This window comes from Schistocerca nitens, chromosome 2 (genome assembly GCF_023898315.1).
Source record: "Schistocerca nitens isolate TAMUIC-IGC-003100 chromosome 2, iqSchNite1.1, whole genome shotgun sequence".
Classification (NCBI taxonomy): domain Eukaryota; kingdom Metazoa; phylum Arthropoda; class Insecta; order Orthoptera; family Acrididae; genus Schistocerca; species Schistocerca nitens.
In genome coordinates this window covers 177,069,689-177,213,867 of record NC_064615.1, presented here as the reverse complement: position 1 = coordinate 177,213,867, position 144,179 = coordinate 177,069,689, and positions in this window count along the sequence as shown.

Sequence of the window (144,179 nt, the reverse complement as noted above, 5' to 3'; positions counted from 1 at the left end):
CTAGTGGCGCCAGTCAACACAAGGAGAAGACAAACAACCGCAGCCATGTCACCCAAACGACACAGTCTGGGCTCCAACAGAGTGATGAGTGAGTTTACGAGTATCGGAATATGTGATATAGAAGTCCATATCTTTTGACTTTATAGACCTAGCAGCTTAAATTTCTTATATCACCACAGGATCGTACAATTTACTGCATGACATAATTTCAGCTTGCGGCTTTAAGACAACAAATGGCAAATAAAATTATGTGCTTTACTTACAGATTAACAGTTTTGGGATATTTTCTGTACATGTACTAAGAAATATTGGTTCTTGTCAAATTTCACAAATCTAGGTTAGCGGGAAGTTCTGATTAGTTAATTTGTGTGTATCGAAATATGTGACATAAATAGCCGTTACTTTTGGTTCAACTGACTTCGATGCGTAAATTTTTCACACCGGCAAGGGACCGTCGATCTTAGTATTCGATATAAATTTGAACTTCATGCCTCTACTCGTTCCTGAGGAACAGAGACATTGACGGACAGACGGACAATAAAGCGATCCTATGAAGGCTCCATTTTCATCGATTGACGTACAGATCTCCAAAAATAGCAAGATGATATATTACTTTACGAAATTGAAGTTTTTATGTGCACTAGGATTTACAAAGGCCTCTCAGCACTTCATGGATAGCTAAATTTTCTGATTTGATTATTTATTTTTTTAACTACACTCCTGGAAATTGAAATAAGAACACCGTGAATTCATTGTCCCAGGAAGGGGAAACTTTATTGACACATTCCTGGGGGTCAGATACATCACATGATCACACTGACAGAACCACAGGCACATAGACACAGGCAACAGAGCATGCACAATGTCGGCACTAGTACAGTGTATATCCACCTTTCGCAGCAATGCAGGCTGCTATTCTCCCATGGAGACGATCGTAGAGATGCTGGATGTAGTCCTGTGGAACGGCTTGCCATGCCATTTCCACCTGGCGCCTCAGTTGGACCAGCGTTCGTGCTGGACGTGCAGACCGCGTGAGACGACGCTTCATCCAGTCCCAAACATGCTTAATGGGGGACAGATCCGGAGATCTTGCTGGCCAGGGTAGTTGACTTACACCTTCTAGAGCACGTTGGGTGGCACGGGATACATGCGGACGTACATTGTCCTGTTGGAACAGCAAGTTCCCTTGCCGGTCTAGGAATGGTAGAACGATGGGTTCGATGACGGTTTGGATGTACCGTGCACTATTCAGTGTCCCCTCGACGATCACCAGTCGTATACGGCCAGTGTAGGAGATCGCTCCCCACACCATGATGCCGGGTGTTGGCCCTGTGTGCCTCGGTCGTATGCAGTCCTGATTGTGGCGCTCACCTGCACGGCGCCAAACACGCATACGACCATCATTGGCACCAAGGCAGAAGCGACTCTCATCGCCGAAGACGACACGTCTCCATTCGTCCCTCCATTCACGCCTGTCGCGCCACCACTGGAGGCGGGCTGCACGATGTTGGGGCGTGAGTGGAAGACGGCCTAACGGTGTGCGGGACCGTAGCCCAGCTTCATGCAGACGGTTGCGAATGGTCCTCGCCGATACCCGAGGAAGTGGTGGTGCGGTCCCCTACGGCACTGCGTAGGATCCTACGGTCTTGGCGTGCATCCGTGCGTCGCTGCGGTCCGGTCCCAGGTCGACGGGCACGTGCACCTTCCGCCGACCACTGGCGACAACATCGATGTACTGTGGACACCTCACGCCCCACGTGTTGAGCAATTCGGCGGTACGTCCACCCGGCCTCCCGCATGCCCACTATACGCCCTCGCTCAAAGTCCGTCAACTGCACATACGGTTCACGTCCACGCTGTCGCGGCATGCTACCAGTGTTAAAGACTGCGATGGAGCTCCGTATGCCACGGCAAACTGGCTGACACTGACGGCGGCGGTGCACAAATGCTGCGCAGCTAGCGCCATTCGACGGCCAACACCGCGGTTCCTGGTGTGTCCGCTGTGCCGTGCGTGTGATCATTGCTTGTACAGCCCTCTCGCAGTGTCCGGAGCAAGTATGGTGGGTCTGACACACCGGTGTCAATGTGTTCTTTTTTCCATTTCCAGGAGTGTATAATGGTGTTCTAGGAAGATTATACATTATTTACGAGAAAAAGCAGCGTTACTAAACTACGAGTTTTTTGAGAAAAGTAATGAGACTGATTTTTTATCTACCGAATTTTTTATTTCTTTCGAACAAAAATATCGTCCCCCATGAAAATAGTTACTGATAGGGTCGTCAACATGTCGGTCTCATTCTTTTCAATGTTCTCGAAGAGTCCCAAAATGACATCCTTTTAAGACATTTTTCAGTTTAGGGAGAAGAAAGAAGCCACAAGGGCTCAGATCAGGTGAACTAAGGGATGTTCTCCATACGCTTGTTTCAACTTTTAAAAAGTCACACTCACGGATTCCCCAAGTTGAACACGAAATATGATGGCATAACGTTACTCTAAATTACTCTGTCCCATTTTCGTGACGCACAACAAAAATAAAACACCGCCTACGGCGCTCTCAGAAATCACACGATGGCGATACGGAGCTTTACACCTGGACGGTACGAACCCACCAATCTACGTAAGAAGAACAACAGATCATTCCACGCCCGGGTTCCCGGGTTCGATTCCCTGCGGGTCAGGGATTTTCTCTGCTTCGTGATGACTGGGTGTTGTGTGCTGTCCTTAGGTTAGTTAGGTTTAAGTAGTTCTAAGTTCTAGGGGACTGATGACCATAGATGTTAAGTCCCATAGTGCTCAGAGCCATTTGAACCATTGGAACAGATCATTACCAGACCACTAGCAGCGTTGTCAGTCTCATAAATGTCTCACACATTTAGTATAATAATGGAATTTTGACAGAGTTACCTTTCAAGACTCGAACGTTTCATAATACGTTATTTACGAGTAAGAGTAAGTTTTTATATAGACAGGTTTCAGGGAAAAGCAAGACGTTTGTTGCGAAGTAGCAAGCGACGACTTTCAGTTGCTATAAGTCAATCCAGGCACAAATAATTATCTGCGAAGCTGAATAGTAAAAGATAATGGGTTTATTGTATCGTGAATTTAGAGATTTCCACTAAAGGAAGTTTTTCCTCAAAGACTAACTGTTCCATTATAATCAGGAATCTGAGAACTATATAGTGAATAATATTAAGTGAAGTACAGCAAGTTTTCTCTGTATCAAGTACTCAAGATCGCTACCAAGTGTCCACAATTATTTGAGAGTTGACTGTATCAGGAACTCATGCTCCTTCTAGTATCACTGCACGCCAATGTTGACAAATAATAGTGCCCTCACAGCTCAACAGAGGAGGTACGAGGGCTGTTTAGTAAAGAACGACCATAATTTTTCTGACAACATACTTTTACTCATTCTTATGATTTTGATGGTCGTTCTCAAAGTAGTCTCCCATGTATGCGATGAACTTGTCCCAGCGCTTCTCCATGCTGGTACCATTTTTGTGAGAGGTCCTTCAAAATCGCCTTCCCAGCCTTCGCCACTACTCCTGATGGTTGATAATGCCTCCCACGGAGGCGTTTCTTCATGTTATCGAATAGAAAAAAGGTCACATGGGGCTAAAACCGGATTAAAGGGAGGGTGAGGGATGCACTGCAATTTTGATTTTTGCAAGATATTCAGCAACAACATTGGCAATATGCGGCCACGCATTATCGTGATGCATCCAGCCTGCTTCACGGAAATGTGGTCTTTTGCGTCTGATATGGACTTGCAATGTTTTCAGCACATCCCTAGTATTGTCCAGTTACTGACATGTGTGCAGATACAACATGCTGATAAACCATTCCATGAGTATCAAGGAATGAGATGACCATAACTTTCCCAGCAGAAGCAACCACTTTTGCTTTTTTGGGGGTCGGTGATGAAGGAGATTTCCACACTGAGTTTTGCTATTCGCTCTCAGGATCTAAATTATGTAGTCATGTTTCATCAGTAGTGATTAAATTTGAAAGAAACTCCGGATCTTCCTAAAACATCAACTCTAACTGCATGCAGACCTGGACGCGAATGTCCTTTTGTTTTGGAATCAACAGTCTTGGAACCCGTCACGCACAAACACGTGGTATGTGTAATTTTTCTGTCACCAACGTGTGGGTGGCACCCAATGAGCCGGCCACTGTTCTAGGCGCTTCAGCCAGGAACCGCGCTTCTGCTACGGTCGCAGGTTCGAATCCTGCCTCGGGCATGGATGGGTGTGGTGTCCTTAGGTTAGTTAGGGTTAAGTAGTTCTAAGTCTAGTGCAATGAAGACCTCAGATTTTAAGGCCCATACTGCTTAGAGCCATTTCAGCACCCAGTGAAATGTTCAGTATTCCAAAAAGTGATCTTAAGGTAATTCGTCGATCCTCTCTCACAATCACAGCAGCAGTGTTGATGTTTTCTTCCGTAAGAGCAGTAATTGGAGCACCGGGTCCACCTTCCATTGAAAGCATTGTCTTCCCTCTTTAAACATTTTAAACCACCTTCGAGCTGAGCTGTAGGGATGAACAGACTCTCCATATGCTTCCTGTAACATTGTATAGGCATCAGCTGAAGATTTGTTGTAACGAAAGCAGAATTTCGAAGGTGCATATTGTTCTTCGCGTGTTACCTCCTTTGCAGCGGTAGCCGATACTGTGTAACACGCCCGGGAGTACGAATGGGTGGAGTACCTTTAAACTGTTTGTCGTTTCGTGACCGTGCGCCCTGTCCACACCACGTACCTGATAATCCCGCGGCGGTCGTACTGTTCTGCTCCACACTGCTGCTGGATTGCCTGAAATTATCTATCGAAATATGCAAGCGGGTTTAGGGGAGCCACTCAACGTTAAAACACAACACTGTCCGACGTCTGGTATGAACTACTGCAATCTGAGACGATAAAAGAAAGACGCAGGTTGCACTGCTTACATTATAATTCAGAACTGTTATCCCAATTAATGGATAATTAACACTGCACAATATCATTCGGACGAGCGCACGCGCAACCGGCGCGACGCGGGTGATTGTTGATGATGCGGAAGCCGAATGATCACACGAAAGTTCTTACGCTCGTCACGCATACACAGATATTTGGTATCAGTCCTCCTTGACACTAGTAATGATATAACACTATTCGTAAAGTTAATTTTTCAGTTCTCAGTTCGCACTTGTACGAGCGTGAGCGTAACCGTCGCGGCGCGGCTGATTGTTGATAATGCGGAAGGCGATGACCGAACGCACGTCCTCACGCTCGCTACAAGACACTGGCTCCTGACTGCGCTCTTTTATGGTGACTAACTTTTTACTGATTCACATCAGTTCATTCTGGGAGACCGAACACGGCGCGGATGATCGATACAGTACGGTACGACATGCATCGAGAGGTTACACAAATACGTTATGAACAGCACTGCTCATTTTAAAATTACTTCTTGACGCACTTTACTCTCAATCATTTACTTATTTTATCACTTTACTGTAATAGGAATTGTAGCAACACTTCAATTTCAACCCTAACAATGTCTCTCACATGCAGAGCAACACACTACACAATATATCAGTTACGTGTCCCATGCTCGACTCTCTACAGACGCGGCTGCCAGCAAAGATACTCCACAACTAAGCCAGCGATATGACAATTCGCTTACACATGTCTGACCTTGCCTGCCTCTCTCAGGCGGGAACTAGGAGTCCCTACAATGAAACAAGTACGTCGTGTTTGATGCACATGGAGCTACATCTACATCTACATCTACATCCATACTCCGCAAGCCACCTGACGGTGTGTGGCGGACGGTACCCTGAGTACCTCTATCGGTTCTCCCTTCTATTCCAGTCTCGTACTGTTCGTGGAAAGGATTGTCGGTATGCTTCTGTGTGGGCTCTAATCCCTCTGATTTTACCCTCATGGTCTCTTCGCGAGATATACGTAAAAGGGAGAAATATACTGCTTGACTCCTCGGTGAAGGTATGAACTTTGACAAAAGCCCGTACCGAGCTACTGAGCGTCTCTCCTGCAGAGTCTTCCACTGGAGTTTATCTATCATCTCCGTAACGCTTTCGCGATCACTAAATGATCCTGTAACGAGGCGCGCTGCTCTCCGTTGGATCTTCTCTGTCTCTGCTATCAACAGTATCTGGTACGGATCCGACACTGCTGAGCATTATTCAAGCAGTGGGCGAACAAGGGTACTGTAACCTACTTCCTTTGTTTTCGGATTGCATTTCCTTAGGATTCTTCCAATGAATCTCACTCTGGCATCTGCTTTACCGACGATCAACTTCATATGATCATTCCATTTTAAATCACTCCTAATGCGTACTCCCAGATAATTTATGGAATTAACTGCTTCCAGTTGCTGACTTGCTATTTTGTAGCTAAATGATAAGGGATCTTTCTTTCTATGTATTCGCAGCACATTACACTTGTCTACATTGAGATTCAGTTGCCATTCCCTGCACCATGCGTCAATTCGCTGCAGATCCTCCTGCATTTCAGTACAATTTTCCATTGTTACAACCTCTCGATATACCACAGCATCATCTGCAAAAAGCCTCAGTGAACTTCCGATGTCATCCACAAGGTCATTTATGTATATTATGAATAGCAACGGTCCTATGACACTCCAGTGCGGCACACCTGAAATCACTCTTACTTCGGAAGACTTCCCTCCATTGTGAATGACATGCTGCGTTCTGTTATCTAGGAACTCTTCAATACAATCACACAATTGGTCTGATAGTCCATATGCTCTTACTTTGTTCATTAAACATCATAAGATAACATTTTCGCGCGAGAAATTATGACCATAAAACACTAGGATCAATCTCTATTGAACAGCCCTCGTACAACTAGGAAACGAAACAAAGTGTTCTCACTGAGGCGTTCACAGAACTGTGTCCAGTTCCCGTTTTCCTGGACGTGGTCGTTAACAAGCTTGCCTCCAGGATACGAAAAAGAAGGGAACCAGCCCAAGGCAGTGTTTTGCTGAGTTCCAGGGGTGCCCTGTTAGGGGCAGCGGCGTGGCGATGGCGACGACAAATCACTCGCTGCCCCACAGTGGTCGGAGGCCCATTAGAGGGCAACACGACGGCCGGCAGCGGGCAGTTTAGCGCGAGCGTCGCCAGCGCCAGGCCGGCTGTTTGTGATGAGGGATGGGGCGGCGCCTTGAATGGCCACCATTGTGGCCGGTCGCCATTAATCAGTGCGGACACAATGTGGCGACTGATCGGCCGCGGCGCCCCTACAATGAGTGGGAGGAGGCCTGCGAGCCGCCACCTGCCGGCGCCGACACTCTGGACGCCCGTCAGACACTCATTTAGTTCCGCGCTGTTACGTCCGGCATTGTAATGGCGCCGAGCATAAGTCCGAGGGACGCCTGTCCCCTCTGCGAACACCAGTGGCGTTGGACAGCCTGCCACCACCAGAGAGCAAATGGCCGCATCCCAAATGGCACAGTACTAACCTCAAAAACACTGCATCAAGTTCACCCTCTTCAAAAATCTTCTGGGTTGTTCGGCCATCTCATATTTCCTTCTAATATAATCAGCGTTTCGTCCTCTCTGCTGGGATCTTCTTAAGGATGTCCACTACTGCTAGAACACTGTAGCAAAATTGGGCACCGTAACATCCTGAAAAAGATCCCAGCAGAGGGATAGAACCGTCGGTTATTTTAGAAGGAAATATGACGCGTCCTAACAACTATGACGGTACAAACCCCCGTTACTAGATGAATATTTCTAGTATGCAAGGATTGCTTTGTAGAGAGCGAGCGCGCTACATGGTACGCGATTCGCGGAAGCGCGTGGCGCGCCCGCGCGAGATTTGCAGCGGTCGGTGGGATTGTCTCCTGCGGCCACGTGGCCCCTCAGCATGGGGCATTGTTTGATTTTTCGCGCATTACGCGAAAACTATGTAACTTACGGTGAAGAGCGATGCGGAAGTGGATTGTGGCCAGCAATATGCACCTTCTGAAAGATCGATCTTTATTTCAAGTCACGGGACGCAAAAGTTATAGTAACCTCAAAATCGGTTAATATCACGAATACTGAAAGATTAATGAAAATAGTAAATAACAACTTACAGGGATGAGTGAGCACTCATTAAAAACGTTTCAAAAAATGGTTCAAATGGCTCTGACCACTGTGCGACTTAACTTCTGAGGTCATCAGTCGCCTAGAACGTAGAACTAATTAAACATAACTAACGTAAGGACATCACACACATCCATGCCCGAGGCAGGATTCGAACCTGCGACCGTAGCGGCCGCTCGGTTCCAGACTGCAGCGCCTAGAACTTCACGGCCAGTCCGAAAAACGTTTCGTCATAGGGAATCGAGTGCCATAGTCACATGTTAAGATTCATAAATAATTAAGCCCGTTAAGGGCAATAAACGAAGTTTGATGGAAAACTGTTTATAAAATTCAATAGAAAATTCATGACGTAAAGAACGGCACTATATAATATTTTGGGTGACATCACACTACTAAACTAGTTAAGTTATACTATACACTTAACTTGCAATAGTTTTCATTGTTTGGAAATTATTATTAACATTTATCGCTCATAATTAATTAATTATTATAGATATGAAGATTTTGAGCAGCGCAATGTGTAGACCGCTACAGATTATGTCTAAAAAAGCGGTGCTATATGCAGTTCTATGTTAAAACTTTGCAGCACAGATGAAAACAAACCAATTTGCGCTAAGTGACGAAACCTGGCAAAAACTAAAACTTGATTTCCGGGCGATAGGATAATCCTAGAAATTAATGTAACATGGTGAATAAAATGTACTTTTTAACGCGGTTCTGATGGTGTACATATTTCTGTCGAGGGATGTATGTATCAAAATTTGTAACCTTAAATGGTGAGACTGATACTTGCATAACAATGGGGGTAGACGTCCGATCGTATATAAGCGAGCGGCCATCTTGGCCAGCGGTCAGTGGTTTGTCAGGCGTTGGTCAGTCGTTTTGGAGGGTGGGTGGCGAGCAAGCCCTATTTGAGGTTGGTCCATGTGGTCGTTTGAGAATTCTTTTTCTCGCCGTTTTATTTCGACAAAGAGTAATGTTTAATAGTGCAAGTGTGCAAGCATATATTTGGTGAACTGGAAGTGCTACGATTGTTTGTGTGAGTACGATTTAAGAGGTATACATCGGCGTAAGTGAACATGTGGCGAACTGTGATTTCGCGCCAAAACTGTTAGAACAAAGAGGACTGTGGGACTTGTGGTTCTGTTCGAATTGATTGAGTAATTTTCCTTTATAGCAGCCTACATTACTGCTATTGGGGGGGGGGGGGGGGAGGACTCGGAGTCAAATCATTATTATAGTAAAACTGTAAACCGTCTCACCAGTGCTAATTTCATTGTGTGAAAGAAAAAGACAACGCCAATAAATAGTGATTGAACTGTGTCATGAAAAACCGATTTTAGTATAATAATCGCCCAATTTTTGTTCCCTAGCATAAAGTGTACTTATGTCTGAGTGAATAATTAAATCAAAAACTACAACAAATGCACGGTTGTGGAAGTTTACTAATGCACCAAATGTGGAAATCATCCCCTGAGACTTACGTGAGAGCCAAAAATTTTGCAATACCATTTTAACCAACATTTGTAGATGCACATTCGTAAGAACACTGTGGAATCGCACTTCTTTATTTACTTCCCCGTCGCACAACCCAGAAGATTTTAACTATAGCCACAACGGCCACAAAGGCCTACAGTCTTACATATTCACCCTCTTCCTTTCCTCGTAATGTACTTAGTAAAGCCATCATCGGCTTGACATGAACAGACAGTCAAAAGTTTCCATCAGGAACAAATTTCTACGGAAAATGGTTGGATCACAATGGGGTAGTCAATCTGAAGCCATACGAACTTCTGCAATGGCACTATTCTATTCTGTGGAATAATATGCGTTTCCTGCTTGCTACAGTTCAACACGTTCCAAACAGATGGACACATTGTCTCAATGACAACAGCAGAACCACAGCAGGTTGCTTCAGATGCACTCCAGTGGAATAGATTTACCTTCTTGTAGGAACAGCACCACCTCTTGTTCGAATAGAAATAGCTGCTAATGAGTAAAGAAATATAATGGAGCAAGAGAGAACCTAACCTCTATAGGGACATCAACCGTACCGGGAAGTTAAGGAGGAGTTCCTGTAGGACACAGGTGGCACGTTGAACCACTGATTAAAAATCTAGGTTGCAACTATGGAGGGCTACGACCTAACTTTCCCCGTGGCTGGAAAAGAGCTTCAGCAAATCTACTTCCCGGCTACGATGAGAAAAGGACGACTTGGAAGTCCCTGAATAGCCTGAAACCACAAGTAGGAAGATCAAAGATAAATTTAGAAAGATTAAAAAATAATATTCAGTGTGACTATGGAGAAGATCATACTGTTCATCACATGACAGAAACTCAGTTACTTGAAAATGGCGTAAAAGGCCGAAACCCGGGTTGTAATTAAATGAACAACAATACAGTGAAATGGTGGTATATTAATTTTTTAGGTTATTGTATGACTGTTGCTCAGCAAGATCAAAAACAGTTCATCTTATGCTTCAGTGCCGACTGTGTCCAGGCTGTTGCACGGCAGACGAAAGTCATCACCTAACAGGTAATGCATTTCAAACAGGAAATGTAATATATTCGTAACTGTGAATAATAAATTCATTGTAAATTCCCCACTATGCGTTCCGATATAAAAAAGTGTATATACGAGTTACCAAAACTGTATACCTAGAAACCGTTATCCAGCTGAAACTCGTGTGCTAACCTTTGACTAAACAGAACCTAGTTGGAATTCAACTGTAACTGGTCTGAACAGAACTTACTTTTATATTAAGTGCGGAACTGAAGAAAACAATTATCCGGTCCCAATAAAAATTTCATCTTACTTCGCGGATTGATATCGTTGTTGCAGATTTCTAGAAAGCGCAACAGCAAACAAGTCGACAGGGGCTAAGCCAGATTTCAAGATTTTGAACTATAACATCCAAACAATATTCAAACTGTTGCATACCACTTGGTGCAATGTGGTAATGTGCAATGATTCAAATGGCTCCAAGAACTATGGGACGTAACATCTGAGGCCCCTAGACTTAGAACTACTTAAACCTAACTAACCTAAGGACATCACACATCCATGCCCAAGGTAGGATTCAAACCTGCGACCGTAGTAGCAGCGCGGTTCCAGAAATGTGGAACGATGGCATGAGGAGAATAACTCTTCCTACGAAATGATATTCCAAGCCAACGATATCAGGTATCAGAATGATGTATGTATTCAAAAAGACAGAGCAAAACTTCGCGTGATCTTCGTACATAACATTGATCTGAACAGTACTATGCTTAACAAACTGAACAGTGATAAAAAGGGTATAATGTTAACAGCGAATTTCTATAAAAAACAAACCGCTTAATCAGTTAATATGTTAACGGATGAGTCTGGGAAGGGGAGCGGTCTTTCTCTTAGATCTGATCAAAGAAAAAAATTAACTAGCTGACAATAATCATTCCGAAAAACTAGCCGCGCAGTGCTGCAGTCTTACCTCCTCAATCTCCTGTTCTTTTTTTAATTATATTCATTTCGCCTTACAACATATAGATGATATTCATCATTGCTGTCCTTTACAATAACTCTTTCTTCATCTACCGGATACAATCACAAGGCAACACAGCACTACAGAATACGTCCATCAATTACCTTACTTAAAACTAAGAGTATATCAGACTACTCAGGGGCAAAAGACTGTACGATAACCAGACCAAAGATTGTTTAACAGTAACATAACATGCTCTCTCTGCCGGCCGGAGTGGCCGAGCGGTTCTACGCACTACAGTCTGGAACCGCGCGACCACTATGGTCGCGGGTTCGAATCCTGCCTCGGGCGTGGCTGTGTGTGATATCCTTAGGTTAGTTAGGTTTAAGTAGTTCTAAGTTCTAGGGGACTGATGACCTCAGAAATTACGTCCCATAGTGCTCAGAGCCATTTGAACCTTTTTTTTTCCTCTCTCTCTCTCTAACGGGCACGTCGATAACTTCCAAAAGGGGAAACGATATGCCTACCTTAAAACATCAGTGGTGTGCCTCCGTGCGTTCAGCTGATTTGTTGTTTCGTAAGGTGCTGCTAGCTGTCGTGTCGTTACGTATACTGCTGCCTAGACTCCAACCACACTTCGAAGTACCTTTGGTCTCGCGCCGATATTTACAGTTGAGTTGAACGCTGGACGCTTATTACGACCTTTGAAGGTGTGGTGTCACCGCCAGACACCACACTTGCTAGGTGGTAGCTTAAATCGGCCGCGGTCCGTTAGTACATGTCGGACCCGCGTGTCGCCACTGAGTGATCGCAGACCGAGCGCCACCACACGGCAGGTCTCGAGAGACTTACTAGCACTCGCCCCAGTTGTACGGACGACATTGCTAGCGACTACACGTACGAAGCCTTCCTCTCAATTGCCTAGAGACAGTTAGAATAGCCTTCAGCTAAGTCCATGGCTACGACCTAGCAAGGCGCAGTTAACCATATCTGGAGAGAGTCTCACTTGTATTATCAAGAGCAATGTACAACAAGAAATTAAAGTTAAGTATACGAGAAGCTCCGTTCTTTTCTTTATAGATTTCATCACGTATCCTGTTTCAGACTTAACGCAAGACGGCGAGAGTTGACGCGTGCCCTTCCGGCTACTTCTCAGTGTGGCGTAGCTAGCTTGTTACGCCACAACAGAAGGTCTTTCGAGAGCCCACACTCATATTCTGTGATACGCTCATTCTTTCAGCGTTTCCCATCTGTGGCAGATGTGACGCACCTCGTGACCTTAACAACCTGAGTGCCGGGCCCTAAGCTATGATTAAATAGAAATCTTCGTCCCTTTCCAGAGTTTCTGCGACATCGTTATTTTGATAAAAATCTAAACTTACACTGTTTCAGGAACTTAGCTTTTGTGCAACGGTACTGGTCTCACAACATTTCACTTACCGATTTTCCTTGAGGAAATGTTCGCCAGCACCTTATTTGCTTGCTTGCCGTCACAAGACTCGGCCCCTTAGAATTCAGGCCACCGGTGCGGCATCGATGATCGAGTAACTCAGTGGCGGGACTGCGCCACGTCCATGGCGACACAGGCGACACCGCGTGGGTCTTCGGGAGTAGGGGAAGCGGAACTAGGGTCTTATCTTGGAGAGCGTTCGAGAAACAAGCAGCGGACACATACCAGTAAACGAAATGGCAATTGGATTTGAGTGCACGCTGCCGCTGCCGCTGGCGTTGTGGGACAGTCATCACAAGGAAGAGTGCACTGGTCGGATACTTGCGGTACGGTGAAGCTGCGCGCAGCTTGCTTCAGGGTTGTGTGGGTGATCATGTTCGAAGCAGAACCAGGAGGCAGCAAGTTTTCTTGTATGTGTATTTGTATGTATGTGTGTGTGTGTGTGTGTGTGTGTGTGTGTTGCAACACGGGACTATTCTCTGCTGGTTGGATGTCTGCAGATGTTATAAGTTAGTGTCGGCTGCTATACGTACTGTGTGTAATTCAGCCTGATCAACAAATTTATATTACCAGTACTTGCTATGTGACGTGGATTCGCTTATATGCTGATGATCCAAAACATTACGGCCACCTGCTTAACTGCTTTATGAGCCAGTTTGCAACGCAACGTATCACCGATTGTGTGTATCATCGATTCTACAGTTCGTTGGTAGATTTGTGGGGTCGTGTGGCACCAAGTCATGTGGTTCCCACAAATAACAGACCAGTGGATTGTGTACATGGTAATGGCGCTCGATAGAGACCTATATGGCAACCATCGGTCTCACATCAGGCGAATTTGGTGGCCAGGACATTAAAGTGATTTCACTATCATGCTCTTTGAACAACAATAGCTCGGTTCTGGCTTCGAACACAGACATTATACTGCTGATAGGTGGCATCGTCGTCAGGGAACGAATAAAGCATGAAGGGATGTAGGTGGTCCGCAGCTGACACGGTCTCTTCGATTACTACCACACGTCCCATACAAGAAGAAAGTCAATCATAGCATAATACTGCTCTCACCAGTCTATAATAGTCGCGCGGTGGTCGTTTAGAGTAACTGTTCGCCTGGTGTAGCAAAACTTTAATACATCCGACAAGCTGACACGTTTCCAGTGATAACGATTCAATCACGATGATTCCAAGCGCACTCCAATCGCAATTGACAAAGTCATTGGGTCAACAACTGTACACGCAGGGGTGATCTGGTGCAGATACCTATTTTAAAAAAATGTGAGCTGAATGTTGTGCTCCGAAACACATGTGTGTCCACCGGCATTGTACTCTTTCACAGTGGTACCACAGATCACCATTTATCCTACGTCACAGAGCCAAGAGGCCTCCAAACCTTACGTTCTGCGAAGGGCTGTGGACTTCCAACAACTTAGCGCCAAGTGGTAGTTTCACTGCCCTTCTACCACTTCCCGTAGACGCTCACGACAGTAGCACGTGAACATTCGACCAGCTTCGCTGTTTTCAGGATACTCGTTTACAGGCTCTCCGTAATAGTAATCTGCTCTTTGGCAAAGTCGCTTATCTCAGTAGATTTCCCCAAGTACAGTGCATATCATCGCTAGGATAATCCCCCATCTGTATCTGCTAGGCTTACATATTTTCCTTGGTGTGTCATCTGCACGCAACGCAATCAGGAGGCATCCAACCTTTCAGTGGGCGATGGTCATAATGATTTGGCTGATAGACCTATATTATTAAGGTTTTCAGGTGCCTATTCGGTTGGCTACTTTCAGTTCGACGTCATTTGAGCTGCATTTATGTTTCTGTAACAAGACCGCTCCTTATGTAGTATGTATCTTCTTTTAAGATCTGAAATAGAATTTTCCCCTTCATTAATGGTTTTAATGTGTGATAAAAATTACAGAATTTGTGAGCAAGTAAAGAGCTACTGGATTAAATGAATTAGTTCTTCACAGTGCACTTCTTTACAACTGTTTGTAAATGCGAAGCGGCACTGGTGTTTCATGTAGAGTGTTTTCCAATATAAATGGTTTTTGCTCTATTTCTTGTGGAGCTTGGTGATTTTGTAATTTTTTTCTATTCATCTTCCACAGAACTGACTCGTTTTGTCATGCTTTACTTGTTCTTCTTCGGGAAGATGAAACTGCCTTAAAATTTTCGTAAAATTGTGCTCTATATGTATCAATTAAATGAACTACTCAGAGCTCAATCCAGGCCTATCACTCCCTCTAGTGGCATAGTTTGGTTGTTTTAGTAGATTGTGCCACTGATGTTCCTTCCGAAAGCTGGGTATGTACTGAATTCCATGTCACTATTTCTATGTGCTGCAGACGAGGGGAAATGTAAGGAGCCTGAGTGACACTCTCGACCAAATGAACCGAGAAAATCTGCTATAACCGATCACTTCCTCGAATTTAATCAGTAAATGAAATAAGATGAGACCAGCACCTTGGCGCCGGCGCCTAGTTTCTGAAACTGCACAATTTAGGTGTCAATCAAAACAGTAATGTCGCAAAACCTAATAAACAGTGATGAAGTTTTCAGTTTAAACAGGGCTTGCGGTTCAGCATTGAGTTTATCAAAATCTCGCCGGCCATAATTTCTGGCAGGTCAGGAAACGTCAAGAGAATCTGCACATCACGTTATATACATCCGGGCTCTGAGAAACAGAAGAGCGTCAAACGGCGTAGGCACGACGAGAATCAAGGTCAGCCAAAAGTAACTAGAAACTGAAAAGTGTATTGATATCAATAGTTCACCATCAGCTTCCATTATAACTTGGATACAAACACGGCAGTCGCGCTTACTTTGTTCCTCAGACAGCGCCTACTGCCATCTGCGACACAGTGGGTCATCTGCAGCACAACCCTGGCAAACAGCCCTCTGTTAATACCCCGACATGAATAAGCCGGCAATTCCGAATTGACAATGGCAAAATGATCTTCAGTTTCAGTTGCATAGAGCTTTCTGGACTCAATAACATGAATTTTCTACCTTTATGTCATCGCTTATGTGACAATCATTCGGGATGTTTATCGAAATAACAAAATATTAGCGAGTAAATTTAGTAGGATAATCCTGGACCACCCCAGGAAATAAACGGCGACATGGCTGCCAAACGTATTCTACAATGTTTCGAATTCTCCATTAGACTTGTCACAGCCAGAAAAGTTCATTAGCCGAAGTGTTTCTTAAGCTAGCTAGCAATGGGAATGTTCGCACTTCTAAAACGCGGTGGCATTAATACTGCGATCTGAATTACCACGTGTATAGGCAAATGGATTATATTTGCATTCCTGTAAACGTGATATGGATCGAAAACGTAGCTGCAATTAATATGCTGATATATCGACTACAACTAGAATATTTCGAATAAAGAGTAGTGGGAATTATTTATGCAGCCCTCATCTTCAGTAACTGTCGTAGCAATATCCGTTGTTAGGCTTTCGTCACCTAAATCGGTAAACATGGAAACCTACTAGTCTCACTTTCTTGACCGTCTATCTGTCTACCCAACCCTTAAAACCAGTTTACCTCGATTACGAGTAGACATAATAAGTGGTAGTGGTTCTCACTTCTTAGTTTATACGGTCCCTTGGTGGTGTAAAAAGGTGAGCTTCCATGTCAACGCAATCTACGAATACTTCCGTTTATCTAAAGAAAATTTACCCGAAAGGTGAAAAAATGGCTCTATGAACTATGCGACCAAATTGCTTAGGTCATCAGTCCCCTAGACCTAGAACTACATAAATCTAGCCGGCCGCGGTGGCCGAGCGGTTCTAGGCGCTTCAGTCCGGGACCACGCGACTGCTACGTTCAAAGGTTCGAATCCTGCCCCGGGCACGGATGTAGGTTAGTTAGGTTTAAGTACTTCTAAGTTCTAGGGGACTGATGACCTCAGATGTTATGTCCCATAGTGCTCAGAGCCATTTGAACCATTTGAACGTAAATCAACCTAACCTAACACACATCCATGTCCGTTAAACGCACGGCTAACCCGCACCGGCAAGCTCTTAATATCATCTGGTGTTACTAAAAATTTATTTACTTCTGGTGAATGATTTTCTGCACAGTTCATTTAAGATAGAATATCTAAAGTATATTTGATGTTACGGAAGAGTAAGGAAGCCTATTTCATTTCTCCTTCTCTTTATTTAAGATGTTAGATTCGCAATCTGAGCATACGTACTATCCATAACCACACTTAAGCGCCAAGTCATAGTCACAGATATGTGAATACAATACATTGGCTTATACTTGAGGTATTTTGTTTCCCACGAAGTGGTGGCAGAAGATGCTGTGGCGTCTTCAAGCGCGAGCTTCCCCAGTGCTAGCTATCTCAGTACATCAGCTGAGCGAACGTTTCCTTCCTGCTGCTAGTCTAATGGACAACGGCAACACCGTAGAATACGTTTGACAACTATGTGACCATCGATTTATATTCTTGAGTGGTTCATAATTATGTTAATATATCCACTCGATATTTTTATGTCGTTGAAATTACATTTGCTCCATGATTCGCACTGAATACGTAGGAAATGTATGTTATTTGGTCCACGAAGCACGTTCCAACAAAAATTGCTGCTTACAATGACATTTATGTTGCGAATTAGTCGTCGTATCCATCACATGGAGAAGGAGGGTGCTCTGTTTTGCTACAGTTGATTCATAGCTTAGTGGTATTTTGTGTTGGTGGCGTTGCCAGTTTACATACTGCGCATTTAACACACAATAAAAGCGTTGAATGCCTACAGTGATCAGTCTACTTGAGAAACGTTTGTTGTCATCGTAATTTATGTAACTTGCTCTTCGACTTCCAATTTGACAATTTGTGGAAAAATGTTTTACCTTGCCAGTCCGAGTTTCTAACATTGTCTGACAGAAAACGTAGGCACGAAGGAGTCAGTGAAAACAATTATTTGCTGCTATAGCAAGCTTTTGAATCCACTGGACAGTTGATTTCTCTATATTGATTCTGAGAGTTTTGTTATTCCTCCTCTGTCTCAATGTCATCCGTGAGAATAAATTTAAAGGCAGTGAGATTAGGTTCCAGATCCATATACTGTGTATTAAAATGCTGCGCTGCTACGTAAATTTTTAAGGTTATATTCTCTACGTAAAACAGAGTATCAGTTTCAGTCCTAGGGTCGAAGATCAACTTCAGAAATACAATTACAGAATAGTGGCATATCGATTATGGCTCCTCACCATCAACAATAGTTGTTACCCATAGTTTTTTATTTGCTATTTGACCGTCGTCACCCTTTAGTGACCAACCTGATCTTTCCACAATGCCACTTTTGACTTGCTTCTTAATGTGTCCTATGACTACAGATTTGTTGAAAATATTAACTGTTAAATACGCTATTCCACAAATTAATATTCTTTATATCTTGAAACTTACCACCGTTCACTTTCACGGAAGAAAAGACACATAAAAATAAAATGAAATCATAGATTAGAATATCAAAGCATACTGTGAATGGATAAATGAAATGAACTGAAAACCATCTTCTTATCTAAAACACGTACTGTTCCAGAGAACTTCGGCATCTCTGAAAAATTTTTACGCTGATGTTTAACCACATGTGGACAAATAGTGGGTCTCATGAAGCAGCACTATTTAGACGTCACAAAATAAAGCCTCAAGAAACAGCAAATAAAACTATTCTTCTACTGTTGCTCCGAATCGCATATACCAACTGCCCTCTGCTGCGACAACGACTCGAAGTCTATTGGGTATTTGATTTTTCTTCTTCTTTTTCAGACCTCCTTACCTCCCCTTCTAGCCCAACCTTCGCTCTCCAATTACGTCTTCATCGGCGAGCTTCTCCTCAATATTTATTCATTTGTGCTGAATTGCTTTTTAACCTTCTTGCATGAACACGTGTATCATGTATTTTTTAGAGACTGCATGAATATATAACGTGAGTATTTCTTCTCTTAGCAAATTAAATATTACATATCTCGTTGTAAATTAATTTGTTTGTCCAGATTCCACTTACCGCGTTTCCTTAAAATTATATAAAATATACGTCTGCAAAAAAAAAAAAAAAAAAAAAAAAAAAAAAAAAAAAAAACCTTGACACATCTGTTGCAGCTGATTGGTTAAGGGCTGGAAAAAAAAATACCTCCACTGACGCTGCTTAGTATCTTGTGTAGTCTCCTTCGGCTTCCACAACGGCTCGAAGTCCGTTGGGCTTTGAGCCCACAACTCTAGCCTCATAACTAGGAGATTCAAGTAACTCATTTCAAGCATCATAAATCGCATCAGAAAGCTGTCAGCGAGTCGACGATGACTGTCCCTTTTCCCGTATTACTCTGACCATTTCTGCCCAAACATTCTCAATGGGATTCATTTCCGCTATTTTAGGTGGCCATTCCACTACAGTAATAGTACTATGGTCGTCGAACCACCTCTTAACCACACGTGCCATATGAATAGGCGAGCGATCATGTTAGCACATGACCTGATCACCGCCAAATCAGGCTCTCACAGAAGGCAATATCACGTTCTCCAGAATTGATACGTAACTGCGCGCATCGAGTCTTCCTTCCACTTCCCACAGGAGCCCACACCCTTCGGCCTATATCCATGCCCATACTCTTACCGGCTCCCTGCCGCTCCTTCGGCAACTGTAAAGATATTTAGGATTATACCTAGCATCTTTTGGCCAGTAAATAAGTACTTTTCCTGTCGATGCCGTAGAGAAAACATTTTCGTCCGTGAAAATAACTCGCCTCGAAAACTGGAGAGGTTTCTAGACATTTTCAGCAGCAAAAGCAAGGCGGGCTTCTCTGTGAAACAGTCAATGTCTCTTTCACAGCAGGGCTTCTTGCTCTCAGTCCACCTTCCCTTAGAAGACGAGTGACAGTGTTACTGTTAACATTGAGACCCAAAGTCTGTTGAATTTGTCATGCGTTGACCCATGGGGGGTTCTCACTGAAACGGCATATCTCCAGATACTCAGCTGCTGTTGTTTCGCGGCGACGGCCATGAGATGAGGCCTTCCATTCAGGTTACCACCCTCTTCCTTACGTCTAATCCACCTGGCTGCTGTGGACTTGTGAAGACCAATAGTTCTTGCTATATAGCCATTTGAAAATCCCTCTGCATGGAGTGCCTCCGCCAGATGGGCCATTTAGCGTTGATTGAATGATTCTTCGCGGTTAATATCTGCTGCGAAAACAGCGCTAGTAGGAAACAGACTGCCTCCTCCACGACCGCAACCATAACGCAATGGCCAATTAGGTGTAACACGGAATTCGATGGCATAAACGAGAGATCGCAAGCCCGTACCCGTGGCATTACATAATGGAGCAACTTAGAATCTGTAATTTTACTCAGAAGAGACTGGTCTGCTACTTTCATGTCTTATCCTGATAAATATGAAATGAAGTGTAAACGTTTTGCAAATACGGCAGGTATACGGCAGGCCTAAACCAAGAAACATTTCTGAAATATCTGAGTCAACCTGAAGAATACTCCGTGAATTTTAGCTGTAGAAGGTTGCCTTATAAGAAAGAAAACGTGTTTAAACTTGCTCACCGTGTTTCCAAGTGGCGCAGTTCACTCTCAGGCATACATAGTTGTCGCTGGGCGTAAAAAGCGACTCGACTAACGAGGGGAACTCGCCAGATGCCATACACTGATTGACGGGAAACTTTGCTCAGTAAAGGAGATGACCAAATAAGCGAACGTGTGTTTCGGTTTATCTGCAGACACTCGACCGTTTCCAAGAAAACGACGGTCAAAGTTATCAACGCGCTGTTCTTATAGTGTAGATACCTTTTGCGTCCGACAATGCAATTGAAGCGGTGGTTCAGTGGCTACCGTCGTTCCTTCTTAACTTTGATCCCCGAGTTCGAGACCATATTGGTTTTGCTTTTATTATTATTTTTTCCTCCCTCTCTATCAGAATTATCTACGAATGTTTTGTTCAATTAATGTTGAAATAATGTTGTCGTTATTCATCAATTAACTTGCTGTGTAATTAATGAATTAAAAAAATAATAAACGAATGAGAAAGTAATGTGAAATATTGTTAAAGCTCCTTACAACCTGTAAGGTTGCAAGGACATTCACAAATATTTCACATAATTTTCTCATTCGTTTATTTTTTTAACTTCTTTCATTACACAGTAAATTAATTTACTAATAACGACAGCATTGTTTCAACATAAATTGAAATAAACTTTCGTAGATTATTCAGAGAGTGAGGGGGGAACAGAAGGGAACAACCGGGTTTCGAACTCACGGCGCAAAGTTCAGAAGTCGCGACGGTAGCCGCTGAGCCACCGCTTCAATCGAATCCTTACACGCTAAAAGGTATCTACACTATGGCAACAATGCATTGAAAACTTTGTCCTGTCGTTTTCTCAGAAGCTGTGAAGCCTATGCAGATAAGCCGAGACACATGCTCGCTTATTTTGTCCCGTCTTTGACTGAGGGAAGTTTCAGCAATATCGGTGTATGACACTTGGCGGGTCACCTCGTAAGTGGCGTGCGTTGCGTTTCAGTAGGCAGAATACGTCCACTATCCTCGACTGCTTTTATTTGGAAATTTTCGCTCTTGTAGTAGCAGTTTGCATTATGAGGTCTGGTTTTCCTGATAACGATCTACTAACGGACTTTGCTCCTGATTTACGTTACTGTGTAGCAGACCCACTGCAACGACTTGAACCGGAAATGCTTGTTTATTTGGGTAGTCCGCTTCTTAGTTGCCATATTTCACTATAATATTTTTCCTTTGTTTCAGAACGACAAATTTAGATGAGCACTGCAACTTGGTAACATCAGTAACAATGTAATACTTTGAAACAGTTACGTGTGGTGTACGAGGAGTGTACTCTGTTGAACGAGGAATACTTTAAACACGAGAGCTGCGTCCAGTAACAATAATTAACTTTCGGTTGTATGACAAAACACAAGTCGAAATACTGTCAGCTCAGCCGGCCGGTGTGGCCGTGCGGTTCTATCCTGCCTCGGGCATGGATGTGTGTGATGTCCTTAAGTAAGTTAGGTTTAAGTAGGTGTAAGTTCTAGGGGACTGATGACCACAGATGTTAAGTCCCATAGTGCTCAGAGCCATTTGAACCATTTTTTGAACTGTCTGTTCATCTCACTACCCAGTAAAACTTAAACTGGAACGCTCAAAAACATACTTATGTGGGGAAGGCAAACGAAAGACTGCATTTTATTGGCCACACTCTAAGAATACACAACAGGTCTACTGAAAACAGTGCCTACACAATGTTTGTCCGTCCACTGCTGTAGTATCCTGCACGGTACGGGATCCTTGACAGACGTCATTGACGGAGCGCGCCAAAAATGTCCAAGGAACGATAGCACGGTTTGTAATGTCACGAAAAAGGGGAGAGAGAGTCCCAGATTTGATAAGCGAATTGGGGTTACAGTCATGAAAACAAAAGCGTTTTTCGTTGTCGCGAGATCTTTTCACGAAATTTCAATCACCAACGTCCGTTCTGAATGCCAAAACATTATTTTATCGGGAACTTAAACAGGGAAAATTGACCATAGTAATAATTTAATTCAGGGCTCGTAAGAAAAGATTTAAGTCGTCCTTTTTCCCGCACGCTGTTAAAGAGTGGGACGGTAGAGAAATTGTCCGAAGGTGGTTCGATGAACCCTCTGTCAGGCAGGTAAGTCTGGATTTTTAAAGTCATCCTGTAGACGTAGTCATGTAGATGTAACAACGAAATTATGTTCTATTTGCGACATGTGAGTTACATTTGATTTGAACATCAACGGTGTTTACTGTTTATTTATTTTTTGTTCATTATTTTCAGCCATAGACAAACACCTAGATGCCTTAAATTGATACTGAAATAAAGTGTCATGCATGGACCAATAACAGTAAATCCTTAACTACTTGTTATGGTACTGCAGTATCTGCCAGCGTCTTCGGGAGTGGATATCGCATACGACGTTCCTAGGGTGTTTATAAGTGGATATTGCAGACGACTTTGACAAAATTTGAAAGTAGCTACGTAACATTTCCGTAATCAAACGATCTGAGTTGCTGGTTAATACAGTTTAGCCTCACTGGACAGCGTATATTATCACTATATATGAGGTGAAAAGGGTTTGCCGGGTGCGGTGGCCGAGCGGTTCTAGGCACTTCACTCACGAACCGCGCGGCTGCTTCAGTCGCAGGTTGGAATCCTACCTCGGACATGGATGTGTGTGATGTCCTTAGGTTAGGTAGGTTTAAGTAGCTCTATGTCTAGGGGACTGATGACCTAAGCAGTTTGGTCGCATAGTTCTTAGAGCCATTTTTGACCTTTCGCGTAAATTTTCTTTACGTAAAAGGCCGTAACTTTAGATTGCGTTGACATAGAAGCTTACTTTTTTACACCACCAAGGGACCGTATAAAGTAGGAAGAGCGATACATTTCCGCTAATTATGTCTACCCGTATTCGAGTTAAACGGGTTTTAGGGGTTTGGTAGACAGATTGACGGTCAAGAAAGTGAGACTAGTAGGGTTCCATTTTTACCGATTTAGGTGAAGAAATCCTAACAACGAAAATAGCTACGATAATTACTGAAGATGAAGGCCGTATAAATAATTCCCCCTACTCTTTATTCGAAATGTTCTAGTAGTAGTCGATACATCAGCATATTAATCGTAGCTAGACTTTCGATCCAAATCACGTTTACAGGAATGCAAATAATGTTTATTTCCATAAAACATCCCGAATGACTGTCACATAAGTGGTGACATAAAGATAGAAAATTCTGGTTATTGAGTCCAGAAAGCTCTATGCAACAGAAACTGCAGATCATTTTGCCTTTTTCATTGCGAAATTGCCGGCTTATTCATGTCTGGGGTAATAACAGAGGGCTGTTTGCCTGGGTTGTCTGCCAGCGTAGTGAAAGGTGTTTGCTACTGCAAGGGAGGTCTGGTTTGTTTTCGGTTCTAATCTCGATAGAGGCAGATACACTATCAGTAAAGCTATTTCACGAAATTCTCGGGCCACCAATACATTTTACTGCTACCTTTATTGTGTACCGGCTCCCTGTGGATATCAATATGAAACTCTTGTAGAACTTCATAGTTGTTACATCCTACTTTTTCCGCTTCTGTCAATAATTGAATTGTCTTAAGTGTGGCACTGAATGATTTTTAATTGAATTTCGTTATGAATGTTCACGCATTGCTACATTTGCACACTTTCATGGTAGGTCAGCAACGGTAATCCAGTATGACTGGTCTGAACGTTGACACAGACCGTTTTGCGGCGGAATGCGCATATTTTGCTAATTCGTAACGATTTGTGGTACTTTGTCTTACTAAAACAGTTATGTTATCTCGATAAGCTGAAATTCATTTTCATTAGTACAGTCCATACTAATTAGCGTTTCTTCTTTCATTTGTATCTTATATTTACGTGTTGTGTTTAACACACTAATCAGCATTGATATTGTCTTAACATGATTGAAAACAGTCGGACAAAGTTCGGATGGTTTTTCAATTTCACGCCTTTGCATTGTATGTTTGAAGAACTTCGCCGCCTTGCCTGTTATGCTGTATAGCTGACTTTAAAGCCTTGGGGATCTGCATAACGAAAGGAGAGGGGTCTCGCTCGTTTCGTCCACGACTGTACATATATTGTTTTTGTTGTGGTCTTCAGTCCTGAGACTGGTTTGATGCAGCTCTCCATGCTACTCTATCCTGTGCAAGCTTCTTCATCTCCCAGTACCTACTGGAACCTATATCCTTCTGAATCTGCATAGTGCATTCATCTCTTTGTCTCCCTCTACGATTTTTACCCTCCACGCTGCCCTCGAATACTAAATTTGCCATCCCTTGATGCCTCAGAACATGTCCCACCAACCGATCCCTTTTCTAGTCCAGTTGTGCCACAAATTCGTCTTCTCACAAATTCTATTCAATACCTCCTCATTAGTTATGTGATCTACCCATCTAATCTTCAGCATTCTTCTGTAGCACCACATTTCGAAAGTTTCTATTCTCTTCTTGTCCAAACTATTTATCGTCCATGTTTCACCTCCATACATGGCTACACTCCATACAAATACTTTCAGAAACGACCTCCTTAATCTTAAATCTATACTGGATGTTACCAAATTTCTCTTCTTCAGAGACGCTTTCCTTGTCATTGCCAGTCTACATTTTATATCCTCTCTACTCAGACCTTCATCAGTTATTTGGATTCCCAAATAGCAAAATTCCTTTACTACTTTAATGTCTAATTTCCTAGTCTAATCTAGTATCTTGTGTAGTCTCCTTCGGCTTCCACAACGGCTCGAAGTCCGTTGGGCTTTGAGCCCACAACTCTAGCCTCATAACTAGGAGATTCAAGTAACTCATTTCAAGCATCATAAATCGCATCAGAAAGCTGTCAGCGAGTCGACGATGACTGTCCCTTTTCCCGTATTACTCTGACCATTTCTGCCCAAACATTCTCAATGGGATTCATTTCCGCTATTTTAGGTGGCCATTCCACTACAGTAATAGTACTATGGTCGTCGAACCACCTCTTAACCACACGTGCCATATGAATAGGCGAGCGATCATGTTGGCACATGACCTGATCACCGCCAAATCAGGCTCTCACAGAAGGCAATATCACGTTCTCCAGAATTGATACGTAACTGCGCGCATCGAGTCTTCCTTCCACTTCCCACAGGAGCCCACACCCTTCGGCCTATATCCATGCCCATACTCTTACCGGCTCCCTGCCGCTCCTTCGGCAACTGTAAAGATATTTAGGATTATACCTAGCATCTTTTGGCCAGTAAATAAGTACTTTTCCTGTCGATGCCGTAGAGAAAACATTTTCGTCCGTGAAAATAACTCGCCTCGAAAACTGGAGAGGTTTCTAGACATTTTCAGCAGCAAAAGCAAGGCGGGCTTCTCTGTGAAACAGTCAATGTCTCTTTCACAGCAGGGCTTCTTGCTCTCAGTCCACCTTCCCTTAGAAGACGAGTGACAGTGTTACTGTTAACATTGAGACCCAAAGTCTGTTGAATTTGTCATGCGTTGACCCATGGGGGGTTCTCACTGAAACGGCATATCTCCAGATACTCAGCTGCTGTTGTTTCGCGGCGACGGCCATGAGATGAGGCCTTCCATTCAGGTTACCACCCTCTTCCTTACGTCTAATCCACCTGGCTGCTGTGGACTTGTGAAGACCAATAGTTCTTGCTATATAGCCATTTGAAAATCCCTCTGCATGGAGTGCCTCCGCCAGATGGGCCATTTAGCGTTGATTGAATGATTCTTCGCGGTTAATATCTGCTGCGAAAACAGCGCTAGTAGGAAACAGACTGCCTCCTCCACGACCGCAACCATAACGCAATGGCCAATTAGGTGTAACACGGAATTCGATGGCATAAACGAGAGATCGCAAGCCCGTACCCGTGGCATTACATAATGGAGCAACTTAGAATCTGTAATTTTACTCAGAAGAGACTGGTCTGCTACTTTCATGTCTTATCCTGATAAATATGAAATGAAGTGTAAACGTTTTGCAAATACGGCAGGTATACGGCAGGCCTAAACCAAGAAACATTTCTGAAATATCTGAGTCAACCTGAAGAATACTCCGTGAATTTTAGCTGTAGAAGGTTGCCTTATAAGAAAGAAAACGTGTTTAAACTTGCTCACCGTGTTTCCAAGTGGCGCAGTTCACTCTCAGGCATACATAGTTGTCGCTGGGCGTAAAAAGCGACTCGACTAACGAGGGGAACTCGCCAGATGCCATACACTGATTGACGGGAAACTTTGCTCAGTAAAGGAGATGACCAAATAAGCGAACGTGTGTTTCGGTTTATCTGCAGACACTCGACCGTTTCCAAGAAAACGACGGTCAAAGTTATCAACGCGCTGTTCTTATAGTGTAGATACCTTTTGCGTCCGACAATGCAATTGAAGCGGTGGTTCAGTGGCTACCGTCGTTCCTTCTTAACTTTGATCCCCGAGTTCGAGACCATATTGGTTTTGCTTTTATTATTATTTTTTCCTCCCTCTCTATCAGAATTATCTACGAATGTTTTGTTCAATTAATGTTGAAATAATGTTGTCGTTATTCATCAATTAACTTGCTGTGTAATTAATGAATTAAAAAAATAATAAACGAATGAGAAAGTAATGTGAAATATTGTTAAAGCTCCTTACAACCTGTAAGGTTGCAAGGACATTCACAAATATTTCACATAATTTTCTCATTCGTTTATTTTTTTAACTTCTTTCATTACACAGTAAATTAATTGACTAATAACGACAGCATTGTTTCAACATAAATTGAAATAAACTTTCGTAGATTATTCAGAGAGTGAGGGGGGAACAGAAGGGAACAACCGGGTTTCGAACTCACGGCGCAAAGTTCAGAAGTCGCGACGGTAGCCGCTGAGCCACCGCTTCAATCGAATCCTTACACGCTAAAAGGTATCTACACTATGGCAACAATGCATTGAAAACTTTGTCCTGTCGTTTTCTCAGAAGCTGTGAAGCCTATGCAGATAAGCCGAGACACATGCTCGCTTATTTTGTCCCGTCTTTGACTGAGGGAAGTTTCAGCAATATCGGTGTATGACACTTGGCGGGTCACCTCGTAAGTGGCGTGCGTTGCGTTTCAGTAGGCAGAATACGTCCACTATCCTCGACTGCTTTTATTTGGAAATTTTCGCTCTTGTAGTAGCAGTTTGCATTATGAGGTCTGGTTTTCCTGATAACGATCTACTAACGGACTTTGCTCCTGATTTACGTTACTGTGTAGCAGACCCACTGCAACGACTTGAACCGGAAATGCTTGTTTATTTGGGTAGTCCGCTTCTTAGTTGCCATATTTCACTATAATATTTTTCCTTTGTTTCAGAACGACAAATTTAGATGAGCACTGCAACTTGGTAACATCAGTAACAATGTAATACTTTGAAACAGTTACGTGTGGTGTACGAGGAGTGTACTCTGTTGAACGAGGAATACTTTAAACACGAGAGCTGCGTCCAGTAACAATAATTAACTTTCGGTTGTATGACAAAACACAAGTCGAAATACTGTCAGCTCAGCCGGCCGGTGTGGCCGTGCGGTTCTATCCTGCCTCGGGCATGGATGTGTGTGATGTCCTTAAGTAAGTTAGGTTTAAGTAGGTGTAAGTTCTAGGGGACTGATGACCACAGATGTTAAGTCCCATAGTGCTCAGAGCCATTTGAACCATTTTTTGAACTGTCTGTTCATCTCACTACCCAGTAAAACTTAAACTGGAACGCTCAAAAACATACTTATGTGGGGAAGGCAAACGAAAGACTGCATTTTATTGGCCACACTCTAAGAATACACAACAGGTCTACTGAAAACAGTGCCTACACAATGTTTGTCCGTCCACTGCTGTAGTATCCTGCACGGTACGGGATCCTTGACAGACGTCATTGACGGAGCGCGCCAAAAATGTCCAAGGAACGATAGCACGGTTTGTAATGTCACGAAAAAGGGGAGAGAGAGTCCCAGATTTGATAAGCGAATTGGGGTTACAGTCATGAAAACAAAAGCGTTTTTCGTTGTCGCGAGATCTTTTCACGAAATTTCAATCACCAACGTCCGTTCTGAATGCCAAAACATTATTTTATCGGGAACTTAAACAGGGAAAATTGACCATAGTAATAATTTAATTCAGGGCTCGTAAGAAAAGATTTAAGTCGTCCTTTTTCCCGCACGCTGTTAAAGAGTGGGACGGTAGAGAAATTGTCCGAAGGTGGTTCGATGAACCCTCTGTCAGGCAGGTAAGTCTGGATTTTTAAAGTCATCCTGTAGACGTAGTCATGTAGATGTAACAACGAAATTATGTTCTATTTGCGACATGTGAGTTACATTTGATTTGAACATCAACGGTGTTTACTGTTTATTTATTTTTTGTTCATTATTTTCAGCCATAGACAAACACCTAGATGCCTTAAATTGATACTGAAATAAAGTGTCATGCATGGACCAATAACAGTAAATCCTTAACTACTTGTTATGGTACTGCAGTATCTGCCAGCGTCTTCGGGAGTGGATATCGCATACGACGTTCCTAGGGTGTTTATAAGTGGATATTGCAGACGACTTTGACAAAATTTGAAAGTAGCTACGTAACATTTCCGTAATCAAACGATCTGAGTTGCTGGTTAATACAGTTTAGCCTCACTGGACAGCGTATATTATCACTATATATGAGGTGAAAAGGGTTTGCCGGGTGCGGTGGCCGAGCGGTTCTAGGCACTTCACTCACGAACCGCGCGGCTGCTTCAGTCGCAGGTTGGAATCCTACCTCGGACATGGATGTGTGTGATGTCCTTAGGTTAGGTAGGTTTAAGTAGCTCTATGTCTAGGGGACTGATGACCTAAGCAGTTTGGTCGCATAGTTCTTAGAGCCATTTTTGACCTTTCGCATAAATTTTCTTTACGTAAAAGGCCGTAACTTTAGATTGCGTTGACATAGAAGCTTACTTTTTTACACCACCAAGGGACCGTATAAAGTAGGAAGAGCGATACATTTCCGCTAATTATGTCTACCCGTATTCGAGTTAAACGGGTTTTAGGGGTTTGGTAGACAGATTGACGGTCAAGAAAGTGAGACTAGTAGGGTTCCATTTTTACCGATTTAGGTGAAGAAATCCTAACAACGAAAATAGCTACGATAATTACTGAAGATGAAGGCCGTATAAATAATTCCCCCTACTCTTTATTCGAAATGTTCTAGTAGTAGTCGATACATCAGCATATTAATCGTAGCTAGACTTTCGATCCAAATCACGTTTACAGGAATGCAAATAATGTTTATTTCCATAAAACATCCCGAATGACTGTCACATAAGTGGTGACATAAAGATAGAAAATTCTGGTTATTGAGTCCAGAAAGCTCTATGCAACAGAAACTGCAGATCATTTTGCCTTTTTCATTGCGAAATTGCCGGCTTATTCATGTCTGGGGTAATAACAGAGGGCTGTTTGCCTGGGTTGTCTGCCAGCGTAGTGAAAGGTGTTTGCTACTGCAAGGGAGGTCTGGTTTGTTTTCGGTTCTAATCTCGATAGAGGCAGATACACTATCAGTAAAGCTATTTCACGAAATTCTCGGGCCACCAATACATTTTACTGCTACCTTTATTGTGTACCGGCTCCCTGTGGATATCAATATGAAACTCTTGTAGAACTTCATAGTTGTTACATCCTACTTTTTCCGCTTCTGTCAATAATTGAATTGTCTTAAGTGTGGCACTGAATGATTTTTAATTGAATTTCGTTATGAATGTTCACGCATTGCTACATTTGCACACTTTCATGGTAGGTCAGCAACGGTAATCCAGTATGACTGGTCTGAACGTTGACACAGACCGTTTTGCGGCGGAATGCGCATATTTTGCTAATTCGTAACGATTTGTGGTACTTTGTCTTACTAAAACAGTTATGTTATCTCGATAAGCTGAAATTCATTTTCATTAGTACAGTCCATACTAATTAGCGTTTCTTCTTTCATTTGTATCTTATATTTACGTGTTGTGTTTAACACACTAATCAGCATTGATATTGTCTTAACATGATTGAAAACAGTCGGACAAAGTTCGGATGGTTTTTCAATTTCACGCCTTTGCATTGTATGTTTGAAGAACTTCGCCGCCTTGCCTGTTATGCTGTATAGCTGACTTTAAAGCCTTGGGGATCTGCATAACGAAAGGAGAGGGGTCTCGCTCGTTTCGTCCACGACTGTACATATATTGTTTTTGTTGTGGTCTTCAGTCCTGAGACTGGTTTGATGCAGCTCTCCATGCTACTCTATCCTGTGCAAGCTTCTTCATCTCCCAGTACCTACTGGAACCTATATCCTTCTGAATCTGCATAGTGCATTCATCTCTTTGTCTCCCTCTACGATTTTTACCCTCCACGCTGCCCTCGAATACTAAATTTGCCATCCCTTGATGCCTCAGAACATGTCCCACCAACCGATCCCTTTTCTAGTCCAGTTGTGCCACAAATTCGTCTTCTCACAAATTCTATTCAATACCTCCTCATTAGTTATGTGATCTACCCATCTAATCTTCAGCATTCTTCTGTAGCACCACATTTCGAAAGTTTCTATTCTCTTCTTGTCCAAACTATTTATCGTCCATGTTTCACCTCCATACATGGCTACACTCCATACAAATACTTTCAGAAACGACCTCCTTAATCTTAAATCTATACTGGATGTTACCAAATTTCTCTTCTTCAGAGACGCTTTCCTTGTCATTGCCAGTCTACATTTTATATCCTCTCTACTCAGACCTTCATCAGTTATTTGGATTCCCAAATAGCAAAATTCCTTTACTACTTTAATGTCTAATTTCCTAGTCTAATTCCCTCAGCATCACCCGACTTAATTCGACTACATTCCATTATCCTCGTTTTGCTTTTGTTGATGTTCATCTTATATCCACCTGTCAATACACCGTCCATTAATTAAATGTTGAATGTGAAAAGAACCTCATTCCCTATGCAGTCAAGCCATCGTTGGTGTCCGTTGCTGGAGAAAATAAATCTTATTGTGTAAAATGATTTAGTTTGATGGCTTTTTAATTAATTGGAAGTGAGGTATTTGATTAGTACAAACGAAGTCTGAAATCTGCAAGCAACTCAGATATGTTACTGTAATCACGAAATCCTATCTGACGTTTATTTCTTTGTGATGGAGACTGACTGAACAGCAATTTTGGCTAAGCTACATGCATTGTATGTATTTGAAAAGATTCCTCATTCCAGCGTGGGAAACCTGTTTCGGTACACCAAAAAACCGCGAAACTTCAGTCACTTTGTGTTCATCGGAATCTCCAAAGTTGATTCTTTCACCGTCGCGTCTCCACGTCATACAGAACACGCACTTCTTAGGTGGTCACCGGGTCTAAGTTCGAAGCGGGACGTACCACTGAAGACAATTCTACTCCAGTCAATGAGATTCAAGGCCGAAGACTGTTGTGTTGGCTGAAGAGCAAACACCATGTTACTAGAAGAGGCCGAAATGCACGCGTTTTAGCCATGCAGGCTGGCGTGAGGAGTGAAGAACTATACTGACGTGACGTCTGGAACATGACAACGAATTAGAATTCAGAAAGCGGTCGTAATTACTTCGATACTTAACTTTAATCCTTTAATGATGAACGTCGCTCTTGACGGTACATGAGTCACAATTTATATGTTCAGAAGACATATAGTAACTGAATATGGCGCCTTGCTAGGTCGTAGCAAATGACGTAGCTGAAGGCTATGCTAAACTGTCGTCTCTGCAAATGAGAGCGTATGTAGTCAGTGAACCATCGCTAGCAAAGTCGGCTGTACGACTGGGGTGAGTGCTAGGGAGTCTCTCTAGACTAGACCTGCCGTGTGGCGGCGCTCGGTCAGCAATCTCTGATAGTGGCGACACGCGGGTCCGACGTATACTAACGGACCGCGGCTGATTTGAAGGCTACCACCAGCAAGTGTGGTGTCTGACGGTGACGCCACAAAGACATGTACGGAGACGCCCAGGACAGTGGTGGGATACTAGCCCGACTGCCGTCTGTCATACTGCCCTACAACGAGAAGAGAGGGTTCGAGGTGTCGTTCATTGTCATAGCAGAACCCTTTAGTTGTCATCCGAGGAACCTTTAAGGCACAGCGGTACTTTGACGATATTCTACGGCCAGTTTTGTTGCTCTTCATGGCAAGCCAACCTAGCTCTACATTTCAGCGAGATAATGGCCACCCGCACTCGGCGAGGGTTTCTATCACTTGTCTTCGAGCTTGCCAAACCCTACCTTGGTCAGAGAGGTCGCCGGATCGCTTCCCAATAGAGAACGTTTGGAGCATTATAGGCAGGGCATTCCATCCTGATAGAGATTTTGACGATCTAACGCTCCACTTGTATAGAATTTGGCACGATCTCCCTCAGGAAGACGTCCAACGATTCTATCAATCACAGCCAAGCAGAATAACAGGTTGCAAAAGGGCCAGAGGTCAATCAATACGTTACGAAGTTGTTCAATTTGTGAAGCTCTTTCTCTTGTATAAATCACCCAAAGTGTCAGAAATTCCAATCATTAGTTGGTCTGTACATGTACATCTACCGATTTCAGTCTCATTCCTATCATTTATTCGTGGTGTGTCGTTTCATTTGTCTTAGCGTGTAGATGATTTAAAAAGTAGTAATTAAATGTCCAATTAACTTGTTATACTACAAAACGAACATAAGAATGAATGGCAAGGAAGTGGCTGTAACAACAGTCAGGATATCTAAAGAATGAACTGTTCCGTCTCCTGGTAAGCCATCATCATCCACTTGACGATAGTCACTTAACTCAATTAGGTTTGAATGTGCCGCAACACTGTTGCTCAGTGTAGTTAAGATGCGACTGATAGTGTGTAGGGCAGACTCAAGTTGCTTGGGTAACAAAGAGATGAATCCAGATAGCTCGAGGGGTAGAATATTGTTCCAGTGAAATTTTACAAGTATTCAACTATCTAACTATATCAGGAGCACAGATTTAAATTTTTTATCCTCTATTTATTGCAGTCATTATATAAAGTCGCTCAATAGCTCGCATTATCTTTTCCTTAACTAATTAGGTATACCTTATCTGGTACAAAATATGCTTTGGCCGGCAATGAGCAGGTATTGAGCCCTCACATCGTTGTCGGTGCCTGCCACACCGTCATTTCTATGATTTTCGCCATTATTTACCATTGATTTTTCTGGAAGATTGCTTTACAATCAGCGAGTTACTTCTTAGGACTATATGCATCATTACTTTGACATTAAAGTGTACGTTTATACCGGCCGGAGTGGCCGTGTGGTTCTAGGCGCTACAGTCTGGAACCGAGCGACCGCTACGGTCGCAGGTTCGAATCCTGCCTCGGGCATGGATGTGTGTGATGTCCTTAGGTTAGTTAGGGTTAATTAGTCCTAAGTTCTAGGCGACTGATGACCTCAGAAGTTAAGTGGCATAGTGCTCAGAGCCATTTGAACCATTTTTGTACGTTTCTCCCGAGTATATCTCTTATGAGATGTCTGTTGTTCATTACATCTGGGGTTCTCATTACTGTTTTCTCCTTAATTCATGGCGACTACTTTTCTGTTCCATGTACAAAGCTTTAAATTGTTTCGAGTGGAGCGCATACCTTGAGTATCTACGTTTCACGCAGGAGCCTTCATTTTCTTTCTTTTGTACAGTCATCCTTAGATTGTTAGTTTATGTCCGTATTTAATCAGTACTTCCTGATAATCACAGTTTTGCCACTGCTTTTCTCTCTCTCTCTCTCTCTCTCTCTCTCGCCCTTTTTTCTTTCAAAGTGCTTATTCGTTGTGACACACTGTGATACAGTGGTGCTGCATTTCATTCGTATTTGGTTAGAATTTGTCTGTTTCTTCGTTGGGCTATTTGCAGAAAAAAATCGTGATGCTGTTGGTGGATTTTATTTTTCTGTATGACAGTTCTATATATTTTTTTCAGTAGTAACAGTGTTGTAAAAGAGGGACGAATAAATAAACATAATAAAACAGAAAAGAATAATCACTCCATTCTTTACATAGAATCACAATGCTCTTATACGTAAAATCATTATGCACAAGTTTCAACATCGAATTTCATAAGCTCAGCTCTCTTGCCAGCAACCTTCTCTCTTTCCCTTGGCAGAGAAGCGGCGCACGTTCCATAACTCGGTAACGGCTCCTAGCCGTACAGTACAGCTCCACTTACTTTGTACCCCGAGACGCAAAGAGTAACTTTTGGTAGTTTCACTTCAAGCACCAAACGAGTTTCACTCTGTAATATCCAGCATATGAAACGATATAAACGTAACCTCAGGAATGGAAAATCCTTCTGGTGCTGTTAACTTTGGAGTAATAGGGCTCGTTTAGCATTCGTGGCTGTTGTAGGAGTGGAAACGATATCTCGGTAGTTTAGTGACATGATTTGTGAGTCGTAGCTTGCTGTATTGACTTGTGTCAAGGGCATAATGGAAAGCTTACGAATTCATCTTAATTATGAAAAGGACCGTCACGGACGCTAGTAGCTTAGAAGCGTCTTTTGGTTCATCTTTATTTTAGACTAATAGGAAAGGTAATAACATTTAATGATAGCAATAAAATGAGGAAAAACATGTTACTATCACTTCTCCCATGACATAGTATTGTGTTAATAATTTTAACAGAAAAGAAAGACAAAAATTAACGAATCATAACATAAATAATCGTTTGGAGGGTTGAACGATAAAAAATTATAAAAATGAACCAAGTACTTCATCACATCAGCCTTGTTTCTTTGACATTACCACGGTGGATATCCTACCACAACCTTATTCACTTGAACAAGTAAGCCGTCTAGGCTGTAGGAGACGACCATAAGTCAGCAATAAAAAAATAATAGCAAAAACCGGTGAATTGTTTTATGAAACGATTTGTTAAAAAGTAAGAAATATAATATGTTAGGGAAACCTTTGACAGGCCTTTATATTATGCACGACACAATATACAGTAAATGAGGCACCATTTGAAGATTTGAAGTTCCATGTTTAAATTTACGTATCAATAGAAGACTGCACGGTCTACTTAATCCACCAGACAAATGTCATCTAGTACTCTTCAAATTTCTAAGACATTTAAGTATAATTCCCAGTCGGTATTTCTTTTATTGTGCATTATTTCTGTATCATTCTCCAATCTAGTTTATATCTTACTTTCAAACAAATCATTTAACAAAACATATTACTTTTATAACTGTATTTCCTAGTTGCTTCCCAGTCAGATATCACGCCAATGTAAGTTCTTACTTTTTGGCAGAACATTTAAACACGTAGGATCAATCAACCGATTTTTGTTTTCTTTTTTCTCCAAACGAAAGGGCCTTATGCTAATCAATTTCATTTTCCACTATGAAATGAAAGTTCCGATAAAAATACATTGCACAACTTCTAATGAGTCTTGTTTCCCTTCCGCTCAAACGTTTGGCGAGAGAGAGGGAGAGAGAGTAATCTATCAGTAATGACTTCGACATCGGAAGCACGTTAAAACTTCACCTCTACTTCTTTCTCGTTGAGCTGGTCTTTTTAAATCTGTAATGAGCATGGGTGCCCATAGCTGGAGGGCGGGGGAGACCGAGCATCCTGTCTATCCACCCATAGCTCTGAGGTAAAGAGAAAAAAATGTAGTGTAGTCAGGTGTTTTTCTTTCAAGATAATGGTTTGAAAGTCGGTATTACGCAGCTTTTTAACAGGCTCAGAACTGGAACTTTTGATAGCTACTTACTAATGGCAGCCGCTCCTCCCACCCCCCCCCCCCCCACCGCAACCCCTCACAAACTCTTACAAACAATCATATAGGAGCCGTTTGTAATAAGATAGGTTAACGTGTAACTGTGTTTTGTCTTAATATTCGATTAAAAAACAACCAATAGAGGTTCTCACTTATAAAAAAAGATTATGATGATTTGTACATGTTGTTGCTGCAAACTAATGTCATACTAGTTAAATTGTTTTAAGACCAGTTTCAACTGTAACTAGCTGTCATCCTCAGATTCTCCCAGAAATATAATTACACATCAGTCTCGTCGACCTACTGAGAACATTCTTCAGTTATAATAACACATGTTCTCATCTGGACGAGTCTGCTGTGTAATTACATTTCTGGCAGATCTAATTATGCTTCTGGGAGTTCGAGAGAATCTGAGGATGACAGATAGCTATCGTCAAAACTCTTCATGAACTATTTCAAATCAAGCGATCTAGGCTTCTAATATTAAAAAATAAGTGAATTATTCCTAAAATGTAGCTCAGATTAGGTTACTTCTCGTGTTTGATGAATGAGAAATAGTTATATGTTACTGACTCCTTGCCACATACGGATATTGCATTTCTCTGTGTAGAATAAGTATATGCTACTGAAGGCATTTTTCTGCGACAGCAAAAGCTTTTGTTTACTGTCACGTGAAATGACGAAAACACAATGGAATTGCTGACACTTCAGTGTCCACGAAGAACTCTTTTTTCTTTTTTTTTGACAATGTCGTACCAAGAGCTAGCTTTCTGCTCTTTGTATTGTACTCGCCAGATAAAGCAGTAGCTCTCTTAGAGGAATGTTTAAAACTGACCTCCTAGCAACAGCTGCATTTGTTTATGAATATATTCTCGAGACGATAATAACAAAAAGGTGGGGTTATAAACGCATTTTTATATAAAACTTTAGTTACAACAAAAGCGATTTTTTGTTCTCCTTTTAGGATCAACATTGACTGAAACGATGAGCAACTAATTGTTAAGATATCTTGTTTTAGGCAGCCACTGAAAACTCATAATGCTGTAATACGCGAGTAATACGCAGTTACGGTCTAGAATAAATTCTAATATTGGTTGGGCAATCACATATACACACCACACTATATGGATACGGTCTGTGATCCCACAGATAAGGAAATAAATACATGTCAGGCATTAGCATTAATTAGCTTACAAATCAGTAGGGTGCAATAACGCAAATCTAGATTACAGAAATACACTGGATGTTGATACAAAGTGAGAGCGCTATTTAAAATTTAAACTAGAGCACATTAATGAAAAAATGAGGAAACAGTATAAAAGTAGATAACTGCAAATGGCATGTTTGAGCTGAATTGCCTACAAGGCTTTCTTGACCATTTTCAATGGACGATGGTTATTTTGTTGCTGTAGAAACAGAGTATTCTTATATTCACAGAGCTGTTAATTCCGTAAAGTATCTCTTCAGGATAATAGTTGCTGATTCTGTCATACTTTCTACAGGAAATCAACATCAAGGAATTAGGAACGTGAATTTAATTTACATTACCAAGTTCACATTTCGATCGACAGAACGATAACACTGAGGAACTGAATGGCCACATTCTCTCGTTTCCCTTAACATCATTCTAATTAAAGAAGCCTGAATCAAATTAAACCACATCCCTCCTCAGCGAGTCCGTTTTCTCCTTCCTTTTTCTGTTGCGCTCGAAGAATTGCTTTCTTTATCTGGATCGACACTCTGCTGATGGCCTCACACAAAACCCTTGCTGACGGAACACTTCAAAATACTTGTGAGCGTATATCAGAGAGATAGCGTGAAAGTACAGTAATGAACAGCGAAATCAGTTGGTCGGAAGTAAAACTTCAGAATCGTGTCACAACCTCTTCACAGAAGAACAAAGAAGTCGAACATATGTTTCGTAAGGCACAACTCTGACAGAAACATGACTTATTTCCTTGTGTGTTACGGAGAGATTAAAATCGGTAGATGTGAAAACCTGGCTGCTAACGAAAAAGTTAAATTATATACCACTCCTAATATAAGTGCTATGAGAGGAATCGAAGGCAACGACAGGCGTGGCGCCTACGAGTCTTCGGAAGTAGGCTGACAATAGCTGAACTCTGAGAGGTTATCCAACAGAAGTACTCATTGGTAGTGGTCACGGTCACGCGAGTAAGCCACTTTGAGTGTCTCTTAAGCCAGAGTTTTACAAAAGCATCTTTCAAAACCGTGCAAGCCACAAGAGGTCCTCCGAGATCTGCACAAGGTCTATACGTGGTTCAGAAGTCGGAAGATGGAAAGCAGGGCCACCGCTACGTTCCTGTTAACAGTGTGGGAAGTGAGTTGCACTTATGCACCCTTATATCGTCCCAACAATCCTAAGTGGAAGGCTGGTATTCTGACAACATCAGTTTGTTACCCGAAAAACAATAAATGTTGGATGAGAAAATTGTCAAGGTCTTCTCTGTACGCAGGAAGAGAGAGGTAGGTTTTCAGTTGTCACTTTGATAAACCTTGCAATTTCCTCCTCTCTGAAGGTAATTTTGAGAAGAGTGAGGAGAGAGTCTGGACAGGGTTCGTTTGGAGTTTGGTGGTGTCGATTTCCTGGTGAGCACACAACGGCTGCTCGTGCCTCGTTCATTATTATAGTTGATGTTAGGTCTGTGGCTGCAGTTTGGCATGCCTGTAGCGATTTCTAAGTAAGAGTCGCGTTTAGTGTTTGCATTTATCTTTGCGCTTCATAGCTAACACTTTGAGAGTCTGTTTCGCAACTTGTGACCGCATTTTATCGTTATTTCTTTATCGTGTTGGGACCCGGAGTTCTTACTTTCCGGTATATGTGCCTTTTGTGAGTTGCCTAGACTTTGTGAAGTGATAATGCGTAACATATTGTTTTCTTTTATCTTGAAAATTAGGTGGTCCATTTTAATTACACTAATTAAATTAAATTTTTATTTCCTTCATAATGAAATTTCAGCTGAATTGCTTCATAGCATTGTGAATAATTATCAGCTTAACAGCGGTACGGTTGTGATGGATTCAATTTGAGCATAGAATGAGTGTTTGGTCTTTCGTGTGCTAAGTTCGGGAATGTAGCAGATAGTTTGCACTAACGACTGCCGAAACATGAAGGACTCGTTCACGTACGTCCAGTATCAGAGACAGCCGCAATTTCTCACACATCACTAAATTTGGAGGATCCTCCTGTATTTCAGTTCAGTTCGGTTCAATTTATTGCGACGAATTTTAGACCTGTTATCTGGAAACTCTAAACATTTGGTACATAATCGTTAATCATGGTCACATACAATATTTTATATTATGTATGTAGTAGTTAAACATGTTAACAATGTAATGCTAACGTAGAAATAAAACAGCACGAAACGAAGCTGCTAACGCTGCTGCAATCCTCATACTACAGTCCACCAGCTCCTATTTTCCCTCCATCGATCTCTGTGTTGCCGTCTGTCAGGAGGTGGTGTCCCTTTGGGATCGCCATTGGTCCTCCCTTCAAGGGAATAAGCTGAGGATTATGAAGCCTCTCCCAGCGGCTTGGACGACCTCCTCTCGGGCCTCCCGCCGGGAGGAAGCCGTTTTAACTCGCTTTCGTATTGGTCACTGCCTTTTGGTACTAGGCACTGCCATTTCAGCCATCTTCATTTGATAAGTGGTGCGCCCAAGTTTTAGCTGTCCTCCACGTCCTGACGGAATGTCCATTTTTTAACCGTTTACGTTCCCGCCTGGGTTTGCCGTTGGAGTTATCGGCCGTTTTAGCAAATGACGCACGGGCTGCCGACCGTGTTTTACTTTTTATCCATCAAAGAAATATGGTGAAGGCCATTTAATATTTAGTTTTGGACCTCCGTTTCTGTATGGTGTCTTTAGTAGCCCTTTCTCCAAGTCCCTGTTTTTAGCTATCTTCTCTTATGTCAATTGGGATTGCCGTTTAGTCTTTTTTAACCCCTCTCTGTTTTCGTGTTCTATAATCTTCACGAGGGCGAGTATGACTGCAGTTACTTTTGGGCCCAAAAAAAAAGAACATATTAAAAAATAAGATTCACTTAAAGAAAATAATAGAAAATAAAAGGAATCAACTCGTCCCAAGTGAAAAACTTCCATTTACATTACGAGATACGTTACCAGCATCCTCGGAAGTACTCAAGGTTTGTCGACAACTACATATAGACCTACTTCTAAACCTTCTTATAATTCTATTGTTGCTGCACTGTTCTGCTATTTACGTGCCTCGGAAGTCATTCAGTCTACGCATTCCTGTGTCGGTGGCCATTGCATTCTTTCGTTTCTTTTTTATTTTCTTTTTCTTTTTTCATGTGTGTATTTGAAGTTTCTCTTAATTACATTTTATGTGTCCAACATTGTCTATAATTGAGGAAGCATTTCTTGTGTCTTTCTGACATTATTTTGATATTCAGAGGATCCACCTTATCTTACAGTTAAGCGAGTGTTAAGCGACTGCCTTTTAGATATTCGATATGCTATCGTATTGACTTTAGTCCAAAAGTTTTGGTGACTCATAATTGTTTGCAGATCACAGTCTAATTGTCTAAAGATTCTCTCTATCAGGAAAAGGGGCCGTCTGAGAACGTCTTGATCAGCGGAACCTTCGTCTCCACATTCACAGATTATTGTGTTGCTACATACCACTCGATGCAGATGTTTGAGTTAGTACCGTGACCTGTTAACAGGTGCACCGTACCCCTAGTAGGGGCAATTTCGAGCAGGTTGAGCCTCTTCCCTATGCTTGGCAATATGCTGTCTTGCAGTTTATTGTCCCAGTCAGACTGAGGTTCACCTTACTTCCAATTTCTTAAATGTCTTTTATCAGTAATATGCGTTCCTGTGACGTCATATTTCTCACGCCCCAACCCATACAGCGTTACCATGAACCGTACCACAATATCCATCGGACATATTCCGAGGATTACCACAAGACCCTCCACAGGTATAGTGCGAAAGACACCGATGAGCCTGAGACATCCGCCCCTCTGAATTCGTTTCAGTGTTGTAACTGCTCAGTGTGAGGCGATGCGCACAGACGCTGGCAGCGAAGCCCACAGTGTCGTGATATGACTGCAACGTAAATTTATCATCTGCACTGCCAGCATGGGCAATCTTAAGCATAATTTTTGCCACTTTCCGAGTAAAAGATTTTACGTGTTCTAGTGAAGTTTCTTTTCTCGTCTAGAAGAATGTATAAATTTCTACAAACAGTGCTGCGTCTGTGTTTTACAGGCATTCCGCCATGCCTCAGGGAAGAATTTCTGGCAACAGAAAGTCTTCCCTTCAGAAGTATGTATGTGGTTTTATGTAAAGATGTAGTCAGTCTCTTGCTCTTGCATCATTGTTGCATCTGAACGGACGCATCATTTGCCTTGTCCTCAACTCTCGCCATGGAATCTGCAGACACAACTACTAGGATATCAGCTGCGTATGCAACAAATCCTTCAGTGGCATCTACCCTGCATAACAGATGTGATAGGTATTCAGTACCGCCCGCATCTCGTGGTCGTGCGGTAGCGTTCTCGCTTCCCACGCCCGGGTTCCCGGGTTCGATTCCCGGCGGGGTCAGGGATTTTCTCTGCCTCGTGATGGCTGGGTGTTGGGTGCTGTCCTTAGGTTAGTTAGGTTTAAGTAGTTCTAAGTTCTAGGGGACTGATGACCATAGATGTTAAGTCCCATAGTGCTCAGAGCCATTTGAACCATATTCAGTACTAAGATACCAAAATAGTGAAGCTCTTATGGAGCCTTGAGGACAACTCTTGCTAACCTTTTTGATGATCTTGCTCTAGTCTGCAAGCCACTGGTCGCTACGTCCATTACAATAATCTACAAAGCCCTTATACAGACTTTTGGGGACCTGAGATCTTGAAGACCTGCAAACATCGCGGGCCACCAAAGATTTTCGAATGCGCTTGCGATATCAATCATGAACGCCACTGCATATGTATCGAATTTTCTAAAATCTGAAGATCTCTACTAACCACATCGTCTATAGACTTACTTTTCTGAATCCATATTGCCACTGGTTTAGACCCAACAGTTCCCTGTGCTCCTGCAGCCGATCGCAGAACAGTTGTTCCTGAACTTTGACCAATAAGCAGATAGGTCTATAGCTCTTCGGTGAAGCCAGGTCTTCATCATTTCCCTTTATAATCACTACTGCTGTAGTTGTTTTCGATATAGCCTGGATCATACCTATCCGCAACACATCGTTTAGTAATGCTGTCAAATATAACACTATCAGTGGACCTAACATCCTCACGACCTCACAGGAGACGCCATCCGGACCGTGTACCCTTCCAGTTTTGAGCCTGCAAATTTCGACAGCAGCGTTCTCTTGAGCGAACGGTAGTACCAGCATCTGATTGTCGTATTCAATTTCTTCTAAGGAGTTCGTCTATTTCAGTATCTGTGTCTGTGCTATCAACAGGAAATAAGGCGATTAGCAAATATTTTTCTGACTCCCTCCATCCAACCGCCATTGAGCCATCCTCTTTACGAATTTTTGACATGACAATGGGTTCCTTAACCTTTTCTTCCTCATGTGTGAAATTGCCGTTGCCTTCGTAGAAATTTCTCCCAGTGTATTCTTTTAGTATTCTTTTAGTTTCCTGAAACAGCGCTTTTCAGCGCATCTTAATTGTTCTGTATTCACGGGACTGAGCAGTGCGCTCTGATAGCCCTAGAGCACGTTGATAAGCTTTCGTTCTTTATCTTACCATTCGCCTAAGCGTGGAAAGCTCTGGGCTCGAAGGGATTGTAGGCAGGAGACGAGATACTGGCAGAAGTAAAGCTGTGAGTACCGGGAGTGAGTCGTGCTTCGGTAGCTCAGATGGTAGAGCACTTGACCGCGAAAGGCAAAGGTCCCGAGTTCGAGTCTAGGTCGGGCACACAGTTTTAATCTGCCAGGAAGTTTCATATCAGCGCACACTCCGCTGCAGAGTGAAAATCTCATTCTGGAAACATCCCCAAGGCTGTGGCTAAGCCATGTCTCCGTTATATCCTTTCTTTCAGGAGTGCTAGTTCTGCAAGGTTCGCAGGAGAGCTTCTGTAAAGTTTGGAAGGTAGGAGACGAGATACTGGCAGAAGTAAAGCTGTGAGTACCGGGCGTGAGTCGTGCTTCGGTAGCTCAGATGGTAGAGTACTTGCCCGCGAAAGGCAAAGGTCCCGAGTTCGAGTCTCGGTCGGGCACACAGTTTTAAACTGCCAGGAAGTTTCATATCAGCGCACACTCCGCTGCAGAGTGAAAATCTCATTCTGGAAACATCCCCCAGGCTGTGGCTAAGCCATGTCTCCGCTATATCCTTTCTTTCAGGAGTGCTAGTTCTGCAAGGCTCGCGGGAGAGCTTCTGTATAGTTTGTAAGGTAGGAGACGAGATACTGGCAGAAGTAAAGCTGTGAGTACCGGGCGTGAGTCGTGCTTCGGTAGCTCAGATGATAGAGCACTTGCCCGCGAAGGGCAAAGGTCCCGAGTTCGAGTCTCGGTCGGGCACACAGTTTTAATCTGCCAGGAAGTTTCATATCAGCGCACACTCCGCTGCAGAGTGAAAATCTCATTCTGTAGCCTAATAGTTTGTCTTTTTCTCAGGAATATAAATGTTATGTGCTCTTTGCAAGAGTTCAGTTGGTAGCTGCCCACTCAAGTCAACATGTACCGGAAGCGATTCCATTGGAAATGCAGGAAGCTAGGCAACTAAGCTATCCCAATCCGTTTTCCTGACGTCTGCAAAATCCTGCTTCCCCCTGCTTGTCTCTCTGCTTCCTATGCTTGGCTCCCTGTGTTGTTGTCATGTCCCCCTTAGGTGGCAATTGCATTATGGTCACTGGATATTAGGTACAGGATTTGCCAACTATTACTCATAGCTGCCGCTATGCGATTTGCTAAAATGTTAGTGGCTACACCTGCTCGTCCATTGAATGTACTCGGATGGCTTTCTAAATCTAAAAACAATAAGATCTAGTTCCTGTATTGCGTTGCGTCCTCTGCTATCTCACCTCATTCGTCAGTTTGCCTACTGCACCACAGAGAGGATTTTGCATTCGCATCTGTTGCCACAAGGAGATACACACCTCTTCCACACAGAGCAACGGCCCTGAGTTTTCCTTAATGTATGATGGGATGAGGTTACTGCAGATATATGCTAACTGCAACACACTTTTCCTGTATCAAAGTGAATTTCCTGCTTATAGCGACAATGGCTGACACTGCCTCATCGTGACCAGTAACTGTAAACATATCCGCAGGAAAATGTGGGAGCTTATTGTCTGTATAGCAATCCCGCAAACATACTATTTCACCACTCGGATCGTCAATTGGTTTTCGTATTTCAGTCATTGCCGGTTCATTCGAGCAGCATTTTCCTGTGGTATTTTTGACATTTACGAGTTTCGAGTGTAAATAAGGCACTTCTGAGAAACGAAGGCTGAGTAAAAGAAAATGCATCCTTCTGCAGTAGCAAAAAGGTCTAAAGAACTTCGATTCTTCTCTTGAAGGTTTTAAAACAGTGCATGAATCACTTCCACGATAGCAGCCTCCACAGCCGACTTCACTGAAGCGCGACTGTGCGGTAACACTCGACAAGGAAGTACGCCTATTTGAAACCTGGTAGTGGCTGAAGTTTTCAGTACCAGTATTTGGCCGGCAAGGAAAGTGGAGGTGGTGGCGTAAAGTTTATCATCTCAAGCATTTGCACCAATGTCGTAGATTTGGTTCCAAACCAGTCCTCAGTGTTTCATGAAGTGAGCGCATGTGACACTGGTGAAGGTGATCCGTCCGTCGGATGGGCCTGTCAGGCTTTTAAGCAGACTACTGCTTCAGAAGATTGAACTATCAATGCACGTATCAGTTCTATAACTTGTTTTAGTGAAACTATACTTTATTGTAAACAATTTGATAACCCAATAAATATTTCTGTGGCTTTGAAAGGGAATAAGGGATTGAATCGGTCGCTCGCCCTTACAAAAATCGTGCAACAAATTAAAGCTAGGAATGTTCGCAGGAGAACTTCTGTAAAGTTTGGAAGGTAGGAGGCGAGGTACTGGTGGAAGTAAAGCTGTGAGGACGGGGCGTGAGTCGTCCTTGGGTAGCTCAGCTGGTAGAGCACTTGCCCGCGAAAGGCAAAGGTCCCGAGTTGGAGTCTCAGCCCGGCACACAGTTTTAATCTGCCAGAACTTAGAACTACTTAAACCTAACTAACCTAAGGACATCACACACATCCATGCCCGAGGCAGGATTCGAACCTGCGACCGTAGCGGTCGCTCGGTTCCAGACTCTAGCGCCTAGAACCGCACGGCCACTCCGGCCGGCTTAGGTATTTTGCATCACATGGTATTTTGCATCACGTGGGTACATGATGGCACCAGGTAAAACCTGCATCATGAATGTATGTGAACCTTCACTAAATACGTGTAATTCAGATAAGCTGGAATGTGCAACAGCAAGGGCAATTGATTGATCTATATTGACTTCGAAATAAGTAAAATAGTACACTAGGTTTTCAAGATGTGCACATAACATCAACCGTTAAATTCAAGTATAATACAGATCCAAGTCTGAAACAACTTCAGGAGAAGCGTAAAGAAACTGAACTTTCGTAACACCGCGCATCTAACCAACTGCTGCTCTGTGCAAATTATACATGCGAATTAAATAAAAAGTAAGCGAACCATACAAGTACGGCATACGCAACGTGGTGGCGGTACCCTACATATCAGAAACCACTTCAAATTAATTGATCTCACCAAAACAGCCGATTACTGCTACCTGAAATGTGCCTTCAGGGGACAAACTTTATTAAAACGCCGGGCGGAGTAGCTGCGCGGTCTGAGGCGCCTAGTCACGGTTCGAGTCCTCCCTCGAGCATAGGTGTGTGTGTAGTCCTTAGCGCAAGCTAGTTTAAGTTAGGTTAAGTAGTGTGTGAGCCTAGGGACCGATGAACTATACAAGCTTATGGGTCCCCATCATATTCTCCAGCTATTAAGAAAAAATTGAACTATTACTGTCAGTACGGAAAACAGCTATATGCAGAGGAGCGTACACAGTGTATTTAAAATGTATTCAATTTTATTTGTGTGTTTCATGTCAGTCAAGAAGAAGCCCCTCATGTCCAAAATTAGTTCTGCACTTCTTGCAGCGATGTTTCACTATCTGATTATGTAATACTCTTGAGTACGGCTGACATTAGTGTGAGCTCGGTGCAATTTTGCTCCCTATAATTTACCAGTGTGTATGTTATTAGCAACTGCTGCTACACACTGTACACAGTGCAGGGTGTCAGTTTGTATCCAGTGTGCTATTCAAAGGGAAATCTCAGCAAAAGTAACTTCAATAACTAATATCCAATTTTTTTAAATATATATTTACAAATTAATGTGCCTAATTAGGCTGGCAACCGTTCATTTTGTCTTTCATTTATGATTTTACCACTTCTGTTAACTCCCAAGGTTAAAGCCCATTTGGTTACTCTGTTAACTTCATAAAATTCGAAATTTTAGTCCAATACCCTTCTCCGTTAGACACACACGTGGTCGAAGTCTGAAATCCTCTCAGAGGGTAACATTATTGTGTTTCACGGCACGTTAGTGTGCCGGCCAGCCTGTGGATGGCTTTTAAGTCGGTTTTCCATGTACGTCCGGCAAATGCGGGCTGGTTCTCCTTATTCCTCTTCAGCTACATCTGTCGGTGATTGCTGTGTAAACACGGTTTGCACGTACGCGTACACAATAATTACTCTACCACGAAAACTTTTGGGGTTACACTCGTCTGATAAACACGAACGACGCTAGTTTACTCTGCTGGCCTTTCTGCATATCACGGTGAATTCCTAATTTACGAACCGACCAATATGCTTTAATGGTGTACGAAATTACACTGACTATTGACCATGTCTTCTGAGTGCTTCTCTTTTTTTGTCATATACACTCTGCCAAGAAGCTTCATATCAGCGCACATTCTGCTGCAGTGTGAAAATTTCATTCCAGAAACATCCCCCAAGCTGTGGCCAAGTCATGTCCTCGCAGTATCATTTCTTTCAGGAGTGCTACTCCTGTAAGTTTCACAGGAGAGCTTCTGTGAAGGGAGGAAGGTAGGAGATGAGGTACTGGCATAAGTAAAGCTGTCAGACCGGACCGTGGCTCGTATTCGGTAGAGCACTTACCCACGGACAGCACAGGTGCTGTGTTCGAGTATCAGGCCATAAGCAGATGGTGGTCTACTTAAACGTTTCAGCACAGATATCGCTGTAACAACAATAGAAATTGAAAAACGACTTTAACGTGTATGAATGTAAGACAGAGGCTCGTGACAGTAAATAATATGAGGCATTATTTTCGACACAAACTTTTTTTAAAAATGGATACCTTGTATTATATCTTACACACTAAATAACACTGAAAAATCACAAAAAGAATAACGTTGTTTGCATCGCAATACGTCGGTTACATCCCGAGAAATGCCAAAATTAGGTTGTCATTTGAACCAAACGAAACGCGCCGCAGTTGCATATCCCAAGATGCAAGCGTGAACCCCATGTTTCTCGTAATCGCGATGTGATTGAAGCACTTCGATGCAACAGACGCTGTAGTTTTTGCTATTTACACTGATATTAAGGGGATAGGAAGCAATACGGATGTCCAGTTACAATGAAAAATAAGGAAAGGATTTGCTCGCTCGTGCTTTATTGATACTGACTATAGTACTAGAACGGACCTAGCGGTTGCGAAAAACCGAATATAACCGGCCAGGTTAAATATAATTAATGGCTGACCAAGGGTCTAATAGAGGGATAAATGATACTTATGCAGATAGTTGTGCTAGTGGACAACTGTATTGTTTTCAGTTCATTTAATAATGTTTCAGACAGCAATAAGTACAGCGTTTGTTGCCCAGTAATACGTCAGTCACAACTCGCATGCGTCTCGGGGTGTGCAATAGCGGCGCGGTTCTTTTATTGCAAGTCTAAACTTCACTTTTTAATTTATCTGGCTATAACTGCCGTATTAAGAGGCTAACACACCATTCTTTTTTTTTTGATTTTTCATGTTATTAATTGCTCGAAGTGCCCATTTAAGAAAATCTAAGATTGCGTTGAAAATAATATTTCCAAGCGTTTTAGAATATCTCGTGGCATTTATTTTCGTGAGCCCCTGTCTGACATTCATAAGCGTGAAAGTCATTTTTCAATACCTGCTGTTCTTCCAGAGATACTTGCGCTGAAACGTTTAAGTAGACCATCGTATTTATATATCTCCTTCTACCTTTAGCAATGATATTTATATCTGAGAAAATTCTACGTGCACAGTAATAAGATCTCTTCCGTACGATCATCTCCAATTAACGAAAAAATATTTTATCTCCAATCCACAGCCTTTTCCTAATTCCAGATCATAAGTGTTCAACGACACAGTCATCTGAGATGATTACTTGATAATGCAATGAAACTTAAAAATATCAGGTGATATGTTCCGAAAAAGAGCTGTTCTTAAAGTTCATAGACAAATCGAGAATAGAAACAATTCAAAGGTAGTGCCTAACGCTGTCCTTAAATCGCCAAAGAAGTATTGTGATTAGCTGAGAGAAATAGTTAGTGTTTCTGTTCTCTTCAAGTAACGCAGCAGTCGCTTACATCTACATGTACATCTACATGCATACTTCGAAAGCCACCGTATGGTGCGTGGAGGAGGGTACCCTGCACCACAACTAGTAGTTTCCTTCCTAATTCCACTCGCAGATCGAGCGAGGAGAAAAAGGACTATCTATATGCTCCCACATGAGCCCTAATTCTCGTATCTTATCTTCATAGCACCAAGGCGTTATGTATGTTGGCAATAGTACGATAATTCTGCAGTCAGCTTCAAATGCCAGTTCCCTTTCTCAGTAGCGTTCTTCGAAATGAGTGTCTCCTTATCTCCAGGAATTCTCACTTGAGCTCGCTAAGCATATCCGAAACAAATGCATTCTTATCGAACATACTGATAACAAATGTAGAAACTCGTCTCTGAATTGCTTCGATGTCTTCTTACAATGTGACTCGGTGCGTATCTCAAACATTCGAGCAGTACTCAAAAACAGGTCGCGCTCGAGTCTTATATGCTGTCTCCTTTACAGACGAACTACACTTCCCTCACCCAATAAATCGAAGTCGACCATTCACCTTTCCTACCACAATCCTCAATTGCTCGTTTCATTTCATGACGCTTCGCAACGTTATACCCAGATATTTAAACGACTTGATAGGGTCAACCAGGACACTACTAATGCTGTAAACGAACATTAGGGAGTTATTTTCTATTTAACTTAAATTTTTCTACATTAAGAGCCAGCTGCTGTTCATCACATCAACTAGGAATTTTGTCTAGGTCATCTTTAATTAACCTACAGTCACTTATGTTCAACACCTTCCTATACACCACAGCATCATTGGCGAACAACCACAGATTGCTGCCCACCCTGTCTGCCTAGAAAATAGCAACAGTCCTATCATACTTCCCTGGGGCACTCCCGATGTTACCCCATTCTCCGATGAACACTCGCCATCGAGGACAACATACTGGATTGTATTACTTAAGAAGTCTTTGACCCAGTTACACATCTGGGTGCCTATACCATATGCGCGTACAGTCTTCAGTGAGGTACCGTGCCGAATGTAAAAACCTAAATAAGGGGCCAATGACGTAGAGTACTCTGTGTAAAACCGAACTGGGATTCCATCTAGATTGTCGACTTGCTTTCAACGCTTTCAGTTGTTTCTCTGCGCTAGGGATGCTTATTACTATGTCATCGTTACGAGACACTGTGTGACGGTCAAACTGCGGTACGTTTATACGATTCTTCTGCGTGAACGATTTCTTAAATGTGGAACTCGGCCTTGCTTTTGCTATCTCATAAATGCCAAATCATACAGGTCAACAAGTGACTGAATACAAGCCTTAGAACCGCTTAGCAATTTTACTTAGGACCAGACTTTTTTCGAATTCTCTGCAAAATCATTAGCCAAGTCCGGACGGTGGTAGTTGTATGCTTCGCCTCAATCTCTACTAATTTTTACTCCGGTCATTTGCGCGTCCTCTATTGAATCGAGAGTGCAACAGCCTTTCCGTCCTCAGCATTTTCCGAATTTCGTTATTCTACGGCGATGGGTCTTTTCCGTCTCTATTCCACTTACTAGGCACATACCCATTCCCCCCCTCCCAAGCCATGGACCTTGTCGTGGATGGGGAGGCTTGTGTGCCTCAGCAATACAGATGGCCGTGCCGTAGGTGCAGCAGAGGATCAAGTAGGTAAAAAGACGAGGGCTAGTAGAAATCCTTGGCTTACAGATGAAATATTGAATTTAATTGATGAAACGAGAAAATAAATGCAAGTAAATGATGAAGGCAAAAAGGAATACAAACATCTCCAAAATGAGATTGACAGGAAGTGCAAAATGGCTAAGCAGGGATCGCTAGAGGACAAATGTAAGAATGTAGAGGCTTATCTAAGGGTAGGATAGATACTGCCTACAGGAAAATTAAACAGACCCTTGGGGGGAAAGAGAACCACTTGTATGAATATCAAGAGCTCAGATGGAAACCCAGTCCTAAGCAAAGAAGGGAAAGCACAAAGGTGGAAGGATTATATAGAGGGTCTATACAAGGGCGATGTACTTGAGGACAGTATTATGGAAATGGAAGAGGCGCAAAATGGTTCAAATGGCTCGGAGCACTATGGGACTCAACTGCTGAGGTCATTAGTCCCCTAGAACTTAGAACTAGTTAAACCTAACTAACCTAAGGACATCACAAACATCCATGCCCGAGGCAGGATTCGAACCTGCGACCGTAGCGGTCTTGCGGTTCCAGGCTGCAGCGCCTTTAACCGCACGGCCACTTCGGCCGGCGAAATGGAAGATGATGTAGATGAAGATGAAATGGGAGATACAACACTGCGTGAAGAGTTTGACAGAGCAATGAAAGACCAGAGTCGAAACAAGGCACCGGGAGTAGACAACATTCCATTAGAACTACTGACGACCTTGGGAGAGCCAGTCCTGACAAAACTCTACCATCTGGTGAGCAAGATGTATGAGACAGGTGAAATACCCTCATACATCAAGAAGAATATAATAATTCCAATGCCAAAGAAAGCAGGTGTTGGCAGATGTGAAAATTACCGAACTATCAATTTAATAAGTCACAGCTGCAAAATACTAACATAAATTCTCTACAGACGAATGGAAAAACTGGCAGGGGTAAAATACAGGTATCGGAAGGCTATTTACAACTTGTACAGAAACCAGATGGCAGTTATAAGAGTCGAGGTGTATGAAAGGGAAGCAGTGGTTGGGAAGGGAGTGAGACAGGGTTGTAGCCTCACCCCGATGTTATTCAACCTGTATATTGGGCAAGCCGTAAAGGAAACAAAAGAAAAATTCGGAGTGGGTATTAAAATCGATGGGAAAGAAATAAAAACTTTGAGGTTCGCCGATGACATTGTAATTCGGTCAGAGACAGCAAACGACTTGGAAGAGCAGTTGAACGGAATGGACAGTGTCTTGAAAGGAGGATGTAAGATGAACATCAACGAAATCAAAACGAGGATAATGGAATGTAGTAGAATTAAGTCGGGCGATGCTGATGTAATTAGATTAGGAAATGAGACACTTAAAGTACTAAAGGAGTTATGCTATTTGGGGAGCAAAATAACTGATGATGGTCGAAGAAGAGAGGATATAAAATGTAGACTGGCAATGGCAAGGGAAGCGTTTCTGAAGAAGAGAAATTTATTGTCGTTTCTGAAAGTAATTGTAAGGAGTGTAGCCATGTATGGAAGTGAAACATGGACGATAGATATGAAAAGGGGAATGGCTCTGAGCACTATGCCACTTAACTTCTGATGTCACCAGTCGTCTAGAACTTAGAACTAATTAAACCTAACTAACCTAAGGACATCACACACATCCATGCTGAGGCAGGATTCGAACCTTCGACCGTAGCGGTCGCGCGGTTCCAGACTGTAGCGCCTAGAACCGCATGGCCACTCCGGCCGGCGACGATAAATAGTTTGGACAAGAAGAGAATAGAGGCATTCGAAATGTTGTGCTACAGAAGAATGCTGAAGATTAGATGGGTAGATCACGTAACTAATGAGGAGGTATTGAATAGAACTGGGGAGAAGAGGAGCTTGTGGCACAACTTGACTAGAAGAAGGGATCGGTTGTTAGGACATGTTATGAGACATCGAGGGATCACCAATTTAGTATTGGAGGGCAGCGTGGAGTGTAAATATCGTAGAGGGAGACCAAGAGATGAATACACTAAGCAGATTCAGAAGGATGTAGGCTGCAGTAGGTACTGGGAGATGAAGAAGCTTGCACAGGATAGAGTAGCATGGAGAGCTGCATCAAACCAGTCTCAGGACTGAAGACCACAACAACTACCGGCACATAATTTTCCAGAGGAGAATTTACAATTTGTTTGAACTTTTCCCTCAACGCATTCTGGAATTAAATTATTGCAGTCCATTGTCGAAGTGAGACTCGAAATACTGTTCATCTGTTCTTTGTAGCAGAAATGCTACCCTAGCCCTCTTGACTAATTTATTAACTTCCGTAATCATAGTTGCTATGATGACATCGTGGCCACTATCACCCTCTATATTAACATCATCAATAAGGTCCTGCCTGTTTGTAGCTATAAGTTACTTCCATTGCGAGTGAGCTCAATCAGTTTTCGGAAAACGCTTTCAAATGTACTTCTCAAGACTGTCTCTCTGTACCCCGTCCAATGAATTCATAAACGTCCCAGTCTATAGTCGGTAGGTCAAAGTCACCACCAATTAGAATTGCGTGATCTGGGTACTTATGAACAACTGACCGTAGACGTCCCTTGAATGACTCTATAACTGTCAGCGGAGACAAGTGGTCGGTATAAACATGCAGCAGTTAATTTTGTTTTACCTAGATCTATTATGCGTGACTAGGTAACTTCAGTATCACAGTTTCAACCTCAGCTGAGAATAAATTTAGTAGTGTTTTTGAAATATCTCACTTAATCGGTAGTTGAGTTAAGCGTTTTACGTTTCTGTTTCTACCTTTCTCAGCAGTAGACTGATCATTGCAGTTCTGTCACGTTGTTATGGCCTACAATTTCATTTATTCGCATAATAAATTCTTTGTCCTAGTTGACAGTACTGGAGAGTGTACGTTAAGTTCCTGCAAACTAATAAGATGATAATCCACGTAGATCGTATACGATACGACCTTGTATTTGTCCAGTACGAGGTGCGGCATTCGAATCGGATTAAGTCCGGCACTATTCAAGATTGAATATATAGACTTGACCATATAGGATTTCTAAGAAATTTTGGTCTCAAGTTATGTCAGCAAATCAAAGCCATCTATCCAGTTAGTGATCTTAATGTCACACAGACAGAAGACCGAGATTTCTTTCACTAGGGAAACCGTACTACGGTACCTACGCACATCAGATTGTCAGATATCGGTCAGCTGATGAAAGGCAACTGGATATTATGGGAAACATATACATTCTACACGCAGTACACCAAAGAAATTGTTCCTCTTCTAGTTGGTGGAGGAACGAAACATTTTTAGTCAAGAGCGAAAGACAGTATTGCATGAAGCACTCTCCGCCACATACCGTGAGGTAGCTTGCAAATTATATGCGTAGGTATGAATGTAAACGAAAACTGATAACTGATTCCTTCGTTAGGAAAATTCGCACCCACTTGTTAGGAAGTTCCTTGGGATACCGAACTGTGTATGACGTAATTACGGTGCGACAGTAACCCACGACACATTGAATTTATTGCATCTTGCCCTTTTCTACAATAACGTATCATGCCTTCCGTGTGTGAACATAGTTCATAAAACTAAAATTCCTTTAGTGAACCGAAACTAATCAGTAAACTACCGCATTTCAATCCTGAACAAAATCCTGTGTACTGAATTGTACGACGCTTTTAGTAACAGCTAAAACTTTTTTACCATCTGACAAGAATTAATACATCACATTAATGTGATGAATTTTTGAAGAAGTCAGTGATAGCGATACATGTATTATAATTTCTCGTTCTGTGTTGTCCAATGCCATAATAATTTTTGACGAATACTAAACCTACTTTTAGATAGTGTCAATACGGTTGCATCATCAGTGACGAATTTGAACTTCAGATAAGGAAAATGGGCCGCTAAAACTACGTAAATTCTCAGCTAACCTATTCGTTAGTCTACTTGTGTGACCTTTCAGTGTGAGATTGAAGCAGTATTCTACTCTCTATTCTGTTTTTGTATTATTCCCGTGAATTAACTTGACGCAAATCAGGCACTGTAAAATCTACCTCTTTTGATGGTTAGTTCACACGTAGCTGATAGCTTTTTGAGACGCCTAGTCGTATGTGCTAACCCCGGGTTTCTATAATTTCCCAGCATAGTACAGAAAACAGTTTACATCGTAAGGAATAACGCTCTACTAGGTTTTTGATGTAGTCTAAAAAAATAAATTACATAATAGTATTACAAAACTAAGAAATTAACTTCGAGTGCTCTTAAAATCGATTTAATAAGGCGAGTTTATCATTGTAACATGAGCCGTAGCAAGTAGTTTAAGTTATAGTATACTATAGTCAGCTTTCAACGGCCTTTATACCAACAGTTTTCATCAAAAGAGTAACCACAGCTACGCAGTCGCAAAAAGAGTCTTCCGAAGCTGATACAGCAGAATCGAAGCCAGGTAGTCCCACAGAAGCGCTCTTGGAATACGCTGTCTTTTCCTTTCTTTCTCTCCCTCTACGCAGGTTTGAAACGCCTATGGTTTGAGCAGCACGGGAAATGATCGCAATGTACATTAAATCTGGAAAGAGACCTTCAATTAGTACGAAGAACATAAAATAAAGATAACTGCCGAGGGAAATAGAGGCGGCTTGAACAACAGAGTCTGTTTTAAACGACGATTCAGTAATCCGGTTGGCAGACGCATTAACCTCGCTGTGGCTTTTCATGTAACTAGGACAGCGCGGAATGATTTGGAATTTTCTGCTCAATGTGTACTGCTGCGATGACAAGCGCGCTGCCGCATAAGAAAGATATATGGCACTCACAGACTGACAGCTCTGTTATGTTTATGAAACAGGCAAACACGGTGCGCACTGAGTTGCTGTTCCGTGTCCTCGTGAAACACATCATGCTGTTCTCTGCCCATAATACGAGATTTTGCCTTATTTTAACGTTATAATGTGCGCCGCGAGAGCAAACCCTTCCCTTTAGATTGTTGTCCCAACATTGCACTCTAAAACAAGTAACCAAAGAACTTATTGACGATGTAGATTCGTTGGACAGACGTTCCTAGGACTTAACGTAAGGGAGGAAATTCGTGAGCGCTAATTGTTTGCGTCCGTGGGAACAGTTCTACAGTCTGGAACCGCGCGACCGCTGCTGTCGCAGGTTCGAATCCTGCCTCGGGCATGGATGTGTGTCATGTCCTTAGGTTAGTTAGGTTTAAGTAGTTCTAAGTTCTAGGGGACTGATGACCACAGCAGTTAAGTCCATAGTGTTCAGAGCCGTTTCAACCATTTTGAACAGTTCTACGTAGTGCAGCATTTTAAACGCTTGCGTGTAATATTTTATGAGACACAGAATATGGACCAATCTAGTACTGCAGTAAATGAGCGAGGAATAAAGCCTTCAATTCACACAACTGTCCTCATCCACGTCGCGGAATCAATCCCGGTCTGGCTTATCTTCGTGTCTCACAGTTACAGCACTATGAGTTACGTTATACGAGCGGGCCAGTCAATCTCATCCAGTTATGTATACTGAAACAGGAGTAACGTGTACAATTCGGAGAGAGTCCTCTTTGTGACATTCCTTTTTCTTGTCATTGTTGTTGTGGTCCTGAGACTGGTTTGATGCAGCTCTCCATGCTACTTTATCCTGTGCAAGCTTCTTCATCTCCCAGTACTTACTGCAACCTACATCCTTCTGAATCTGCTTAGTGTATTCATCTCTTGGTCTCCCTCTACGATTTTTACCCTCCACGCTACCCTCCAATACTAAATTTGTGATCCCCTAATGCCTCAGAACATGTCCTACCAACCGGTCCCGTCTTCTTGTCAAGTTGTGCCAGAAACTCCTCTCCTCCCCAATTCTTTTCACTACCTCCACATTAGTTATGTGATCTACCCATCTAATCTTCAGCACTCTTCTGTAGCACCACATTTCGACAGCTTCTATTCGTTTCTTCTCCAAACTATTTATCGTCCTTGTTTCGCTTCCATACATGTATACACTCCTTACAAATACTTTCAGAAACGACTTCCTGACACTTAAATCTATACTCGATGTTAACAAATTCCTCTTCTTCAGAAACGCTTTCCTTGCCATTGCCAGTCTCCATTTTATATCCTCTCTTTTTCGACCATCATCAGTTATTTTGCTCCCCAAATACACTCCTGGAAATTGAAATAAGAACACCGTGAATTCATTATCCCAGGAAGGGGAAACTTTATTGACACATTCCTGGGGTCAGATACATCACATGATCACACTGACAGAACCACAGGCACATTAACACAGGCAACAGAGCATGCACAATGTCGGCACTAGTACAGTGTATATCCACCTTTCGCAGCAATGCAGGCTGCTATTCTCCCATGGAGACGATCGTAGAGATGCTGGATGTAGTCCTGTGGAACGGCTTGCCATGCCATTTCCACCTGGCGCCTCAGTTGGACCAGCGTTCGTGCTGGACGTGCAGACCGCGTGAGACGACGCTTCATCCAGTCCCAAACATACTCAATGGGGGACAGATCCGGAGATCTTGCTGGCCAGGGTAGTTGACTTACACCTTCTAGAGCACGTTGGGTGGCACGGGATACATGCGGACGTGCGTTGTCCTGTTGGAACAGCAAGTTCCCTTGCCGGTCTAGGAATGGTAGAACGATGGGTTCGATGACAGTTTGGATGTACCGTGCACTATTCAGTGTCCCCTCGACGATCACCAGTGGTGTACGGCCAGTGTAGGACATCGCTCCCCACACCATGATGCCGGGTGTTGGCCCTGTGTGCCTCGGTCGTATGCAGTCCTGATTGTGGCGCTCACCTGCACGGCGCCAAACACGCATACGACCATCATTGGCACCAAGGCAGAAGCGACTCTCATCGCTGAAGACGACACGTCTCCATTCGTCCCTCCATTCACGCCTGTCGCGACACCACTGGAGGCGGGCTGCACGATGTTGGGGCGTGAGCGGAAGACGGCCTAACGGTGTGCGGGACCGTAGCCCAGCTTCATCGAGACGGTTGCGAATGGTCCTCGCCGATACCCCAGGAGCAACAGTGTCCCTAATTTGCTGGGAAGTGGCGGTGCGGTCCGCTACGGCACTGCGTAGGATCCTACGGTCTTGGCGTGCATCCGTGCGTCGCTGCGGTCCGGTCCCAGGTCGACGGGCACGTGCACCTTCCGCCGACCACTGGCGACAACATCGATGTACTGTGGAGACCTCACGCCCCACGTGTTGAGCAATTCGGCGGTACGTCCACCCGGCCTCCCGCATGCCCACTATACGCCCTCGCTCAAAGTCCGTCAACTGCACATACGGTTCACGTCCACGCTGTCGCGGCATGCTACCAGTGTTAAAGACTGTGATGGAGCTCCGTATGCCACGGCAAACTGGCTGACACTGACGGCGGCGGTGCACAAATGCTGCGCAGCTAGCGCCATTCGACGGCCAACACCGCGGTTCCTGGTGTGTCCGCTGTGCCGTGCGTGTGATCATTGCTTGTACAGCCCTCTCGCAGTGTCCGGAGCAAGTATGGTGGGTCTGACACACCGGTGTCAATGTGTTCTTTTTTCCATTTCCAGGAGTGTAGTATAACTCCTTTAATGTTTTAAGTGTCTCATTTCCTAATCTAATTCCCTCAGCATCGCCCGACTTAATTCGACTAGATTCCATTACCCTCGTTTTGCTTTTGTTGATGTTCATTTATATCCTCCTTTCAAGACACTGTCCATTCCGTTCAACTGCTCTTCCAAGTCCTTTCCTGTCTCTGACAGAATTACAATGTCATCGGCGAACCTCAAAGTTTTTAATACCTACTCCTAATTTTTCTTTTGTTTCCTTTACTGCTTGCTCAATATACAGGTTGAACAACAACTGGGAGAGGCTACAACCCTGTCGCACTCCCTTCCCAATCACTGCTTCCCTATCATACCCCTGGACTCTTATAACTGCCATCTGGTTTCTGCACAAGTTGTAAATAGCCTTTCGATGCCCGCATTTTACCCCTGCCACATTTAGAATTTGAAAGAGAGTAATCAAAAGCTTTCTATAAGTCGTAAGGTCAGTGTTGCCTCACGTGTTCCAATATTTCTATGGAATCCATACTGATCTTCCCCGAGGTCGGTTTCAACCAGTTTCTCCATTCGTCTGTAGAGAATTTGTGTTAGTATTTTGCATCCGTGACTTATTAAACTGATAGTTCGGTAATTTTCACATCTGTCAACACCAGTTTTCTTTGGGATTGGAATTATTAAATTCTTCATGATGTATGAGGGTATTTCACCTGTCTCATACATCTTGCTCACCAGATGGTGGAGTTTTGTCAGGACTGGCACTCCCATGGCCGTTAGTAGTTATAATGGAATGTTGTGTATTGCCAGGTCTTTTGGTGCTCTGTCAAACTCTTCACACAGTATCGTATCTCCCATTTCATCTTCATCTACATCCTCTTCCATTTCCATAATATTGTCCTCAAGTACACCTCCCTTGTATAGACCCTCTATATCCTCCTTCCACCTTTGTGCTTTCCCTTCTTTGCTTAGAACTGTGTTTCCGTGTGAGCTCTTGATATTCATACAAGTGGCTCTCTTTTCCCCAAAGGTCTCTCTAATTTTCCTGTAGGCAGTATCTATCTTACCCCTATTGAGATAAGCCTCCACATCCTTACATTTGTCCTCTAGCCATCCCTGCTTAGCCATTTTTCACTTCCTGTCGATCTCATTTTTGAGACGTTTGTATTCCTTTTTGCCTGCTTCATTTACTTGCATTTTTATATTTTCTCGTTTCATCAATTAAATTCAATATTTCTTCTGTAGCCGGCCGAAGTGGCCGTGCGGTTAAAGGCGCTGCAGTCTGGAACCGCGAGACCGCTACGGTCGCAGGTCCGAATCCTGCCTCGGGCATGGATGTTTGTGATGTCCTTAGGTTAGTTAGGTTTAACTAGTTCTAAGTTCTAGGGGACTAATGACCTCAGCAGTTGAGTCCCATAGTGCTCAGAGCCATTTGAACCATTTTTTCTTCTTCTGTAACCCAAGGATTTCTACTAGCCCTCGTCTTTTTTCCTACTTGATGCTCTGCTGCCTTCACTACTTCATCCCTCAGAGCTACCCATTCTTCTTCTACTGTATTTCTTTCCCCCATTCCTGTCAATTGCTCCCTTATGCTCCCCCTGAAACTCTGTACAATCTCTGGTTTAGTCTGTTTATCAACGTCCTATCTCCTTAAATTCCCACCTTTTTGCAGTTTCTTAAGTTTTAATCTACAGTTCATACCCAATAGATTGTGGTCAGAGTCCACATCTGCCCCCGGAAATGTCTTACAATTGAAAACCAGGTTCCTAAATCTCTGTCTTACCATTATATAATCTACTTGATTCCTTCTAGTATCTCCAGGATTCTTCCATGTATACAACCTTCTTTTATGATTAATGAAACAAGTGTTAGCTATGATTAATTTATGCTCTGTGGAAAATTCTACGAGATGGCTTCCTCTTTCATTACTTACCCCCAATCCATATTCACCTACTATGTTTCCTTCTCTCCCTTTTCCTACTCTCGAATTCCAGTCACCTTCACTACCTGAATAATTTCTTTTATCTCATCATACAATTCATCAATTTCTTCATCATCTGCAGTGCTAGCTGGCATATAAACTTGTACTACTGTAGTGGGCATTGGCTTCGTGTCTATCATGGCCACAATAATGCGTTCACTATGCTGTTTGCAGTAGCTTACCCGCACTCCTATTTTTCTATTCATTATTAAACCTAATCCTGCATTACACCTACTTGATTTTGTATTTATAACCCTGTATTCACCTGACCAAAAGTCTTGTTGCTCCTGCCACCCACCGAACTTAACTAATTCCCACTAAATCTAACTTTAACCTATCCACTTCCCTTTTTAATCTTTCTTACCTATCTGCCCGATTAAGGGATCTGACATTCCACGCTCCGATCCGTAGAACGCCAGATTTCTTTCTCTTGATATCGACGTTATCCTGAGTAGTCCCCTGCCGGAGATCCGAATGGGGAACTATTTTTTACCTCCGGAATATTTTACCCAAGAGGACGCCATCATCATTTAACCATAGAGTAAAGCTACATGCCCTCGGGAAAAATTACGGCTGTAGTTTCCCCTTGCTTTCAGCCGTTCGCAGCACCAGCACGGCAAGGCGATTTTGGTTAGTGTTACAAGGCAAATCAGTCAATCATCCAGCCTGTTGCCCCTGCAACTACTGAAAAGGCTGCTGCGCGTCTTCGGGAACCACGCGGTTGTCTGGCCTCTCAACAGATAACCCTCCGTTGTGGTTGCACTGACGGTACGGCCTTTTGTGTCGCTGAGGCACGCAAGCCTCGCCACCAACGGCAAGGTCCATGGTTCATGGGGATACCCTTTTTCTTACTGATGAATTATTATCGTATTTATGGGTTGCAAAGCTATAAAGATATTACATTAACTTATATCAATTAAAAGTTTACGTATCAAAATTTACAGGAGACCAACAGCCACTGGACAACATCATATAGCTCCACATATCATTCTTCCTTTGAGAAGGATGTTTTCGGATCTCCTGCACAAAAAAACTAAGTATCCAGTTAACGCAACAGATGTTCAACAAGAAATAAAGATAATAAGACATGAAGCAGTAAATAATGAATAAAAACCCATTACAACCGGCCGCGGTGGTCTAGCGGTTCTAGGCGCTCAGTCCGGAGCCGCGCGACCGCTACGGTCGCAGGTTCGAATCCTGCCTCGGGCATGGATGTGTGTGATGTCCTTAGGTTAGTTAGGTTTAAGTAGTTCTAAGTTCTAGGGGACTTATGACCTCAGCAGTTGAGTCCAATAGTGCTCAGAGCCATTTTGAACCCATTACAGTGGCCCTTTAATTTTCAGAAGAGACCCTCAGGGTATCTAATAAATCGAGTATAAAAAATTAGCAATGTTTTGTCAATTTAAATATACGACCAGACGATGGAGCTGTAAACCTCGGAAACCTATATTATAAATATTACTAAAGGTTGCTGATTACAGTTAACTGTATATTTCATTTAATATTTCCTTTTATAAGTTGCTGTGCTTGTACTGCAAAAGAAGAGGCTGTGTATTCTTCCCCGATTTCTTCAGTCCAAATAGACAACTGAAATATAAGCACTGCTATTCGAACTGCACAAGAATTACATGAAGTAGAATGAAATTTATATAGTTGCTACGTCAGTAAACATCACCACACGAGACGAACGGGTGAAAGGAGGGTTAAGTTTAATCTATCATTTCGCGTAGACAAGTCAGCGACAAGCCGACCATTATTAGTGCTATATATACCCCAAAAGGAAGTCAAAATTAACTCGGAAGTAGAACAAAGCTACAAATTGACCATCAGAAGAAACGTACATTGCATGCAATCAGGGCTTTCCGCTGGAATACTGGGGCAACGGGCGGCCGTTACAAAGTTAATGTCATCGCTGCTCGTAACCTTTTATTTTGATTTGATATCTTACAGCTTTCAGAGGTAGCGTTTATGTGGACAATAGGATCAGTTTTCGTCATATTGAGGTTTATTTTATTTGATTATTTCATTTTACGACTTCTGGAGTGACATTGTGTGTTTCAGTACAATAATTAATTTCAAAGTGATATTGACGATACTCCTCTGCGCACCGGATATATTTCACAACGTTTTTACAAGTGTATCAGCTTTCCCACTTCACTTTTGAGCTCAACTGTAACAGATGATACCATTATATTCTTTGTTGATCCTTTTCATTTGTGCTTGCATCATATTTTTCATTTTATTTTTCATACGTAGTTCACCCGAATACGACAACTCTCATTTTTCATGTTATTACTTCTTTTATCCATTTTTTGGTTCGCGTGGACTCATGTATTTTGTTATCATCTAAAATGTTCAGTTTTCCTTTGACGTACTGGTAGATTATTTGGGACAATGCTGTATTTTACCCTTAATACCGTGTTTGACTTTGTGTCGTATCTCTCGCAAAGATAGCATAATATAAATTATTTTCAACGTGTCTGTCTCCTCACGGGGAAATATGGATATCATCCGTAAGTGATGTCTCTCTATGCTTGGGATTATTTCGTCATTAAGCACAATAGGAAATTTAGTCAGCTGCTCACAAAATGTCGTAATTGATGTGTGTTGTACATTTTAGCTCAAAACTTTTCTTTTAATTCGCGCATGGCGTACCGTTATTTCAAGTGCAAATAAGTCGTACCGCATGTCTTAGGTTCAAAGGACAATATAGTAACATATGCATATCACTACCGACGAAAATGCAAATTAATTCTGTTACTGAGAAGGAATGTGAAATTTACTACGCTTCTCATCCATAAACGTGGTGTCTGTATGAGCTACAGAAACAAGCCATCAGATCTGTTGCAAGTATATCGTCCCGTGACCTAAATTTTTTCGTTGTTAAATAGAAATACAAGCGACAGTGTAAAGAGTACACATATTCTGGTAACACGTTTTACTATCGGCCCTTCATAAATTACATGAGGGAATAAGAAAAGTAGTGCTCCTGTCTAAATGATCATATGAATTTGCACATTATCGATATTATGAGAAACAGATGTGACACTAGGGCATTGTTTCAGTGCCCTTACCCAGACGGTACTCTTTTTCTCACCGCTCTGCTGTCTTGCCACGTACAGTACATAGTATCAAAACTATAGTAGCGCGAAGAATACATGCAAATTGATGTATAGTAAACCACATACTTCGATACGTTCTACATCTACATGGATACTCTGCAAATGACACTTAAGTGCCTGGTAGAGGGTTCATAGAACTACCATTTCAATAATGATCTATTATTCCAATCTCGAAAAGCGTGTGGAAAAAACGAACACCTATATCTTTCCGGCGCGCTCTGATTTCGCTTATTTTATTATGATGATCGTTAGTCACTAAGTAGTTCGGCGTCAATAGTATATTTTCTCAATTGGAGGAGAAAGTTGGTGACTGAAATTTGTTGAGAAGACTCCGCCGCAACGAAAACGCCTTTGTTTAATCAAGTCCTGTATCATGACCGTGACACTCTCTCCCCTATTTCACGATAATACAAAACCTTCTCCTCTTCTTTGAACTTTCTCGATGTACTCAGTTAATGTTATCTGGTAAGGATCCCACATCATGCAGCAGTACACCAAAAGAGGAGGCACAAGCGTATTGTTGGCAGTCTCTTTGGTAGATCTGTTTCATTTTCTAAGTGTTCTGCCGATGAAACGCAGTCTTAGGTTTGCTTCCCCAAGAACTTTTTCTACGTGTTCTTTCCAATTTAAATTGTTCGTAATTGCAATTCCTAGGTACTCAATTGAACTTACAGTCTTCTCATTTGACTGATTTATCGTGTAATCGAAGTTTGGCGGATTCCTTTTAGCACTTATGTGGATGACCTCACATTTTTTATTATTTAGGGTCAACTGCCGACATTTGCACCATACAGATATTTTTTCTAAATCGTTTTGCAATTTGTTTTGATCTTATGATGACTTTACTAGACGATAAACGACAGTATCATCTGCCAACAACCTATGACGGCTACTCAGATTGTCTCCTAAATCATTTACATGTATAAGGAACGACAGAAATCACATCTGTTTTACTCTATGACTGTCCGTCAGTTGCTACACACTCCAACCTCTCTGACCGGAAATCACGAATCCAGTCACGGGACTGAGACGATAGCCGGCCGAAGTGGCCGTGCGGTTAAAGGCGCTGCAGTCTGGAACCGCAAGACCGCCACGGTCGCAGGTTCGAATCCTGCCTAGGGCATGGATGTTTGTGATGTTCTTAGGTTAGTTAAGTTTAACTAGTTCTAAGTTCTAGGGGACTAATGACCTCAGCAGTTGAGTCCCATAGTGCTCAGAGCCATTTGAACCATTTGAACTGAGACGATATTCCATAAGCACACAATTTCACCATAAGCCGTTTGTGTCGTGCAGTGCCAAAGGCCTTTTGTAAATCTAGAAACAAGGTAAAAATTTGAAATCCCTCCTGAATAGCACTCAACACTTCCTGTGAGTGAAGTGCTAGGTGTGTTTCAAAAGATCGATGTTTTATAATCCGTGTTGACTATGTTTCAATAGGCCGTTCTCTTGAAGGTAAGTGATAATGTTCGAACACTTTATATGTTCCAAAAACTTGCGGCATATTGACGTTAATGATATGGGTCTGTAATTCATCGGAATATTCCTACTACCTTTCTTGAGTATTGGTGTGACCTGTGCAACTTTCCATTCTTTAGCTACGGATCTTTCGTCTAGCGAGCGGCTGTATATGATAAGTATGGAGCTATTGTAGCAGCATGCTCTGAAAGGAACCTAATTGGTATACAATCTCGACCGGAAGACTTACTTTTATTCAGTGATTTAAGTTGTTTCACTACTCCGAGGATATTTACTTCTAAATTACTCATGTTGTCAGCTGTTCTTGATTCGAATTCTGGAATGTTTACTTCGTCTTCTTTGGCGAAGAAATTCTGGAATGCTGTGTTTAGTAACTCTGCTATAGCAGCGCTATCATCTAGTAGTATTTCCATCCCTATCGCTTAGAGAAGGCATCGATTGTGTCTTGCCGCTATCATACTTCACATACGACCAGAACCTCTTTGTATTTTCTGCCAGGTTTCGAGACACAGTGTCGTCGTGGAAACTATTATAAGCATCTCGCATTGAAATCCGTGTTAAATTTCGAACTACTGTAAAAGATCGCCAGTCTTGGAGTCTTTTCGTTCTAAACTTGGCATGCTTTTTTCGTTGTTTCCACAAAAGAGTTTTTAACCGTTTTGTGTACCAACGGGGATCAGCTCCACCTTTTGTTAAATTTATTTGTTATAAGACTCTCGATTGCTGTCGATCCTATTTCTTCGAATTCAAGTCACATCTTTCGTTGTTAATTTGGAAGGAATGAAGATTGTGTCTCCGGAAGATGTCGAGTGAATTTTTATCTGCTTTCTTGAGTAGGTACATTTTTCGTTTATTTTTGAAGGATTTTGGCGTTGCAATATTCTCTTTATCTACGACAACCTTGTTTTTACTAATCCCTGCTTGATACTTGCTATTAACTCAGGATTATCTGTTGTTTAGAGGTCGAGTGTGTTTCCATAACCGTTTACTATTCATATGGACTCATGAACTAACTGCTCGAAATAATTCTCAGAGAATGTGTTTAGCAGAATTTCATATGATGTTTTATGCATACCACCAGATTTAATCATGTATTTTCACCAGCATATCGAGGGTAAATTAAAGTCACCCCTAACTATAAATGTATGAGTCGGGTACGTGTTCGAAATTAAACTCAACTTTTCTTTGAACCTTTCAGCGATTGTATCATCTGAGTTGGGAAGGTGGTAAAAGGATCCAATTACTATTTTATTCCGGTTGCCAAGTATGACTTCTGCCCATACTAACTTAGAGAAACAACGCAGTTCAATTTAGCTACAAAATAAACTACTTCCAGCAGCAACAAACACGCCATCGACAACTTCATGCAAATAGAGGTGGACACTCGTAAGCGCAGGAGGGGAAATGAAAGGGAGGGGAAGAGGTACTGTAGTGTAGCGGACAAGCAAAAGTGTTACAGGCGGCACGAGCACAGTAAGAAAATCCAAGCGGGACTATTTTAGAAACATACCTGTGTGAAACGTGCAGTTTGGTAGTAAGAAGTAGCTTCACTATTAGGAAGACGTACACGGAACTTTAGAAAATTTGCAGACAGGACTGCGCATTACAAATAACTCTTTCCTTCGTCTTACATAATGTTATGGATCTTTCCAACTCACTGCTGCTACACATAAAACACAGTTATAAAACTCCACCCTACCGTTCCTAATTTTCAGTACCCGCTTCTGTTTTACTACTAGTGACAATGACAGTCGATTCAGTTTCATCTTCACTTACGGAATCACTATTGCTTCCATCACTATGCCTACCACTGTTATAGTCTGTACCACTTCCCACATTAATGAAGAGATCCAGCGCTTACTCCAAGATGCCTTCAGTTGGAATATACTGTTCTCAGTTCTATTTATGTGCTCACAGGGTTTCTTCCAATTTTCCTTCATTACGCATTATGGAAGGAATTTGGTCGTCCTTTAAGTGTTAATAAAGTGTCTGTCCCGAATGTCACGTTACGTTCGGAAACGCCGTTCTTGTCCTTTGCCCATATCAGCCCTATAGGGTTCAGTTCCGGGTGGTATGGTTTAAGTCTTGACACAGTATGATCATTTTCGGTAATACTGTCTATTTTATGGGTGATGTGCCCTCGTTTGTTCATTTTGTTCAGTGAATAATACTGCGATCTCAACATTTCCTTGTGTAAAGAAATATCCTTTTCTGTTACGCAGGACATCATTTCTCTTCTCTTGGAGTTGGATTATGGAGTATGAGACATTTGTAAGGGCCGTTATCTATAACGAAGACAGTATGAAGTATTTGATTAGATATTAATTCTCCCTGGAGCCATTTCCCATAATTTGAGAAGTTCTTGTTGTGCTGATCACCTTTTCCATTCCATATTTAAGCCTTACGTAGGCGTTCGGAACAAAATCATGCTCCCTGGCAGCATGAATGGTGATAACATCGCCTAATTTCTAGACAGTTTTCAACAGACGTTGTAGTGAATTTTCACTCCATCACGATGCTGTGAGACTAATGTGAACATGTGTTTTGTCCACATACACGGGGCGATACGTCTGCATTCTCGGACACCATTTAAATAACATTTAAATAATCTGTGGTGTACCATGAGCCATACATAACAAGGGTGAACGAGGTTCAAAATGGCTCTGAGCACTATGGGACTTAACATCTATGGTCATCAGTCCCCTAGAACTTAGAACTACTTAAACCTAACTAACCTAAGGACAACACACAACACCCAGTCATCACGAGGCAGAGAATATCACTGACCCCGCCGGGAATCGAACCCCGGAACCCGGGCGCGCGAAGCGAGAACGCTACCACTCGACCACGAGCTGCGGACGGTGAACGAGGGCTGTAGTGATGTCTACGGGAGAACAGACGTACTACTGTCCAACAACTGTTCGCCCAGATGAACCAAATGGCTACCAACAGTGTGTGCTCAACGACTGTTCAGCGAACTTTTCTGCTCATGGTCCCCCGCAGCAAGTACCTGGTTCATGCACCCATGCTGACTGCTGTTAAGCGGCGACAAAAGCTGGAATTGGCATGCTAATACCGGGAATGCACTTCCACTGAGTGGCGGCAGGTGGCCTTTTAAGGTGAATCACGTTGTGCGCTCCATCGGGCAGATGGCCGTTGGTATCTACAGCGTGAAACGCCTGAAAGCAAACACCCTTATAATACCAACATGCAGTTTTCTCTGCCGAATAACATGCAATAGTATACGTGCGTGGTTCGAAGAGTAAAAGGATGAATTTACCGCTCTTCTCTGGGCACCAAGCTCCCAGGATTGTAGCCCAATCGATCCGGCTGTTCGCGTCATGGGTCCTCAGTCTAAAAATCTAGCACAGCTGGGCAAGGTACTATAGTGATATGGCTCCAAATCCCTGTCGGTACATTTCAGGACCTCACTGACTCTCTTCATGCACGTCTTATGTGGGAAAAGATGTTTACTCAGGCTTTTGACATGTGGAGACATCCATGTGACTATGCAGTGTACATAATGGTTTGCATCATACTGGTAAAGATTTTCTTCAGGAGATCGATAACCAAATGAGAACATTCAGTTCACATTGGAACGGAGTGTGAAAGGAATATTGCCATTTTTAGAATTGTCAATTTCGATAAAGGGAAGAGCTGTCAGTGACGATATTTATAAGAAACCCACAAAATGGTTCAAATGGCTCTGAGCACTATGGGACTTAACTTCTGTGGTCATCAGTCCCCTAGAACTTAGAACTACTTAAACCTAACTAAGCTAAGGACATCACACACATCCATGCCCGAGGCAGGATTCGAACCTGCGACCGTAGCGGTAGCGCAAGAAACCCACAGCTTCAGACATAGTAATTAACAATTCTTCGAATCACCCAGGGCAATGTTACGTGAGGGCGTTTCGTTCCTTGCTATATGGATCACATACTGTCCAATATCTAGCGCAGCATTCGAGCGATAGTCTCGCATAATTAATTACACAGCCAACACCAATGGCTACAATACAGGTGTCGTCTATAATATATATAATAGTACCGGAAAAAAATATGATTATTTCCGCCACGAATACAACACAGAGGTTACATGACCCTTTGACCCCATAACGCAATAACGTTGCTAAAGCTAAAAACTACCATGGGACGTCTCACTGCAGGAATATGTCCAATAAAATAGATAAACAGCTGACTGCACAAAATATGGCACCAACCTATTTTATCTCTAAAAATAATGGGCGTAAATTTGGACATAAGGAGTAAACAAATGGCGAGTTATTTAAATTCTCGGATGAGTACAGTATGTCTTGCAACTGCTGTCCTTCAAAATACTTTCGCCAAACAGGAAGAAGCTTTGAAATAAGAGTTACGGAACGTACGGGTAATTGCAGCACAAAGTCAACCGTTACATTTCTGACGTACTCTATTTTCTAGGTCCCCGTGATGTTACCGTTCAGAAAGATAACACCCCATCATATGAAGCGAACAGGGAAAGAACTAGGTAAGTACTTTTTCAGCGAAACTCAGGAAACAAATTCTTAATTTCCAAATGCGATAAGTACTTTTCATACAAAGTAAGGTATTTTTTTTTAAAGTGAAATATCGAAGTATTGTGTTTAGTAAACAAAATAAAATGTTTTTTGTAATGTGTGTAAAATCGAAACTAAACAAAAATTATACCCAGAATACCAACTTTTCAGAAAATAGACCGTGTAAGTCTCCTGAAAAAGAAAGGGAACGAAGTATATGAATCAATTGTTCATGGTTTCTTTGTATGTAGGAATGTTTTACTATCGCCTCAAATATTTTATTATAATTTCTAACGTTATTATCATTAATAATGATATTATTGTAATCAAGTGTAATATTATTACTGTCAATTCTAATACTGGTATTATAACCATGCAAAATCAGTTATCCTCCAAGTCATCAGTCATGTGATAACCAACGGAAAAACGTCCCTGCTGTCTGACCACCGAAGTTCATGAGACTAATTACACCCTGGTAGTTTCCTCTGAAAATACGTAGGCAACCGGTAGATAAAAGAGATTTTTGTTACATATTTTTACAGATAATCAATTTTAAAGGAAGATTTGAATGACAGTATTGTCAACCTAAATTTTCCTGTGTAGGAGAAATAAGGTAGATCGAATTCTCCTGCCTTACGTTTTCAAGTACCTCTGTCAAGCTTCCTTATGATGCTGGATACCCAACATCCATTATATGAATATCTCCAGTTTATCGAACAAGAATGAGCTTAAGAGCCCTCAGTTTCCATCAAGGGTGGGGTTTTAAACGGTCACTTCAGTACATATTTCTGATTTTAAAGGTCATTCCAGTCGTTCTCCATTTCCTGGAAGACTCTCTCCACAGTGAAAGATAATGAGTTCATTCTAGAATTTTCAGTCATGCTTATGAAATGCTCTGAGCTTTCCATTCTTTTTTACAAATCTCACAGACCACCGTTCTAATCACATTCCGTGTACGAAGATCTGGTTCTGGAAACGTGATATTGATGTTTGTCAGGCCACTGACGTTGTTATGAGCGACATAGAGTATGAACCAAGAAATTTGTGATTTGTTTTTAGGCAGAGTCGCACTTGAAATCCTCAAAGTCTTTATATAGGTAGTTCATAAGCAAGTGAAAAAGACATTACGCTATCTCGTTAGGAACTTCCTTGGCGAAATCTCATGGTACACATAGAAAACCGACTGCCCCGAGGAATGAATGTGGATGTTGAATGAATACATTGGTTTTCTATAAAAAACAGTCTTGATCACAATTTATTTATTATGGTCTCCATAGTAAATAAATTTGATAGTATATATTTGTAACAAATTGATCGCTGTCACACCCATAATGTATTCAAAAGTAATGAATACATTGGTACCTGACCCTAACAATACACACCTTTCACAGTAATATTTGGCGATGTGACATTTTTACCAAAATCCACGCGAAATATTCAATCCTCTCGATTTCAATAGCTTTATGTTTTGCATGTTTTTGCGTTGGTAGAGTGCTTCGGATTTTCGTTCGTTAAGAACATCCTCGTTAGGTAACTTTTTCAATTTCTTCTTTATCTTTTTTCTGGGACCATAGCGTTTAATTTGGCTGAGGATTTATACAAGGAGTGCACGTGTCACTACATGAGTATTCCAAGAATATGTTAAAACTCATTACAACTTACACTAAGAAACACAATGTAGAAAAAGGAAAAGCTGCAACAACAAAATTTCGAACAAGTATTATCGCAGAATTCCAGTGTTCCTGCGGCCATTTTGTTGAGTTGCAGTTGACGTATCTGGTCTTTTCACTAGGACAGGTAACTTCCCTGCTTCTTGTCCTATACGCCAAAACATCAGGTGCAAATAAATCCATGACTAAGTTATTTTAATTCCTGTTTCATACTGCTAACAGATAGCCCTTTTCTTGATATTTCAATAGTACCTCAATAATTTGTCCCCGATACTTCATATATTGTCCTTTCCGTCCTAATTACCTCGATACAGAGGTCGTTCCAATGGTGTCCTTTTTCAGCATTTCTCCAGTTCCAATGGAAACATCTCGGCATCAGTTGCGTGAAAACTGTACGTCACCACCCGCCAGCCGTTACCATTAATGAATTCTTTTACTGAGGTGATGCAGCATGGAATGACGAATCCATACCTACCACCGAAGCTCACTTCGTCTCCATGCCCAGAAACATCGGAGACAGAGATGTGCATCTGTGTACTAAATTTGTGTACTAAATTTATCGTCAAATCATACACTAGTTTAATCATGTATTCTTACAACTGTACTGTATACGCACAATAAGTAAAATTATATTATTCGCCATTCTTCCACGTATTGCAGTGTTATGGGCAAGCATTATAAGTACCCGAGGACCGATATGACATAGTAAGAGTTTAGTTTCGCGTCTGTTTTTTGTTTTTTCCTTTCGAGTCATGTCTCATGAGTGGCTCGAGGCGGCCCACCACGAATTCCTCTCTTGTGTCAACTTCATCATTCAGAACAGCACTTGCACCCTATCTCCACAAATATTTGCTGAATCCAATCCTGCCACGGTCCTCTGTTTTTCCCTCTATAGCTCTCTCTCTCGACCCATAAAAGTTCATCCTCCCAGTAAAATAACTTTTCGATTGACGATTAGGAAAGTCGGATGGCAGAGGCGACGCACCAGCCGAAAACTGGGTTTCACGTACTCTCTGCTTTGCGATATCAGGTTCATATTATAGAAAACTGCGTAGCCTTGAAAGGTAGGAAGTGTACACAATGCAGAGGGGTGAGAATGAAAAACAGAATAAGTATTGATGATCTAGAATAGACCAGGACTCGCAACCATTCACTTTAGCCATTGTATATACAGAGTGGACCAATGATAGTGACCGGGCCAAATATCTCACGAAATAAGCATCAAACGAAAAGAACTACAATGAACGAAACTCGTCTAGCTTGAAGGGGAAAACCAGATGGCGCTACGGTTAGCCAGGTAGATGGCGCTGCCATAGGTCAAACGGATATAAACTGCGTTTTTTTAAAATAGGAACCGCCATTTTTTAAAACATATTCGTGTAGTACGTAACGAAATATGAATGTTCTAGTTGGACCACTTTTCCGCTTTGTGATAGACGGCGTTGTAATAGTCACAAACGTATAAGTACGTGGTATCACGTAACATTCCGCCCGTGCCGATGGTATTTGCTTCATGATACATTAGCCGTGTTAAAATGGACCAATTTACCACAGGCCGATATCGTGTTGATGTATGCCTATTGTGATCAAAATTCCCAACGGGCGTGCCGGTCGGTGTGGACGAGTGGTTCTAGGCGCTACAGTCTGGAACCGCGCGACCGCTACTGTCGCAGGTTCGAATCCGGCCTCGGGCATGGAAGTGTGTGATGTACTTAGGTTAGTTAGGTTTAGGTAGTTCTAAGTTCTAGGAAACTGATGACCACAGAAGTTAAGTCCCATAGTGCTGAGAGCCATTTGAACCATTTTTGAACCCAACGGGCGTGTCCTATATATGCTGCTCGGTATCCTGGACGACATTATTCAAGTGTCCGGACCATTCGCCAAATAGTTACGTTATTTAAGGAAACAGGAAGTGTTCAGCCACATGTGAAACGTCAACCAGGACCTGCAACAAATGATGATGCCCAAGTAGGTGTTCTAGCTGCTGTCGCGGGTAATCCGCAGATCAGTAGCAGACAAATTGCGCGAGAATCGGGAATCTCAAAAACGTCGGTGTTGAGAATGCTACATCAACATTGACTGATACGGGACGATGACAGATTTTTTGCACGCGTTCTATTTAGCGACGAAGCGTCATTCACCAACAGCGGTAACATAAACCGGCATAATATGCATTACTGGGCAACGGAAAATCCACGATGGCTGCGACCTTGGCGGGTTAATGTATGGTGCGGCATTATTGGAGGAAGGATAATTGGCCCCCATTTTATCGATGGCAGTCTAAATGGTGGAATGTATACTGATTTCCTACGTAATGTTCTACCGATGTTACTACAAGATGTTTCATTGCATGACAGAATGGCGATGTACTTCCAACATGGTGGATGTCCGGCACATAACTCACGTGCGGTTGAAGCGGTATTGAATATCATATTTCATGACAGTTGGATTGGTCGTCGAAGCACCTTACCGTGGCCCACACGTTCACCGGATCTGACGTTCCCTGATTTCTTTCTATGGGGAAAGTTGAAGGATATTTGCCATTGGGATCCACCGACAACGCCTGACAACATGCGTCAGCACATTGTCCATGCATGTGTGAACATTATGGAAGGCGAACTACTCGCTGTTGAGAGGAATGTCATACACGTATTGCCAAATGCATTGAGGTTGACGGACATCATTTTGAGCATTTAGTGCATTAATGTGGCATTTACAGGTAATCACGCTGTAACAGCATGTGTTCTCAGAAATGATAAGTTCACAAAGGTACATGCATCACATTGGAACAACCGAAATTAAATTGTTCAAACGTACCAACGTTCTGAATTTTAATTTAAAAAACCTACCTGATACCAACTGTTCGTCTAAAATTGTGAGCCATATGTTTGTGACTATTACAGCGCCATCTGTCACAAAGCGAAATAAGTGGTCCAACAAAAACCTTCATATTTCTTTACGTACTACACGAATATGTAATAAAAAATGGGGGTTCTTATTTTTAAAAAGCGCAGTTGATATCCGTTTGACCTATGGCAGCACCAAGTAGCGGACCAACCATAGCGCCATCAGGTTTCCTCCTTCAAGCTAGACAAGTTTCTTTCTTTGTAGTTTTTTTGTTTGACGTTTATTTCGTGAGATTTTTTGCCCAGTTACGATCAATGGACCACCATATATATACAGGGTGTTACAAAAAGGTACGGTCAAACTTTCAGGAAATAAAGAAAAGATGTTACGTGGACATGTGTCCGGAAACGCTTAATTTCCATGTTCAGCTCATTTTAGTTTCGTCAGTACGTTCTTCCACCTACGCTCAATGGAGCACGCTATCATGATTTCATACGGGATACTCTACCTGTGCTGCTAGAACATGTGCCTTTACAAGTACGACACAACATGTGACTCATGCGCGATGGAGCTCCTGCACATTTGCGTCGAAGTGTTCGTACGCTTCTCAACAACAGATTCGATGACCGATGGATTGGTAGAGGCGGGCCAATTCCATGGCCTCCACGCTCTCCTGACCTCAACCCTCTTGACTTTCATTTATGGGGGCATTTCAAAGCTCTTGTCTACGCAACCCCGGTACCAAATGTAGAGACTCTTGGTGCTCGTATTGTGGACGGCTGTGATACAATAAGCCATTCTCTAGGGCTGCATCAGCGCATCAGGGATTCCATGCGACGGAAGATGGATGCATGTATCCTTGGTAACGGAGGACATTTTGAACATTTCCTGTAACAAAGTGTTTGAAGTCACGCTGGTACGTTCTGTTGCTGTGTGTTTCCAATCCATGATTATTGTGATTTGAAGAGAAGTAATAAAAGGAGCTCTAACATGGAATGTAAGCGTTTCCGGACACACGTCCACGTAAGATATTTTCTTTCTTTGTGTGTGAGGAATGTTTCCTGAAAGTTTGGCCGTACCTTTTTGTAACACCCTGTGTATATATATAGGGTGATTATAATTAAAGTTAAACTTTCAAAACGCTATAGAAATAACTCCTCTCTTTTGGATGACGTCAAAAAAGAGCATGACGTCAAAAAAAGCGGGAAAACGTATGGCGGAAGAAAAAAAATTGTGTGAAAATGGATCAATAGAGGGCGCTGTATTTGTTAGAATACGTAAATGAAAGCACCTGTCACACGCACGACCCACTGAAATTGGTATAAACAGGTTGGGTACACGGCGTTTCCTCCTTTCGCGTTCGCGACGTTCGCCTAGACTATCTCAATGCAGGATAGCGCTCTGCTTGTAAAGGTGTATTACAACAATGATGACTGTGCACACATGACTCTGTAGAAATTCCGGACACTGAAGGGTTTGAAAAAATGCGTTGGTCCGATAACTGCCGTGGGTCTGGAGAAATTGATTCGGAAATTCGAAAAGACGGGTTCTTTTGGTGTGCAACCTTGTAGAGGGAGGAAATGAATTGATTCGACATCAGTGGAAGCAGTGGCCACAGCAGTGCAGGAGGAAACGAGTGGTGATGTGCGAACGTGTAGTGCACAGAGAATTGCCCAAAAATTTAACATACCCGTGAGCATGGTGCTTAAAATCCTACGAAACATCCTTCTTTGCTATCCATTCAAAATTACTCTTGTGCAAGAGTTAGTTCCTGTTGACCTGCCAGGAAGAGAGACCTTTGCTGTAGAATTTCTTGCTCACAAGGAAGTCGATGATTGGCCGTGGAAGATTTTGTGGACAGACGAACCCCTTCCATCTGACAGGATATGTCAATACACGGAATTGTCAAATATGAGCAACGGAAAATCCAGACGCCAATCAACCAGTACCACTTCATCCTAAAAAGGTCATTGTGTGGTGCGGGTTTGGCTCAAATGGCTCTGAGCACTATGGGACTTAACATCTATGGTCATCAGTCCCCTAGGACTTAGAACTACTTAAACCTAACTAACCTAAGGACAGCACACAACACCCAGTCATCACGAGTCAGGGAAAATCCCTGACCCCGCCGGGAATCGAACCCGGGAACCCGGGCGAGGGAACCGAGAACGCTACTGCATGACCACGAGCTACGGACAGGTGCGGGTTTAGGGCCTCATTTATCGTAGATTCATACTTCTTCCAAGGCACAGGTACTTCCGGTCCTGTTACCTGTACCGTCACTGGTAAGCGCTATGAGTGTCTTTTGCGTAATCACCTCATTCCAGCTCACCAGCAGCTTGGATGTGTGGATGGGATCATTTTTATGCAAGATGGCGCACCTCCGCACATTTAAAATCTAGTTAAGCAGCTGCTGAAGCGCCATTTTGGAAATGCTAGAATTATCAGCCGCCATTTTCCAACAGCTTTGCCATCCAGATCACGTGATCTTAATGTGTGTTACTTCTGGCTATGGGGCTATCTGAAAGATGTTGAGTTCAGTGTTCCGATTGCAAACTTAGCTGCATTGAAGCCACACATTGCGCAACCCGTTCTGGACGTGACCCCGGAAACACTTCAATCAGTTGTGGAACATGCTGTTTCTCTATTTAAGGTTGTTGCAGAAAAAGGTTGGCAGCACACTGAACATGTTTTGCGCCAGTCACACGAAAATTAATAATCCCATTTGATTTTGATTGATGCTTTTAAAGCGGTTTTGGCCTCACGACAATTAAAAATTGATGTGATTGATGCTTTCTATGCGGTTTTTGGCCACAGTACAGTTAAAACCCGATGTGAGTAATGACTTTTATGCGGTTTTTGGTCTCAAGACAACTAAAAACCGATTTTCCCCATCCGATGTGTTATGACCTTGCCGTGGTTAATCGGCTTACGTAAGTAAACCATGCACACACTGAGTAGTACAGTTTGTTTAACGTCAAACGTAGACAGTAGTCATTTTTGTATGATTCATTTGTCATTTACAAAGCCATCTATTTCTACATTTTGTAACTATTTATTTTTCTTCTACCATACGTTTTCCCCCTACTCGGATAATATTCCGTTGCAATTTGACGTAATTCTGACCAGCGTTTTGAAAGTTTAATTATAATCACCCTATATATACTCCACTAGCTACCAAGCGGTGTGTGGAAGATGGCAAAATTCGTGCCAAAGTCATATTTCCGCCCCCCCCTCCCTCCCTCTGTTCCACTCGCGGATCGCGCGAGAGAAAAACGACTGTCTGAACGCCTCAGTACGACCTCTTATTTTCCTTATCTTTGAATAATGATCATTACGCGATTTGAAAGTTTGTTGTAATAATATATGCTCTACATCCTCGGCGAAGATTGGATTTCGGAATTTAGTGAGCAGCCCCTTCTGTTTTGCGCGTCGTCTATCTGCAAGTGTGACCCACTTCAAACTTTGTATGAGATTTGTAACGCTCTCGCGATAGCGAAATGTACCAGACACGAATCTTGCCACTCTTCTTTGGACCTTCCCAATCTCTTGAATCACATCTAACTGGTAAGGGTCCCATACAGACGAACAATACTCTACGACTGGACGAACTGACGTATTGTAAGCTATTTCCTTTCTTGAAGGACTGCATCGCTTCAGGATTATACCAATAAACCGCAATCTAATAGTTCGCCTTATCCGTTACTTGTGTAATCTGATCATTTCAATGAAATTATAACATAAAAATAAAAATAGATGAAAAGGAACGTATATGTATCATAAGCAGACGACAAGCAATGAAATTAAATAAACATTATCATCAACGTAACACAGGAATATTTCTGGGAGTCCCTCGACAGAATAGTAGGGGTGAGTCATTTTGAAGTGCGTGAATTACTGCTACAACTTTTGAATAATGCTCGCAGCTTATTGAAAATGCATGCAGCAGAATACTGCAGACCTTTCTACACTAGAGCGAAGGAGGTGCGTCCCAAACGCAGACTGGAATTCTGCCTAGTATTAACTGAGTGCAAGTTGATAACTCTTGGGAACAAACAGGTATTGGCTCAAATGGCTCTGAGCACTATGGGACTTAACAGTTGAGGTCATCAGTCCCCTAGAACTTAGAACTACTTAAAACTAACTAACCTAAGGACATCACACACGTCCATGCCCGAGGCAGGATTCGAACCTGCGACCGTAGTGGTCGCGTGGCTCCAGACTGAAGCGCCTAGAACCGCTCGGTCACAACGGCCGGCCAAGCAGGTATTGACAACAAATGACATCGAAGGAAATATGTAATGCGCGGCCAATGTTAGAATTCCCAGATGTAGAATCCACAGAACGCTGAACGGGGGTCGACAAGAATTTCGCGGACTTGAACCACATATTGCTGAAACTCCCACTTTCTGAGACAAAAATACCCTTTCCGAATCAGACTAGTTACCCCAGAAAATATCACCATACTTCATAAGCGAATGAAACTATGCAAAGTGGATTACTTTTCGTGTTGAACTCCCACTTATTTCAGAAACTGTTGTAATAGTAAATTAAGCATCATTTAGTAATGGAACAAGATCCTGAACTCAAGCTCTCCACGTGAGCTTACTATCTGTGTGGACGCCATTGTGTGTAATCAAAATGTTCGTTTTTGTTGAATTGTGTGTTAGGAACTGTAAAAACTAAGTCTTACTGTGATTTAGTATCACTTTATTCTCCACAAGCCATTAAATTATGTCTTACATTGCATTATATGTTACTGTGTCTATATCGCATACAGCATCCTTCACCTCCAGACTGGTGTCATCAGCTGACAGAAACATTTTATAAATATTTTATATCTTATACTGGAAGGAATATCGTTTACATAAACAAGGAACAGCAGCGACCCCAACTCCGAACCCTGGGACACCATCCACTTATTTGTGCCCCATTGGGACTGCACCTCGTAGCCATCCTCAACACTACGGAGAATGACCTTCCGCTATGTGTTCATAAAGTGAGAAGTGAACCATTTGTGAGCTACTCTCCTTATTCCGTAAGGATCCCACTTCTGCAGTAATATTTTGTGATCTACAGAGTCTAAATCCTTAGTTAAGCCAAAGCGAACGCCTGTCGTTCACAACTTTTTATTTAGTTCGTCCAGAGCCTCAAAGAAAAAATGAGAATTAGCATTTTCAGTAATTAAACTACTTCTAAAACCAAACTGTACATTTGACAGCCAATTATGTGAACTGTAATGATCAATTACCCTAGTATATATAGCCTCTTCAATAACTTCAGCAAACACAGGTGGCATAGAAATAGGTCTAAATAGGTAAAAGGTATCCCTTTCTCCTTTTTCTATAGAGTGGTTTCACTACTGGGTGGTTTAAGGGTTGGGAAACGGAAAATTCCGAAATGAAAAGCTGTAGACATACCTAAGTAGTGAAGACTCAGCACTCCTCCATTCCCTGTCAGACCATTAAAACCATACGAACTCATCTTCATAAAGTTGCCGCAATCGTTTCTTATAAAACAGTGCCCAAATTTAGTATCCAAATCGCTTACCTTTATATCAGTATGAATGGCTGCTCATCTTCAGACCTATTATAAAAAATTATTTTATAATTACAATTAGTTCAGCGCACAAATAGTTTGTAATTTATGTCTATGAAGCTTCAAGATTCATAACAAATTAGATAAATACAAATATTTGATACATACCATTTGTTACAGTTTATGTATGAGTTGTTGAGTGGTACTTAAGCTAGGTTAATAAATTAGTGAAATCAATGTGAAGTGAAGTAGAAATTAGAAAATAAATGAAAAACTTAGTTTAGTTTAGACGAATTACACACTGGCAAACAGCTGGCAGAGCAGCAGTGGCAACCGCCGGCGCTTACAAGTCAGCACGCCGGGAGAAGCCATCGCCCTCCCCACATAAGCAGAAGCTGTCGATTCAGCTATCAGGCATCGCCCGACCGGCTCACGTGTTTCTCAATTGTCACATATGATCAAAGGCCCTCGCCTACATTCCAAGAGCCAGTGACCGACCTTAAGAAGATTCTTTGAGAAGCTTTTCAACGTGACAGAAGAGGCAATGACCGGCTCACGTGTTTCTCAATTGTCACATGTGATCAAAGGCCCTCACCTACATTCCGAGAGCCAATGACCGACGTTAATAAAATTCTTCGAGAAGCTTTTCAACGTGACAGAAGAGGCAATGACCATGAAGTCGTTCACCTCCAGTGAACTGAAGTAAATAAATACGCGAGACACAATGGGCCCGACGGAGAGCAGTTTTCAGTTCAGTTCCAGTACAGTTCAGTCGGTGCTAAAGACCGTCATACAGGAAGAGACTACATCGTACACAGAAGCACCAAGTCCGCCGCTGTAATGGAATAGCAAGCAGCAGACTCGCCGCCAGAAGACAGAAGTTAGAAGGTATTTGAAGACTAATTTCTACGTACCCGGGTGACTCGTGAGGAAGGGACGGAGACGGCCTCACATCAGCAATCACCTGTGAGCTGGTGATGAAGATCTGACAGCCAAAGAGTGGCAAGCTGGAGTCCGTTGTTCGAGTCTGGGGCACTGGCCTTCCCCCGCAGCGCCACTCCGCTGGCCGACGCACAACACACGCGGCCGCATAGAGAAGAGAAACACTGGGACGCCACATCCAAGGTATCACCATCCGATTCACGACTTCGTTCTCAACAATTAAACGGGTCACAGCACGATGGGCGTCTCCAGTCAACTGGGCGAAACGGCGACACGAGATACACACTGCCAGGCGTAATCAGACGCCGCCGCTCACGCAAGCAGAAGATTCGCAAACGACACAGCTGCCGCTCTCCCAGCCAGAACAATCCAGTAAGGAAACCATTGTACAAATCTTTTAATAAAAGTTATCTTATGTAAAAATGATGTTTCATTCTACCTCATACGCGAGCCAAGGAAGAACCCACCCTGCCCACATGTTGTTAAGAGAGGAAAAGTAACTTATTTAATGTTTCTCAACCTGACATAATGCTTTAGAATCAAATGCCCTTTGCAGTAATGCTCATCCTGACAATTGACTAGCATCAAAAGAGGTTACCCAGTTACAGAGTTATTTCTACGCAATCCTAAAGCATCGACCTTAGACCGACCAAGCCAGCGCCGCGAAATGGCGCTGACACGCGCGCCAGTGGAGAGTGCTTCCTGTCATAAACGTTTTCCAGGGTTCCATGTGGATTTATGCTGCCCCATATTCAGCAGTTGTGGCTGTCCACTAGGCCACGAATGTAAAGTCTTCAACGCTGAAGATTATTATGTTTAAAAATGTCTTGTTATCCTCTAGCCGACCACAGAATTCTCCACAAGGAATCTTATCTGCATCGATAATGTGCTGTGTCGTTGCGATTCTGTATGGTTTCAAGTATAAACGTCTACGCAGTACTTGTGGACTGCGGGAAATGCTCTCCCTAACCTGTTCAACATAATCATCAACAGGTGGGCGACCTGGTGATTTATCATGTCGTGGTGAACAACCCGTCTCAACAAAGTGCCAAGAGTAGATTACAGGCCTGCTAGGAGGTTCGTTAGCGTATTCGGTGCCAAATTTACGCCGAACAATTGTTGCGGTTTTCATTCCATGAAACCAAAACAAACAACGAGCATGCTCTGCACCAAGGAAAGTAGCCACTTTAACTGAGCACTAGGCTGGCGCTCCTGGTGGTGGAATGAGTTACTGATGCATTACATAAATCAAACTTGAGGTTGTTTTCAACAAAATGACACATCTACCGTTTCAGTTAAGTCAATAAATTTCTACATTATTCGTAAGTTGTAAAGTCCCTTTTGACTCACTCTTTGTTACTAATAGCTTTAATATGTTATTCAGTGGTTAGATATGTAGAACTAAAATTTATACAAATTCTGCTCAAAACAGAACCTCCTGACTAGGAAGCACTAAACTATGAACTTTCCTTCATGTGATACGTGTACCTAGGTACACTATCCACTGGATCTATTACTCTCCCCTCATGAAAAGACCGATCAGTACCGTTGGGCCTTCATGGCCTGTTAGGAAGGAGTTTATTTTTTTTTTTTTTGTAGGAAATGAGGAGGTTTTCTGCAGATTTGGGAAGGAGAGGAACATGTGGAAAACATTGACAAGAAGAAGGCACAGAGTGACAAGACATGTGTTAAGATACTGGGTAATAATTTTGACAGTACTTGTTAGAGCTGTATAGGGTAGAAGATAGGAACTGGAACACGTTCAGCACACCGAATACGATCTAATTGCATGTAATTTGGCAGGTAACTGTCAAATGGATACGTAGATCATCGAAATTTTATTTAGAATACATCTCTCTGAATCTTAAGCTAAATGGACAGGGTAGGAGATATTTCAACCAAGAGACAACACATACTTGGTTCCCTGGAAAGTAGCTTACGTAGCTTTGTAACAGAAGAAATGTGTCCTGAAGGTACTGCAGATTCTAGTAAGATTTGACAAACATTCGCAAAATTTGGTGACATATGCAGCGCGTCCATTTATATTAACCACATCAAATAACTTCTCGTCCAAAATCAAAATAAAATACATATCAAGTAAATATTGTACGATATGAAAAATACTATACCTTTTTTAAATAGCAATATTTTTTATTTGGTAATCTACTTCTTCTCGTCAACGACTGTTCGAAATGGTATCACATTGCATTATTCAAGCACACATGATATTTTTAAATACGTAACAGAGAAATGCTCTGCAGATGATGAAGAAATTGATGAATTGTATGATGAGATAAAAGAAATTATTCAGATAGTGAAGGGAGACGATAATTTAGTAGTCATGGGTGACTGGAATTCGAAGGTAGGAGAAGGGAGAGAGGGAAACGTAGTAGGTGAACATCGATTGGGGGGAAGAAATGAAATAGGAAGCCGCCTGGTAGAATTTTGCACAGAGCATAACTTAATCATAGCTAACACTTGGTTCAAGAATCATAACAGAAGGTTGTATACATGGAAGAATCCTGGAGATACTAGAAGGTATCAGATAGATTATATAATGGTAAGACAGAGATTTAGGAACCAGGTTTTAAATTGTAAGACATTTCCAGGGGCAGATGTGGACTCTCACCACAATCTATTGGTTATGAACTGTAGATTAAAACTGAAGAAACTGCAAAAAGGTGGGTATTTAAAGGAGATGGATAAACTGAGTAATCCAGAGGTTGTACATAGTTTCAAGGAGAATATAAGGGAACAATTGGCAGGAATTGGGGAAAGAAATACAGTAGAAGAAGAGTGGGTAGCACTGAGGGATGAAGTAGTGAAAGCAGCAGAGGATCAAGTAGGTAAAAGGACGAGATCTAGTAGAAATCCTTGGGTAACAAAAGAAATATTGAATTTAATTGATGAAAGGAAAAAATATAAAAATGCAGTAAATGAAGCAGGCAAAAAGGAATAGAAACGTCTCAAGAATGAGATCGACAGGAAGTGCTAAATGGCTAAGCAGGGATCGCTAGAGGACCAATACACTCCTGGAAATTGAAATAAGAACACCGTGAATTCATTGTCCCAGGAAGGGGAAACTTTATTGACACATTCCTGGGGTCAGATACATCACATGGTCACACTGACAGAACCACAGGCACATAGACACAGGCAACAGAGCATGCACAATGTCGGCACTAGTACAGTGTATATCCACCTTTCGCAGCAATGCAGGCTGCTATTCTCCCACGGAGACGATCGTAGAGATGCTGGATGTAGTCCTGTGGAACGGCTTGCCATGCCATTTCCACCTGGCGCCTCAGTTGGACCAGCGTTCGTGCTGGACGTGCAGACCGCGTGAGACGACGCTTCATCCAGTCCCAAACATGCTCAATTGGGGACAGATCCGGAGATCTTGCTGGCCAGGGTAGTTGACTTACACCTTCTAGAGCACGTTGGGTGGCACGGGATACAAGCGGACGTGCATTGTCCTGTTGGAACAGCAAGTTCCCTTACCGGTCTAGGAATGGTAGAACGATGGGTTCGATGACGGTTTGGATGTACCGTGCACTATTCAGTGTCCCCTCGACGATCACCAGTGGTGTACGGCCAGTGTAGGAGATCGCTCCCCACACCATGATGCCGGGTGTTGGCCCTGTGTGCCTCGGTCGTATGCAGTCCTGATTGTGGCGCTCACCTGCACGGCGCCAAACACGCATACGACCATCATTGGCACCAAGGCAGAAGCGACTCTCATCGCTGAAGACGACACGTCTCCATTCGTCCCTCCATTCACGCCTGTCGCGACACCACTGGAGGCGGGCTGCACGATGTTGGGGCGTGAGCAGAAGACGGCCTAACGGTGTGCGGGACCGTAGCCCAGCTTCATGGAGACGGTAGCGAATGGTCCTCGCCGATACCCCAGGAGCAACAGTGTCCCTAATTTGCTGGGAAGTGGCGGTGCGGTCCCCTACGGCACTGCGTAGGATCCTACGGTCTTGGCGTGCATCCATGCGTCGCTGCGGTCCGGTCCCAGGTCGACGGGCACGTGCACCTTCCGCCGACCACTGGCGACAACATCGATGTACTGTGGAGACCTCACGCCCCACGTGTTGAGCAATTCGGCGGTACGTCCACCCGGCCTCCCGCATGCCCACTATACGCCCTCGCTCAAAGTCCGTCAACTGCACATACGGTTCACGTCGACGCTGTCGCGGCATGCTACCAGTGTTAAAGACTGCGATGGAGCTCCGTATGCCACGGCAAACTGGCTGACACTGACGGCGGCGGTGCACAAATGCTGCGCAGCTAGCGCCATTCGACGGCCAACACCGCGGTTCCTGGTGTGTCCGCTGTGCCGTGCGTGTGATCATTGCTTGTACAGCCCTCCCGCAGTGTCCGGAGCAAGTATGGTGGGTCTGACACACCGGTGAAATGTGTTCTTTTTTCCATTTCCAGGAGTGTATAAGGATGTAGAGGCTTATCTCACTAGAGGTAAGATAGATATAGCCTACAGGAGAATTAAAGAGACCTTTGGAGGAAAGAGAGCCACTTGTATGAATATCAAGAGTTCAGATGGAAACCCAGTTCTAAGCAAATAAGGGAAAGCAGAAAGGTGGAAGGAGTATATGGAGGATCTATACAAGGGCGATGTACTTGAGGAAAATATTATGGAAACGGAAGAGGATGTAGATGAAGATGAAATGGGAGATACCATATTGCGTGAAGAGTTTGACAGAGCACTGAAAGACCTGAGTCGAAACAAGGCCCCAGGAGTAGACATCATACCATTAGAACTACTGAAGGCCTTGGGAGAGCCAGTCCTGACAAAAATCTACCATCTGGTGAGCAAGATGTATGAGACAAGCGAAATACCCTCAGACGTCAAGAAGAATATAATAATTCCAATCCCAAAGAAAGCAGGTGTTGACAGACATGAAAATTATCGAACTATCAGTTTAATAAATCACAGCTGCAAAATGCTAACGCGAATTCTTTACAGACGAATGGAAAAACTGATAGAAGCCGACCTCGGGCAGATCAGTTTGGATTCCGTAGAAATTTTTGAACACGTAAGGCAATACTGACCTTACGACTTATCTTAGAAGCTAGATTAAGGAAAGGCAAACCTACGTTTCGAGCATTTGTAGACTTAGAGAAAGCTTTTTACAGTGTTGACTGGAATACTCTCTTTCAAATTTTAAAGGTGGCAGGGGTAAAATACAGGGAGCGAAAGGCTATTTACAACTTGTACGGAAACCAGATGGCAGTTATAAGAGTCGAGGGGCATGAAAGGGAAGCAGTGGTTGGGAAGGGAGTGAGACAGGGTTGTAGACTATCCCCGATGTTATTCAATCTGTATATTGAGCAAGCAGTAAAGGAAACAAAAGAAAAATTCGGAGTAGGTATTAAAATCCACGGAGAAGAAATAAAAAATTTGGGGTTCGCCTATGGCTCAAATGGCTCTGAGCACTATGGGACTCAACTGCTGTGGTCATAAGTCCCCTAGAACTTAGAACTACTTAAACCTAACTAACCTAAGGACAGCACACAACACGCAGCCATCACGAGGCAGAGAAAATCCCTGACCCCGTCGGGAATCGAACCCGGGAACCCGGTCGTGGGAAGCGAGAACGCTACCGCACTACCACGAGATGCGACACTCGCCTATGAAATTGTAATTCTGTCAGTGACAGCAAAGGACCTGGAAGAGCAGCTGAACAGAATGGACATGGTCTTGATAGGAGGATATAAGATGAACATCAACAAAAACAAAACGAAAATAACGGAATGTAGTTGAATTAAATTGGGTGATGCTGCGGCAATTAGATTAGGAAATGAGATGCTTAAAGTAGTAAATCCGTATTGCTATTTGGGGAGAAAAATAACTGATGATCGAAGTAGAGAGGATATAAAATGTAGACTGGCAATGGCAAGGAAAGCATTTCTGAAGAAGAGGAATTTGTTAACATCGAGTATAGATTTAAGTGTCAGGAAGTCGTTTCTGAAAGTATTTGTAAGGAGTGTATACATGTATGGAAGCGAAACAAGGACGATAAATAGTTTGGAGAAGAAACGAATAGAAGCTGTCGAAATGTGGTGCTACAGAAGAGTGCTGAAGATTAGATGGGTAGATCACATAACTAATGAGGAGGTATTGAATAGGATTGGAGAGAAGAGAAATTTGTGGCACAACTTGACTAGAAGAAGGGATCGGTTGGTAGGGCATATTCTGAGGCTTCGAGGGTTCACTAATTTAGTATTGGAGGGCAGCGTGGTGGGTAAAAATCGCAGAGCGAGACCAAGAGGTGAATACAATAGACAGATTCAGAACGATGTAGGTTGCGGTAGGTACTGGGAGATGAAGAAGCTTGCACAGAATAGAGTAGCATGGAGAGCTGCATCAAACCAGTCTCAGGACTGATGACCACAACAACAACAACAACAACACAAAAATGACTTACCTCCCCATAGAGAGCCACCGTAACGTTGATGGAGTGGTTTCTGTGTCTCAGTGATCCACTGAGCTATACTAGCGGGGATAATGTTCCTATCGGTGGGTCGCCCATGCCAGATTGGTCAGCTTGTGGGATGCCCATAAAGTGTACTCCTATTGGGAGATTGTGGGCGGCAAGCATATTGGAATTTAGCTAAGTTAGACATTACTTCTACTTACTTGCTTTCCTATAGGCATCCCCTGGCCCACTAGTAAAATGTCCTGGGCAAAAGGAAACAAAGTCGTATTCTCCGCAAGAAGAAGGTTGACGAAGCATTTGTCAAACGACCTCGGCGGAAAATAAAAGCATAAACTACTGGGAATGATAGAGCAAACCAAGATAGAAACATGAGAGCTCTGGGGTAAAGTTTGGGAACTGAACAAGACATTAAATAAATATGAAATTAATTTACTGGTCATAAAAAAAACATAATAATTTAAATGGAACAAAAGAATATGAGAATTATATTACGAACTGTGGAGGATTCAGTTAAAAGGAAAATACGTTATTCGTATCCTAGGAAAAAAGACATTCATTAATATATGCGGTTGCAAAAGCTTTTAAATAAAAAGATACGGTATATTACCGAGAAATTAAAAGTGAGGAATAAAGTACAAGATGTAAGGGCGTGTAGAAGAACAGGTATATATTCAGACCATTTTTTCTTCGTTGGAACAATGACTTTGATAGCAAGACGGAAGATTGTTGCTAAATGGAAAATAGTTTTTTGAGAAGAAGTGTTCAGAGTATATTGATTACAGACGGAGAATATTAAAAACGGTATCAACAGAGGCTTTAGGAATACCTAGTGAAAATACCAACTGCAAATTTGGAGGCAGAGTGGGACAATATAAAATACTGTCTGCAAAGTGCAGCTTTTGAAGCAGTTAGTAAGAAGAACAAGTTAAAATGGTGAATAGGGTAAAAAATATGAAATAAAGGAATTCAAGAGGCTGTGAAGGAAAAACAGAAGGCATATCAATTCCGGCTACAAAAGATAACACAAGAAACAGAGAAGGGAGAAGTGGAACTATGCTTGGCAAATAATAATAAGAAAGAAACATCAAAACTCTAGAGAACATTAATTACAAATATCGAACATGATATACATGGAGAGCCTATAGAACGTTAAAGAACTTCTAGAATCAATGTAGTTAATAAAGTACAGCGGATACTGCCGTATAATAAATTATGGCACTGTGGAAGTACCGCAATCAATACACAATACGAAACACCCTATTATAACAAGACAGTTGATTTAGTAGCCTCCGATGAGGTTCGACAGGTTCCGACAACTTTGAAAAATTGCAGGAGTTGTGGCCCGGATGCCATATATGATGAAGTTATTAAGTATGGATGGATGTTGCACAAAATAAGACTGTTACATTTCTTTAATAAATGCTGGCGAAGTTATAAAATTCTTGAGGTCTGGGAAACAGCCGAAATAATTCCTATTTTTAAAAAAGGATGAAGAAGTGCTTGTAATTATTGCGGGGGTACGAGACTCACAAACACAGTTTATAAAGTTTATTCACACATAACAAACAATCACTTGAAATTAGTAGCAGATGCATGTTTGGCAGCAGTGCAAATTGGGTTTAGGAAATGACGCTCGTACAGATATAATACTTTTACCATCAAGAGATTATTAGCAAAACGTGGAGTATTCGTTTTAGAAACACATTTGTTTTATTGACTACAAAAGAGCTTTTTGCACTGTCATTAGAAGTTGACTATGGACAATAATGCATACCCCATGCATCTTTACAAGTAATCAAAAGCGTACACTATGTGATGAAAAGTATCCGGACACCCCCAAACGTAAATGTTTTTCCTATTAGGTGCATTGTGCTGCCACCTACTGCCAGGTACTCCATATCAACGACCTCAATAGTCATTAGACATCGTGAGAGAGCAGAATGCTGCGCTCCGCGGAAGTCACGGACTTCGAACGTGGTCAGGTATTTGGGTGTCACTTGTTATACGTCTGTAGGTGAGATTTCCACACTCCTAAACACCGCTAGGCCCACTATTTCCGATGTGAGAGTGAAGTGGAAACGTGAAGGGACACATAGCACAAAAGCGTACAGGCCAACCTCGTATGTTAACTGACAGAGACGGCCGACAGTTGAAGAGGTGTGTAATAGGCAGGCATATATGCAGACCGTCACACATGAGTTCCAAGCTCCATCAAGATCCACTGCAAGCACGATGGCAGTTGGGAGGGAGGTGAGAAAACTTGGATTTCATGGTCGAGCGGCTGCTCATAAGCCACATATCACGCCGGTAAAAGTCAAACGACGCCTCACTTGGTGTAAGGAGCATAAACAGTAGACGATTGAAGAGTGGAAAACGTTATGTGGAGTGATGAATCACGGTACACAATGTGGCGATCCGATGGCAGGGTGTGGGTATGGCGAATGCCCGATGAACGTCATCTGCTAGCGTGTGTAGTGCCATTAGTAAAATTCGGAGCCGGTGTTGTCATGGTGTGGTCGTGTTTTCCTTGGAGGGGGCTTGCACCGCTTGCTGCTTTGCGTGGCACCATCACAGCACAGGCCTACACTGATGTTTTAAGCATCTTCTTGCTTCCCATTGTTGAAGAGCAATAGAACAATTCAGGGATGGCGATTGCATCTTTCAACACTATCGAGCACCTGTTGATAATGCACGGCTTGTGACGGAATGGTTACACGACAATAACATTCATGTAATGGACTGGCCCACACAGAGTTGTGACCTGAATCCTATAGAACACCTTTGGGATGTTTTGGAGCACCGACTTCGTGCCAGGCATCACCGTGCAACTTCGATACCTCTCCTCATTGCAGCACTCTTTGAATAAAATGCTGCCATTCCCTAAGAAACCTTCCAGCACCTGATTGAACGTATGCCTGCGAGAGTGGAAGCTGTCATCAAGCTAAGGGTGGGCCAACTATATATTGAATTCCAGAGTTATCGATGGAGGACGATACGAACTTGTAAGTCATTTTCAGCCAGCGGTCCGGATACTTTTGATCACATAGAGTACGTGCAGAATTGGGTATTTCTAATTTAAATGAGAAGATTGAAGAATGTAGGGAATAACTGAATTCCATTTGTAAACGAGTACAAGCCACAGGAAGAACAAATGTACTATGACCGAGAAAAAGATGGAGTTAATTACGTGAAGCGTTGGCAGGCATATTGCCTAAGTCTTTGAAGTTGAAAAGAAGAAGAAGACAAACAAGAAAATGTGATATGGTTTCCTGTTCTAGTTCACTATGCAGGTATCTGGGGTAACGTGACTCGTCCACTTGCTGCAGCTGACAGTAAACAGAAGAAAGCCCAAGGAAAATGTACCAGCAGTCACTCAGTCAAAGATCATTTGAATATTTAGGTGAGTACAACATACACGAACGAAGACAAGATGGACGTGATGTAAACCCATGGAGAATGTTAGCCGAACAATAATTACTGTCTTGTATTCTTATTTACAATACATTTACTTGTATTACAGTCCTGTAATACTTTTAAATGATATTTGTGTGCAATATTGGTAGTCCTCAATTGAAAATTTTTCTTTGGCAGAAGGCAGGCGTAAAGCCACTGAGGCAGAGGAAATCTACAGAGAGCAATATCCGACAAGAAGCCGCGTCGCCCACGGAAGTTTTCGGGTCCTATTGTGACACTTCAGGAAAGGAAACGGGAAGTTTCAACCGAAGGCAACTGTCGAAGCTGCGTTGGTAAAGTACCGGAACTTCAAGCGCTGATAGAAAGCACCGAAGCTGAAATCGTTATAGGTACAGGAAGCTGGCTGAAGCCAGAGATAAATTCTGCCGAAATTTTTACAAAGGTACAGACGGTGTTTAGAAAGTATAGATTGCATGCAACCGGTGGTGGAGTGTTCATCGCTGTTAGTAGTAGTTCATCCTGTAGTGAAGTAGAAGTGGATAGTTCCTGTGAATTATTATGGGTGGAGGTTACACTCAACAACCGAGCTAGGTTAATAATTGGCTCCTTTTACCGACCTCCCGACTCAGCAGCATTAGTGGCAGAACAACTGAGAGCAAATTTGGAATACATTTCATATAAATTTCCTCAGCGTGTTATAGTCTTAGGTGGAGATTTCAATTTATCAGATATAGACTGGGACACTCAGATGTTTAGGACGGGTGGTAGGTACAGAGCATCGAGTGACATTATACTGAGTGCACTATCCGAAAATTACCTCGAGCAATTAAACAGAGAACCGACTCGTGGAGATAACATCTTGGACCTACTGATAACAAACAGACCCGAACTTTTCGACTCTGTATGTGGAGAACAGGGAATCAGTGATCATAAGGCCGTAGCAGCATCCCTGAATATGGAAGTTAATAGGAATATAAAAAAAGGAAGGAAGGTTTATCTGTTTAGCAAGAGTAATAGAAGGCAGATTTCAGACTACCTAACAGATCAAAACGAAAATTTCTGTCCCGACACTGACAATGTTGAGTGTTTGTGGAAAAAGTTCAAGGCAATCGTAAAATGCGTTTTAGACAGGTACGTGCCGAGTAAAACTGTGAGGGACGGGAAAAACCCACCGTGGTACAACAACAAAGTTAGGAAACTACTGCGAAAGCAAAGAGAGCTTCACTGCAAGTTTAAACGCAGCCAAAACCTCTCAGACAAACAGTAGCTAAACGATGTCAGAGTTAGCGTAAGGAGGGCTATGCGTGAAGCGTTCAGTGAATTCGAAAGTAAAATTCTATGTACCGAATTAACAGAAAATCCTAGGAAGTTCTGGTCTTACGTTAAATCAGTAAGTGGCTCGAAACAGCATATCCAGACACTCCGGGATGATGATGACATTGAAACAGAGGATGACACGCGTAAAGCTGAAATACTAAACACCTTTTTCCAAAGCTGTTTCACAGAGGAAGACCGCACTGCAGTTCCTTCTCTAAATCCTCGCACAAACGAAAAAATGGCTGACATCGAAATAAGTGTCCAAGGAATAGAAAAGCAACTGGAATCACTCAACAAAGGAAAGTCCACTGGACCTGAAGGGATACCAATTCGATTCTACACAGAGTACGCGAAAGAACTTGCCCCCCTTCTAACAGCCGTGTACCGCAAGTCTCTAGAGGAACGGAGGGTTCCAAATGATTGGAAAAGAGCACAGGTAGTCCCAGTCTTCAAGAAGGGTCGTCGAGCAGATGCGCAAAACTATAGACCTATATCTCTGACGTCGATCTGATGTAGAATTTTAGAACATGTTTTTTGCTCGAGTGTCATGTTGTTTTTGGAAATTCAGAATCTACTATGTAGGAATCAACATGGATTCCGGAAACAGCGATCGTGTGAGACCCAACTCGCTTTATTTGTTCATGAGACCCAGAAAATATTAGATACAGGCTCCCAGGTAGATGCTATTTTTCTTGACTTCCGGAAGGCGTTCGATACAGTTCCGCACTGTCGCCTGATAAACAAAGTAAGAGCCTACGGAATATCAGACCAGCTGTGTGGCTGGATTGAAGACTTTTTAGCAAACAGAACACAGAATGTTGTTATCAATGGAGAGACGTCTACAGACGTTAAAGTAACCTCTGGCGTGCCACAGGGGAGTGTTATGGGACCATTGCTTTTCACAATATATATAAATGACCTAGTAGATAGTGTCGGAAGTTCCATGCGGCTTTTCGCGGATGATGCTGTAGTATACAGAGAAGTTGCAGTATTAGAAAATTGTAGCGAAATGCAGGAAGATCTGCAGCGGATAGGCACTTGGTGCAGGGAGTGGCAACTGTCCCTCAACATAGACAAATGTAATGTATTGCGAATACATAGAAAGAAGGATCCTTTATTGTATGATTATATGATAGCGGACCAAACACTGGTAGCAGTTACTTCTGTAAAATATCTGGGAATCTGCGTGCGGAACGATTTGAAGTGGAATGATCATATAAAATTAATTGTTGGTAAGGCGGGTACCAGGTTGAGATTCATTGGGAGAGTGCTTAGAAAATCTAGTCCATCAACAAAGGAGGTGGCTTACAAAACACTCGTTCGACCTATACTTGAGTATTGCTCATCAGTGTGGGATCCGTACCAGATCGGGTTGACGGAGGAGGTAGAGAAGATCCAAAGAAGAGCGGCGCGTTTCGTCGCAGGGTTATTTGGTAACCGTGATAGCGTTACGGAGATGTTTAATAAACTCAAGTGGCAGACTCTGCAAGAGAGGCGCTCTGCATCGCGGTGTAGCTTGCTCGCCAGGTTTCGAGAGGGTGCGTTTCTGGATGAGGTATCGAATATATTGCTTCCCCCTACTTATACCTCCCGAGGAGATCACGAATGTAAAATTAGAGAGATTCGAGCGCGCACGGAGGCTTTCCCACAGTCGTTCTTCCCGCGAACCATACGCGACTGGAACAGGAAAGGGAGGTAATGACATTGGAACGTAAAGTGCCCTCCGCCACACACCGTTGGGTGGCTTGCGGAGTATAAATGTAGATGTAGATGTAGATCGTAGAACTCGCACGGACGAAGTCACCGAAGTTACTGTTCTCGCTTCTCTAGCACTCTACAGTTTCAAAAGGATACTGTCACTTGTAAAACCAGTGTACTATACATTCCAACACCTTACCAGCTCCATCCTTACCACGTTCACATACATTAATAAATACGTGTGAATTATTTCCGGCCGGCCGGAGTGGCCGAGCGGTTCTAGGCGCTACAGTCTGGAAAACGCGAGACCGCTACGGTCGCAGGTTCGAATCCTGCCTCGGGCCAAAGGCGTTGGAAAATGTGGCGGAGAGCGGACAGATATTTAGGACACCTCTTGTCCGTTGTGATGTTAAAACGTCACAAGAATGTGAAAGAATCAGCAATGATCAAGAATATGGAATCGTTGCATCAAGGACAGACATGGTGCATCTGTAAAATATGTAGCCTGTTTTCGAAATTGTGTCATGATTCTCTCTAAATGGACAAAATATTACGGATTAATCCGTTATTAGAATTACGGATCAATCAGTTTTTTCCGGTCACCGGAAGACGCTGCCAACATGGAGGTAATCATGAGAAAAAGACTGCAAGGATAACTTACTTCGATTCCGTACTCGGGACGTTAGCAGTTTCAACATGATAGGGCAACTAGAACATATGGGAAGAGAAATGCAAAGAGTCAAGATATAGTGGGGGGTCAGTGAATTGAAATGGAAAGAAGATAGAGAGTTCTCATCAAACAAATATATAGTAATATCAACAGCAGCAGAAACTGGCACAGCGGGAATAGAAATCACTGTGAATACAAAAGTAAGCCAGAGAGTGAGAACGGGAAATGCAGCTTCTTCAAGGAGAACGCTGTAGCAGGGGAATGAATAACAAATTAATTTCTTAGTAATAACAAATACGTCGTTCAAAAACCAGAAGAGGAGATACATTAGCAAAAGCCCTGAAAGTACAAGAAGGATCCAGCTGGATTACATCAACATCACCCAGAGATACCGACAATGGATTGTAAGGTGTACATAGGAGTAATTACAGACTGGGATCACGATCTGTTATTGATGAAGAGTACCCTAAAGTTTAAGAGACTAGCCCGGAAGAATCAGTCCACAAAGAAATGGCATGATTAGATGTGCTTGAAATTCTCATAGGTTACAGATAATACAAAAATGAATACCTCAGTAGGCAGTTTAGTTGAAGAATAGTGGCCGGCCAGTGTGGCCGAGCTGTTTTAGGCGCTTCAGTCTGGAACCGCGCAACCGCTACGGTCGCAGTTTCGAATCCTGCCTCGGGCATGGATGTGTGTGATGTCCTTAGGTTAGTTAGGTTTAAGTAGTTCTAAGTCCTAGGAGACTGATGACCTCCGATGTTAAGTTCCATAGTGCTCAGAGCCATTTGAACCATTTTGAAGAAGGGTGGACATCTCTAAAAGGTGCAGTCACAGACGTTGGAGAGAAAAGAGGAGGCAAACACAACAGTGATAACCCACAACGGCTTAAATAACTGGAACATGAGCGTCAAGGGGGGATTAACAACTGATAAAAGACACATTCTGTGACTAGGAGTCAAAACGTTCTAGAACCCGGGTTCAAATCCAGTTGCTGCTTGGATTTTGAATAAAAATCATAACCAACGGCCTCCGAGGACTTCCAGTATAAAACGTCAATTCCTTTCCGCCAACGGCATGTCTTAGGGAGCAGACAAGGGACACATTTTTAGGGCACCTTTTGCCCATTACGATGAAAGGCTTCATTAAAATGTGAAACAATCATCAATGATCAACGACATGAAACTACTGCATTACGGACGCACATGGTGCATCCACAAGAAATGTAGCCTGTATTCGAAGCTGTGTTATGATTCTCTCTCCAATGGCCAAAGATTACGGAATACGGATTACCGAGTCACCAAGAGAGGCTGTCAACGTGGAGGTAACCATGAGAAAAAGACTGAAAGTGTAACATACTGAGCCGGCCGGGGTGGCCGAGCGGTTCTAGGCGCTACAGTCTGGAACCGCGCGACCGCTACGTTCGCAGGTTCAAATCCTGCCTCGGGCATGGATGTGTGTGATGTCCTTAGGTTGGTTAGGTTTAAGTAGTTCTAAGTTCTAGGGGACTGATGACCTCAGCAGTTAAGTCCCATAGTGCTTAGAGCCATTTGAACCATTTTATGGAATTCATCATTTCCTAATACCAAGACTTTGTCTTCATTAACCATTTTTTGCAACATACTGCGAGTCCGACCACGGGATTTAGTAATCAGAACGTAATGGGAAAACTAGAATATCTGAAAATGAAAATGCAAAGAGTCAAGATATGGTGGGGGTCACTGAAGCGAAATGGAAAGAATATAAAGATTCCTCATCAGACGAATATAGAATACTATCAACAGCTGCAGAAACTCGTGTAGTGAGAATAGAAATCCCTTTGGATAGTAGTCAGTGAAGTGAAATGGAAAGAATTTAAGGAATCCTCATCAGATGAATACAGAGTAATGTCAACAGTAGCATAAAGTGGTATAGTAGGAACAGAAATCGCTTTGATTAGGAAAATAAGCCGGAGAGTGGGAACGGGTAATGCATTAGTTTGAAGGAGAACGCAGTTGTAGGGGAAGGAGTAAAAAAAGATGAATACGGGAGAATAAGGCCTTCTTAATCCGAAAGAAATTAAATTTGTTAGTAATAACAAATACCGTGTTCAACAATCAGAAGATTAGGAGGTATATTTAAAAGAAACGTAGAGGTTCAAGAAGTTTCCATTTGGATTACATCATAAACAGACAGAGATAAATCAGACACTGGATTGTGAGAAGTACAGAGGAGCGATTACAAACTGGGATAACAATTTAGTAATGGTGAAGAGTAGCCTAAAGCTTAAGAGACTAGTACAGAAGAAACAGTTCACAAGGAAGTGGGATAATGAAGTACTAAGGAATGATTAAATGTGCTTGGAATTCTCTGAGGTTACAGTCACTACAAAAACCAATATCTCAGTAGGCAGTTTAGTTGAAGGGGAATGGATATCTCTAAAGAGAACATCACAGAAGTTGGGGAGAAAATCATAGATACAAGGAAAGTAACTCCGAAGAGACCTTTATTAACAATAGAAATTGAAATGATTGTTGGGAAAAAGAAGAATAAATTGAAAAAGAAACGGGTTGCGTAAGGACGATACAGCGTATAGAAAAGTCAAAACAGCCTTCTTTAAAATAAAGAGTGCAGCGGGAACACCAATGTTCAGCGTAGAGGAGACAGCGGTTAGATGGAAAGAGGACACTTAAGGCCACTACGACGGGGGTAGGGGGGATTTGTCTCATGTTGTGATTAAAGAAGCAATGGGAGTCGATATCGAAAATATAGGAGACACTGCACTGGAGCATAAATTTGATAAAGCTTTAGGAGAAATGCGATCAAGAAACGCAAAAGTGATAAATTACATTCCTTCGGAATTTTTGAAATCATTGAGGGAAGTGACAGATAAACGACTATTAAAGTTTTTACGTGGAGTCTTTGAGTTTGCAAATACATCGTCAGTCTTTAGGAGAAATACATTCATGTTCAGAAATAACGGAACACCTTGAACCACTAGAGTTAGGACGTTCATATTCACAGGATATGTACATTAGTACGTTCTGCAGAAATGATATGTATTTCAGTCAGATCGGTTCAGCATGCGTCCTGTTATGTAGTAGGCACAGGGTACCATGATAAGTTGTTCCATGTGTGAAAGGCGCGAGTGGCAGCCTGTGGTACAGACATCCATGCTGTGGTCACCTGGTTCCGAAGTTCATCTGTGGTGGCTGGCACTGGGTCACATCGCTGCACCCGCGGTTTCACCATTTCCCACACATTTTCGATTGGCGACACGTCTGGTGATCTGGCAGGCCACGGCAAAAGGGTGGCATCCTGTGATACCACGAACGCATGTGATCATGCAGCAACATGTGGTCGTGCATTGTCTTGCTGAAAAACGGTGTCTGGAGTGTCGTGCAGAAGGGGTATGGCTACGTGTCGCAGGATGTCATTCACGTACGTCACACTGGTCACAGTGCCCTGGACACGCACCAACTGTGATTGGTGGTTGTACCCAATTGCACCTCATAACAAAAGGTCTTGAGTTGGCGCTGCATGTCCTGTGCGAATGTAGTCACTGTGATGCCGCTCCTCAGTCTGCGGAGGACAAAAATGCGGCCATCATTTTCAAACAAAGAGAACCTCAATTCGTCCGAAAACGCTATCTGATGCCGTTCCTGTCGCCAGTGACGTCGTTCGATTCACGATTGCCAACTAATATGTTTCTGCACATTCGTCAAATGTAAGCGGAGAAGTGGACAACGTACGTAACCCATTCCCTAATGAACGGCGACGGACTATCATCCCTGGCAGGGCACTGTGAGCAGTGTGACCTTCGTGAATGACATCCTGTGACACGTAGCCATACCCTTTCTGCACGACACCCCAGACACGGTTTTTCAGCAAGACAATGCACGACCACATGTTGCTGCACGATCACATGTCTTCGTGGTATCACAGGATGCCAACCCAAGACCGTTCCAATTTGGCGCCAGAGCAAAGGAGGACGCAGATCTGTCCTACGATGTCATTTGTATGAGGTGTCGATCTTCTCGGGAGGTGGCCTAATTGGGGCATCCTGGCCTATCTTGTCGTGATATACGGCCTTCTGTGAACCATTCTACCCACACACGTTGCACTGCCAAAACGATTCGTCCTACACGAGCAGCACTGTCCCAGATGGGTGCATCACATTCTCTTGCCAATAACTCACTGATCTTAAGCTGCGGTTCGTGCATACGTCTGAGAAGCATCCTTCACGTTTGCTCAAATCACACTGATGCTTTACCTTCGGTTTATAGCGACAATGAGAGTTGCAGGCACATTGAACCTGTAGGGGGTATCGGACCACGATATCGATGGTGACCTTGAAACAGCAGGCCGGCATGGTTCAAATGCTAATCATTTCTGCAGAATATACTAATGTTTATGTCCTGTAAATACGAACATCCTGTCTTCCGTCGTTCACAGTGTTCCACTTTTGCCTGATCATGAGTTTATTAATCACAAAATCCCGATGACAGCAAGGCCAGATAAGTGCGAGAACTATAGCACAATCAGCTGAACGGAACATGCACTTTAGCTGGTAACTGGAATGTTATAGAGAATAACAGAAAAGTAGACTGGAGGTCTTTTAGAATACAATCCGATGTTTTCAGAAAAAGGTAAGGAAACCAGAGAGGCAGCTCTGAGCTTGGGACTGACAGTGGAAGCAAGACCTAAGAAAAGTCCTGACAGACTCATAATTGGCCGACATTCAAAAAGTGTTCAGGAAATGTAGAATGGTGCAAGGTATCTGATGTCTAAGATAAACATCTGAAATGACGGGTAACAAGATACACGTACAAGAATCAAGACGGAACAACAAGGATGGAATACCAAGAGAAAAGTGTTCTGATAACAAGGGTGTAAGACGTTCACCCCCTCTGAAGCCGAGGGGGCCAATGACGGAAACAAAAGAGAGGTTCGAAAGTGGGATCAAAATTCGAGGCGAAAAGATATCAATGATAACACGCGCTAATGACACTGCTGTCCTCATTGACAGTGGAGAAGAATTACAGGACATGTTGAACAGAATAAAAGTCTAATCAGTACAGAACATGGATTGAGAGTAAACCGAACAAAGACAAAAGTAATGAGGGGTAGCGGAAATCATAAGAGCAATAAGCTGTACTACCGAAATTTGGGACCATGAAATAGATGATGTGAAGGAATTATGCTACCTTGGAAGCAAAACAACACATGACTGATGAAGCAAAGAGAACATGAAATCCAGGTTAGCACAGGGAAAGGGTGGATTCCTGGTCAAGATAAATCCGCTAGTATCAAACATCGGCCGCAATCAGAGGAAGAAATATCTGAGAATGTACGTTTGGAGCACAGCAGTGAATGATAGTGAGGTACGGACTTTGGGACAACTAGAAAGGAAGAGAATGGAACCGTTTGAGAAGTGCTCCTACAGAATGATGTTGAAAATTAGACGGATTGATACGATAGGTAATGAGGAGTTCCGAAGTAACCATCGGTAAAGAGAGGAACATATTGAAAGCAGTTACAAGAGGAAGGGACAAAATGGACATGTGTTAAGGTAACAAAGGATAACTTCCATGATTTTAGAGGAAGCTGTAGAGGGCAAAAACCATAGGGAAAGTCTGAAATTGGAATACATCCTCCAATTAACTGAGGGCATAGGGTTAGCCAAAAGAGAGAAAATCATGCCGGTCCGCATCAAACCAGTCAGGAGACTGATGATCCTGGCTGCCCCCGCCAAACTGTACATGTCAAGGGCGAATTCTTCCACTTCTTCTGGATGAAGCGTCGCGATGGACGTCCAGCACGTAATGACTTGCGGGAACGTCGTGTTCTGAACAGACATTGTACTGCCAGACTAATAGGTCGTGGAGGAACAGTGGATTGATCTGCTTTGTTTCCTGAATAAGCCCCAGGAGACTTTTATTTGGAGGTGCAAAAACTGCCGTTGCTTTTACTGCATGCAACGCATCGTGTAGAAGTGTTACAGTTCTGTACTACATATATCGGTATCGTAAATACGAAAACATTTGATTCAATTACTGTTCCGCTAATTTACATTCTCAGTAGACGAGTAGCATTTCGACCTTTTCTTCGTGGGTGTACACTGTGCTCACACAAAATTTCAACATAAGACGGTCGACTGAAAGATAGATTTGCGTTTTTCCTTGTGCTTCCGTGTGGATGAGTTACGTCACCCCGGATTCATGCAATGTATGCTAGTACAGATGAAACTACAAAATGAATTTGGTATTACCTTTTAGTAACGTCACGTTCACATGAATGGTAACTGTGATAGATTTTCGAACAGGTCTTGGTGAGGCGAAACTGTTCACCAAATAAAAAATATAAATTCTTGTTCTGAGAAAAGATATATTGCTTTTCATATCTTTCTAATGAATGAAATTTCAGGAAGGCATTCATGCTGCTCGCGAAAGGCAAAGTTCCCGAGTTCAAGTCTTGGTCCGGCACACAGCTTTAATCAGCCAGGAAGTTTCATATCAGCGCACACTCCGCTGCAGAGTGAAAATCTCATTGTGGAAACTTCCCCCGGATAGTGGCTGAGCCATGTCTCGGCAACATCCTTTCTTCCAGGAGTGCTAGTTCTGTAAGGTTCACAGAAGAGCTTCTGTGAAGTTTGGAAGGTAGAAGATGAGGTACTGGCTGAATTGAAGCTGTGAGGACGGGTCGTGAGTCGTTCTTGGGTAGCTCACATGGTAGAGCCCTTGCCCGCGAAAGGCAAAGGTCCCGGGTTCGAGTCTCGGTCCCTCACACAATTTTAATCTGCCAGGAAGTTTCATGCTGGTTAATGTCCCCTTGTGAGGCAAACATTGCTTGATATATTTTCTTGTTTTGCTTCTGGAGAAAGAGTTACTTGGAGTGTCGAGTTAAATGAGATTTCTGTATACGTTACTGTTAGAACTCGTTCTTAAACAATGTTTCCGCGCATTAGATTTATAAATAAAAATCCGTTGGCACATATATGATTGATCATAACTAGAAAACTGCTTGGTTGATTTGTTTGATTTCGTATTATTGTGTTCGTTATTGTCAGGGAAAAATTTCTACCAAACAAATTTTTTGGAAAATGTAAAGAAAAAGTTGGGAATTAACGTAAGATTCCGCATGAATGAAACATCATCAGTTAAAAAATGTTCGACGTATTTGGTTGATTTTTGTCTTCGTTGTGTTCATAACTGTGAATACAACGTTAGATGAAAGAAATTATTTGAGACAATCCACCGGCGAAGTCAGAACTTAAAGTCAGTTGCGAAAGATCATCACTTCACAACACCTTGACCATTTTTTTTCATGAAAAAGAAAAGTAAAGGAACCGGCATTCAATTTGACAGTTCTGCTGTCACATGTTTTCATAATTAAAAAAATCAGTTTGACAGTTATATGTATAATATATAAATACATATTTAATATACACTGAAGAGCCGAATAAACTGGCACACGTGCCTAATATCAAATGTTCAAGTGTGTGTGAATTCCTAAAGGTCATCGGTCCCTAGATTTACACAATACTTAAACTAAATTATGCTAAGAACAACACACACACACCCATGCCCGAGGGAGGACCCGAACCTCCGTCGGGAGGGGCCTCGCACCCGTGATATGGCGCCTCAAACCTCGCACCCATTCTGCGCGGCTGCCTAATATTGCGTAGGGCCCTCGCGAGCACGCAACACGACGTGGCATCGACTCAACAGATGTCTGAAGTAGTGCTGGAGGGAATTGACACCATGAATACTGCAGGGCTGACCATAAATCCGTAAGAGTACGAGAGGGGAGATCTCTTCTGAACGGCATGTTTAAGGCATCCCAGATATGCTCAATAATGTTCATGTCTAGGGAGTTTGGTGACCAGCAAAAGCGATTAAACTCAGTAGACTGTTCCTGGAGCCAGTCTGTAACAATTGAGGACATATGGTGTTTAACAATGTCCTGCTGGAATTGCCCAAGTTTGTCGGAATGCACAATGAACATGAATGGATGCAGTTGATTAGATAGGATGTTTTCGTACCTGTCACCTATCACAGTCGTGTCTAGACGTATCAGGGGTCCCATTTCACTGCCACCAATTTAACAGTCCCCTGATGACATTCAGGGTCTATGGATTCATAAGGTTTTACCCATACCCGTATACGTCCATCTGCTCGATACAATTTGAAACGAGACTCGTTGGACCAGGCGATATATTTCCAGTCATCAGCATTCCAGTGTCGGCGCTGATGGGCCCAGGCGCGGCGGAAAGCTTTCACTAGTGGGCTTTCTGCTCCGAAAGCCCATATCGATGATGTTTCGTTGAACGGTTCTCACGCTGACACTTGTTGATGACCCAACGCTGAAATCTGCAGCACTTTGCGTAAGTGTTGCACTTCTGTCACGTTGAACGATTTTCTTCAGCCGTCGTTGGTGCTGTTCTTGCAAGATCTTTCTCCGGCCACTGCATCGTGGGAGATTTGATGTTTTACAAAGATTCCTGACATTCACGGTACACTCGTGAAATGATCTAATGGGGAAAATCCGCACCTCGGAGATACTGTGTCCCATAGCTCGTGCGCCGACTATAACACCACGTTTAAACTCTTGAATCTTGATAACCTACCAAAGTAGCAGTAGTAACCGATCTAACAACTGCTCCAGACACTTGTTGGTTTATATAGGGGTTGCCGATCGCAGCGCCGTATTCTGCCTGATTGCATTCTACACTCCTGGAAATTGAAATAAGAACACCGTGAATTCATTGTCCCAGGAAGGGGAAACTTTATTGACACATTCCTGGGGTCAGATACATCACATGATCACACTGACAGAACCACAGGCACATAGACACAGGCAACAGAGCATGCACAATGTCGGCACTAGTACAGTGTATATCCACCTTTCGCAGCAATACAGGCTGCTATTCTCCCATGGAGACGATCGTAGAGATGCTGGATGCAGTCCTGTGGAACGGCTTGCCATGCCATTTCCACCTGGCGCCTCAGTTGGACCAGCGTTCGTGCTGGACGTGCAGACCGCGTGAGACGACGCTTCATCCAGTCCCAAACATGCTCAATGAGGGACAGATCCGGAGATCTTGCTGGCCAGGGTAGTTGACTTACACCTTCTAGAGCACGTTGGGTGGCACGGGATACATGCGGACGTGCATTGTCCTGTTGGAACAGCAAGTTCCCTTGCCGGTCTAGGAATGGTAGAACGATGGTTTCGATGACGGTTTGGATGTACCGTGCACTATTCAGTGTCCCCTCGACGATCACCAGTGGTGTACGGCCAGTGTAGGAGATCGCTCCCCACACCATGATGCCGGGTGTTGGCCCTGTGTGCGTCGGTCGTATGCAGTCCTGATTGTGGCGCTCACCTGCACGGCGCCAAACACGCATACGACCATCATTGGCACCAAGGCAGAAGCGACTCTCATCGCTGAAGACGACACGTCTCCATTCGTCCCTCCATTCACGCCTGTCGCGACACCACTGGAGGCGGGCTGCACGATGTTGGGGCGTGAGCGGAAGACGGCCTAATGGTGTGCGGGACCGTAGCCCAGCTTCATGGAGACGGTTGCGAATGGTCCTCGCCGATACCCCAGGAGCAACAGTGTCCCTAATTTGCTGGGAAGTGGCGGTGCGGTCCCCTACGGCACTGCGTAGGATCCTATGGTCTTGGCGTGCATCCGTGCGTCGCTGCGGTCCGGTCCCAGGTCGACGGGCACGTGCACCTTCCGCCGACCACTGGCGACAACATCGATGTACTGTGGAGACCTCACGCCCCACGTGTTGAGCAATTCGGCGGTACGTCCACCCGGCCTCCCGCATGCCCACTATACGCCCTCGCTCAAAGTCCGTCAACTGCACATACGGTTCACGTCGACGCTGTCGCGGCATGCTACCAGTGTTAAAGACTGCGGTGGAGCTCCGTATGCCACGGCAAACTGGCTGACATTGACGGCGGCGGTGCACAAATGCTGCGCAGCTAGCGCCATTCGACGGCCAACACCGCGGTTCCTGGTGTGTCCGCTGTGCCGTGCGTGTGATCATTGCTTGTACAGCCCTCTCGCAGTGTCCGGAGCAAGTATGGTGGGTCTGACACACCGGTGTCAATGTGTTCTTTTTTCCATTTCCAGGAGTGTATTTGAATACGCATGGCTATACTTGTTGCTTTGGCTCTTCTGTGTACAAAGGGGAAACGTTGCGGAAATGAAAATCTCGAATAGTTCTTGACCTATTAACTACCAATTTTTACGCGACTAATGAACGTTCGGAAAGATATACGCTACATATTTTTGGAGTATATAAAGATAAAGTTCAATTACCAAAAATCTCGAAAAGTACTTGACTTCAACTTTGTAAACGATAGTCTAACATTCTTTCAATTTTAACATGATATTCTACTGAACGTTCAGACGGATATGGACATAGAGGGGGGGGGGGGACACTAGATGGACAGAAAGAGAAGGGGAGGGGGAGATGCTATGCACGGAGAGATGGGAGTAGGAGGAGATGTACGAAGCTACTGAAAATTCAGACGGAAATGGATGTAGAGAGGGAGAAGGAGGAGGTGGAGCACACAGACAGAGAGACGGGGGGAGAAGGTTATGCACAGAGGGATAGCGGCTGGAGGAGATGTGCAGAGAGGCGGGAGGGGGTGAGTTGTTGGGCAGAGAGAGGGGGCAAGAAATTTAGCACAGGTACGTAATTCCCACACATATTTAGCAATTGCGAACCATTGGCAGGCTCGCTAGTTACAAGTACATATACGATAAATTTACTGTATGGCCTCTCAGTAAAGTAGTTTACGGCAGATATCAGGAAGCGGATGGAAAACTTGCGAATGTCTGAAAACCACTCTTCAACGTTTTGTATGTTGAAGGTAAAATTCGCCCATGCATGTTTATGGTAATGAACCTAAGGGCTGGGTTTCAACGCGCATCGTAAGTGGAGAGCAGATTTTCCGATAGCGGCTATTTAGATAGTGAGAGGGCTGTTGGATGCTGATAATAACGCCGTTGCAGTCTCGTCAGTGTGTATTACAGCGGCGCCTATATTTTTGTTTTTATTTCACGCAGTGCTCAAGTTGCCCCGACACAAAAATTCTCCGATGCACCCCGCTGCTTACGGGGACTTAAACCGTTATTTACTGCTAGTAAATTTCATGTCTAGTTTTCGCGGGACAATTTATTAGACCGACGTTAGTGCGAAGCTGTAGCAGACTGTGTTGCGCGCGTAAAAGCCGCTTTAATTATCCGACATAAAAACGCTTTCGACGCGAATTCAGTACAAAGGGTAATTATTCCGGGGGAGCGGTCAACACGAGAGCGTTACGGCGCAGAATTTATGCTCGTGGCCGCCAAGTGCTGGGGGCGCTGTCTCCTGGCGCAGTATTTATGAGCACAACAGCGCGATAGCTGCTACCAACAGCCCACTCCCTCCCTCCGTTCCTCCCACGCACAGACGCACGGATCGTGTGTCGTCCTAATCTCCACTCGGCCCATCCGCGGGAGGACCATCGAGAATAACAAGCTGGGAGCGCAGACCGCGTCTCCAATGTTGTACAACGCTAGTAAGTACTCCAGTAGCTACTGTGTGTTTACGACTGCACCCTCGATGGAGGCCAGGGCAAGAGATATGTCTGTAAGCTTTTTTAACGGATTAGGGCTGTGTACGCCCCTGGGGTGCTTGGGGTGCTTGGTGCTCGCATCTCACTTGCGGCGCTTTTAAGAAGCGGGATATCCGAGCAAATTTCATAATCCCTCTGGAAGTTTCATTCTAACAGTTCCTTTCTGTTGCACAGTGTTAACACCGTCCCGTATCCAGGATTACTATTGAAATTTTCTGTGTAGCTTGTACTTCTAAGGAAATAAACTTTTATCGCCCGTATTTCACCGCCAGGAGAGCGGCTATATCGGACTTCCACCAATTCAAGAATTCAATTCCAAAGGTCACTATAGCGTGGAGTACGACACTTCTGACACTTATGCGTCTGCCGCAAAGGGACTTTTAAGCTAAACTTAGCTTTGTTCCAGAGAATCAGGCTATCTGCCACCACTGGGATGCAAACTGTTCCTTCTATTTCATCGTAATCAAGAATCACAGGTACAATTAATGAACAAAATAGGAGCTCTCCCAGTATCAGACATGATGTGTTATTGAATTTACGCTGTGGCCGAGTGGTTCTAGGAGCTTCAGTCCGGAACCGCACTGCTGCTACGGTCGCGGGTTCTGATCCTGCCTCGGGCATGGTTGTGTGTGATGTCCTTAGGTTAGTTAGGTTTAAGTAGTTCTAAGTCTAGGGTACTGATGACCTCGGATGTCAAGTCCCATAGTGCTTAGAGCCATTTGAACCATTTTATGGAATTCATCATTTCCTAATACCAAGACTTTGTCTTCCTTAACGGGAAGATCTCAGGAGGTGTATATATGCTTACAGTACCTCATTTATCAAAATAACTGGGAGTCACGGAAATTCTTTTATATGACATGTGGATTGGCCACCAGTGGACATTAGTCTTGTTCGTGCTGTTACCAGTTCTGATAGGGTATAGGAGGGGCGTGAACAGTGTCAGATGTTGGGCGATCACTGTGAAGGACACATAGAGGCCGCATACTTGTGAGAGGCAGCATTATCACCACCAGGCAGAGTTTGAGAGTGGCCTCTCTGTGGGTCTCCAATTGGCAAGTTGGTCGAATCATGCAATATACTGATTTGTATGTTATTTAAATATGACAGTGACGCATTAATGTTCTGCATGGAAACTTTTCGCTAGGCGTACCTGTCATTCCACTCGACCTTGCGTGACCATCAGAAGGGAAGATCGAAGCACCTTCACATATGTGCATGCTATCCAGGATCTATGTGTATCACTCCACATCATCCCGTATCACTGGTCGGAGAGTAACAGCAGCTGAACTAGGGAACAACTTTCGGATGCTTGGACTGAAGTCAACACCACAACACGAACGGCTGCCTGATGCTGAGGTACTCTCATGGCCAAAGGTAACGCCCGACTAATTCCCAGTAAAACGTGTGGGATAAGTTCTTATGTAAAGTGCGTCACATTATTAGTATGCAGAATACCAAGGAGCATTAACAACACTTTTGGGCCAGCTTGCCTCAGGAGCGAATACAATGTCTTTAAGACTCCGTTTCCAGCCTAATTAGAAAATTTATCAAAGCCAAAGGTGATTCAACGTCCTACCAGTAATAGTTTCGAATGGCTCAACCACTTGGTTCAAGTCTTTCAGATGGACGCCACTTGGGTGGCTTGCACATGCCTAACCTGCCCCAGTAACATTATCAGGGAAAATTACACCTACAGTTTAACGTGTTGTTTCTCGGGAATCTTCACTTCGTTGAGAAGTAAACGCTAGGTTGAAAGCAGTTTCAATGGACCCGTCGACTGGCCAAGACTCGATCGCTTCCACTAGATTATATAAATGAGCTAAGTACCCAGGATTGTTAGGGTACTTTTCATTCCAATCTTATATTAGAAATGAAAAAAAAGATTAATATATACTAAGCTATCAGCCTCGATTGCGGTAATGGAACCAACCTTTACCTAGGTTTCAGCCCAAATAATTGAGCTTTCTTCAGAAGCTATACCTTAATCTATAATTTGTCTAAGAGGGCATTGTCTAGAAATAAAACTAACACAGCCTCACGTGAGCTCCCGAGGCCCACCGCACGGCGTCCATGGAGACGAGGCGCACGCCAGAGCTTCAGTTTTGGTGTTGACTTAGTACGTATGAACCGCATTTTTAAAATGTGACCACTCCTATTTAGGCTGTCTTAGTTTTATTTCTAGATCATGCCCTCGTAACAAATTATAGATTCAGGTATATCTTATGAAGAAGGCTCAATTATTTAAGCTGAAACCTAGGTAAAGGTCGGTTTCGTTACCGTAATAGAGGCTGATAGTTTCTTATATATTAGATTATCACGGTTGTTGACTGGGCGGTAATGTTGTAAGTACAAAAAAAAAAAAGATTGTTTCTGTCTCCATTCTTTCAACTGCCTCTTCACAGACTATGCCTTTTTCACCTGCCTCTGCACGCTCACTCTTTCACCTTTTATCCTCTCCCTCTTCCACTTGTCTCCTGACATCTATATTTTGCACCTACCCCCCACTCCATTTCCTGTATGACACACACACATCCTACCACTGCACACTATCCATCTACTCCTGTCTCTGCCTCCTCTTCCCTCTATGCTCTGTCCATCTACATTTTCCCCATCTCTTCCCCCTACCACAGTCCATCTCAACCTCCCCCTCTTTCTGTGCCGGCCGCGGTGGTCTAGCGGTTCTAGGCGCTCAGTCCGGAACCGCGCGACTGCTACGGTCGCAGGTTCGAATCCTGCCTCGGGCATGGATGTGTGTGGTGTCCTTAGGTTAGTTCGGTTTAAGTAGTTCTAAGTTCTAGGGGACTGATGACCACAGATGTTAAGTCCCATAGTGCTCAGAGCCATTTGAACCATTTGAACCTCTTTCTGTCCATCTCTTCCTCCCCTATTCTCTGCCTATCTCTGCCCCCTCCTCTTTGTCAATATCCTCCTTCACATCTGCATGTCCATCTCCTACTCCACCTTCTACTCACCCCCCGCTCCCTATACCCATCTTCTTCGCCCTCTCTTTATGTTCATCTCCTCTTTCCTTCTTCCTTTCATCATCTCATTCCCACCCATCTCCTCCTCCCCCTGGGTGCAACTGCTTCTCCACCTCCATCCATGTTTTCTACCTTTTTCTCCCTCCATCTCCTCCCCACAGCCCTCTCTCTGACCTCTTCCCTTTGTCTCTGCCCATCTCATACTGCGCCCCCCCCACCCCCACCCCCAATTCTCTAAGCACATAAACATCTCATCATACTCCACCCTCTCCCTATACATTTCCACTTACTCCTTCTTTCAGTCCATCTACTCCCTCATCTGCATGCATATCCATGCTCTCCCTTTCTCTGCCTTTCTCTGCTCACCTCTTTCCCACACCCCTCTTTCTTCTCCACCTGTCCACTACCCCTCTCAAGCTTCCAAATGCCCTTCTACCCCCTCTGTCTGTCACCTCCTCCAACTCTGTCCATGTCCTGCTCCCATCCTCTCTGTTCATACCCCCCTGATCTCTCACCTTGACCACTTCATCTTCCCCCATCTCTCTGTATTCCTCCTCCCTTTCTCCCCAAAATCATCTGTTCTTCCATCTCTGTTATGCCTCCTAATCCCTGTCCATCACTGCCTCTCCCTCTCTCTGTCCATCATCAAATCTCTGTCAAATTCCACCTGGATCCTCTCTGTGTCAACGTCCTCCTCCACCCTTCGTCTGTCCATTTCTTCCTCCCCCTCTCTCTCTGAACATCTCCTCCACCCAAAATTGTCTGTCTATCTCATGATAGTCCCTTTCCCTGTCTATCTTCTCCTCCCTCCTCTCTGTGCTTAGACGTGGCCATCTGGATTTATAATCCCTTGAAGGGAATTCTGACACTACCTATTCAAAAATATGAGTCTTTTACTCATTCAGTAACATATTAGTATATTACTTTAGTAATACATAACATTCATTAGCTCAATATTACTTGCTTGTTTTCACCAATGGTTTCTGGGGAACTGATTTGCCACTGAAACGTTTTCATTTATTTTTTATTTTTTTTTCACGTCAACACTCCACATACTTTACACATACTTTTCCCTTTAATGTCATGCCATCAACATCTACAGCGATATAACCCACAATGGTTTTTAACAATGCAAAACTGCGGGGTGCTGACATAATATCAAAGAACACATTTACCAAAGTTCGTTACTGAAACAGCACTAGACCTGGACAAGTGATGTTTCTCCTCTGTCTCATAAATTTGGGAAGAACAAATGTTGTTTTCAGACTCGTTATCTAGATGGAGCGTCAAAATACGGACATTAGCTTTTATCTCTATATGAGCAAAAAGCCTACACACACACACACACACACACACACACACACGTGGAATATATCCATGGTGTCACAATCCAAATGATGAGGAGGAAGAAAGAGCAATCTACTCGCTTGTGAAAAAACCCTACTGATCAGAGGGTTAAAAATGCATTAGGAAATCAGGTCAATGGCGTGGAAATAAATACAATTACTGATCACGTAAAATTTCATACCGAAACAATTACTATTCCACAACAGAACGTTACTATTTAAAAGGAAACTAAATTTCAAAATTATGCTTGAGCAATTAAAAATTCCATACCCCAAAGCATGTAGTATGAATTCTATCTGAAAATATCCAAAGACTGTTTTCACTTATGTTTGGTGGTCCGCAAATTAATACCTGTGGAACTTGCAAAGAGCTTAAAAACAAATTTCAGACACTGCTGTATACATGATTATGGCCAAAATATTGCAATATCTTGCCTTTGGAAACAACGAACAATAAAATAATCTCAAGAATTAAGAAACAGTTTCACAGTGTCCTAGAATTCATGTAATTTAAATACGAAAGTGAGTGTAGCGGAAACGTGATACAAAAAGCACACTTTTCGTTTAGCTGTTAATTTCGTCACAAAAATAACTCTTCCAAATGCAGCATCATACAAAAACTGTTTTCCATTAAGAGATAGGAAAGTAGCTGACCTCAAGGAATGGGAATCCTGTATCCCTGAACAGTACACATCCTTTTATAAAACGTTCTGCAACTGGTGTTTAAAAGATGATAAAGAGCCTGAAAGTGGGCAAGGAACATGGGGACAACAATACTTCACCAAGCTTGTCATTTTATTGATTGGGTGTTTAGGTGATAAAATTTTGCTTTAGAACCTGTTATGTAAACTTCAAGTACCCGTTTCTGTATTGAGAAGCAATAATGCTGGCATTCAGAACCGATTACCTAAGATTAAAAAACCAAATTCTGAAAATGAACTTATGAGTAAGATACAACTATTTTTTCCAAAAGCAAATTATTTGAGAAATAACATATGTTTAACAACGTTAGGTATTGAACTCATTAAGTAATCTAATGAAATCATCACTGCAAATAGTGTCGGAATATACACTGAGGTGACAAAAGACATGGGATAGCGATATGCACTTACAAGATGGCGGTAGAATCGCATACATAATGCATTGGCATAACTGTCATTTTTGCTTCACGTTCATGTCTCCTACCTGATTATGGCCGTACGATGGAAATTAAGAAACTGAACGCGAAATGGCAGTTGGAACAGTACTCATGGGACATTTTATTTCAGAAATTGTTGGTGAATTCCATATTACGAGATCCACTGTGTCAAAAGTGTGCCGACAATACCAAATATGTCACTATCTTTCACCACAGTCAAAGTATTTGGCGACGGTCTTCATTTAACGACCGAGAGCAGTTTCAATAGTGTAAAGTTGTCAGTGTTAACAGACAAGCAACCCTGCGTGAAATAACAGGAGAAATCAATGTGGGACGTACGACAAACGCATCTGTTAGGATAGTGCAGTGAAATATGGCGTTAACGGGCTATGGCAGCAGACGTCCGACGCGAGTGCCTTTGCTAACAGCACAACAGATCGGTTGGACCATAGGCGACTGTAAAACAGTGGCCTGGACGGATCCGTTCCCATTTCAGTTAGTAAGAGGGACCCACGTTGTCAACAAGGCACTGTGCAAGCTAGTGGTGTTTCCATAATGGCGTGGGCTGTGTTAACATGGAATGTGCTGGGTCCTCGGTTATGTTCGGTTACTTATAAACCATTCGTGGATTTCATGTTCCGAAACAGTAATGGAATTTTTATGAATGACAGTGTACCGTGTCTTTGGGCCACAGTTGTTCTTGATTGGTTTTAGGAACTTTGTGGACAAATCGACAGAATGATTTGACCAACAGAGTGGTACGAGGTAGTCAAGAATGTTTCAAATGGCTCTGAGCGCTATGGGACTTAACATCTGAGGTCATCAGTCCCCTAGAACTTATAACTACTTAAGCCTAACTAACCTAAGGACATCACACACATCCATGCCCGAGGCAGGATTCGAACCCACGACGTAGCGGTCGCGCGGTTCCGAACTGAAGCGCCTAGAACCGCTCGGCCACACCGGCCGGCTACAAGTTAGTCAATAACATAATCAGCACTAATGAGCGTCTGTTTGCCATCGGTTTAAGTGACATTAGCCTCTGCAGGAAATGCAACCTCGTTGATAGTGTGCCTCATCGTTACACATGTGGACATCGGATTATCAGCTGGAGGTGGACTAGGAAGAATATTGCTCAAATAACAAGAACTTCAGCAAACAATGTACCGACTAATATTTTCTTCAGGCCAGAAGAAAGTTACTACCCTCAGGCAAAAAATAACGCAGTGATTTCGTTAATGGGAAAATATACAAGTTACATTTTTAACAATACTGGGAGCGATGAACATATGTAAATGGAAAATGAATTCGAGAAAACACTTAAGTGTAGTAGCCTGTTCCGTACTGTCTTCAACAGAATGGGTGTATGTTCGGAACTTGATTCCTCGTGGAGAGGGGATGGGTTGTGCCACGTTTCTGACCCTAGAATCACCTGCAAGTCACACACGAAAAATAAATCAATAGTACAGCAGAATACAAGACTATGAAGGAAAGTATCTGGTCTCTGTTATAAAGGAAGATCTTGAACTCCCTAAGGATGCGTTTAGAAGGCTGGAACTGACAAAAATAAGGCAGTGAAGAACTTTGCGATGTTGCTGTTCGGGACTGCTCGTCTGTCCACGTAATTTACCCTGGAAGGAACACACATCAAGGATTTACTGACTGATTAATTTGGGCCTGGGAAATGATGATGAGGAACCTCAGGCTGCAGAAGAAGAAAATGTGCACCAGTTGAAGGTGACAGTGGAGGTGCTGAGTGTGTGCTACTGCTAAAGACTGCATATCATTCCTCATTCTTTGAATGCTGTAATTTACGACTGCTATTATCTGTCACCTTATTTATGTCATTTCATTGTAAGCTACCCATTTTTATTACTGTCTTTGTCCAATAAAAAAAAATCCGGAAAAAAATCCAGTTCGGCCGGCGTGAATCCCACAGAACATTTATGGGTCATGACCAATCGGGCTCCAGCTCTCGGCTGATACACGAGTACAGCTCGTTGTGTGTTTCTCTTTCTTTGTGTTTGTTTCGTAGTGTATTTAGTAAATTTCTTGCGTGGTTTTTCTGTTTAAGAGGTTTAATCTCTCGTTTTCGTAAGTGTTAGTTGATTCAGTCTGTAGCGGAGTAGTTGCTCATTTGTTTTATTTTGAAAGCAGCCCTCTTTTCGTTTAGTAAGCCAATCAGGCTTCAGCTCTCGGCTGATACACAAGTGCAACTGCAGTGGGGCAAGTGAAGTGTTGTGTTTGTAGGATATTTTTTTAAATTTCGTGCGACGGAATTTGCTCATAGAACAGCCAGCTCTTTTTTTTTTTTTTGTTTTTTTTTTTTTTTTTTTGTCATCAGTCTACTGACTGGTTTGATGCGGCCCGCCACGAATTCCTTTCCTGTGCTAACCTCTTCATCTCAGAGTAGCACTTGCAACCTACATCCTCAATTATTTGCTTGACGTATTCCAATCTCTGTCTTCCTCTACAGTTTTTGCCCTCTACAGCTCCCTCTAGTACCATGGAAGTCATTCCCTCATGTCTTAGCTGATGTCCTATCATCCTGTCCCTTCTCCTTATCAGTGTTTTCCACATATTCCTTTCCTCTCCGATTCTGCGTAGAACCTCCTCATTCCTTACCTTATCAGTCCACCTAATTTTCAACATTCGTCTATAGCACCACATCTCAAATGCTTCGATTCTCTTCTGTTCCGGTTTTCCCACAGTCCATGTTTCACTACCATACAATGCTGTACTCCAGACGTACATCCTCAGAAATTTCTTCCTCAAATTAAGGCCCATATTTGATTTTAGTAGACGTCTCTTGTCCAGAAATGCCTTTGTGCCATAGCGAGTCTGCTTTTGATGTCCTCCTTGCTCCGTCCGTCATTGGTTATTTTACTGCCTAGGTAGCAGAATTCCTTAACTTCATTGACTTCGTGAACATCAATCCTGATGTTAAGTTTCTCGCTGTTCTCATTTCTACTACTTCTCATTACCTTCGTCTTTCTCCGATTTACTCTCAAACCATACTGTGTACTCATTAGACTGTTCATTCCGTTCAGCAGATCATTTAATTCTTCTACACTTTCACTCAGGATAGCAATGTCATCAGCGAATCGTATCATTGATATCCTTTCACCTTGTATTTTAATTCCACTCCTGAAACTTTCTTTTGTTTCCATCATTGCTTCCTCGATGTACAGATTGAAGAGTAGGGGCGAAAGGCTACAGCCTTGTCTTACGCCCTTCTTAATACGAGCACTTCGTTCTTGATCGTCCACTCTTATTATTCCCTCTTGGTTGTTGTACATATTGTATATGACCCGTCTCTCCCTATAGCTTATCCCTACTTTTTTCAGAATCTCGAACAGCTTGCACCATTTTATATTGCCGAACGCTTTTTCCAGGTCGACAAATCCTATGAAAGTGTCTTGATTTTTCTTTAGCCTTGCTTCCATTATTAGCCGTAACGTCAGAATTGCTTCTCTCGTCCCTTTACTTTTCCTAAAGCCAAACTGATCGTCACCTAGCGCATTCTCAATTTTCTTTTCCATTCTTCTGTATATTATTCTTGTAAGCAGCTTCGATGCATGAGCTGTTAAGCTGATTGTGCTATAATTCTCGCACTTGTCAGCTCTTGCCGTCTTCGGAATTGTGTGGATGATGATGGTACGTCACCAGACTCATATATTCTACACACCAACGTGAATAGTCGTTTTGTTGCCACTTCCCCCAATGATTTTAGAAAGTCTGATGGAATGTTATCTATCCCTTCTGCCTTATTTGACCGTAAGTCCTCCAAAGCTCTTTTAAATTCCGATTCTAATACTGGATCCCCTATCTCTTCTAAATCGACTCTTGTTTCTTCTTCTATCACATCAGACCAATCTTCACCCTCATAGAGGCTTTCAATGTATCCTTTCCACCTATCTGCTCTCTCCTCCGTATTTAACAGTGGAATTCCCGTTGCACTCTTAATGTTACCTCCGTTGCTTTTAATGTCACCAAAGGTTGTTTTGACTTTCCTGCATGCTGAGTCTGTCCTTCCGACAATCATATGTTTTTCTACATCTACATCTACATCTATACTCCGCGAGCCACCTTACGGTGTGTGGCGGAGGGTACTTATTGTACCACTATCTGATCCCCCCTTCCCTGTTCCATTCACGAATTGTGCGTGGGAAGAACGACTGCTTGTAAGTCTCCGTATTTGCTCTAATTTCTCGGATCTTTTCGTTGTGACCATTACGCGAGATATCTTTACATTTTTCCTGCAGCCATTTCGTCTTAACTTCCCTGCAATTCCTATTTATTCCATTCCTCAGCGACTTGTACTTCTGTATTCCTGATTTTCCCGGAACATGTTTGTACTTCCTCCTTTCATCAATAAAGTGAAGTATTTCTTGTGTTACCCATGGTTTCTTCGCAGCTACCTTCTTTGTACCTATGTTTTCCTTCCCAACTTCTGTGATGGCCCTTTTTAGAGATGTCCATTCCTCTTCAACTGTACTGCCTACTGCGCTATTCCTTATTGCTGTATCTATAGCGTTAGAGAACTTCAAACGTATCTCGTCATTCCTTAGTACTTTCGTATCTCACTTCTTTACGTATTGATTCTTCCTGACTAATGTCTTGAACTTCAGCCTACTCTTCATCACTACTATATTGTGATCTGAGTCTATATCCGATCCTGGGTACGCCTTACAATCCAGTATCTGATTTCGGAATCTCTGTCTGACCATGATGTAATCTAATTGAAATCTTCACGTACCTCCCGGCCTTTTCCAAGTATACCTCGTCCTCTTGTGATTCTTGAACAGGGTATTCGCTATTACTAGCTGAAACTTGTTACAGAACTCAATTAGTCTTTCTCCTCTTTCATTCCTTGTCCCAAGCCCATATTCTCCTGTAACCTTTTCTTCTACTCCTTCCCCTACAACTGCATTCCAGTCGCCCATGACTATTAGATTTTCGTCCCCCTTTGCATACTGCATTACCCTTTCAATATCCTCATACACTTTCTCTATCTGTTCATCTTCAGCTTGCGACGTCGGCATGTATACCTGAACTATCGTTGTCGGTGTTGGTCTTCTGTCGATTCTGATTAGAACAACCCGGTCACTGAACTGTTCACAGTAACACACCCTCTGCCCTACCTTCCTATTCATAACGAATCCTAGACCTGTTATACCATTTTCTGCTGCTGTTGATATTACCTGATACTCATCTGACCAGAAATCCTTGTCTTCCTTCCACTTCACTTCACTGACCCCTACTATATCTAGATTGAGCCTTTGCATTTCCCTTTTCAGATTTTCCAGTTTCCCTACCACGTTCAAGCTTCTGACATTCCACGCCCCGACTCGTAGAACGTTATCCTTTCGTTGATTGGTCAATTTTTTTTTCTCATTGTAACCTCCCCCTTGGCAGTCCCCTCCCGGAGATCCGAATGGGGGACTTTTCCGGAATCTTTTGCCAATGGAGAGATCATCATGACACTTCTTCAATTATAGGCCACATGTCCTGTGGATACACGTTACGTGTCTTTAATGCAGTGGTTTCCATTGCCTTCTGTATTCTCATGTCGTTGATCATTGCTGATTCTTCCGCCTTTAGGGGCACTTTCCCATCCCTCGGACAAGAGAGTGCCCAGAACCTCTATCCGCTCCTCCGCCCTCTTTGACAAAACCGTTGGCAGAATGGAGCTGACTTCTTATGCCGGAAGTCTTCGGCCGCCAATGCTGATAATTTATCAAAATTTAGGCAGTGGCGGGGATCGAACCCGGGACCGAAGAAGTTTTTGATTATGAATCAAAGACGCTACCCCTGGACCACGGGTACTCCCGGTACAGCCAGCTACGTAACTCAATAACGCAATAGCGTCCATTGGTGACAAATCAGGATGGTAGAAAGTTGCATATCTTGAATTCTGTCTGCTTTTATGGTTTATTTCTTTAGTTTGTCTTGCTAGAATGACACAGGAGGTGATTGCTGCAGTCCGCGAACAGCTGAATGCGCTTTTGGCTACAGTCAATCACCTTCAGGTTGCTGGCTCAGGATGTAGTGGCGGCGGAGACTCTTGTGCGTCGCATGGGACCTCTCAGATGCCGCTTGTTTCGCACGTGGGCTCAGTTTCCGAGGCACCTGCTAGTGCACCCGCAGCAGTGGATTCATCCTCACAGCAGGATGAGTGGCTGGTGGTAGCGTGTTCTTATCGCTCGAGGTGGAGGGCCAATGTGTAGACTGGGCGCCTCATGTATCAGCCCTGTGAGCGGATAGGCAGTCGCACTTTCAGCAGGGTCCGAGCAGGCACACGGGGGCAGAGGTTTACTGGTTATTGGCAGTCCGGTGTTAGGCGCGCTGTGGAGCCCCTTAGGGAGATAGCGTTCAGGGCAGGAAAGGAAGCCAATGTGCACTCGGTATATCCACCGTGGGGCCTAATTCGGAATGTGGAGGCGGCCCTAACTGCCACTATCGAGCATGCAGGGTGCAATTGTCTTGAAGTTGTGGCTCACGTCGGCACCAACGACGCCTCTCGCAAGGGTTCTGAGGCGTTCCTCAGTTCTTACAGGCGACTGACGGAGATGGTGAAGACTAATGGCCCCGCACGCGGGGTGCAAGCAGAGCTCGCAATCTGCAGTATTGGTTTGCAGACGATTGGAGGGTCTAGGCCGAATGCTTCGTCAACTGTGTGACTAGAGCTGCGTTATAGTGTGGGCATTTGTAGCACTCCGCTTGATAAGTCAGGGGTGCCCCACACGAAGGAGGCAGCTACAGGTGTGGCAGAGTACTTGTGGAGTGCACTTGACGGGTTTTTAGACTGGGCTGTAGTTTTAAGTGCTTCAGTGAATGTTCGCCAGTCTATATGCTGCAACGGAAGTCAAACGGCGTTTTATCGGTGAACTGTCGAAGTTTTGATGATATAAAGTTCCTGAATTTACTGCCCTCCAGGAATGTTCGCGAGCTCAGATTGTTCTTGGGCCCGAGAGATGGGTGAAATTGAGATATTTTGCTAGTCGTGGAACGTATATCGGAAAGACAGATTAGAGGCCATAGGAAGGAAGGGGTTCATTGCAGTTGGCAAAAATAAATCTCTAGTGAGGTCGAGGTTGAGTGTGACAGTGAAGTTATCTGGTCTCGTAAAATCGGTGTAGATGAAACCGTGTCAATTGTTAGATGTTTTTGCGGGCCATCCGATTCTCCTGAAACAGTTCTAGAGTCATTCAAGCGAAGTCTACGGTCAGTAGCGCATAAATACCCAGACGATGCAATACTAGTTGGAGGGGACTTTAACCCACCGAATATAGACTGGGATGTCTGTGGATTCACTGCGGGGAGTACAGACAGACAATGTCAAATAATTTTCAACATGTTTTCTGAAAATTGTCTTGAGCAGCTATCTCGGCAGCCCACTCGCATTGGAAATGTCTTAGAACTCTTAGCTACTAATAGGCCGAACCTTATCGACAATGTCAGTATAGAAACGGAGATTAGCGATCATGATATCATTATAGAAACTATGATTACGAAAGTTAATAAATCAGTCAAGAAGGGTAAGAGAATGTTTCTGCTAGATAGAACAGATAAACAGCTATTAACATCTCACTTAGACAGTGAACTGGCATCACTTAAAAATGTTCAAATGTGCGCGAAATCTTAAGGGGCTTAACTACTAAGGACATCAGTCCCTAAGCTTACACACTACTTAACCTAAATTATCCTAAGGACAAACACACACACCCATGCCCGAAGGAGGACTCGAACCTCCGCCGGGACCAGCCGCACAGTCCATGACTGCAGCGCCTTAGACCGCTTTGTTTCATTTTGTTCGTTTTCGGACGTCGTAAGACACCTTTCTAAGTTCGTTGTTGGTCTATTAACTCAGTTTTTTTTTTATTACAGAGGGCGACTAACCCTCTGACCGAGCTCGCTGAGCTACCGTCCCGGCTGTCGACCGCTCGGCTAATCCCGCACGGCGGCATCACTTAGTTCCATTAAGAAGGATGAAGAGGAATTACGGGCTATGTTTAAGCAGACTGTAAATCGTGACCTGGACAGTCAAGTATTAAGGATGGAAAAGACCCATTATGGTTTAATAAAGAAATTCGGAAGATGTTGAGGAAGCAGAGGCTCTTGCACTCTCGGTTTAGAAGGGAAGGCAGAAATGACAAGCGAAGGTTAGTAGTGATTCGGGAGTCTGTGAAAAGATCTATCCGCGAAGCACACAACTACGACCATCGCACCCTAACAAAAGATATGGCAGAGAACCCGAGGAAATTCTGGTCCTACGTAAAACCTCTAAGCGGGTCTAAAGTGCCCATTCAGTCCCTTGTTGACCAGTCTGGTGTGGCAGTTGAAGATAGCAGAATGAAAGGTGAAGTTTTAAATTTAACGTTCAAGAAATCGTTCACACAAGAGAATCGTACGAACATAGTCTTTTGACCATCGGACAGGCTCCTGTAAGGACGACATAGTAATATGCATCCCTGACGTAGATTTGAAAGCAAATAATTCACAGGATCCAGATGGAATCCCAATTCGATTTTACAAAGTGTACTCTGCGGTGTTGACCCATTACCTACCTTGCATTCATCGTGAATCTCTCGCCCAGCACAAAGTCGTAAGCGACTGGAAAAAGGTGGAGGTCACTCTAGTATATAAGAAGGGTAAAAGAACGAACCCTCAAAATTACAGACCAATATCCCTAACTTCTGTTTCCTGCAGAGTCATTGAACATATTCTCAGTTCGAAAATAATAAGCTTCCTTGGTTCAAATGGTTCTGAGCACTATGGGACTCAACTGCTGTGGTCATCAGTCCCCTAGAACTTAGAACTACTTAAACCTAACTAACCTAAGGACATCACACACATCCATGCCCGAGGCAGGATTCGAACCTGCGACCGTAGCAGTCGCACGGTTCCGGACTGCGCGCCTAGAACCGCGAGACCACCGCGGCCGGCAAGCTTCCTTGAGACAAGCTTATGTCCACGAAGTAGTATGATTTCAGAAGGCATCGCTCCTGCGAAAGTCAGCTTGCCATTTTCTCACATGATATACTACATCTACATTTATACTCCGCAAGCCATGCAACGGTGTATGGCGGAGGGCACTTAACGTGCCACTGTCATTACCTCGCTTTCCTGTTCCAGTCGCGTATGGTTCGCGGGAAGAACGACTGCCGGAAAGCCTCCGTCCTCACTCGAATCTCTCTAATTTTACATTCGTGATCACCTCGGGAGGTATAAGTAGGGAGAAGCAATATATTCGATGCCTTATCCAGAAACGCACCCTCTCGAAACCTGGACAGTAAGCTACACTGCGATGCATAGCGCCTCTCTTGCAGAGTCTGCCACTTGAGTTTGCTAAACATCTCCGTAACGCTATCACGCTTACCAAATGACCCTGTGACGAAACGCGCCGCTCTTCTTTGGGCCTTCTCTATCTCCTCTGTCAACCCGAACTGGTACGGATCGCACACTGATGAGCAATACTCAAGTATCGTTCGAACGGGTGTTTTGTAAGCCAACTCCTTTGTTGATGGACTACATTTTCTAAGGACTCTCCCAATTAATCTCAACCTGGCACCCGCCTTACCAACAATTAATTTTATATGATCATTCCTCTTCAAATCGTTCCGTGCGCGTACCCCCAGATATTTTACAGAAGTAGCTGCTACCAGTGTTTATTCCGCTATCGTATAATCATACAATAAAGGATCCTTCTTTCTATGTATTCGCAATATATTACATTTGTCTCTGTTAATGGTCAGTTGCCAGTCCCTGCACCAAGTGCCTATCTGCTGCAGATCTTCTTGCATTTCGCTGCAATTTCCTAATGCTGCAGGTTCCCTGTAAACTAAAGCGAAAAGCCGCATGGGACTTCCGACAGTATCTACTAGGTCATTTATACTGCGAACTATGGATGAAGGGCAATGGGCAGATTCCGTATTTCTAGACTTCAGGGAAGTATTTGACACGGTGCCCCACTGCAGGCTCTTAACGAAGGTACAAGTATATGGAATAAGTTCACAGATATGTGAGTGGCTCTAAGACTTCTTAAGTAATAGAACCCAGTATGTGGTCCTTGCCGGCGATTGTTCATTGGAGAGAAGTGTATAGTCAGGACCGCTGTTGTTCTCTGTACACATAAATTTTGCGGGCAGGGTGAGCAGCAATCTGCCGCTGTTTTCTGATGATGTCATGATGTACGGTAAGGTGTTGAAGTTGAGTGACTGTAGGAAGATACAAGGAGGCTTAGACAAAATTTGCAGCTGGTGTGATAAATGAACGCTAGCTCTAATGTGGAATAAATGTACGTTGATGCAGATGAGTAGGAAAAACAAACCTCTAATGTTCGGATACAGAATTACTAGTGTGCTACCAGTGTCCTACCACAGTCAAATCACTGAAATATCTGAGAGCAACGTTGCAAACCGATATGAGATTTAACAAGGATGTGAAAACTATGGTAGGGTAGGCGAATGGTCGTCTCCGGTTTAATGGAAGAATTTTAGGAAAGTATAGTTCATCTGTAAAGGAGACCGCATATACAGTAAGACGCTGGTGCTAACTATTCTTGAGCACTCCTCAAGACACCCTCTAAAATCTCTTGAAGTTTGTCGTGAGATGTCTGAGATACCATGTATATTGTAAAAAGTCGTGGGGTACGTCACAAGTTAGTTTTACGTTTGGGGATTTCACTCCATTAAAAATGGAATTCTTCAGTCCAATCATGAAGTTACGTCCTAATATTCTGGAGGCTCGTATTTTGTTCAACAGACAATGGTCAGATCTGCATTTTGGAAATCAAGACCCACGGCATCAACCTGAGCGCCGTTATCTGTTGCCACATGGGCCTCGTGGAGCTGGATTTCACACCGCTTCATGAGGCTGATTACGGTAGACGAGATTTTAGGTCTCCAGAAATTTCACAGTACGTGAGTATAAAACGTGTCCCATAATTCTAGAACAGGCTGAAATAACGACAATGGTAGATAGTTATTTGTGTGTGTTGGACGATCAAAACAGGTATGGTCTGCTGATTTTACCAATCATTAGGAAAGCCCCAGCCATGTAGCCACCTATTATACACTGTCACTTTGTAACACCTCCGATTATTTATCCCGACCTGATCTGATCGAATAGCAGCCCAATAATTATTATTAATATGACCGTGTACCTAATGGGGCTGGCAATCGGAATTGACTGCTACGGAAGTTGTTACTTTCCAGTTCGTCCTTCTCAATACTGTAATAACGAAATGTCTAGTAACAAGAAAAACACCAACACTGTTTCACTAATTACCAACCTATATTCGTCTCAAAAACACAAAAAGGAGGAGACAGCCACTGCCTTCGTCGTACATATCTAATTACGGCTAATCTCAGCACAGGCTTCTTCATTTTCCATTATCATCACACGCTAATCCATTACTGCATCCAACACTGCAATCCAACACTGCAATCCAAAGTGATGCCGGCGCGGTAGACGCGAAACCAAAATATCGGCACTAGAAATGTCACTGACCACTTCCGTAATGATACTTCTTCACTTTCCCGGTATTATTTCTAGTACAAAGGGGTCTAACCACGGCGATGGCGACTCCCTTCTCCGTTAAAGCCTTGCATTACAACAACTGGCCTCCACACACCTCTACCCGCAACATGGCACTCGCTCAACTCCACACTCGCTCTCGGAACACGACACAGTCGATTGTTCGCCCTATCGACCTGTGCCGAGTGCAAATTTATAGTAAGGGCCTACAGACCCCTTACAACTTGTAGGAGAAGAAGTTACTTTACGTAGAACATCTAGGTAACCCGCCAGATTCAGTTTTCTGTCTTCGGTTCAGCGAATTCAGTTTATTATTTTATCCATTAGCCACCTTTTTCAGTATCTATCAGGTTGACGTTCGTGCGACAATTTAAAGGAGTAAACGCGGAACGATCTTCCTCTGTGAAATAGACCAATTTAAAAATAGGCCTTTTCTCTCATTCTCCGCTTTAAGCCATTATGGTCTCGTCACATAAAAATGCTCACGTAAAATAAAGTCAGTAAGGATGACATTGCCATCTATTTAAGTTTATATGCGCTTCAGCATTTTCGGAATCTTTGAACACTTGATCAATATTTAGCGTTCGGCTCCTGTGAAGCAGATTATCGTCACACCACTGCTACGCTACTGAAAAAAGTACAAGTGGAAAACCATGAAAAGTGACAGATGATCAGATAAAACACAGAAAGTATCCAATGAAGAGGTGCTGCAATGGGAAGGCGTGGAAGGAGAAGCACGTAATTCATAGCGGAAAACTGAAGGCGCAAGAGAAACATCTGGTAAAGAAGAGCTAGCGTACCCAGGAAAAATAACTGAACACAATTTTTTTCACGTTATTTGGAACGCTGAATGTAGCAAGTATCAAGAGATCATATGTTTCATACTGAACGAAGGAGATCTTACGTTTGAAAACTGCTATTAGTACATTACTCACAGAAACAGACTTATCTTTCTAAAGACTGGTGCAACTCAGTAGAATTGATAATGAAATTAAAGCGTCAATACATTACGAAAATGGGCCTACGGGCTCGAATTAGAATCTGCTTGTTACGTCCACCTCTCTCAGTCAATTATTCCTATAAAAAGCTAGTTATTAGCAAGCGTTGTTTGTATAGTCTTATTCCTGTTTCCGGAATGAACGCTTATTAATTACGTACCAAAATGAACAAGCTTATACATATTTAACTAATTAATTAAGCGTGCTGCAGTGTTGTCATTATTAGCATACAGTACCGAATGCTAATTACAACGTGGAAGCACTAGTCTTATAATGTTTGATGAATCCAATACACTTTGACAGCACGTTAGTGAACAAGCCTGTTCCTCCTTCGATCTCTCTCGCAACTCTATGGCTCAGTATTTTGCATGACGATTTAAAAATGAGACTCCTTGTTTCATCGCCACGATTTTTTGTAATAGTTTCTCTTCTTTTTATGTGCATGGATGTATTGTCATGTCGACAGTGTGTGTTATACATGTTTAACAAATATTGCGTGCCGATAAAAGCTATGCTGGACCGTTTCTTCCTTTTCGAATTATTGTACTGGGCAGTTACAATTAAAGTGCATCTATTCACAGAGGTCCAGAGTGGGCTATAATTATCATGTGGCCTCAAAACATTGCAGATATTCTAAAGCGTTAATAGGGAACCGATTTAAGCAGGAAAAAATTAGTTCTAATGTTGCCCATCAGGTAAATCTGACGCTGTGAATGCAAAAAGGGTTTATAGAAATGTTTCCATATGCAATGCATAAAGAACGGGACGTGGACAGAAAACGTCAAGTGAGAAAGGCACAATGTTAATTCTGTTATTTAGCGTCGCTTACTGAGTTTGTTCAGTATGAGAACCAGAAACTGGATCAGCAAAATTATTTGATTAAAAGTTACTTGCAGCAGTTCTGGGGAATCTGACCAAACTTTTCGTGTACTCTGGGCTGGGTTATATGGGGGAAGAGACCAAACAGCAAGGTCATCGGTCTCATCGGATTAGGGAAGGATGGGGAAGGAAGTCGGCCGTGCCATTTCAAAGGAACCATCCCGGCGTTTGCCTAGAGCGATTTAGGGAAATCACGGAAAACATAAATTAGGATGATCCATAAAATTTCGGGCGTGCAGCTGCATAAATCTGACTTCTTCTAATATTTCTGCTGAATACCGTCCAGCCATCTTCAGAGTGAGCCAAGGTGACAGACGCTCCAGCACTTGCTCAGTCCTTTTAAAGCCGTGGACCGCACTACTGTGTATGCGCCACAGATATACAAGGCGCCAGAGACGTTAATCGGCGGCAAAGACGTATGGTACAGGCATGGAAATAGTTCTATGACTGCGCAGTCGATCCACACGGTGATATCGATGTATCACTGCTATCTGCACCGTCGCCACATCTTTGTGATTTTATTACAGAAATTACCGGATTCCAAGATTTGTCCGAGCTGAAGCCGCTGTCTCTATTAATTAAATTCGTCGCCAAGCGAATTTCAATTGTTTCCTTCACTACTGAGTCCCAGACCGATGAGGTCGAGGCTAAAATTTCGACATTTTCGTACACCATTGAGTGCTCAGTGTCAATACAGTGCTCGGCCACAACAGATTTATTAGGTTGTAAGAGGCGGTTGTACCTGCGGTGCTCTGCGCATCTCTCTTGGATAGTACGTGTCGTCTGTTCGATGTATGAACGGCCGCACTCACAGGGGATCTTGTAACCCCCAGGCTTCCGAAGCATCAAATCATCTTTGACGGAACCCAGGCGTGCTGCTGTCTTTGGCGGAGGGCGAAAAATCACTTTCACTTCATGCTTACTGAGGATCGATCCTATTTTTGATGATAGGCTTCCCACGTATGGCAGAAAAGTCATCGATTTAAAACTTTCCTTGTCTTCTTCTGATTTTCTTATACTCACAGTTGGTTTCATTTGTAGCTTCTTGTGTATCTGCTGTTGTGAGTACCCCTTGGCTTCAAAAACTCTTCTCAGGTGTAAAAGCACGTCCTCCAGACTGCTCTCGTCAGCAATGACATGTGCTCTGTGTACTAGAGTTCTGAGTGCACTCATCGTCTGTGAAGGATGGTGGCAGCTATTTGCTCGTAAATATAAATCCGTATGGGTCAGCTTTCGATAAACCGCGTGTCCCAAGGTACCATCATCCTTCCGCCGTACCAGCACATCCAAAAATGGAAGGCAGCCATTTTTTAGATTTCCATCGTGAACTGAATTTGTCTGTGGATGGAGTTCAGATGATCTGAAGATCCTTTTAACCTGTCTTCACCATGGGGCCACACTTCAAACGTGTCGTCAACATATCTCCAAAAGACTGTGGGCTTCAAGCTTGAAGATTCCAGCGCCATCTCCTCGAAGTCTTCCATAAAAAAGTTGGCCACCAAAGGCGACAAAGGACTACCAATGGCGACACCGTCAGTCTGTTCATAAAATTCCTTATTGAATACAAAATATGTCGAGGTCAAAACACGTTCAAACAAAGCTGAAATCTCTTTATCGAAACTTTTTCCAATGAGAAACAATGGTTCAGAAAGAGGAACCATTGTGAACAGCGACACTACATCGAAACTGATTAACATATGAGAATTGCTCAGTTTGAGTGATTTCAGTATGCCATGAGCGCATTTTCCCACCAGAGGCCTTAATAACGATGCTAAGTGTTTGGCACAATCATAGGTTGGAGAGCCGATGTTACTCACTATCGGACGCAGAGGAACACTATTCTTGTCGATCTTTGGAAGCCCATAAAGACTTGGAGGCACCGCACCACTTGGTTTCAATCTTCGCACAACTTCTGGTGGAAGGGGGGAGGCGTTCAGAAGCGAAGCAGCCTTGCTAACCACCTGGTTCGTGGGGTCTGTGCTGCCACTCAGTGAACTGTTCATTGTATTATGACAATCGTCACGAGACATTAAATCAGTGGCATTGCCCTTATCAGCTTGAAAAACCACCGTCACGGTATCCTGGCGAAGTTTACGTAGTGCAGCCCTCTCGGCCACAGAAATGTTACTCGTTTGTGGACGAGCCTTCATACCTGTTCGTGAAGTTTCGCATGCTATTTCTTCTGCTGATTCTGTAGAAGGAGGACGAACCGCTTCTTCAACGGCACCCAAGCCGAAGATTTTACCAATACCAGCTTTCGTCAGTGCCAAAATAGGTAAAACATGGATCTACGAAATCATTTATAGAAAATTCACTAAATTTTACCTGAAAAGAAATTTTTTCACCCCATAATTTCACAGATTCTCAAGGACAAGAAAGGACAAATTCATTTCATGAGGAAGCATACCGGTACTCATACGACATTCTAGGGACTGACGTATATTACCAGACACGACATGCAGTAAATCCGTACAAGCTTCATATTTTTTCATGTTTCTAATCGTCTATAGCAGAGTCAGAAGTCACACGAGCATACTCCCTTCTGGAGCTTTTATTGTTAATAGGACCATGACACCTGCACCCGTATAATAAACTAGTTGTTTTTTTTTTTTTCTATGAAGTTATTCGTCCCACGTCGGACCCCAGTGCTACAACGACTCCGCTTGCTCAAAAATTTCTCTGGAAGTGTTTCGAAGGTGCGTGTTAACTGCTCTTCTCGACATTCAGTACAGAACCTTTCTCGTTTTGCAACATAGTTCACTTGGTGAACTCCATCACTCGCAAACCGAATGCTATGCGTCACTGCAGCTCGGCTGCATGGACCACGTTAATGAGCTTTAGTATATTGGTACAAACTTTGCGATATCCAGTTCAACGACGAAAAAATTGCTCCGCTGTCCCCATTGTTGCAACCGCCGCCATTCCGTAGTATCGAGAATTCTAAGAAGACATGAGCTTGTTCTTTGAAGCAAGTTGTATCAACGGGATAAATCTGTCTAAGAGTTATACTTCTTTCCTGAAGTGTTAAGGACGAGCATATGAGATACTGCAGAATGTATGCCCATTGGCACAAGGACCTGCAGAAAAGTAGTGAAACCGGATTCTTGTATTACTCGGTCGACTTTCCTGCTTCCCTGAAGCACGGTGCAACCCTCTGTCACTGGATGGTTCCAAATTGTAGCGTGTAACATGACGATGTGTAATATAAACGTGCGTTTACGAGGGGCGTTGGAAAAGTCCGTGCAAAGTCCGAGAGATGGCACCACCGGCGCGTATCGAGGTCATGTTGAGTTAGTAGCATATTTGGAAAGAACGCACACCTAGTTTCAGCCATATTGGTCTATTTCTTTGGGTTTGGCATTCTTGTGAATCAAGGAAGTGGAGTGATTATCAAAAAATGGACGAAGAAGAATTTAGTGTGGTGATTAACTTCTTTATGAAAGGCATAACGCCTCAGGAGACTAAAGAGAAGCTTGATAAACATTACGTTGTCTCTGCACCTTCGATTAGAACAGTTTATAAGTGGTTACAGAATTTTCGGAGTCGCCATATGGGCACAAGTGATGCAGAACGTTCTGGACGCCCTGTAGAGGTTACGACTCCAGAAATCATTGATAAAATACATGATATGGTGATGGACGACAGAAGAGTTAAGGTGCATGAGATTGATAGTGCTGTGGGCATCTCGAATGAACGGGTGCATAATATTTTGCATAAACATTTCGAGATGAGAAAGCTATCCGTAAGATGGGTTCCGCGATTGCTCACGCTTCACCAAAAATGGAATCGTGTGAAGTGTTGCAAGTGTGGCTTGCAGCTGTTCAGGAAGAATCCGCAGGACTTTAAGTGTTGTTTCGTCACTGTGGATGAAACATGGATACATTACTATACTCCTCAGACCAATCAACAATCTAAACAAAGGGATACCAAGGGAGAATCTACAACAAAAAATTCAAAGACCAGTCCTTCAGCCGGAAAGGTTATGGCGACTGTCTTTTGTGATACGCAAAGGATAATCCTCTTCGACTATCTGGAAAAGGGTAAAACTATTACAGGTGCATATTATTAGTCGTTATTGGACCGATTGAAAACCGAGCTGCAAGAAAACCGCCGACGGTTGGACCACAAAAATGTCCTTTTCCATCACGATAGTGCTCCAGCTCACACCTCTGCAGTTGTCGTCGCAAAATGAATGGAAACAGGATTCCAACTCGTTTCGCATCCTCCTACGCTCCAGACTTGGCTCCCTCGGATACTATTTGTTCCCCAATTTGAAGAAATGGCTGGTAGTACAAAGATTTTATTCAAACGAGGAAGTGATTGCAGCAACTAAGAGCTACTTTGCAGACATGAGCAATTCCTATTATTCGGAAGGGGTCAACAAATTAGAACAGCTTTGGACAAAGTGTACAGTGTAATAGGAGACTATGGCAAAAAATAAAAAAGGTTTACCCCAAACACGTAAGTAGTTTTTATTTTTGCACCGACTTTTGAAACGCCCCTTGTATACTTGTGTGCCTTGCGGCTAGTCGCTGTGCAACTGTGCTTGCCCCACACGCAAGTAGAGGCACTCGTGCAGGTCGCATGTCTCTTTCTCAACATGTGCATGCCAGTGATTTCATTCACACCTGTGTTCACACTGGGCGCCTCTTCTTCCGTGTGGGGCAAGCTTCCACCGCACGGCGGCTGGCCATTAAAATGTTGACAAAGATTTCGGGCTTGCATCCGGTCGTCGTACACTTCTTTGCGCGATATTTCGGCTGGACAACCGCCAGCCATCTTCAGGTGAGCCGTACGAGGACTGACAAAGACGTTTTTTTTCCTTTATTGTTATTTTTAAAACTGTTTACAGGCAGGCCTGCAGCAGCATACTGCGCCGCTCTTTGGCCGCAGAGAAACACAAAAGATACAAATGGAGACAATTAGAGAAAAAAATACGGTGGACATATAAATGGAGACAAACACTTTTTAAAATACATGGAGCCGTTCACGAGCGTAGAGTCCAAGATAAAATTTGTTCAGACACTTGGACACATACATAGACGAAAATTGACACACGTGAACGTAGGTGCACAAAACGAATAACACTGAACCACTTAAGCACAAAACGACGGCACACACAGAAACACGAGGCGTTGATCTCTGGCGCGCGAATGTTCACTAAACGTCAACGAGTCCGGGGACATGCCAAGAGAGGAGGAGGGGGGGTGGGAGAGGGAGAGGAGAGAGCAGATGCCATAGGCAGGGGAGATAGGGGGAAGGGAGGAAGGTGGAGGGGAAGCCTGGGGGAAGAGGGGTGGAGGAAGGGGACGGGGGAAAAGGAAAGAGAAGGGAGGGAGGGTGCCTAAAGGAAAGGACACAGGAAGTGGGGGCGCGGAGGATCAAAGTTGATAGGAGGGTTAGATGGAGGGGAGGAGGACATCATCAGCTGGTGGAAGCCACCTTGGAAGAGGGTAAGGAGGGTGGAGAGATGGAGACCGGGTGGGACGTGGGAATACAGGTGCGGCAGCAGGTGGGGGTGGGAGACGATGGGTGAGACAAGCGGGTGAGGAGGATCGAGTTTGCGGGAGGTGTACAGGATCCGTATCCTTTCAAGGAAAAGGAGGAGGTGAGGGAACGGAATGAAATCGTACAGGATCCGCATGGGGGAGGGGAGACGGTTGCGATAGGCGAGGTGGAGAGCATGGCGTTGATGGGATTTATAAAAGGTAGGGGGGGGCGGAGATCCAGGCCAGATGGGCGTTACAAAGGATAGGGCGGATGAGGATGGTGGAGGGGTCCAGAACCGACGTACGGCCGGAAAGGAGCTTGAGGAGATGGAGGCGGGAGCGTGCCTTGGATTGGATTGTCTAGAGATGGGGGGGTCCAGGAGAGGCGACGGTCGAAGGTGACGCCAAGGTACTTGAGGGTGGGGGTGAGGGCGATAGGACGCCCATAGATGGTGAGATAGAAATCAAGGAGGTGGAAGGAAGGGGTGGTTTTGCCTACAATGATCGCCTGGCTTTTGGAGGGATTGACCTTGAGCAACCACTGGTTGCACCAAGCGGTGAATCGGTCAAGATGGGATTGGAGAAGGTGTTGGGAGCGCTGCAGGGTGGGGGCGAGGGCAAGGAAGGCGGTGTCATCGGCAAACTGGAGAAGGTGGATGGGGGGTGACGGCGGTGGCATGTCCGCCATATACAAAAGGTATAGAAGGGGGGAGAGGACGAAGCCTTGGGGCACACCGGCGGAGGGAAAAAAGGTGTAGGAATCCGTGTTATGGATGGTGATGTAGCAAGGACGGTGGGAGAGAAAGGAGCCGATCAGACGGACGTAGTTAATGGGAAGGGCGAAGGTTTGGAGCTTGAAGAGGAGACCAGAATGCCATCGCGCTCATAAGCATGTTCGAGGAAGATTGTGGAGCGACGGGAATTAAGCTGTTCAGAAAAGAGATGAATGAGGTGGAGGAGTAGGTCGTCGGAAGAGAAGGACGGCCGAAAGCCACACTGGGTAACGGGAAGGAGGCGGTGCTGGCGGAGATGCTGGTGGATGCGGCAGGTGAGGATAGATTCCAGGACCTTGCTGAAGACCGAGGTAAGGCTGATGGGACAGTAGGAGGAGACGGCGGACGGCGTTTTACCAGGTTTTAGGAACATCAGGATACGGGAGGTTTTACACAGGTCAGGGTAGTAACCAGTGGACAGGACTACATTGTAGAGCCTGGCCAGGGTGGAGAGGAAAGGGACAGGAGCTTCACAAAGGTGACAGTAGGTGACATGATCGTGACCAGGAGCAGTGTTGCGTTTTGTGCCTAGTGTAGCAATGAGATCCTGTGTAGTGATAGGGGTATTGAGTTCTGTGTGTGCAATGTTGTCCAAGTACTGGAAACCAGGTGCGAGTGGTGGGACAGAGGTGTGAGATCGATCGTGGACATCCGGGAAGAGGGAGTAATCGAACTGGGGATCATCGTGGATGGAAAACACATCAGAGAGGTAGGAGGCAAAGTGATTGGCCTTACTAAGGTTGTCAGGGAAGGGGTGATCATCATGGAGAAGAGGATAGTAGGGGGAGGGTTTAGTTCCGGTAAGGCGATGGAAGGCTGACCAGAACTTGGACGAGTTGATAGGTAGGGTAGCATTTAAATGGGTGCATGTCCGTCGCCAGTCCTGGCACTTCTTAGCCGCGAGCAAATTACGAATGTGTTGCAGTAGTTGCCGGTGGCGTCGTAGTGTGTCCGGGTCACGCGTGTGGAGAAAGGCACGGTAGAGACGACGGAATTCACGGAGGAGGAGGACGGGTAGGGTAGGATGGTGGAGGTGGATGGCGACAGTAGGAACGTGGGCCTCGATGGCCTCAGACAAGGTCTGCTGGAGAAAGGAGGCAGCATGGGTTGTGGTAGGTGAAGGGGTGGCTATCGACCTGTGTGGAGAGGGTATCCCGGTAGGCATTCCAGTTGTCACAGGAATAGTCATGGACGTACTTTGGGGGAGGGTCAGTGCGAGGGTCGGGGTGGGGGAGATGACCGTCTGAAACTGTGAGGAGGTCAGGGAGATGGTCGCTACCAATAGGCTCCGGGATATCCACCGTTATGCGGCCAAGGAGGTTAGTGGAGGAAAGGGTAACATCGGGAGTGGAATTTGATTCGGGACAGGTGTGCTGGGGGATGGAGATGAGGTCGCCTTGAAGGGATGACAGGAACCGATGCCACCGCCATAAATGGGTGGCGGAACGACTATGGATATATGGTCGGCTGCGATCACGTAGGAGGAGAAGGTACGGTCAATGTGGGAGAGTAAATCAAAGGGAATAGGGGCGTTAGGCTGGACATAGATGGTGGCGCAGGTGACAGTAAGGCCGGGGAAGAAGAGACTAAGGATCAGGTGTTTGGTGGGGTCGGGAAGGAGAGGTTGGAGCCGAACGGGGATCTGGCGGTAGTGACCAATGGCAACTCCACCACGCGCAATCAGGAGGGGATTATCGGAGTGGTGAAGGAGGTAGGGCGAAGTGTGGATGGTGTGGTGGGGTTGGAGGAAGGTTTCATTGAGGAGGAAGGCATCCACGCAGTGGGTGGCAAGGGTGTGCAGGAAGAGGTTTCTGTTGGTGGGACGGGAGCTGATGTTGTTGAAAAGGATACGGTGCTGTCGCACCATGACAGGGATTTAGACAAGGGTGTCAAGACGGGAGAAGGTGAAATGGGCCTGGGTGTTGGATTAGGTGGCGTACATTTTTAGGTGGAAAACGGAACAGGCGGCAAGGGATATCTGTTGGAGGCTGTGGGGGCGCTGAAAAGGATGAACTTTCTGAAGGACGATGGTGAGGAATCTGATGATGTCCTCAGCAGTCGGGGGTGAGTAAAGGGAATTGCCGGGAGGGGTGGGGGCGTCCAGAGGGCGGACTGGAGCGGTGAGTTCAGGAGTAGTCGGAGGGTGTCAGGCATTACATTTCTGGGAGTAAGTAGGATGAGGTAGGTTACAGGTATTACAGGAGGGGGGGGCTGGAGATTGGGGCACTGCCATGAGAAGTGGACTTGTCTACAGTGCGGGCAGGTGGGGGCCTTACGGCACTCAGATGTCGTTTGTGCATTATACTGCAAGCACCTCTGGCAGCGGAGGGATTGGGGAGGGGAACGGGAAGGGTCAACTGGGTAGCGTTGGTGAATAAGAAGGGCACCCTCCTTCGGGAGATGGTCTATGGAGGGGGCGTGTTCGGAAAAGACCTACATAAGGCGGGTAGGACCGGCTGAGTTGTGGATGCGGCGAACCGCACGCACCTCCAGATGGGGCTGCACCTTGAGCTCCGCCAACACCTCCTCCTCCGTGATCGCCGGACTAAGCTGAGTGATCATGGCGATGAGGGTCGGCGGGCGACGCGGGGGTTCGGGTTGGCGGGAGGGAGACGGGGAAGGAGCAGAGATGAGGGACGCATTAGGGCCAAAGCGGGTGACAGGGATGCGGGAAAGGAGATCTGTGTGGAGGGTGGGGCTGGGGGAGGAGATGAGCACTGAATCACGGTGAGGAGTGAGGAGGGCGATGGGGGCACCAGGAAAATTCTGGCGAAGGAAGAGGGTGAGGTTCCGGGCCTCAAGAAGGGAGGGATCAAGACGGCAGGGGAGGTAGCTTTAGGAGGCGGGGATGGAGGAGGAGGAGGAGGGGGCAGGGACAGGCGGGGCATCATGGGCTGGGGAAGGGGGACGAGGTGGAGCCTTTTTGGGAGTAGAGGAGGCAGGGGTGCTACTGGGGCGCTTGACGGCGGCGGACGAGGTGTGGGGGATGGGAGCGACTGGAATATGGTGGGCAGTGGCAGGTCCCGGTGCTGGTGTCGGCGCCGGAGATGGTGAGGGCGATGGCGAAGGCGACGGTGAAGACGATGATGATGAAGGCGAAGGGGAGAGTTGAGCATGGGCCGTAGCCCTCCGGGCGACCACCCCAGCGAGGGCCGCAGAAACGGAAGGAGCAGAGGGAGGGAGTGGAGGGAAGGGATGAGAGGAGGCACGGGAGGGAGGAGCCGTAGTTGGGGTGACAAATAGTGAGGGAGATGGGAGAGAGAGGAGTGGGGCGACAGACTGAGGGGAGTGATGTGGCACACCACGATCACGTGGTGGCGGCGGCGGAGGGGGATGTTTATATGATGCCAGTGGTGGTGGCAGTAGTTGTGGTGGTGGGGGTCGACATGACGAGAAGTGGAAAAGCACAGGACAGGACAAAGAAGCAAACAAGGGACGGACAAGGCGACGAGAAACACTGAGTAAAAGAGACGGATAAACTATGAAGGAGACAGGGGCCGAAGCCCCACTCTGCTGCTGCTGGCGGGGGAGGCGACCTGGCTGGCCGACCGGTGGTGACGCTGCTGCTGCTGCTGGACACTGCTGGCTGCTGGATGCTGCTGGCTGCTGGACGCTGCTGGCTGCTGGACGCTGCTGGCTGCTGGACGCTGGCTGGGACCGCTGCTGGATGCTGGCTGCTGGCAAGAACCGCTGCTGGCTGCTGGCTGGGACCGCTGCTGGACGCTGGCAGGAACCGCTGCTGGCAGGAACCGCTCCTGGCTGCTGGCTGCTGGCTGCCGGCAGGAACCGCTGCCGGCTGCTGGACGCTGGCTGGGACCGCTGCTGGATGCTGGCTGCTGGCAAGAACCGCTGCTGGCTGCTGGCTGGGACCGCTGCTGGACGCTGGCAGGAACCGCTGCTGGCAGGAACCGCTCCTGGCTGCTGGCTGCTGGCTGCCGGCAGGAACCGCTGCCGGCTGCTGGACGCTGGCTGGGACCGCTGCTGGACGCTGGCTGCTGGCTGCTGCCTGGGACCGCTGCTGGCTGCTGGCTGCTGGCTGGACCGCTGCAGGGTGGCTGGCACCTGCATTACACCTAACACTTCGATTAGAACCGGAATGCCAATCGAAGGGCGGTATCCTTCCGGATTACCGCCGGAGAACGACGAAGACGTTCTCCGCTCCAGCTTATATAGTGCGTTAATAGTACTGCCGCACATGCGTTGCAGTTGCGGAGACACAAGGGCCACACCCCCCAGCGGCAGGGCCCTCGCTGGTGGAACTGCAGTACTCGCCTGCCATCGGTAATGTCGATGGCCGCAGCTATCGAAGTCTTCAGGCGTCTACGTCTCGAGCCAATTTCAGAGATGACGGGATTCCGTGCGTTATTCAATTGGTAACCACTGTCACGGTTCATTAGATTTCCCACAACGCGTATTTCAACTGATTCTTTGATAATGGAGTCCCAAAAAGTTGTTGCAGTGGTCAAAATCGAAGTTTTGTCGTAATCCATTGAATGTCCGTTAGAAATACAATGTTCCGCAACTACAGACCTGCTGGGTTGCAGTAGGCGAGTGCAACGTTGATGTTCCGTACAATACTCTTCCACTGTACGCGTTGTCTGTCCTATATAGGCCATACCACATTGACATGGTATTTTGTATATTCCCGCCTTCCGCAGTAACAAATCATCCCTCACCGATCCCAGCTATTCCAAAATCTTAGAAGGTGGACGAAAAACCACTTTCACATTAAAACGATTAAGAATCCTTGGTATCTTGAAGGAGATATTTCCGACAAAGGGAAGAAAAGCTAGGGATTTGGCTGGCGCGTCCGCCTCTTTACCCACTTCCCGGTTCCTGGCTCTAGTTGAGAAGGCCCTGTTAATTTGCCGGGTCGAGTACCCATTGTCTCTGAACATCGTCCTCAAATGTGCCAGTTCCTCAGGCAAATTCTCTGCATCCGACACTGTGCGTGCCCTGTGTACAAGGGTTTAAAGTACACTCATGGTCTGGGATGGGTGATGGCAACGTGAAGAATGCAAATACAAATCAGTGTGAGTGGGCTTGCGATAGACAGAATGTCTCACACTGCCGTCACTCTTCCATTGAACCAAAACATCCAGGAATGGAAGGCAGCCTATATAAGCTGAAGCGGAGAACGTCTTCGTCAGTCCTCATTCGACTCACCTGAAGATGGCTGGCAGTTGTCCAGCCGAAACATCGTGCAATGAAGTTTACGACGACCGGTTGCAAGCACGAAATCTTTTTGAACAGTTGATTCGCCGCGAAAATTTCAAATTTTACAGCCACTAAAATGTTCAAATGTGTGTGAATTCCTAAGGGACCGAACGGCTGAGGTCATCGTTCCGTAGACTTACACACTACTTAAAGTAAGTTAAACTAAATTATGCTAAGAACGACACACACACCCATGCCAGAGGGAGGACTCGAACCTCCCGCGGGGGAGGGAGGGGGCGCCGGGGGAGGGGGCGCAGTCTGTGGCTTGGCGCCTCAAACCGCGGCGACTAACCACTGTGAGACACAGATACTCTCCTTCAGCTTGACAATGCTAGACCACACACGAGTGCTGAAACTGCTAAAATCTGAGGCCTTGAGTTCACTGCGATTGATCATGCTGCATACAATCCGTACTTTGCCCCATCCTATTTTTATCTGCTTCCAGAACTTACAGAACACTTCGAGAAATTGGGATGAAGTTGTGGCTCCGTCAATAAAGTCAATCGTTCTCCACAGACGCCGCCGTACAACTGGTCTCTCGGTAGGAGAAATGTGTTTGTCGTCAGGGATATTATGTTGAGAAATAAATAAGTACGCATGAATGAAAAAGATGTAGCAAGTTAGTAACGTTTGTTTTATTGAAAAAGCTTTAATAGTTCCCATGCCAGCAGTTTCGAGGCACTACTTTTCATCACGCTCTCTTAGTATGTTATGTGCCCCCAGCAGACTGGGTATAGTAAGGGCGAGATTGGTTGGTCGCATGCCCCAAAGAACTGATAGGTAAAATTTGGTACCATTCGGGACAGTTCATGTCGACTGTTCTCTGTTTCATATTGCTGCCAACTTCGGCAACTTCAAAGTAATAACACAGTAACTGCATGAAGCATTGTTGTCGTATTGGTACAACGGTGAACTAAAAGGCAATGACTCAGAAACAGTTTTCTAAATCAAGCAAACGTTTTAAAATGCAACATCTCCATTCTTCACGTCTACGTATTTACAGCCCTCTGCCGCCAGTGTGTAACAGAGCGGTTTGTAACGGAACTGTGTCTGTACGTGAGAAACAGCTTGCTGTAATCGAGCGTCGAAGCCGAGGAGTTCGTCCACACATGCAGCACGCTCTCCTTCAGTATGACAAAGACAGACCACACACGAGAACTGCAACATCTGCAACAATCCGACGCCTTTTATGCACTGCTATATATCATCCTCCGCACAGGCCCTACATGGTCCCATCCGATTTTCATCTGTTTCCGAAACTTAAAGAGCTCCTTTGATAGCGACGAAGCGGTGCAAGAGGAGGTGAGCTGGAGGCTCCGTCAAAAAAAACATTCTCATATGATGGTATCAACAAACTTGTCTCGTTTTGTTCGCCTCCAGGATGACTATCTCAAGAAATAAATAGAGGGTGTTTCAAAAAGAATATGCGTATTATAAAGTGTAATTTAGTCCAAACTATCGATCGCTACGCCTCGGCTCGGCTATTGGAGAAACGAATACATAGTCTAGTTTATATTAATAGCCGTTAGATGTCAGTTGTCTTCTGTTTTGCTTGGTAACCGTTATATGTTTAAAATGGCTACTCCACAGCAGAAATCATTTTGCGTTCTCGAGTTTGCAAAGTGCAGTTCCGTGATTACAGTTCAAAGACGTTTCAGGTTGAGGTACCAAACTCATCCTCCGAATGAGTGGAACATTCGCAGATGGTATCGATAGTTTCTAGATACAGGATGTGTATGTAAAGGAAAGAGTCCTTGCCGCCCTCGTGTTCCTGAAGAAAATGTTGCACGAATTCAAAGTGCTTTCCAACGTAGTCATTAAAAATCAACTCGTCGTGCCAGTCGGAAGTTACAATTGCCTGCAACAACAATTTGGCGTGTTTTGAGACGTCGGTCGGTTATGAAGCCGTACAAGTTACAGCTGTTTCAAGCACTGCGTCCTGATGACAAACGCAAACGTGTGGCATTTTGTAACGAGATCCTTGATGCTATTGACAAGGATAACACTTTCTCACAACGCATCGTGTTAAGTGATGAAGTGGCTTTCCGTGTTAGTGGTCTGGCAAACAAACAAAATGTTTGAATTTGGGGCCTATAGAACCCACACGCAGCCACTGAACATGTACGAGGTTCGCTCAAAGTGAATGTGTTTTGTGCCATATCCCTCATCATCTGTTTACGGCCCATTCTTCTTTGATGGAAACACAGTTAGCGGTGAGCAGTATCAAGAAACTCTACCGAACCGTTCGATTGATCGTCAAGGAGCTGGCGACTTAGTATGTTTCAGCTGGGCTCCATGGTTACCGGATTTGACACTCTCTGACTACTTCCTGTAGGGTTTCGTTAAAGGCAACGCTGATGTACCATCACTCCCACAGAACCTGGAAGAGCTGAAGAACCGGATTCGTACTGCCATTAAATCAGTGGCGAAGGACATGCTTGGCCGTATATGGGAGGAATTTGAGTATCTATGCGATGTTTTTCGTGTCTCTGATGAAGGACATATTGAACATCTGTAATCTGAACTTGAGAGGTTCGTAAATATGTGTGTAAAGTTTCATATTCGTACGTCGTAAAGTTTGAAAAATATATGCATTCGATATATGAATATTCTTTTTGAAACCCCCTGTATCTACGAATAAATATGCAGAATGTTAGTGAAGTAAGTTTTATTCTTGAAGATGTAAGATTTTTCACATAAAAGATTCGGAGGCACTACGTTTTAGTACGCCCTCATGGTACTATGTAACTTGCCATTTTCTTTAATGTGTTACTTGCTGACTAATCATGATGGACTACGTACTCACATGGTTGGGATTCACAGTCGTATAATATTTCTTAAAAGACATCATAGTCGCCGTTGACTGTCTGAAATATTTATTGTTACCATTGCAATTTCGGCCTCATGGCCATTTTCAAGTAACACAGCAAAGTTACATTCTGTCGGAATATAAATCTATCTGACATGAGTACATATCGTCGTCAAAATGCAGCCTTTTGAAATCGTTCTAATAATGTATCACACATACAAGTTCAGGTGCACTAAAAAATTTAATCCACTCTGGTCAGTCATGTACGGCGTGGATGACAGATACATAATTTGCTTCTTCTTCACAGAAGCTTTTTGAGAACAGCTTTGATATAATTGTAATGCCTAGCAGTCGCCATTGTAATTAGCTGTTAGCTGGTGAAAGAATTGCACCTTACTTTTTTCAGAGCCCACCGTCGAGCGGTTCTGCTCCGACGTGTGTAAGTTTAAGTTGTGGTTTAGTTCCAGGTACTCCTTCATCATCGTCCGATAGCTCTTCAGAAACTGTTACTCAAAGCTACCTTCGACCTCCAGTGCAAGTGACAGCTCATTAAGGTCACATATCCGCCGCAGCGTTGTTAATGCGGGTTACCTGGGCAGGGTGGGCGCATCATGGGGTTGACGTCGAAGAAGCAAGGAGAGGGATGCAAGCAGCGGAGTCTCCAATCTTCTTACTTGTATAGTGCTAACCACGTTACACGTCTGTACGCATCGCTGAATAAAGTGTCTATTTCGACGTAGAAAAAATAGAACAGGATGTATTTTCTATCTCACCTTGAGTGCTTACGACACTCTGTTCTCAGTATTTTTAAGACTACATTATCCAGTGCTGTCTTTGATTTCCATAACAGTGTACGTTAGTTCGTTATCTCCTGTTTCAGTCGGCGATTGATAATTCCTACACTCTGCCTACTGATTTCAGTTTCCTCGTCTCGCGAAGTTTCTCTCTTCTAAGTCACCACATACGCTTTTTTGCAGTCTTACGTGGCACTTCTAGTTTCATAATGTCACAACTAAAAGCAAACCGTCCATGCGGACGAGTGTTGAGGCATCGACACAGTGACGGGCGAGGGAGGCTTCGTGGCCAGACCTTGAAATTCGACTCCTGCCCACTTTCTCCTCCTCCCCCCTCAGCCTGAAGCTGTGTCCCTTCTTCCCTGATGGTACATGCATTTTCTGTATCGGTAAAAGAAAAGTGATTACTACACTTTGAAAGTAACACCGAGGTTTCTTGTTCGACTCCCAGTCCATCTCAACACTTTGTCTGGTGGATAGATCTTGGTGGAGGTCCTTCCAGACATGAGTCAAACTCGAAAGCTGTTGAACATAAAATCAATGAAATTGGTGACAAAGTCAGTGAAGTAGCGTTTTACCTCGAAAAGTTTGCACAACGCTTTGTAGTACGCGACATTTATTTATTTGTAACAAAAGCATCAGACGTTATTTTTGCTGTTCCACAGCGATATATGTTATTACCACTACGAATCTTATTTTTTTGCAATAGTCCATAGCAGTTGAACAGGATTTAGGGCTAGATCGTATAGTGAAAGTAGGAAGATTCCTATTTTCTTGCAAAATTTTGTCACTGGAGTAAACTGGGGAGTGCTCGATAATTAACGCCGAAAATTTGGCTTTGCTTGTCTCTACATATTTTCAATGTTTTTCTTTCCATTTGCACAAAACAGCCCGAAGTTTACCCATTTTAGCCGTAGAGGAGAAGTGAACAGGAAACTCTACTCCATACCCACGACAGTGGAAAACTGACCAGCACTGTTGTATAACATTCCCTTTATCCAAGTATGTTCTTCCATAAACAAATTGTTGTTGTTGTGGTGTTCAGTCCAGAGACTGGTTTGATGCAGCTCTCCATGCTACTCTATTCTGTGCACGCTTCTCCATCTCCTTGTGCCTACTGCAACCTACATGCTTCTGAATCTGTTTAGTATATTCATCTATTGGTCTCCCTCTGCGATTTTTACCCTCCACACTGCCATCCAATACCAAATTGGTGATCCCTTGATGCCTCAGATTATGTCCTACCAACCAATCCCTTCTTCTTGTCAAATTGTGCCAAAAAACTTCTCTTCTCTCCGATTCTATTCAACACCTCCTCATTAGTTATGTGATCTACCCATCTAATCTTCAGCATTCTTCTGTAGCACCACATTTCGAAAGCTTCTATTCTCTTCTTGTCCAAACTATTTATCATCCACGTTTCACTTCCATACATGGCTACACTCCATACTAATACTTTCAGAAATGACTTCCGACGCTTAAATCAATACTCGATGTTAACAAATTTCTCTTATTCAGAAATGCTTTCCTTGCCATTGCCAGTCTACATTTTATATCCTCTCTACTTTTATCATAATCTGTTATATTGCTCCCCAAATAGCAATACAGATTTACTACTTTAAGCATCCCATTTCCTAATCTAATTCCCGCAGCATCAAGCAATTTAATTCGACTACACTCCATTATTTTCGTTTTGCTTTTGTTGATGTTCATCTTATATCCTCCTTTCAAGACCATGTCCATTCCGTTCAGCTGCCTTTCCAGGTCTCTGACAGAATTACAGTGTCATCGGCGAACCTCAAATTTTTTATTTCTTCTCCATGGATTTTAATTCCTACTCCGAATTTTTCTTTTGTTTCCTTTACAGCTTGCTCAATATTTTTTTTTTTTTTTTTTTTTTTTGGTCATCAGTCTACTGACTGCTTTGATGCGGCCCGCCACGAATTCCTTTCCTGTGCTAACCTCTTCATCTCAGAGTAGCACTTGCAACCTACGTCCTCAATTATTTCCTTGACGTATTCCAATCTCTGTCTTCCTTTACAGTTTTTGCCCTCTACAGCTCCCTCTAGTGCCATGGAAGTCATTCCCTCATGTCTTAGCAGATGTCCTATCATCCTGTCCCTTCTCCTTATCAGTGTTTTCCACATATTCCTTTCCTCTCCTATTCTGCGTAGAACCTCCTCATTCCTTACCTTATCAGTCCACCTAATTTTCAACATTCGTCTATAGCACCACATCTCAAATGCTTCGATTCTCTTCTGCTCCGGTTTTCCCACAGTCCATGTTTCACTACCATACAATGCTGTACTCCAGACGTACATCCTCAGATATTTCTTCCTCAAATTAAGGCCCGTATTTGATATTAGTGGACTTCTCTTATCCAGAAATGCCTTTTTTGCCATAGCGAGTCTGCTTTTGATGTCCTCCTTGCTCCGTCCGTCATTGGTTATTTTACTGCCTAGGTAGCAGAATTCCTTAAATTTATTGACTTCGTGACCATCAATCCTGATGTTAAGTTTCTCGCTGTTATCATTTCTACTACTTCTCATTACCTTCGTCTTTCTCCGATTTACTCTCAAACCATACTGTGTACTCATTAGACTGTTCATTCCGTTCAGCAGAACATTTAATTCTTCTACACTTTCACTCAGGATAGCAATGTCATCAGCGAATCGTATCATTGATATCCTTTCACTTTGTATTTTAATTCCGCTCCTTAACCTTTCTTTTATTTCCATCATTGCTTCCTCGATGTACAGATTGAAGAGTAGGGGTGAAAGGCTGCAGCCTTGTCTTACGCCCTTCTTAATACGAGCACTTCGTTCCTGATCGTCCACTCTTATTATTCCCTCTTGGTTGTTGTACATATTGTATATGACCCGTCTCTCCCTATAGCTTACCCCTACTTTTTTCAGAATCTCGAACAGCTTGCACCATTTTATATTGTCGAACGCTTTTTCCAGGTCAACAAATCCTATGAGAGTGTCTTGATTTTTCTTTAGCCTTGCTTCCATTATTAGCCGTAACGTCAGAATTGCCTCTCTCGTCCTTTTACTTTTCCTAAAGCCAAACTGATCGTCACCTAGCGCATTCTCAATTTTCTTTTCCATTCTTCTGTATATTATTCTTGTAAGCAGCTTCGATGCATGAGCTGTTAAGCTGATTGTGCGATAATTCTCGCACTTGTCTGCTCTTGCCGTCATCGGAATTGTGTGGATGATGTTTTTCCGAAAGTCAGATGGTATGTTTGCCAGACTCATATATTCTACACACCAACGTGAATAGTCGTTTTGTTGCCACTTCCCCCAATGATTTTAGAAATTCCGATGGAATGTTATCCATCCCTTCTGCCTTATTTGACCGTAAGTCCTCCAAAGCTCTTTTAAATTCCTATTCTAATACTGGATCCCCTATCTCTTCTAAATCGACTCCTGTTTCTTCTTCTATCACATCAGACAAATCTTCACCCCATAGAGGCTTTCAATGTATTCTTTCCACCTATCTGCTCTCTCCTCTGCATTTAACAGTGGAATTCCCGTTGCACTCTTAATGTTACCACCGTTGCTTTTAATGTCACCAAAGGTTGTTTTGACTTTCCTGTATGCTGAGTCTGTCCTTCCGACAATCATATCTTTTTCGATGACTTCACATTTTTCCTGCAGCCATTTCGTCTTAGCTTCCCTGCACTTCCTATTTATTTCATTGCTCAGCGACTTGTACTTCTGTATTCCTGATTTTCCCGGAACATGTTTGTACTTCCTCCTTTCATCAATCAACTGAAGTATTTCTTCTGTTACCCATGGTTTCTTCGCAGCTACCTTCTTTGTACCTATGTTTTCCTCCCCAACTTCTGTGATGGCCCTTTTTAGAGATGTCCATTCCTCTTCAACTGTACTGCCTACTGTGCTATTCCTTATTGCTGTATCTATAGCGTTAGAGAACTTCAAACGTATCTCGTCATTCCTTAGTACTTCCGTATCCCACTTCTTTGCCTATTGATTCTTCCTGTCTAATGTCTTGAACTTCAGCCTACTCTTCATCACTACTATATTGTCATCTGAGTCTATATCTGATCCTGGGTACGCCTTACACTCCAGTATCTGATTTCGGAATCTCTGTCTGACCATGATGTAATCTAATTGAAGTCTTCCGCATCTCCCGGCCTTTTCCAAGTATACCTCGTCCTCGTGTGATTCTTGAACAGGGTATTCGCTATTACTAGCAGAAACTTGTTACGGAACTCAATTAGTCTTTCTCCTCTTTCATTCCTTGTCCCAAGCTCATTTTCTCCTGTATCCTTTTCTTCTACTCCTTCCCCTACAACTGCATTCCAGTCGCCGATGACTAATAGATTTTCGTCCCCCTTTACATACTGCCTTACCCTTTCAATATCCTCATACACTTTCTCTATCTGTTCATCTTCAGCTTGCGACGTCGGCATGTATACCTGAACTATCGTTGTCGGTGTTGGTCTGCTGTCGATTCTGATTAGAACAACCCGGTCACTGAACTGTTCACAGTAACACACCCTCTGCCCTACCTTCCTGTTCATAACGAATCCTACAGCTGTTATACCATTTTCTGCTGCTGTTGATATTACCCGATACTCATCTGACCAGAAATCCTTGTCTTCCTTCCACTTCACTTCACTGACCCCTACTATATCTAGATTGAGCCTTTGCATTTCCCTTTTCAGATTTTCCAGTTTCCCTACCACGTTCAAGCTT